The sequence below is a fragment of the Schistocerca cancellata genome, chromosome 7 (assembly GCF_023864275.1).
Source record: "Schistocerca cancellata isolate TAMUIC-IGC-003103 chromosome 7, iqSchCanc2.1, whole genome shotgun sequence".
NCBI lineage: Eukaryota > Metazoa > Arthropoda > Insecta > Orthoptera > Acrididae > Schistocerca > Schistocerca cancellata.
The window spans coordinates 309,318,228-309,462,406 of NC_064632.1; the positions used below are offsets into that span (position 1 = coordinate 309,318,228).

Here is a 144,179-nt window from a genome sequence, read left to right on the forward strand (position 1 = left end):
CAATATAATGTGAGATATCACCTTGAATGTAAAATACGGCTTACTAATGTTTCCATTATTACAGTTTTCAGCACTATTATATGTATAACACTATTTAGTGGGTGCTTGACAGGAATCTTGGTCTTAGCGCTTTTTTGTTGTAATCTTATTTGTCCTCACGTGTAAATGTAAGCTTGTTTGTTATGTTTTACTTATTTGGCTACAGAACTACAGAAAAAGTTACATACTAAGAACTAATGCTAAATTATCTAATTTATTTAAATGCCACAAATGATAAAGTTCGTATGTTGTACAGAGTAGCAAAGGTAGTAGACAAGATGAAAGAAAGGTGTCTACGATGGTACGATGGTACGATGAATGTACGTCCAGCAGACGCAACAACAGTGGCAAAGACTGGTGGCAGGTTGAGAGTAGTACGACCTAGGCAGCGATGGCTTGACGCGCTTCACGAATATCTCAAGACCTTAGGTCTGCTTCTCTAACAGGCACAAGATCGGGTAAAACGGCGACAGGGCGAAAACAGCCGACCTCGTTAGCATGCGGGATAAAGGAGAAGATGTTTCATAAATTTTGTGGATTAACATGTAAAATTTATTTTTCTTGATAATAACGACTATTACACTGTCTGAAAAAAGTTAGTACACCTGGAAAGACGACGTCGATTTTGATCCGATGACGGAACATGCCACCTAGGGGCAGTAGATATACTGATAATGCTTTCATTTTCGTCCGGCAACTGGTATCGTAGTGGCATAGCTACCAGAGTGCCATCTGTGTCTACCAATTAATGGGGAATGCTCACAGTCAGAAGGGTTAGTGTGGTGCAGACGTGTGAAGCAAGCAGCCGACTACACCACGGAGATGTCCCCGTGCTTCCCATAGCCAACTGACCGAGCCTGAAAGAGGTCAAATTATGACTTTCTGATTGACGGGATGGTCCTTTCGGGGAATTGCCACTTAAGTCGGACGTGCTGCATCAACTGTGGAACGATGATGGTATCAGTGATCACGTGAGTATTCGACCCCCTTTATCATAAGTCATGTAACAATTTTATTCAGTTCTTCACTCTTGTTTGCATTGATATTACAGTCGAATGTCTATTTTCATACCCGAAAGTTGTGGCGAACGGAATCTGTATCCTTAAAGAGTTCTTACTATTTTAATAGTTACCAATCACAGACGTTTTGGTAATATAACGACAGTTCTGCTCCACAAAAATCTATTTATGGTGTATAGACATCTCAAGATGCATGAAACTGCACTTCCCCTCGAATTTCAATACATAAAAGTATTCCTTCATTCACGAAATTTGGTCTTGCAACTCTGACATTTTCTTGACAATTTCACAAATCAGAGAAAAGAGTTTCTAATAGATTTTGCTAGGGAAGATGAGTGATAATACTGCCACTTGATGAACACCAAAAGAAACAAATTGAAGAGTGAAAATGGCTAACAGTATTCTTAGTAAAGTAATGGAAGTTTTCAATGTCTATGACATGGAGCGATTGCAAACATTTCGTAGGTGCAGTTGTTACTCGTGAGGGTGGGACGCGGTCTTTTAGCACGAAGACCATTCAAAATTTGAGGGTGTCTAACTGACCAATGGAGAGATGGAAGTTGCAAATTACCGGAAGAGACAGGAGTGCAAATAAATGGATTGGGAAACGTACTAGAATAGATGATAATAGCGATGGAAATGCGGATGTGAGCTGCAGAGTAGCCAGGGAGAGGGTCGGTATATGACCAAAGGAAGTTCTTTTTTGTATTCCAAGAAATAACAGAAGACTGAGAAGATAAATCATTGGAAGATAGGTATATGATACTAGTAAATATGTAGAAGCAACATAGATTCGTAACGCTGATAATCGCAATGTATAGAATTTCTACAGGAGGCTTTTTTACATCAGTGGATGTCAGATGGCCGATGATGATGATGATCTGTTATATATTAGAGACTACTTTACAGTGATAATAGTGATTACTTTTTAAAAAAATAATTTAGTCTGGTCACTAAATCTTCATCGAACCTATTTTGTTTTACGTCCCCCTCAAAGTTTCATTTTACCCCTCTGGGGATACTTACACTCCAGACTGCGAAACACTGATCTTCATCTTCAGTGAACGCAAAGAAACTGATACTCATATCCATTTCTGTGAGATACGTTAATTACTGTATCCTCCTTACGCGATCTTATTTTCAGTAGCTTCACTACAGAAAAAAGTCATTCCTGCACATGAAGGATAGTGTGAGTGTATGATGAGTATTGAGAGTGTCTAATGGTACTAGAACGTTTCATACACCAATGTATAAAGAATTCTACGGATTTCAGGCTTAACTGTGAATAGTGACGTGCAAATATTGGCATAGCGCTCAGTACTGTTTAGCATGTGAGAACGGATACCTTGTTTCATCGCTTCGGCAAAGTAAGAAGCAGAGTCAAATGAAATACCGATACGGCCATGTAACATTTGCTGCAGTCCTCGTCCCAGTAACTCTAGCCTTGCGAGGAAATTGATAACTGGATACCGAAAAAAGCGGCGACCCGGTTTGAAGAAGCCATTCGTTTTACTTGAGCTTCCATGTTCATTTCACGTTACAGTTTAACGAGAAAGGAGTTCTTGCGTTTTACGTTGCACATAAAACTGAACAGCCAGGGAAGCAAGCAGTAAACTAGCAAGGTAGGTGGTGGGGGTGTCATGATTTCCGTACTCATCTCCCCGCCTGCCTCCTGCACCCTCTTGAACTTGCACCTAGTAGCTGTCTCTAACTGCAGAACCAGACTGATATTGTCCGTCGGTAATTAGTGCCCCGCTTTGAATTTTCGCGCCCAGCTGCAGAGAGTAGCCAACGAAAGTCGTTTGCCGACATTTCTCACCTCGACAAGAACAACTAAAAAAAGCAGTACTTGAGAAAAATCGACTTAAAAAATTCTACAAAACATACTGAAACAGGATAAGCGTCTTAAAATTCCAAGTAAGTAATTTTGGCAGTAAATTCCATTATACTCTACACAGGAGTAATATAGACGTGTAGTCCTGTTCTCGTCAATTATGAGGTTTTGTGAGGTAATTAGTAATTAATTCTTTGAGCTGTGTCACTTTTCTTGGTTTTACAAAAACTTTCTTATTTTTGTTATGACCCCTCATGTAATACTTTTGCCGCTTTTCGACCCGAAGTAATATATTTTTTTACTTATTGTAATATAATACGTTCGAACCTCCATCAGCCAAAATTAGTACTTAAGTCAAAATGAAAAAAAACTGAAAAATATAAAATGCAAAATTATAATTTATTGAAAATAATACAGTTGAATAAGGTACCTCAATTAGGTAGAATTTAAGGAACACAATTTACGAAAACATAGAATCATAAATGGCCTTCTATAACGTAGGAATATTTTTCATCGAGAAAAGGGATTCAATATCACGTTTCTTTAAAGCAGAAACGTCCATTTTTTCCTTGTACGCTGCATCGCACGAAATTTCATCAAATTTACAACAGCTGTAACCCTCAAAACAGTTTCTACTCCCTCATGCATGCATGCATGTCTGAAGGACATTGTAAGATACAGACACAGTGTAAACACAGACATTGTAATAATCAATGATGATAAAAATTACATGCAACTTACATTATGTACGAAAACTTTCCCAACTCAGAATACGCCGTTCTTCTTGAATGACCTACGCGAACCTGCCAGTAGTAACGCTGAAGTGACGCCGTTCTCTCTGAGGCAAATAATGCAATAGCCTACGACAAAACTGACACAATTGCCCTGAAGTGGAGAATTTGCGAGATAGAGACGTGACGTTAACCCTTCACTTGGGGCACTTCACTCGTATTTTTCAGCGACAAAAACTAAAAATTGCTCTTTTCTGACTTGTCACTTTTCTTGCCGGGGTGTGATGTGAGCAACGTTTCGGAATGATGTTAAAGGAGGCTGACGCTGCAATTAAATCATGAGAACACCATCACTACGCTTTTTACATTTGCATAAAAAATTCAGAAACCTACATTTTTCTTTTTCGATGCTGATATACTCGCTCCGTCACCAGAAGCACTTTCGCCATACTAAATAGTACTTTCTCAAAATCATAGTTTTTCACCGCGACTATACTTAACGTGGTATCGAATGAAACGTACGTGCCGATGACCAGTGACGGTAAGTAAAGGGTAAAACCAATTGAATTACGTGAAACGATTACTTTTCATGTAATTTTTCCTTGTATCGAAACACTTTAGAAAATGTGATTTGTTCCTGTAACTTACTTATTCGAATAAAATAGTAATCATTATAACATTGGAATCATTACTTTATAAAGGGGCTATGTTTTTCATCACTGTTTCTTCAGTAAGCACTCCTTGCAGTGTTGGATGAGGCCTTTCATACTTCCAGTAGTTCAGCTGAAGTAAAACTCCACATGCAGTAAACTTCTTTAAACGATTATTTTTTATAACTACATAAAGGGATACCATCAATTGCTTTTAATGATCACCTGTTTAGTGTATGCAAGGAGATTCTTTCAGCCAGACGGACCAGGCTCAGTGATAAAAAACTCTGAAATGCAGCTTTTTTGCAAAAACGGTCGTAATCTAAAACTATAACTGGATACTGAGTGAGGATAATGAAAGCATACATATATAAAATGACGATAATAAAAGACTAAATACACGATATACATATACTCTATCAACTGTAGTGTTTGGTGTCTTCTTCACGTGCCATGATCTTCTCCATCTTCCTATACCGCTGATGATTGTCAAAATGCCCATTCTTTCTCATCGAGACTATTTTATCATCAGGATGCACGGAGTGCAACTTCATCTTCCCCTTAACACAATATAATCAGTGTGTAAATGGCACCTGTTGAATAATATACCAGTCCCAGCATGTGACGGAAGGGATTGGGTAAGGCGGTATTGAAATGGACCGGATTGGGTTGGAGTAGGAGATGTTGTATTCTTTTGGATGTTAATCAGTCTGTTCCCTTTTAATTATTTTATATTTGCTTCATGCAGCTTTCTAGTGTTAGTTTCTTTTAGCTCGTTATTCCACCCAACTGAAAAGTAACTTAATTTGTAATTGTAGATACACTAACTACTTACTGGAAATATAATTTGTAATTGTAACTGAGTACATAATTTTTCAAATAATTGTAAGTGATTCCAATTAATTTTTATGAGTACTTTTGGCAGCACTGCCGATGACGTAGTAGCAGAAAATAAAAATAAAATTCTGGCAATATTGCAGCGCCCTCGCAGTGTCGGCACACTTCGAAGGCAATTGTCTCGTATTCTCTTCCGTTTCTGCAATAAGAAAGCTTCCCCACATGTACAGGTGAATGCTAATGTAGACTGGCGTGTTGTAGTTCACTTAATTCGCATATATTCGTTACCATGGAAACGAGGCATAATTTCGGTTAACGTCTCATGTCTCATGTATTAAGAGTAACGAGCTGAAAAACCAGAGAGAAACCTCCAGACAGACGTTGCGCCGTAGGACTGTTGCGACGCACTGTTTAGCAGCGATAAACAAGACGTCGCAACATTCTTCATTTCGTGGGTAGTAATTCCATTAATGGGCTTGTATTTATCGTGTCACGAATCGGCCTAAGGCGGGTGCTGGACAGACGTAATTGGAAATCTCCGCCTCCTCGAGTCCGTTAGCAATAACACTGATTAGTCCTGTCTTTTCCTTTCCTCTGTGCGTGTGGCTGTAATGGCGCTTGTGGCAGTCTGACATCATGGGCAGTAGCTCATAACCTTTGTGGCCGGCGTCGACACGAATTAGGCAAGCGCTATGCTTAGCCGCCCGCTCACTCTTACATTTGGGTTACGTCTGCGTTCCTCTCTCTGTGATAACCTCCCTTTCATCTGTCGATGTCTTGTGGACAGAACTGAAGCTGATTAATGATTTCGCCGGCACATTGTAACCACATCTGGGATATATGAAATCGTAATTACATCTTAGTTTGTGTGCCTGCACGTTTCTCTCTCTCTCTCTCTCTCTCTCTCTCTCTCTCTCTCTCACACACACACACACACACACACACACACATACACACACACTTACCTATGCCCAAGGATTACAGAAGTCCGACGACTTTGATTCTCAGTGGTCACTCCCTTTTTAAATCTTTTAACGTAAGTCTTGAGAAGAGTCTAGTGTATCTTTCATTTCTTTCATTCTCTCGCAGTTCTTTACTGTACACACTTCTTAATTCTTCAAGAGTTTTTCCTTGTTGCTAAGCATTATGGCAGTGGTATCATCGGTCACTTGGACGTACTGCCGGCGCTGCAGTCTGGAACCGCGAGACCGCTGCGGTCGCAGGTTCGAATCCTGCCTCGGGCATGGATGTGTCTGGTGTCCTTAGGTTAGTTAGGTTTAAGTAGTTCTAAGTTCTAGGGGACTGATGACCTCAGAAGTTAAGTCCCATAGTGCTCAGAGCCATTAGAAGAATTTTTTTTTTTTTGGACCTACTGAATTCCCTGAGAAATGAGTAATCAAAGTGTCCTCGTTGAAACCAGTTTTCCGACTTCGTCATTCGTCTTCCGGGAGCTAGTCGAGTTCACATCGTACAGTATTCAGAGCTGCACTCTGTTTGTATGGTCTGTGCTGAAGCAATATAGGTGGTTCAGTCCACATTTGAAAAGATTTTTATTATTATTTTGTTTCCACTTGTTCTTCAGGTCGAAAGAACATGTGGCCTTAACTCAAAGTTTGTGCTGAGCTTTAACATGTATTTTCTAAGTTATACGGTGCCACTCCGTAGCCTATCTGTGCTACACGCAGTGGCCAGGATTTAGGGAAATCACCATCTGGTTATATAGATTTAGGTGTAGTGTGAAAGAACATATACCTCTAACTTGAAGTTAGTGCTGAGGTTAGACTAACACATGCGTATTTTCTAGGTTATAATTCTTATTGGTGCCTCTCCAATATTCCGTTGCAGATCTGTGCTACTTGCAATTTCCATGACTTTATCCAAATCTCCATGTGGTTATACAGGTTTAGGTTCAGCGTGGGTTACTGAAATCATTTAAGGCGAATGCCAGGATGGTTCGTTTGAAAGTACACGGCCGATTCCCTCCCCTATCCGTTCCCAATCTGAGCTGTGTTCCGTCCCTAATGACGCCATCGTCGACGGTACGTTAAACCGTAATCTACCTTCCTTCTCTTTTCTTAAACGATTGCACTAGTTCTTTCTGTGTGTTGCGATCAAGTGTGTCGCAAGCTTAGCTTATCTGGACATATTATAACAGATGATGTACGTACATATTTTAACTACTCGAACGATTTCTACCAAATGTGATACACGTATCACTTACTGTCTTTAAATCATCTCTTTGGGGGTAAGAAAAACCTACCTATCAAAGGGGTGGGGGTGAAAAAGCAGGGTAGCCCACGACACTTAGTTCAGGAGATGTAACGTCTTACGTCAAAAACGATAGCATCATGCACATTATTCATGACGTTTTAATCTATTACTTTTTTACTACTAACTTTATTCACCAAACATTTCGCAGACAGTAGCCCCATATACCACTGGATGTACATGAAAAATTATATCACTATACAGCACACAGTTCATGAGATACGATACCATAAACATTGAGATGCATGAAAATGAAACTACAGAGTGAAATTCGCTTGAGATACACGTCAAACATGTATACAAATAGAAGTGAAATGTGTTAAACACATGTGAAATTTATTTGAAATATGCGAATGCCGGCAAAGCCACGAGTGAGAAGCTCAGCCTAAGTCGCTGGCACTATTTGAACCAAATTTGGTACACATAGTAATTACAATCAGGGAAGAAATATTTTGGAGTAAGAGTCACCAGCCTCGTATTGGGGTGAGCGTGGAGAGACAGCTGGAGAGGAGGAGATGAACAGAAAGAGAGAGAGAAGAAACGGATAATGAGAGGAGAGTATACCGAAATAGAAAGGAAAGAGATGGATAGAGACAAGGGGAGGAACAAATAGGCAGAATGAGGAGAGAGAAAGAGATGAACAGAGGGGAGGAGGAAATGGAGAGAGAACGGAAAGAGGAGAAGTCGGACACAGAAAGAAAACAAGGTGAACGGAGAGAGAGGAAAGAAGCAGATAGACGGAGAGAGGGGTAGGAGTAGGTGCAATTACAGGAGGGAGAGGATGGATGGAGCAGCAGATGGGCAGAGGGAAGGAGTAAGAAATGGACAGAGAGATGGTGAAGGGGATGGACAGAGGGTGGGGTGGGGAGGAGGTAGACCATGAGAGGGGATGGAGGAGACGGGGAGAGAGGAGGTGAAGGAGGAGCTGGACTACGAGATGACCAGATAAATGCATACCTGGGTAACGCCAGAAACTCAGCTAGTAAACAATAGATTTGCTTCTAGAGCACTGAGTGATATGTTTTTCCATCACTTAATATGGCTCTCGTAGTCTCCAGCTACCCACTTTTTACGTACTTTTACCCTCATACAACCTTCAAGCCCGGCCGCCTGGCTTGGAATAAAACGTGTGAATACACGCTAGAGGACTCTAAACCTCACGCGCCCGTAACACCATTGCATGCAATATTTAAAAAACAATGAAATGCAGAGACAATCGAACGGTTTGCTTTCACTCTTCATGAGGATTCAGGAGGCTATATAATATGCTGTTTAAGCTCTTCTTAAAGGACTATGGCGTTCTTCCACAAACATCGAAGGAAAAAAAAATTTTAAAGTGATACTGAAATACGAATTTAAACCTCACTTATTATATGCAATCGTACTTAAAACAAATCAAAATCTGAATTTCTCATTGCAGCCTAATATAGTTCCAGAAATGTATTATAATTATGTCTGAAAAGTTTTTTTGTTGTTTCAGGCTATTTACATGCGTAACGAATTTTTTAGTCGTGAAACTACGATTTGCGTTTTGCCACAAAAATCTGTTTATACTAAATGATTTTCAGCTTATTACGCGATTATCGGGCAATAAGGAAGTATTAATCATCAGCATCTGACTTTAGCATAAACAAATATCGCGGGAACACCAATTTGTATTTCATTCTTACATATTAATTTCTGCTACCGAGCTGTGACAAAAGATTCTATTACAATGTATAACAAATTGTTTGTCTGTCAGTACCAAAAGTTGAAATTTAAGTCCGTTACATATTTTCTTTTCACGCGGAATATTTATAGAAATAAATGATCGTATGGCGTTATTGGATGGTAGACCACCTTCGGGGTTGTTCGACCTCTCGGTGCAGGTTCTTCTATTTGACGTCACTTCGACTTGTGCGTCGATGGAGATGAGATGAAATGACGATGCCAACACAAACACCCAGTCTCTGAGCGAAGAAATCTACGACCTGACCGGCAATAGAGCCCAGGGCCCACGATCTAGAGGCAGCAACGCTAACCACTAGACCACGAAATGTGGACATTTAAGAAAATATTTTTTGCTGATGAAATGATGATGACTGGTTTCTATTTCAAATCTTACTTTTATGTGATAGCCGAACCTACAATGTCGTAATGAATGGGTGAAGCCATTTCACAGATTTGCTGCAAATATACTACAATGCCGAAAAAAATAGTACACCTGGAAACATGACGCCCATTTTAATCCGATGACGTCATATGCCTCTTGGGGTGTAGTAGTTGTATTAATAAAGGTTTCAACGTCATCCACCAACAGATACTGTAGTGGCATAGATACCTATTCATTAACAGGGAATGCTCACACCGGGAAGGCTCAATATGGGGCACACGTTTGAAGAAAGCATGGGACCATACCAGGGAGACGCAATCGTGTTTCCTACAGCAAACTGAACAAGTTTGAAATGGCCAAATTGTGGCCTTCCGAGTGGCGTGATGGCCGTTTCGGAGAAATGCTACACAAGTCAGAAGTGTTGCGTCAGTTGTGCAACGATGGTGGTATCAGTGATCACGTGAACACTCACACGCACGCAGACGACGTTCTGGAAGTCCACGCAGCACAGACGCTCGTCTGTACTGTCGTACTGTAATGGCAGCAGTGACGGATCGCACAGATACCACAGCACAGATAAGAAGTCATGTGTGCCCAATTGTGTCAACACGAACTGTTGTGAAACGGTCATTAGCAGTGGAAGTACGGGAACACCAGGCTGTCTTCCACTCACGCCACGACATAGACGTACACGGCTCCATTGGTGACGTCAGAAGATAACTTGGAACATGGAATGGCGCCCTGTGGTCTTCGTCGATGAAATCAGATTCTGTCTGCACACAAGTGATGGCCGTTTGCGTGTACGACACAGACCCGTTGACCGCTGTCTCGCAGAGTGCATTCATCCACGACACACTGGCCCCATCTGGGCCTTACGGTCTGGGGTGTGATAAGCTACAACTCCCGTTCGCCTTAGATGGGAACGCTAACCAGCGCTTGGTTCGTGCAGATTAATGTTGTTAGACCTGTTCTTTTTCGGTTCTTGCAACAGGACCAAAAATTTGTTGCTCCAGCAGGATAATTATCCACGCACACATTTCACGTGAAACTTAACATGCTCCGTATGAGGTGCAGTAACTACAATGGCCAGCACGGTCTCCGGAATTGTTTCCAATCGGGAATGTGTGGGGTATGATGGGACGAGTAGTGACTCGTCAACCAGCAGTTCTTACAGAATTACGTGAGCAGGTCGACCAATACAAAACTTTTCGAGATTTTTCTGTAAGAGTGTTGAGCTTTGTCTTAGTACCGGTATGTATATTGATGTAGCTGCAGAGAATTTATGAAATTGCTTCACTCATTTATAACAATCTTGTACTTCAACCGATTATTTCTGCGTACTTCGTTATCTAAACAGTGATTTACTGTGATTTCAGATAGATCTCTATTGTACGCGACAGGTCCTTCAAATAGATATTTATAATGCCAGCTACTCACTGCAGGTTCTTCCACCGTTTCTTTGACTATAGGCAGGTTATACTGTTGAAATCTAAGAATAGTACACTGCTCTAACATCTACAACCCCAGATGTGTACACGAGTCCTCTATCAGCATATGAAGGTTAGTGTTTAAGTGAAAGTTGCTCATACGACTATCTAGAGACTGTAGCGAGAGCGGATAAAGCAACATGTAGGCCGGTATCATTGGTAATCAGTTTGACCTCATGTACCTGTGAACAGGCGTACACACTTCGAATATCTGTCACAGAAAATAAGTGAGAGAAGAAAGACGTTCAACGGAATATCACTATTTTGAGGACCATATCTTGGAAACCAAGCATTTCCGGACATATGTTGTAGTGAACTTTCCTATTGTTTGCATATGGGTAATAAGTACCCGAAATATGTTCTCTATCTCTGAAACACCCTGTGTAAGTTGATGGAAGGAATACAGTTCTTGACAAGTTTTGAAGTGTTTTGACAGCACTGCTCTCTTCGATGCCAAGTGGCTTTGTTGAATCGTTTTCCATTGTGGTTCATTCTGCATTTGTGATGCGCTCACTCTAATTAAAACCAGCTTGGTAAACATGAGGCAGTCAAAAATTTTTCATTTGAAGGCGTTGCTGAAACATATACACAGTGTAGTGTGAAGTTATTTTTACCAAATGCATCCATATAGGACCTACATGCTGTTGTTTATTTCTTGACTGCCTATGGAAAAACACTGGTAGACATCCAGCAGAGAGTGAATAATGTGTATGGGAAAGCATTTCTGTCGAAAACGACCGTTGCGGAATGGTGCGCCAAGTATCGTGTTGGTCCCTGCTCGGCACAGGATGCCGTTCTATCTGGGAGACCAGCCTCGTCCATTACGGGTAACTGGGATACATTCCAGCACACGCAGTATTGTCCTGATCTCTCCCCATCAAGCCTTCGATCCCTTAAAAAAGGTGTCGAAGGATAGACGATTCGTGCCAGACAAGGATGCGCAGCAATCAGTTACAGACTTCTTCACACACCAGGACACTGTTTTAACAGACAAGTCTCTTCAACCTGGCGCAGCGATGGGTTGTTTTCCTCAGGGCTCAAGGGGATTTTGCCTGTTGGCATACTGATTCTAGACTGTATGGCCTTCCAATGGAAACTTTTTGATCGTCCCTTATATGTCCCAGAACATCCAACAAATCTCAAGAATTTTTCTAACAAAGATTTTGCACACTATTCCCTTCGTCAAGATCCCAAAAGGTGGAAGTTATTTAACTCTGTGGCCTAAAGAGTGCCAAGAGGATTGCAGCATCAGTTTTACAGTAGGGAGCGTAAGCATCTCGACGCCAAAGACTGAGGCAATACACCTGCAAACCAAAGGGAACAAGATGGAAGAGTTTTTGAGCGCATGTCTACAATAAGAACAGCAGCAGCAGCAACACCAGAACCACCTCGCGAAAGAGTTCAACAAGGAAACAATGGGGAGGAACACTCATCCGACATTCAACAGTTGAATGGGGATGATGTCAGTCAGTCGGAACTGGATGCTGATGAGTAGGCTGATTACTGCTGTAATGTGTTCAATGCAAATACATAATTGTTTAAATAGCAAACAAATATAATTTGACGTACAAATCCATACGGCAATGCAAAGACTGCAGTGCGCTATTGTGTTCGAGCTGCATTGGATCAGGCAATACTATGTTGGAGCTTGATAGGGGCGAGTGCTGAGTAGCAGTACCACTAGCATGTGCCAGTTGCTTCCATGTGGTATCAGTTAACGAACAAAAAGTCGCTGTACGATATTTAATAATGTTTCTGCTGTTTGTCTACTGGCGTACAGGTAGACTGTTAACTGTTTTGCGCATATACCTATAATAAACGATATGAGAACCATGGATGGGGAGGGGGGGCACGGGGGGGGGAGGGGGAAGGGAAGGGTTGCTGCTGGGGGGGGGGGGTGGGGGTAACTGCTCTCCACAATACCGTCAGCGGTAGAATCTGTCCCTCAGATGTGTTAGATACCGTGTCACATACAAATCGCAGAATATAACATTAAATTATCCTATTACATTATTATTCGCCACCATTTTTGAGAAATATGTTATGACGTCATTAACGGATACACGGCGCAGTTGGGATTCAAATACTATTCTTACAAAACTACACTATTAATCAACAATACCTGGTACAGTAACTGCATAAAGGCCTTTCGTAGCCGGCCGAAGTGGCGGAGCGGTTCTAGGCGCTACAGTCGGGAACTGCGTGACTGCTACGGTCGCAGGTTCGAATACTGCCTCGGGCAGGGATGTGTGTGATGTCCTCAGGTTAGTTAGGTTTCAGTAGTTCTAACTTCTAGGAGGCTGATGACCTGAGAAGTTAAGTCTCATAGTGATGAGAGCCATTTGAACCTTTCCTAAGTGAAGCTTGACGTTAGCTTGGAGGTGGCATCTCTCTTGTACAGAGACAACTAAGCTTATATTTTACGATAAGACAGTTAAGGTTGATTTTTTAACGTGGGCGACCTCAAATTATAGAGTAAAATTTATATGATATATTATATATGTCAAATCGCAATATTATCGGTAACCTCCTTGCAGATTTCAGAAGTACCCATATATGTGTCTACAGGACATTTCCTTGCCTAAAGAACTTGGTATACCAGCCCGGAGGCCACTACAGGATGGAGAATGTGCAGACTGTTTAGGTATGTACACAATGACTCGTATCTTTCTTTTGAACTACCCTGTTAAGGGATATAATTACGTCACTGTGGCAGTTATTGGTAATAGCTCGCTGCTATTGCTGCTGTAATCATATTATTTCTTCTCTATTTTATATGTATTACAACGTCAGTATCATCGTCTCTTCAAACTGGCATTTTAATGCTGTCACACAGCGTATTTTGCAAGCACTTTAGAATTTTCCAACATCTTATACGCAGAAAATAATTAATTTACGACTGTATTGTGATTTATCATCACAGACCTGACTGAAAACTGCTTTTACTGTACATAGCCTTCAGTAGGTCTGTGTCATTTCTAATAATAGTAGTAACTGGCAATCAGTAACATCGTTTGCATTGTTTCTAGTGAATAAAATCATGCAGTATTTTTATCCATCCTAAAAGGGTGCTTGAGAACAATGTAAATGTGGATGTATTTAATTTGAGGGCTTATTTTATGAGTTAAATAAGCATTAGGCCTAATTAATTACATTCAGTTCGTCTATTTGCCTGTTTACCATAATATTTTTAGCTAACACCTATTTTTCTGCAGTTATAAGTCTGGTCACGTTAGTTTTATGACATCGAGTTATTAGGCCTACATTCTCAAATGTCAGCATGTGTTGAAATCTAGCCCTGGAGTATGTACCTTAGCATTTTGGGCACTAATATGGCGAATATGTGTATATATGAAAATTAATTCACACTTAAGTTTTCACTGCAGACATATTTTTGCAATATTATGATACCATAGTAACTGATTTGAGTCTCACAGCGTTTTTACATATATTAATCTCAACCAGCAATGTAAATGTTCCTCTCCTCATGCTGCCGACTTACTTTGCAGACATTTCAAAATTTTTAGAGCATCTTAGGTGTGGAAAATAATTAATTTACGACTCTATTGAGTGTTTTAACTTACTAAAGGTGGCGGAGGTAGGTGTGAGACAGATTGCAGGTACAGTGGTTTCTTCAGTTAACGCCTGAAGCGCACCTATAAGCTTGGGTGGAGAACTCCGTGTCTTTGGGGGAACACTGGTTTCAGAGATCAATGTGTCTACTGTTTAGGAATGACTAGCAAAAATTAAGAATGAACACGTGAAAAAAATTATGTGTCGTGCCACAACTGTAGGTTTTGTCAGTAGAAACTTTATTTTTGGTCATAAGTGAACCACTTGTGTCCACATCTGCATAAATATTTGTTGTTCACTGTGTAGTGCATGATGGAGCGTACTTCAAAGCAATATTAGAGTCGTATACCTTTTTTGTGTGGAACAAGAAAACTGTGCAGCAATCTATTAGTGGCAGCAAGAAGCTGCACACAAACATCGAATATTTCTCGATTTTACAATGCTGTCCTCTGCTCGTGATAGGATCAAACAGGATGTCAAACAGAACATGCTTTTCTTTCACACTTTCAAAGGTTGTGTGATGACATTTAAAGTAAAACTCACTTTCTACAAATATGAGTTCCAAGCTCGTTATTTATATTTTAGAGGAAAATGTTGGTTTTTAATTGTTTCTAAGGAAATGTGCTGTCTACTTGTTCCAATATCCCATGGCGACTGATTTATAGCTTCAAATGATATTTGCCACTGGCATGGTGCAACCAGTGACTCCTGAAAATCAATCCTTCCAAGACCCAGGCAAACATCATAGGTCGTACTACTCGCTCCTTCCGGCTCCTTGATTTCTCATTTACCATCTGCACCTATCCTGTCCGCCTCCCCCACCCTCACCTACTTTGGCCTCACCATTGACCGTCACCTCACCTGGATCCCTCATCTCCGCTCTATCCAATCCAAAGCCTACAACTGCCTCCAACTCCTCAAACTCCTCTCTGGCCGGAGATGGGGGTTGAAACCCTCTACCATCCTCCACACCTACAAATCCTTAATCTGTCCCATCCTCTGTTACGCCAGTCCCGCCACGATATCTGCCCTCCCCCCCCCCCCCCCCAAATTCTATACATCCCTCCAGATCCTCGAACGCCATGCACTCCACCTTGCCTTCCGTATATGCCTCCTGTCCCCCACGTGGATCCTCTATGATCTGATTCCTGACTCCTTTGCCCCATCTCCTCCTTTTCCTCGAACATATCCACATCCTCTACACCTCCTGCCACCTAGATCCCCGTCATCCCCTGGTTGCTCCTTTGCTCTCTGCTGCACCTTCACTGTTGTGTCCCCCTATCCTTCACCTCTACACCCTTCATTTCCTTTCCTGAAGTGGTTTCTGTCGATTTCCCCTCCCAGATGTTGCCCTCTCTTCCTCCATTTATCCCTCCTACCAACTCTGATCCTTACCTCCCCCTCCCTTCCTCTGTCCTTTCCCCAGGCTCCCTCTTCACCCCCCCCCTTCCATCCTGATTTGTCCCTGCCTTTCCTCTCTCTGCCTCCCTTCTCTCCCCCAAGTCCTTTTTGCTCTCCCCTCCACTGCCTTTCCCACTCCTTCTCGCATCCGCCCAGCCCCACCCCATGTCCCCTCCCACCACCGGATCCCCCTTTTTTCTTTTCCTCTCCTCCCCTCTTTGCCCCCTCATAGATCTGGGTCCTCCCCCCATCCGCCACTGTGTCACCTGTATAGTGCTGGTATAAGTGAGTGTTCAGTGTTGTCCATCCCCTGCCAGTGTTGTGAACAGCCGCCATACTGTCGCTAGTTGTGTTTTTTATCTTGTGCGAACGGGAACCGAACTGTCGCCGTGTTTTTTAGTTGTGCCTGTCTACTTCTTCTGTGTCTTCACCCGCATCATCACCGCGGTGTTTTTATATTTTAAATTCCACAACTTTCCGCTATTTTACAGTTTTTTACAATGTCACCATTTTATCGCCTGTTTTCTTGTTTGCTTATATTCTCATTATGTTTAACTTTTCTGTAGGCTGTAGAGCCGCATATTACGCTGCTGCCAGGGGGCGGGGAATTGAAATCCAATAAAGAAAAAAAAAAGAATTGCCACTGTGTTTGGTGCAACAGTCCTTAAACGAATTTTTGGAAATCAGTAACGTAAACAGTTGACAGATTCTTCAGTGATTCAGATACTTCATTGTATTTAGCCTCTGAGCAGGGATGCATGGGTGTGCATGGCGCAGGATGGGTGTGCTTCATGCAAGTTGCAGGAGTGCAGGGTGTAGGGGAGCAAGTGGTGCTTGTGGCTGGTTGCTGTTTTGATGCTGATGCAGATGCTGATGTCAGCAAAATATGATATGCACCGAAACTGCAGTCAACTCTCGTTCCCACAAAAGTCTGGATGCATTGTTACACTTCATGCTGACAACATGCACGCCACTGGTTACAGAGTGGGAGCACTCAGGGCTGCAGGTGTTTCATACAAACTTCAGAAGAGCAGGGGGGAATGAGTTCTCCCCTCCCCTCCCCCTCCCTCCTTGACTTTAGCACATGGTTCCTGGGAAAGCTTTGGAGATAAAGATGCTACTGTCATCAAATACGACATGTGCTATTGCCTCAGCTGTAATATGACACCACAGATAAGAAAGCACTGATGCTGATGTTAGCACATTCTCTGCTAGAACATACACAGCCCTACTGCTTGATAGGCTCCGAAGTGTCTTCTACATTGAGAGCAATAGGCAGCAAAAAAATTTTTTTTCTAGGTAGTTGGATGATTATTTCTACTAACTTATACAACCAAAATTTCGTATTGAATTCACTAGGATTTTATCTTTTCAGTTCGCTTTCACCTTCTTGATAGGATGCAAAGTGTCTACTAGATTGAGAGTAATTGGTAACAGAAAAATTCGCGATTTGAAGTTTTTTTTTTTTTTTTTTTTTTTTTGGTAGCTGGATTGATTATTTATGCTAACTTTAACAACCAAAATCTCTTCATGAATTCACTAGGTTTTTATCTTTTCAGTTCTTCTGTCTCAGTTTATTGCCAGTGTGTTAACATAGATTTTGATTTAAATAATTATTTCCTGCTTTTTAGTGTCATGTATGCGAGGTTATTTAATCGATTTCAAAAATGACAAAAACGGAGACATGTGTAAAATTTCAGGTTTAGTCCAGTTTCTCTTCACCTGAGTCAAATAAGCTACTGCTTCTTCTTACCTATATCTCGCGATAAAATAGTGAAATTCTTCTTTATGGACTTCTCCATAAATTTGTGCCTTATTACTACTGTTTCAAAGGTTACATTATTTGTTATGTTTTGCTCTGTGATTTTCACGACTCGTAAATCTTCTCTAGCTTCTTCTAAGCAGCTAATTTTGGTCTTTTCTGACTTAGTTATGATGATAAGACCTTCTATGAGGCTGCTGTTCTACATTGTATATATATAGCCATAGAATTTTAATTGCCTCTTGTACACGGTGTGAATGAACTTACCTATCACGTATGGCGGTCAGACGTTCTCCTCTTCATCCAATTTTCATTATATTGTGTATAGCCATAATTTTTCGAGGGGTTTTCAGGTCCTCTTTCTCCAAAAGTTATGGCCAGTGCTGCATTTAGTGCTTCTAGTAAAAGTAGATATTGCTACTAAACGTGACGCAAATTGCGTTTCTTATGAAATAATTGTTTGGATAAAAATCAAGTTTGATATACCATATTTTTAAATTGGACTACTTATTTCAATAAAAATCAATTTTAATGTACATCGTTTTTATATTGGACCAAATGTATAAAATAATTTCTGATAGCCTCATACTGACCCCGAACTCCATACAGACGGTACTGAAAATTTTTGAGCGTGATATTTAATAGCTATGAAAATACTTGTAAAATTTAGAACGAAAAATTTGGAGTGCAGGCATATAATAATGGGGTGAACTATTCAGGAATGAATAAATGTATTACAAGCGCCTCATATTTTTCGTTTTAAATCTTAGGAGTGTTTCCGTAAATATTAAAATTTCACACTGACAAATTTTCAGAATTCTCTGTATCAGCTAGGAGAAATTCTTGTACGCATTTTAGTCCAGTTTTAAAAAGTAATGTATTAAAATTGATTTTTATTTAAATAATTATTTCCTGCTTTTTAGTGTCATGTAGTGAAATTGTTCAATGATTTAAAAAATTTCGATATGACAAAAACAGAGACATGTGTTAAATTTCAGGTTTAGTGATGAAGGTTTCTCGGGTCTCCAGCCGGGTGGTAGCGTTGATATCTGGCGACGTTTCGGGAAGTGTCATACTACCCATCTTCTGGCGAAGTGTCGAGATTCGCGGAGAGCGGGCTATTTATATTCGCGGTCACCCCCCTCCACTAGACCTCGGGTGGCTGTGGTGGACCAGCGGCGTGCGCGCGGTGGTGGGGATGGCGGTCGGCCCCGGCGGCCGCGTTCGGTTCTCGGTGTAAGCATTCTGTTTGCGTCCGCGGCGGAGGACTTTGACGGGCGTGCTCCCGACGGATTGCCGCTATCGCCCGGTCCATGCTGCGCTGAGTTGGTATCCCTCGTCTCTGTTGACCAGATTCTCGTGAATCCTTATTTCTATGGATTCTTTGATCACGCTTTCCCAAAAGCCAGATGCTCGGCACAGTACCTTCGTGTTTTCGAAGTTGAAGGTGTGTTCTTCATTGATGCTGTGTTCCGCTATGGCTGATTTTTCTGTGTGGCCTAGCCGCACATATCTGATATGTTCTTTGCAGCGTTTAGATATGCAGCGCTGTGTTTGCCCAATGTATTGCTTTCCGCATTCGCATGGTATACTGTATACTCCTGGTGTGTTAAGGTTCAGCGCGTCTTTGGCAGAACCTAGGAGCTCCCTCGTCTTCGGTGGTTGTCGGAGAATGGTTTTGATCTTGTATTTTCCCAGAAGTCGTGCAATTTTGGCCGAGAGCAGACCCACGTACCGAAGGAAAGCGAGTCGTTTATCTTCTTCTTCTCCTTCTTCTTCAGGTTTAGTGTTTCTCTTCACCTGAACTTATTGCTTCTTTTTAACTATATCTCGCGATAAAATAGTGAAATCAAACAGTGCAGATATTAGAGCTCACAAAGGCTTACCGTCGATCGTTCTTCCCGCAAACAATACGCCTCTGGAACTGAAAAAGCGGGAGATTGTAGTGGCACACGATGTTCTCTCCGCCACAGACCAGGCAAGCAGGTGAGTTAATGTTGCATGTCATCCAGTTTTGAGATGTGATGAAAGTTGTAAGTCTCTAGCACACTGGAAGTAGGTTTAAAATCAGTTGCAAAATTTGTACTATACAGACAGAAAGACATGAAAGCGACCTAATAAAAATGTGTTAAATACATTACTGATAGTGAAACTACAGAGCTGGAATATTTGAAACTTTTTATTGACTGTTTCTCGAAAGTACAAAAATTTTTAACAGATTATTACTTGATCAGATGTGGAGAGGTCAGTAAGAACATGTCAGTGAGTCTGCAGCGACATTCAGTGATGGACCCACAGGGCCCAGATAGCTTCGTGTTTTCCTGGTCGGGTTCTACCGCGCCAGCGAGTGAAGCGCCGTAAGGACGCCTTGAGTAAGTGAGATGTGTGTGCCTTTGTGTGTGTGTGCGTGTGACTGCTTCCTAGGCGTGTCCACCGGAGATGCCGACGGTGTAGCCGGTGCCGCTGGTCTTCTCCTGGATCCACTTGTCGAAGCGCTCGGCGAATCCTGGAGGGAACTCGTTCCTCCAGCCGCCCGGCTGGCCGCGCCGCATGAACTTGGGCAGGTCGGCCGCGTTCGGGTCGAGGCCCATGCCCTTGCGCACGGCGGCCACGTAGCCCTCCTTGTTCACGGCGGGGTTCGCTTTCATGTTATCGAAGCTCAGGTGGTCCACCAGCTTCTGCAGCAGATCCTCGCTTACGTCCGTTGACATGAAGCGCGCGCACCGACGTACTGCTGCCGGAAGGTCCTGCAAGGCAATTCAGACAGGTGATTACTTCTTCACTTGTTTCCAGGCTCAGGACCACGATTCGCTTGAGGTGGAGGGGGGATGTCTCACTTACCGTCCACTGTCAAGTTTCCTTCAGAATCGCCACGTTCCTTATGGATAATTTCTATTAAGAGTAACTGCAGTCGGTGAAGGTGCCTTCAGTGCAAGCAAGCAAGTCATTTAAAGGTCAAGCACAAGGCGGGCTGCCGCTGCCAGTGCGGCGGTAGCCAGCATTTGCGAGTGTGACTTTTTAATAACTATGAAAATACTTGTAAGATTTATAGCGATAAACGTAGGATGCATGCGATGGATACGGAGGTCAACTATTCATGCATGTGTTGTGTTCTGCATATGCCAAACGTTTTTTGTCGTAAACCTTACAGGTATTAACATAACTATTAAATTTCACTGCGACAGATTTTCAGAACTATCTCTATGAATCTGTATGGAGCTAGCGGAAATTATATTTAAAAAAAAAAGGGCTAGGAGACATTATTTTATATTTTTCAGTCTCATTGAAAATATGCTATATTATAAAATTTATTTTTATTTAAATAATTATTTTCTGCTTTTTAGTCGTGCATGTGAAACCTTGACGAGATTATAACAGAGACATGTGCTAAATTTCAGGTTTATGTTAGAGTCTTTCCACCTGATCATATTTAAAGTAGAACAGTGTTATACCAATTCGTTATAACTAAAGTGCAGCTAGTCATAGAGATCCACTGTGGGGTTTAATTATCGTATGGTATCGAAACTTGGTACATATTCTAATGCGTTAATGCCGAACCGATTTACGTTGGAAAAAATTCAGTTCAAATTTCTGGAGCTGTACAGCATCTCGTCGATGTCTCTGGTAACCATAATACACAAACCTTGTAGGTGACAGTTAATAAAATCAGCTAGATACCTTCCTCACCTGTTTGACCATTGTTACGCACCTACGGTTCCTAATCTGTTACGTATGGAAACATTTCCGTACGTCTTTCTTGCAGTGACAGCTCCAATTGGACCCTGGTGGCCAAACTTCGAACTAACATTTTTCCAGCGTATATCGATTTCGCATTATCGCATTATCTACCAAGTTTCACTGGCATGCGACAATTAAAACCCACTCTGGACTTCTGAGAGTAGCTGCACTTTCATTGCGACCACCTGGTAGTAATATATAGAATGCAAAATTAATTTTATATGATTTCTTACAAGACTTTTATGTGAGTACTATCTTTATATCAGTGTCTTTGCCTTGTTCACATCTTCCTCCCTTCCTCCCCCTCTAATTGTCCATCTTCGACCCTAATTCTCTGTGTACTTCCTCCTCCTCCCTCTCTCTAAATCTATTTCCTCCCCTCTCTGTCCATCTCGTCCTTAGCAATCTCTGTCCATCCCCCCTCTCACTTCTCTGTGGCTATCTGTTTATCCTCCCTCTCTCTAAACATCTCTTCCTACCACTTCTCCTTCTCCTCCTCCAACCTTCTCTGTCAATCTCCTCTTCCAGCTTCATCGTTTCATCTCCTCCTCCTCTCTTCTCTGTCCTCTCACTCTCCTCTCTCACACTACCCATTACTTCCATCTCTCTCTCAGCCATGTTGTACTTACATATACCTCCTGAGACGTATACCAATAATACTTTGTCACACAGGGTAACCTAGATGTCAGGCGTTACCAGACACTTTCGCTTTCGCTGCACGGGGTAGTCACACAGTCTGAGGCGCCTTGTCACAGTTCGCGCAACCTCCCCCTGTCGGAAGTTCGAATCCTTCCTCGGGCATGGATGTGTGTGTTGTCCTTAGTGTAAGTTTGTTTAAGTTAGATTAAGTAGTGTGCAACTCTAGGGGCTGATGACCTCAGCAGTTTGTTCCCATAGAAGCTTACCACAAATTTCCGAAACTTTTCACTCTCATACCCTCTCCTATCAAACAGATAGACAACAAAGCGAGATAACACTAAATTGTCTTCCAGTTCTGAGCTAAGTTTAAAGTTTCAGGTCTCTAGGTTTAATTTAAATTAAATCCCAAATTTTGTGGCCAATAGACAGGCAGACAAGAAAACGATCTAATAAAAATGTTTAAAACGTTCATAATTTATAAACCCAAAACTCAGGGGTAGTTTCAGTAATCATAAGAAACACACCACAATATAGAGAAACTGATAATGAATATAATTTAATAATAATACATGGGGATTGTATTTTGAAACGAGTTACCCATGAGAGATTACGAAGATGCAGTAAATTCAGTTCAGTGTTATAACGACATCAAGGCAGCGGCCTCCAGAGGTATCAGACTGAGGTCTCCGAAAATAGTGAAAGGTTTAACTGAATTGCACAAAGTTACATTCTGTGAGAAAAATCAGGTGAGTGTGAATCATTAGGGAAGGAATGGTGCTGATTCCATGTATTTTGAGATTCTTTGTCAGTACTGAACTGCTTTTACCATTAGGCGCAAGGCTACATAAAAGTTTCACGTATATAAAAAGTGTTCTGTACAAAGTATGGTAGAATATACGCTTATTCAACAGTGCCATGTAGTTTGAAAGTCGCAGCACATCACGGGGTCGCGACACAGACGCCGCATCGTGGGTGACAAGAAAAAGTGCGGGGTCCGGAATCTTATTAACTGGACACTGGTGGGATACCAACCTCAATATCACCAGCCATAAGGCCCAGCAACCTAGCGTGATAGGTCTGGGTGCCATTTCATCTCATAGCCGGACCCCTTGTCATCCACAGCACTCTTGCAGCGTTGCTGTATGTCGACGATATTCTACGCCCCGTTTTGCTGCACTTCATGAGAAGCCATCCTGGGCTACATTCAGTAAGATACTGCCCTTCCGCACACACGGCGAGAGTTTCTACTGCATTTATTCTTGCTTACCAAATCCTACTTTGGCAGCAAGGTCGCCAAATCTCTCCCCAATTGAGAACGATTGGTTCATTATGGCCAGGGCCCTCAAACCATCTCGGGATTTTCTAAATCTGTCGCTCAAATCGGACAGAATCTGGCACGATATCCCACAGGAGGACTCTGTCAATCAGTGCCAATGAGAATGACTGCTTGTACAAGGAGCAGAGGTGGACCGACGCTTTACTGATTTGCCCAGTTTGTGAATCTCTTTCTCTTGAATAAATCATCCAGTTTTTCTGGAACCATAATCATTTGTTTGAACGTAGATGTACGTCACATCTACCGATCTCCATCCCCTTCGGATAACTCCCTTTTTTGTCTTAGAGAGTGTATAAAAGTAAATATCACTTGAACGATCCAGTGATTCCTCTACAAAAATGGCTCTGAGCACTATAGGACTCAACATCTTAGGTCATAAGTCCCCTAGAACTTAGAACTACTTAAACCTAACTAACCTAAGGACATCACACACACCCATGCCCGAGGCAGGATTCGAACCTGCGACCGTAGCAGTCCCGCGGTTCCGGACTGCAGCGCCAGAACTGCACAGCCACCGCGGCCGGCGATTCATCTTCACTTTATACTGTAATCAGAGCAACTAATGTACCTGTCAATGACGCAAGCTGGTACTTTTTCTTATCAGAACAGCTCCACAGAAGCTAATGTTTGGAGCTACTAACATGGCGAACACTGGCTGCAAGTGTGTGTCGTCGTGATAATCCCCTTATTTATCTCCATGGTCTCTGATGTCTTGATTATATACACAAAGTGCTCAGTCATGGTACATACGTGTTTGTATCTAGCTGTGTGTGTTTCCTAGGAACATGGACCGTGCACGCGAATAGTTGTTGTCGTGACATTCATCGAATCGACGAATGACGTTGAAGCACATAATGTGAAGACACGGTTACAAACTAAGTGACCACGAATTCTTAATACTGCTATTTCTGTTTATATCGCTTTTATATGTTTAGTTTCGAGTGATTCCGAGGATGAGGACTTGCTCCCTCGAAACGTGTTACGCCAAGTGCTTTTGCTTTATGAAGGGAGATCGAGTCTAGATTTTAACACTGAGTTTAACAACCAGAACCTCTCTTCCATCATGGATAAAAAAACTAGTACTTACCCTCTTCATTTCTTCATAAGTGGTGAAGAGGACGTTCGGCTGATCCCGAAGCTTCCAGTAGCCCAGGACGTGCGCCCAGTATGGGCCGTACGGAACTGAAACATTAGAACGCTTGTCATAAAGCGAAGCTAAGTTGTTTATGTTTGTTTGATAAAGATATGAAGTCCCCGATATGATATCTGAAACACATCATTACTTTTACCATGTTGCAAAAAAAGAAACTATATTATGAGCTCGGTGTTTTTCAGCAAACTCTCTTCTTCTTTTGGTCAAGAGTGCTCTTCCGTGAGATGTCTAGTCCCATGACAGTTAGAACGTGACGAGAGCAGAGATGAACATTCTCCTTAAGTGTGAACTCCAATTTTCTAATTTTTTGTTCCGTTTTTGCAATTTTATTAGGTATCGAAATCCGCCAGCTTTATCATTCAAGTGGACAGTTGAGGTTCGAGGCCCTGTCGAACTGAGATAGGAAATTAGTTTAAATTTACAGATAAAAAATACGTTGAAATCACAGTTATTGTGGACTACTGGACATGGATGACTCGGACAGGGAAATACTGCGGTATTCACATCACGTATACTAGCTAGAGTACAGGGACTCTAAATCAGGCTAGCTGGACAGAGAACCTGAATATCAATGCAGTGTCTTAGCTCTGGGAGGACATTACAAATGTTACGTATCTAATTTGAAAACCAAGGGTCTCGATGGAGAAACCAATCCAGCTGACACACAAAGTGGGGTAGCGATCTAATAAAGATTCTGGACTCGTATGTATTGGGGAGAACGATAGTTCGATGACATCAAGATTTAGATTTCCTGAGCCTTTTCCCCTCAATAACCTAAAAGAAAATATTAAATTGAAAACACTCTGTAATATTCTGTAAAAGTATGTTTATTTGGTCACGAATCGGCATCCGAATAATAGGCCATCTTTAGCTGACAACGGATCTCCCATATACAAATAAAATGTCTTACGACTTACAGAGACATTATTTACACAGAAGATACAAAAACGATGATATGTAAAGTGTTTGCATAGGGAAGTGTTACGATTTTTGTCATGCAGAAATAGTTACACTAAGAAAGAAAACAAAGTTTTTTTTATGTGGAGACACATTTAACAGCTGATGAGAAATAATGCTGAATTTACAATCTGAATTTAGTATTTCCAACTACAACTTAATTTAACAGAGGAGAAAAAGAAAATTAAGTTTGGGCATTTAATACTAAGGTAGAATTCTGCGTCATATGTTTGTCGATTTCTGGTATACCTAGCAGGGTCATCATTCTTTACGTTCTGTTTAGAAAATCAGAAAATGATCCCTCTTTCTATACTTTCTGTTAAGAAAAGCAGAAAGATGGCCCTGCTGTAAATACTGGAAATCAATAAAACCTATGACACCGTATACCAACTAACTATTAAATGTCCAAACACAGTTTATTTTTGCCGTGTGTTAAATTAAGTCGTAGTTACAGATACTAGATTGAAATTTTTCAATAGTTGTTAAACGTGCCTCCTCATAAAAAACTTTGTTTGCTTCCTTAGGTAATGTAGGTATTTCTGCATGATTAGAAAACGTAGTACTTCCCTGTGTCAACACTGCGCGCGTCATCAGTTTGGTACCTTTTGTATCTCCGTGTAAATAATCTCAGTCGCAATGCATTTTATCTGTTTTTGCGATATTCAGTTGTCACCTGAAGGTAGGGTAAGACGCCGGAAGCTGGTTAGTGACCAAATAAACATAATGTAGCAGAACATCAGGAAGTGTTTCCTATTTAGCATTATCATATTCTGCCAAGCACTGACGGAAAACTCAAGTAGTGTTGAAAGAATGGTAGTTTTTTGCGCTGTAAATATAGCAAACGCCAGCAAGTAAAGAAAACTAGTTTTTTTTTTTTTTGACGGGATCGATCTTTTCAAAGAAAAGAAAAAGATCCTGCCATTCATCTTCAGATAATTGCGGTAAATACTGGAATTCTAAGTCTGGATGTCCGTGTGGTAATTTGAACCCCGCACCTCTGTAATGTAAGTCCATCGCGATACCCTTGCACCACCTCTGCAGGGTTATTTAAAGAACCCCTGAACCGCCTCGGCTCGGTTTTTTGAAGGAAAGAGAAACAATCGTGTTGCAGATCTTTCTCATTTTATGAAAGGTATTCTAACATTCTGCGTGTTGTCTGTTTGTTCTGTATCGTGTCTCCCTACCACTTTCGCGCAACGACGCTCTGAGCGTGTTTTTTAGGGAATTGACTAGTTTGAACCTGGGACCTGTTGCTGGTAAGGAGACGCCAGACCACACATGACATGTAGAATTCAGAAGAGTTCAGTGAGACTAGCGATGATATAACCAAATACTTAATGATTTCAGCGTCGGCTCCACTGCACTCCCTGTAAAAGAATCTTAATACTAATTAAATTTAGTGGAAGGGGTTCAAGACTTTCCTATTTTTAGTTAGCTGGTAAAATAACGTCCAAAAGCAGTTAAGTTTACCATTGGAAATTTTATTCTACTCACAAAACATTGTTTATAAATTGCACTATTGATAAAAGTAAATGTTTTAATACAGGATGGTAAAAACAAACTGCGTTCAACAAAAATGTGAACGAATATTTCCTGAATGGGTTTCCAAGTTCTACAATGGATCGAAGGATGACCTATGCCATATCACATCTATAATCTAGGTTTAAATTAAGTTTCACAAGAGAGAAAACTATCAAAATGGTCTACAGTGACCCTCAATTATCTTTAATTACTTATCTAACTTGTCGTAAATTACAGTGGCTGATGTGGCTTCTCAATAACTATATAACAGAAAAATCATCGCGTTTCAGATTTTTACTTCAGGTGGCAAATGTGAACATCATGAGCTTTAATTGACGATCGACACTAGTATTACGCAAAAAGGGCGTGTAACAGATGAGACTTCTGCAGTTCTGAGTGAAGCTTTATGCGCTGTTATGCTGCATCGCGTGCGTTCATTACCTTGTCGGTGTTCGTCAGGGGGCAGCGGGCAGCACAGCTCCGCTCACCTCGCCGTCTCGGAAACAACTCTCTCCTAACTTCTCCTTACTACAATTTACCGAAGTTGGTTTAAAAAAAAACTCTGTGGCTGTGTTTTCATCTGACCAATCAGGGTCTCAATGTTAACCTTAAGCTCCGCCTACAGACATTCTGTCTATCCAATGAGAAACGTTATACTTTTCGTGGTGGGGCAATGTTTTTAAAGTTTGCAACGTAACAGAGACGCGAAAAAGTCTCACGCTAAAACTTGCAGCTGGTGTGGCCCTTTTAGCGTTATCGTAAGATCCATACTGTTCTTCTGGAGGGCTCTATCTTTTAACATGGGGTGGGGGGGTGGGGGGGTGGTCCTGACGTAAGAGAGACGCGAAAAAGTCTCACGCTAAAACTTGCGGGTGGTGTGGTCCTAGCGGTTAGCTGGCGACGTGGGTGTCCGTCCGTCCCTTATCGTAGGGCCTTCTAGCTTAACACGGTTCTGCTCTCGGCTTCTGTTCTCGTTTCTCCCCTCGGAACTGCGTCTGTCTCACGGTGGGAAGGTATGACATGCATTTAGGCATTCTTGTGTTAGTCTGTGGTATTCCATTTGCTCACACGTTACTCGTATTACTTTGGTTAATTTAATATCACGATTTATTCGGAGCTATGTGACATACTACTGGATTTGCTTGTCATGTCAGGGTTTTCATGGAAGGTGTTGGATTTGCCTGACACCTTACAGTATTAATGTCACTACACTCCCACTGTAATGAAAACTATGTGAGTAGTTTCAGTTTCCATAGTAAACAGTTGTATTGCAAGCTGGAACAGCAAACAGTCATTGCTTATACGGCTGTTCAGATGTTTGTAGTGCGTTTCACGACGAACGTCTGGCGCTAATTTTTGAACAAATGTATGATGTGAGAAGAGCTAGAATAATCCACCAGAGATTGGCGTGACGAATGCGTCACAGCAAACATTATGTGACTAGAAAACCCATTCACGTCGCTGCATGTTAATGTTTTTGGAAATACTATAGTTGCTTGTAGCAGAACGTTCTGCTTGTTCAGGTCTGTTTACAATTTCAGGCGGTGTTTCCAGATCTCGTAATATTTCCAGTGATCTCTCACTAACGCTAAGTTGAATAAATTTCATTTTATGCAATAATCATTTTACGTAACTCAATGAGCATGAAAAATGCGTGTGTCATTGCCAGTCTCATTGATTTTAGCTGGTTTTTTGACTCTCCGTAGTTTTCATTTTTCATTCATTTCATTGTTGGAAACTGAAATTTAATGAATTAAATATGAATTCCTTGACAATGGCGAGTCCATGGTGAAATATTTCGGCACACATCCATGGATGCCGTTTGTACGTGGAATGCCAACCAGGCTTGGATATGAGGTGTTGTGCCTAAACAGCAACAATAGATATTTGGTGAAGTTAAAGTCTACTGAAGGGGAAAAAACGCGCTAGCGATAGTAAAGCAACGGTCCTTGCGATTTCTTTTTTGGGCGAACTAGCAAGTAATAAAATAACACTACCATATAGTTACAGACGATTTATTCACTAACTATAATCTTTTCGAGGGTTCAAACAATGTAGGCATTCGGGAACTAGGACTATAAGGAACAACTGAATTCCAAAAGATTTCCATTTAATGAGGTAATGAAGCTAATGAGCGTTGAAATTTTGAAGAAACTCAAACAAAAAAGATGCCATTTTAACAGAAAAATTTATGGACAGTGATATGGTGTTTATGGCTTCAGATTCACTAGGATAAAAACCACAAACGTCCCTAACCAGCAGTAACTGGAGGAACTGATAGAAAAAAAATGCTAACACACAAGAATTTATTTTGAAATATTACATGTTATATGTTTCGCTGAAGTGAAAGACAAGAACATAAATGCAACAAGACAGAACAATACGTACTATTTATCAGCATGCATGAGGCAGTACTGTCAGACTAAAGCTTACTAAATTGAACGTTACCTCTTTCTACCGCTACCCCTTCAATATTTATGCCAATTAAAAACTTGGGTAGGACAGACAAAATGAACCATGAAACCAACGAGTGTCGTATTTCTGTCGGAGGAAAGAAACTACCGGTCAGTGCACGGTCGTGGCTTTTTGATGGAACAATGAAAATGACAGAGGAAAATGATAACACTTGGTTTCAAGTGTTCTGACATACAGTTTTAAGTACAAAACTCGCGAAAAATCTGCAGGACTAACGGAGGTTTCGACAAAGAATTCGATGAGTGTTCTAAACAGTAAACATTATAATCGCACAGATCTCCTCCTCAGAGAGATAGAAGAAAATAAGAAGGAATTTGCAAATGCCAAGTAGCGCGATAGATGTTGCATCCAATTGAGGAAAATTTGGTGCATTAAATAAAATATTCCGTTGCATACGAAACAACAATTATTTAGTTTTTATGACGATTTAATCTCAGTTGTCATGTTTAAACTTTGATATTTTGGCTACCATAAAAGAGGTTTACTAAATACTTACAGCCACTGATTAGTCAAAGATGTACTTACTGATACTGACATAAATCTGTCTTAAGCAGAATATTCAGTTTCTTTCGGCCCTCTATAGTTTTCACGCTACAAACGATGAGCGTCACACAGCTTCCTTCCTTATTAAATACTGATAATCTTGTAGCATTTTTCTAGGTGTGAACTAACGTTATTAGTCAAAAATTATAGGTTTTTGTTTTCCAACAAAAAATAATTCCCATGTTTGGGAGCGATAAAGTCGATGCACTCGACGAAAGGAAACGAGGCGGACTCGTACCGGAGCAGCTATACTATGACTGCTGGCGCTCTACTTACGGGATTCGTCGAGGAAGGCCTCCAGGAAGTCGTCTATGGATCCGGAATAGCCGTAGCACGTCCTCATGTAGTGGTAGTAGGACACGGCCACGTCCTTAGGGTCGCGCGCCACGTAGATGATCTGCAGGCAGCGCATGCACGTGACACATTATACAGGCCAGCGATGAAAACACATTTCTTTATGAAAGTGGTTTATTCTCGTGGTGTTTAGTAATTGCATTGAATCCTAACACGGTAACAAAAAAAGCAGTATGTATTACTCATCCTTTTTATTACAATATACGCCGCGCAGGGTAGCCGCGTGGTCTAGGGCCCCTTGTCACGGTCCGTGCGGCTCCCCCTGTCGCAGGTTCGAGTGCTCCCACGGGAATGGGTGTGTGTATTGTCCATAATGTAAGTTAGTTTAAGTTAGATTAAGTATTGTGTAGGCTTAGGGACCGATGACCTCTGCAGTTTGGTCCCATAATACCTTACCATAAATTTCCAATTACAATTTACACTCTTTAAAAAATGTGTGTGAAATCTTATGGGACTTAACTGCTAAGGTCATCACTCCCTAAGCTTACACACAACTTAACCTAAATTATGCTAAGGACAAACACACATACCCAGGCCCGAGGGAGGACTCGAACCTCCGCCGGGACCAGCCGTTACACTCTTTAGTGAGCCTGATTTTGCAATTAAGAGCCGACACATTTGACACGTGTCGATAGTCCATTTATCTGCATAGTTTAGTTTTTCACGGTCTTTAGTACGGACGGGGACTGCGACTGTTGTGTGCGGATGAGAGCCGAGTTGGTGACACTTGTTCACAGCTCCAGTCTGTGATGGTTATGGTTACACAGCTCGAGGCTGCAGTGGATGGGCACCGCTGTTGTGGGCTGGCTGAGGGATCCAACTGACATCCAGCATGTCTGAGTCCTCGGATTGGTCTTCACCAGTAGCCGGCTCAGTCATTGCTCGCACTGAGGTCAACCTCTCACCTGTGGTCAAGTGGGAGGCCGCCCCGGGGCCCAGCAGGTTACAAAATACTTCCCAGGTGGCCGCACGTAAGGCCTCCTCGGTTTGTCTGACAAACAAGTTCCAGGTGCTCTCTGTGGTTGACACTGTTGCTGAGCCAGATGTTGTCACTTGTTCCTGTTTCAGAGGAAACATCTCGGCTGGCAAGATCCGGACAATCACAGAGGGCGGGATTATTGATAGTTGGCAGCTCCACTATTAGGTGCGTTATGGACATTTCTGCCAAGAAGGGAAAGAAAGCCAATGTGCACTCCGTGTGCATACCGGATGCAGTCATTCCAGATGTGGAGTGGGTCCTCTCAGATCCCATGAAGAGCACAGGGTGTAGGCAACTGCAGGTGGTGGCTCACGTTGGTACCAATGATGCGTGTCACTTTGGATCAGAAGAGATTCTCTCTGGTTTTGAGCGGCTAACAGAAGTGGTAAAGGCTGCCAGTCTTGCTTGCAAGACGAAAGCAGAGCTGACAATTTGCAGCATAGTCGACAGGACCAGGACCGAAGCGCCTCTGATACAGAGTTCTGCTGAATGGGTCAGGTGTCCACTATATGCAGGAGGTGGCTACACGGGTAGCAGGTGCTGTGTCTTGAGGACTGGCAGTTTTATAGGTTAGAGGGTCTCGGAAAAACACAAGAAGGGCTTCATTCACAAAGGATGCAGCCTGAACACAGGAAAAACGTAGATACAGGAACCGTCGGTATAACAGTTGTAAACTGTTGTAGCTGTGTTGGGAAAGTACCAGAACTCCAAGCGCTAATAGAAGACACCGATGCTGAAGTCGTTATAGGCACTAAGAACTGGCTAAAGCTGGCGATAAGCTCATCTAAAGTTTTTGCGAAGATCCTATCGGTGTTCCGAAAGGATAGGCTAAACACGGTTGGCAGTGGTGTGTGTGTTGCTGTTAGAAGTGTTTATCTTGTCATGAAATTGAAGTAGATAGTTCGTGTGAGTTAGTATGGGCAGAGGTTATTGTTGGCAACCGGAATAAAATAATAATTGGATCCTTTTACTGATCTCCCAATTCAGGTGATACAGTTGCTGAAAGATTCAAAGAAAACTTGAGATTTATTTCAAACATGTACTCGACTCATACGATTACAGTTGGTCGTGACTTTAATTTACCCACGATATGTTGGTAAAAATACATGTTTAATTCTGGAGGTACGCATAAAACATCATCCGGAATTGTGCTAAACGTATTCTCTGAAAATTACACTCCTGGAAATTGAAATAAGAACACCGTGAATTCATTGTCCCAGGAAGGGGAAACTTTATTGACACATTCCTGGGGTCAGATACATCACATGATCACACTGACAGAACCACAGGCACATAGACACAGGCAACAGAGCATGCACAATGTCGGCACTAGTACAGTGTATATCCACCTTTCGCAGCAATGCAGGCTGCTATTCTCCCATGGACACGATCGTAGAGATGCTGGATGTAGTCCTGTGGAACGGCTTGCCATGCCATTTCCACCTGGCGCCTCAGTTGGACCAGCGTTCGTGCTGGACGTGCAGACCGTGTGAGACGACGCTTCATCCAGTCCCAAACATGCTCAATGGGGGACAGATCCGGAGATCTTGCTGGCCAGGGTAGTTGACTTACACCTTCTAGAGCACGTTGGGTGGCACGGGATACATGCGGACGTGCATTGTCCTGTTGGAACAGCAAGTTCCCTTGCCGGTCTAGGAATGGTAGAACGATGGGTTCGATGACGGTTTGGATGTACCGTGCACTATTCAGTGTCCCCTCGACGATCACCAGTGGTGTACGGCCAGTGTAGGAGATCGCTCCCCACACCATGATGCCGGGTGTTGGCCCTGTGTGCCTCGGTCGTATGCAGTCCTGATTGTGGCGCTCACCTGCACGGCGCCAAACACGCATACGACCATCATTGGCACCAAGGCAGAAGCGACTCTCATCGCTGAAGACGACACGTCTCCATTCGTCCCTCCATTCACGCCTGTCGCGACACCACTGGAGGCGGGCTGCACGATGTTGGGGCGTGAGCGGAAGACGGCCTAACGGTGTGCGGGACCGTAGCCCAGCTTCATGGAGACGGTTGCGAATGGTCCTCGCCGATACCCCAGGAGCAACAGTGTCCCTAATTTGCTGGGAAGTGGCGGTGCGGTCCCATACGGCACTGCGTAGGATCTTACGGTCTTGGCGTGCATCCGTGCGTCGCTGCGGTCCGGTCCCAGGTCGACGGGCACGTGCACCTTCCGCCGACCACTGGCGACAACATCGATGTACTGTGGAGACCTCACGCCCCACGTGTTGAGCAATTCGGCGGTACGTCCACCCGGCCTCCCGCATGCCCACTATACGCCCTCGCTCAAAGTCCGTCAACTGCACATACGGTTCACGTCCACGCTGTCGCGGCATGCTACCAGTGTTAAAGACTGCGATGGAGCTCCGTATGCCACGGCAAACTGGCTGACACTGACGGCGGCGGTGCACAAATGCTGCGCAGCTAGCGCCATTCGACGGCCAACACCGCGGTTCCTGGTGTGTCCGCTGTGCCGTGCGTGTGATCATTGCTTGTACAGCCCTCTCGCAGTGTCCGGAGCAAGTATGGTGGGTCTGACACACCGGTGTCAATGTGTTCTTTTTTCCATTTCCAGGAGTGTATTTAGAGCAGTTAGTTCATGAGCTCACGCAAATAGTAAACGGTTGTGAAAACACTTGATCTCTTAGCAACAAATAATCCTGAGTTAATAACAAGCATCAAAATGGATACAGGAATTAGTGAACACAGGGTTATCATAGCGAGACTGAATATTGTAACCCACAAGTCTTCCAAAAATAAACGAAAAATATACCTATTCAAAAACGCAGATAAAAATTCACTTGGTGCCTTCCTGAGAGACACTCTCCACTTCTTCTGAATTAATAATATAAGTGTAGACCAGATGTGGCCTGAATTCAAAGAAATAGTATTGGCAGCAATTGAGAGGTTTATACTAAATAAATTAACGAACGACAGGTTTATACTAATATTCAGACATTACTTGAGTGTTTCTGCATTGCAAATAATGTGAGTAAACATTCATATTTCTGGCAAATCTTCAACTTGTATGGTAACGTAGTTTTCTCTTCCCCATGACATTTATTCCGCTCACGAAACCTGACAACGGCCGGGAGAACGGCGTGCTGAGCACATGCCGCTCCATATCAGCCTGTGGGCTAAGGATGACACGGCGGCCGGTCGGTACTTTGGGTCTTCATGTTAGGATGGAGTTTAGTTTAATTTTTATATGATTGATTGTTAAAGTGCATAGACAATCGGAGTACTTGATTTCGATACCCGTCCTTAAATCCCATCATCACGGTGGTTGATTTCGGTGTGTGTTTCCACCCAAACCGCCGTAACTCTCGCACTGGCTGCTGCACGGCTAACGGCGGAATACAAACCACAACCGTTGTAATAAGGTTAACGTCCCTTAAATTATAGTGACAGGCGCACGTGCCTGTGATACTTACCAAAACCAGGCACCCCAATGGCGAGAGGCAAGAGGATCACCGAAATCAAGTATCTCGGTGGAAACAGAAAACTACAGGGTTATTACAAATGATTGAAGCGATTTCACAGCTCTACAATAACTTTATTATTTGAGATATTTTCAAAATGCTTTGCACACACATACAAAAACTCAAAAAGTTTTTTTAGGCATTCACAAATGTTCGATATGCGCCCCTTTAGTGATTCGGCAGACATCAAGCCGATAATCAAGTTCCTCCCACACTCGGCGCAGCATGTCCGCATCAATGAGTTCGAAAGCATCGTTGATGCGAGCTCTCAGTTCTGGCACGTTTCTTGGTAGAGGAGGTTTTAAAACACTGAATCTTTCACATAACCCCACAGAAAGAAATCGCGTGGGGTTAAGTCGGGAGAGCGTGGAGGCCATGACATGAATTGCTGATCATGATCTCCACCACGACCGATCCATCGGTTTTCCAATCTCCTGTTTAAGAAATGCCGAACATCATGATGGAAGTGCGGTGGAGCACCATCCTGTTGAAAGATGAAGTCGGTGCTGTCGGTCTCCAGTTGTGGCATGAGCCAATTTTCCGCGGGCTACGCGTGAAACTTGCCCGCACGCGTTCAACCGTTTCTTCGCTCACTGCAGGCCGACCCGTTGATTTCCCCTTACAGAGGCATCCAGAAGCTTTAAACTGCGCATACCATCGCCGAATGGAGTTAGCAGTTGGTGGATCTTTGTTGAACTTCGCCCTGAAGTGTCGTTGCACTGTTATGACTGACTGATGTGAGTGCATTTCAAGCACGACATACGCTTTCTCGGCTCCTGTCGCCATTTTGTCTCACAGCGCTCTCGAGCGCTCTGGCGGCAGAAACCTGAAGTGCGGCTTCAGTCGAACAAAATTTTATGAGTTTTTCTACGCATCTGTAGTGTGTCGTGACCATATGTCAATGAATGGAGCTACAGTGAATTTATGAAATCGCTTCAATCATTTGTAATAGCCCTGTATACGAACCTAAATGCTTCTGGAGCACGGTAAACGTAGTTTCTAAGCAGACACTGTAACGGCTAATCGTATTATACTCTACAGTCAAATCTGCAATAGTAAAATAAATTCTGAACATGAATATCGACCGTTAGGTCACAAATGGTTAGATTTATATAGTAAATTAAATGTAGAATCAAATGAGTCGGTTATTAATTGCAAAAGCAGACTTACATGAGATCTGTCGATTACAGTGCTATCTACCACGAATGGAAAAACAATGGTATGACTAAACTGTACGTATTTCTTGGCGTGGAATCCTATTATGCAATAAAAGCGGAGGTGGGTGTTGGGGTGGGGATCCCATTTGAAAATACAAAGTTGACCCTGTCCATGCTGGAGGAGTGGTTAGAAGGTGTGGTGTCACCGCCAGACACCACACTTGCTAGGTGGTGGCCATTAAATCGGCCGCGGTCCGTTAGTATACGTCTGACCCGCGTGTCGCCACTATCATTGATTGCAGACCGAGCGCCGCCACACGGCAGGTCTAGTCTAGAGAGACTCCCTAGCACTCGCCCCAGTTGTACAGCAGACTTTGCTAGCGATGGTTCACTGTCTACATACGCTCTCGTTTGCCGAGACGACAGTTTATCATAGCCTTCAGCTACGTCGTTTGCTACGACCTAGCAAGGCGCCATATTGTTGCTATAATTACTTCAAGAATGTATTCTGAACAGATAAAATTGTGAACCATGTGCCGTCAAGAGCGACGTTCATAATTAATGGATTAAAGTTAAGTATCAAACTAATTACGTCCGCTTTCTGAATTCTCATTCCTTGTCATGTTCCAGACCTCACGCCAGTATAGTTCTTCCCTCCTCACGCCAGCCTGCGTGAGCTAAAACGCTTGCATTTCGGCCTCCACTCGTAACACGGTGTTGGCTCTTCTGCTAACACAAAAGAAGGTGGCCAATTGTTCCACAGACATATATCCCCTTTACTAATATTAACTTTTCACCTAGAATATTTTTTTTCGTACGATGCGTCATTTTCTAGATATTCAGTTCTCTCAAGTTGAAACAATCATCCTGAGTATGAACATCACACCTGACTCATCACAAATTTTAAATAGAATGTTCTAGTTCGTCCCCTGATTTTCTTCCATACCATCTTGACTTATCAAATAGATCGTAAAGGTATCTTATGTCTAAATAAGTGCCGAACGAATTTTGCTTTGCATTAGTCTACAGCTTTCAGAAGTCCTTTCTCTTCTCCTGTTTCTAGCAGAACCACCTAACTCGTTTTTCTGTCATTCCAGTTCTCCCGCAGATCCACATTCCTGTAGCTTTCCCCTGCTTTGCTAACACTTAGTTTCACGTCCGTATGTCAGGACACTCCATACAAAGACCTTCACATATATTCTATTAACGTGGAAATCGATATTCTTCTTGAGCAGAAGGTTCTTCTTATTTTGGATGACACCCTTAGTCAATATTGCTCTTCTCTTGATCGCTTTAAGATTCCTCCATAATGATCGTGAGATGGTGAAATTCGGTTACCTTCTCGAGCTGCTCACTGCCTGCTCTTACTTCAGTCTTACTTCCACCACCTTTCTTGTTTACAACCCTGACTTTTGTCTTGTTGGTATTTACTTTGAGTTACAGTTTTATTATCTCTTGATTTAAGACCTTAAACTTTTTATGTAATTCCTTCTCTGACTGCCGCTATTGCTGTGTCATTGACGAATGTGACATAGTGAACATGCATTCCATTTATTTTGACATGAAAGTGATAGAAACTAAGTGATCACATGATAGAATCAACTAATGTCGTCTGATTACAAGCTACTTTACCGATTCGATGATCAGTTATCATTCTGTCACAAACGAAGATACTTTAATAACTAGATTTGGTGAGTGGGGCTTTTTCTTAACCTTCTGTCGGTGAAATCCGATGAAGCTTTGCGCAAATGTGTTGTGCAGTGTAATTAATATGCCCGTGAATCGCTTCACGCCGCCCTTTCCGGTTCTGACGGCACAGTGAGAACATAAATGTGCCTAGATCAGTAGTGTTCATCACCATGAGTAAAGTGCGCGCTGAAATGTTCAACCTGATTTCATGCAGCCCACACCACGTAACTGCCATGTGTGTCCTCCTTTATCATAACGATCAGCCGCAAACTACTGATACAAGAAGGACCCTCCTTCAGCATTTTCGGTGGGAAGTGTTTGGTCACCAACCATACAGATCGGATTTGACTCCCTCTGATTTTAATCTCTGTGTTCACTTGAACCGCAGGCTATGACAGCATTTTGGCACCTGAAAAGAGCTGCAGACCAGCGTAGGCAACTGGCGGTAGGCATAGGCGGCTACCTTCTTTGACGAGGGTATTGGAAACTTGGTACCACGCTACGACAAATGACTAAGTCGGAGCGGCGATTATATAGAGAAGTACCTGGTAAGTGCAGCTAAATGTTGCAAATAAAATATGTTTCATTTCCATTGTGGTTCCCACTTCGCAACCGGTCAGGGGTTGAAAATAAAATCAGTCCTCGTATATGGCTTTCTAGTTTACTTCTTGGAAAATTTTCCAGCTAACATTTGTGAAGATTTATGGTTTTGACACCTTAGCACATTTTGCAACTCGTATCCAAAACATTCTCAACGCAAATTTCAGGGAAAGGGAGCTTTACGGTCGCGAACCGAGCTTCCCAGATTTGACTCCTTTAGTCCTTCTCCGGTGGAGCGACATGAGAAGTGTGGGTATAGATATTTCTGCGGAGACAGAAGAAAATTTGTTTTTACCAGTTGCTGGTAGTATAACCAGGGTCGCGTTAACGTCACGCAGGGTCTGGGCATGGGATACTATTGAAATGCAGCGACCCTGTTGAACAATACATACTCATATTTTGTAATACATGCTGTTTTCAGAATGAGATTTTCACTCTGCAACGGAGTGTGCGCTGATATGAAACTTCCTGGCAGATTAAAACTGTATGCCCGACCGAGACTCGAACTCGGGACCTTTGCCTTTCGCGGGCAAGTGCTCTACCATCTGAGCTACCGAAGCACGACTCAAGCCCGGTACCCACAGCTCTCGGTCGGGCACACAGTTTTAATCTGCCAGGAAGTTTCATATCAGCGCACACTCCGCTGCAGAGTGAAAATCTCATTCTGGAAACATCCCCCAGGCTGTGGCTAAGCCATGTCTCCGCAATATCCTTTCTTTCAGGAGTGCTAGTTCTGCAAGGTTCGCAGGAGAGCTTGTGTAACGTTTGGAAGGTAGGAGAAGAAGTACTGGCAGAAGTAAAGCTGTGAGTAGCGGGATTGAGTCGTGCTTCGGTAGCTCAGATGGTAGAGCACTTGCCCGCGAAAGGCAAAGGTCCCGAGTTCGAGTCTCGGTCTGGCACACAGTTTTAATCTGCCAGGAAGTTACATGCTGTTTTATTTACTTATAATACGTGAAGCTAGAGTCTGATAAAATTTTATTTCACGAATGTAAGCATTAACAGTCACATCTGATTATTATTCGCTCCATTCACATGTCAAGGAAAAACTACTGCTTAAAACTTACTGCGTAAAATAAAAACTTTTAATACTCTTTTTATTTTGCCTTGTTGATTTTTTTGTCTATTTGTAATTGAAGGCTTTATGCACTTTATCTTGGTAATCAATGTCATATAATTCCGGAAATCTATAGTGTCACTGAAATTCAGCATCCTTTGGTATGGTTACTACCACTACCGGTGAACTGAGAGTTGCCCACCGTTACAGGCGTTGACTTGTGCACATTATCTCGAAGTTAATTAGAAACTGTTACAGCTCAGTTAGTAAGTCCCGTCAGTTCGTCATAATGCCCACTAGACCAGAATGGAACGGAGCAAAATAAAATTCTTATGCTAAATTGCAGTACGTAAGATGTGGTTCAATGCAGTAGAATTACTATAAATGGCGTGCGTGAAGACGAAATGGGAGTCGATGCGCAATACATAGGCCATCCAATATTAGAGTCAGAGTTTAACAGAACTTTGGAAGATTTGCCATCAGATGGCTGAAAAGGTATGACTAGAGGAAAAATGTAAAGAATTAGAAACATATTTCACTAAGAGAAAGATAGATAGTGCCTACAGGAAAAATAAAGAGGCTTTTGTAGAAAAGAGAAGCGGCTGTATAAATAACAAGAGCTCTCATGGAAAACCAGTCCTAAGCAAAGAAGGAAAGATGGAAGAAGTATATAGGGGGTCTCTACAAGGGAGATTAGCTTGAAAGAAATGTTACAGAAATGGAAGAGATCGTAGATGAAGCTGTGATTGGAGATATGATACTGCTAGAAGAAGTCGAAACAAGGCCCCATGAGCATACGACATTCCGTCAGAACTACTGATAGCCTTGGGAGAACCAGCCATGACAAAACTATTCCATCCGGTGTGCCAGATGTATGAGACAGATGAAATAACCTCAGACTACATGAAGACAGTAACAATTCCAATTCGAAAGAAAACAGTTACCGATGGGTGTGAAAATTACCTATAAGTTTAATGAGTCATAGTTGCAAAATACTAACACGAATTCTTTACAGAATAATGGAAAAGCTGGTAGAAGCTGGGCTCGGGAAGAACAGTTTGGACTCTAGAGAACTGTAGGAACAAGCGAGGCAATACTGACCCTACGATTTACCTTACAAGGTAAGTTAAGGAAAAGCAAACCTTCGTTCATAGCATAGTTAGACTTAAAGAAAGCTTTTGACAATGTTAACTGGACTAATTTCTTTGAACTTGTGGCCACTTCACTCTGGAACCGCGCGACCGCTACGGTTGCAGGTTCGAATCCTGCCTCGGGCATGGATGTGTGTGATGTCCTTAGGTTAGTTAGGTTTAAGTAGTTCTAAGTTCCAGGGGACTGATGACCTCAGATGTTAAGTCCCACTTCTGAAGGTAGTAGGTGTAAAATACAGGGAGCGAAAGGCTATTTACAATTTGAATGGAAACCAGACGGCTGTAATAAGAGTCGAGGGGCCCAAAGGATGAACAGTGGTTGAGAAAAGAGTGAGACAAGGTTGTAGCCCATCCCTGATGTTATTGAATCCGTACAATGAACAAGCAATAAAGGAAACCAAACAAAAATTTGGAATAGGAATTAAAGTTCTGGCAGAAGAAATAAAAACTTTAAGGTTTGCCGATGACACTGATTCTGTCAGCAAGAGACTTGGAAGACCAGTTAAATGGAATGGACAATATCTTAAAAGGAGGGTATAAGATGAACACCAAAACAAGGATAGTAGAATATAGTTGAGTTAAATCAGGTGATGCTGAGAACATTAGATTAGGAAACGATACACTAAAGGTAATTGATGGGTTTTACTATTTAGGCAGCAGAATAATTGATGATGGCAGAAGTAGAGAGGATGTAACATGCGGATTGGTAATGACAAGAAAAGTGTTTTTGAAGAAGAGAAATTTGTTAACATCGTATATAGAGACAAGCTTTAGGAAGTCTTTTCTGGAGATATTTGTCTGGAGCGTATCTATGTATGGAAGTGAAACATAGACGATAACCAGTTTAGACAAGAAGAGAATAGAAACTCTGAAATGTGGCGATACTGAAGAATGCTGAAGATTAGATAGGTAGACACTTAATGAGGAGGTATTGAATAGAATTTTGGAGACAAGAAATTTGTGTCCAAAAGAACGGATTGGTTGATAGTATACATTCTGTAACATCAATGAACTGCCAGTTTAGTACTGGAGAGAAATGTGAGGGTAAAAATTGTAGAGGGAAACCAAGAGATGAATATAATAAGCAGTTTCAGAAGTATGTAGGTTGTAGCAGTTATTCGGAGATGAAGGGCTTGCACAAGGTAGATGGCATGGGGAGCTGCACCAAACCAGTCTTTGGACTGAAAACCACATCAACAATGGTGCGAAAGGGGCAGACAACATTCCTTTTGAACTACTACAAATCAGCAACAAAACAATTGTTCGTTTTTGTTTGTAAAATCTATGAGTTTCCAGACAAAGTTTCGGGAAAGTATTATTCGTACAGTCGCGAAGATAGCAAGTTCAGGTAAGTGCGAGAACAATTGCACAATCAGTTTAACAGCTCTCGCAACCAAGATGCTGGCAAGAAAAACTTAGAGAAGAATGGAATAGACATTAGAGGATATGTTGTATGGTGATCAGTTTGGGGAAGGTAAAGGCACCAAAAGGCAGTTTTGTCGTTATGCGTGATATTAGAAGCAAAACGGAAGAAAAATCAGGGAAGTTTCATAGGATTTCTCCACCTCGAAAAGCGCTCGAGAATAAAAAAGGCTTAGAAGATGTTCGAAATTGTGACAAATATCTGTGTAAGTTATACTGAAAGACGAGTAGTGTATGATATCTACAAGAAACAAAGGCAACAACAGGATATATTTTTTTGGACTCAATTTGTCAGTTTAAGGGCATATCCAGCATGCGACGCTCCTTACTCCCTCCCCCCTCTCCCTCCCTTCCAACCACCGCAGGAAAAAAAATTATGATTTTCGTAAGTCGAATTCACATTTCCCCCCATAAGCATTAGTTTCATTGCAACTGATTATTTTACGAATTTGTTTTGATCTAAATATGGGAATTTCCTAAAAGTTGTAATAAATAAATATACGTTAAGTGAGGTAGACGACATTATTAGTAATTAAAAAGTGTTCGTGAAAAAATACATGAAATTTATACCCGAGTGCGCGGTGTTGTTGGTCATTTCAAAATTTAATTTGTGTTAACGCCAGCAGGACAGTACCTTGGCCTTGGTCTTCCAGATCTGCTGCGGCAGCAGCTCCGTGGGCAGGTGGCACTTGATGTAGCGCGGCGCCGGCATGTCGAGCAGCTGCTGCAGGGGGTTCACGCCCTCGTCGGACCGCACGATCACCTGGTGCCTGCACACACACCCCACACTTACGCCTTAGCAACTGCCCACATATCTTGTTGCGCTAGTTTTAAATCTCCCGCTAGTGCGTCATCGGGGCGACCCCGCTCTTCCATTGCTTGCAGTCTGATATGAGGAGGGGGTGAGAGGGCCCACATACACGCCACTGGAGGACGCGGAGTTGACACGACCTCACTGCTTGGAGCTCCGATTGGCCGGTGCGTCTTTTTACGCAGCCGCAATTCAGATCTTCACCCCAGCTTCAAATCGTCTGTATACACATTAATACAGAAGACTGCACTGAGGACAATACAATGACAGCACGACTCTACTAACCTTTACTAAAAATCCTTTCTGTCTCACGCCATTGTTCAGCCACTTTCTCGAAATCCTTCTTAACGGCAGGAACCCGACACTGAAATTACCTCCACCACTATAATAGAGAAATGAATAAAATATCCCGCTTCAGAAGGCTGAAGCAACAGCAATGACTACCATTGTCACTATACACATTAGTTACCCCTGTACATTATACTCTCCAACCAGATCTCCCTCATTTCCCACTATTCTTAGCTGGCGCAGCCTTCTTACATTTCCTATCCCCGGAACTCTCTACATCAGAAAACATCTGTTTTGAATACCTATAAATTCTTTTTATAGCTGGAACTACCATTATTGTTGTTATTGTCATTTTTGCTATTATTACTATTACTATTATTCTACAATGAAATTTTCACTCTACAGTGGAGTGTGCGCTGATATGAAACTTCCTGGCAGATTAAAACTGTGTGCCGGACCGCGACTCGAACTCGGGACCTTTGCCTTTCGCGGGCAAGTGCTCTACCGACTGAGCTACCCTAGCACGACACACGCCCCTTCCTCACAGCTTTATTTCCGCCAGTACCTCGTCTCCTACCTTCCAAACTTCACAGAAGCTCTCCTGCGAACCTTGAAGAACTAGCACTCCTGGAAGAAAGGATATTGCGGAGACATGGCTTAGCCACAGCCTGGGGGATATTTCTAGAATGGTCCCGAGTTCGAGTCTCGGTCCGGCACACAGTTTTAATCTGTTAGGAAGTTTCATTACTATTATTATTATTATTAGTTGCAGTAGCAACGTCTCGCGGTTCTAGGCGCTCAGTCCAGAACCGCGTGACTGCTACGGTCGCAGGATCGAAGCCTGCCTCGGGCATGGATGTGTGTGATGTCCTTAGGTTAGTTAGGTTTAAGTAGTTCTAAGTTCTAGGGGACTGATGACCACAGATGTTAAGTCCCATAGTGCTCAAAGCCATTTTTTTGCTGCAGCAACAGTAGTGGAAGTACTACCAGCATCAACTTTATTAGTTCACAGTCAATATTATTTACTCGCATTGTCTCTGTAGATACTCAAATTATATTAACATTACTTGTCATGTTGAAATTGTTATTTCTGAGGTAAATACGATAAAAAAAGGTACTGTACGTGCGAAAACCTGGTGATCCTAATCAGATCAGGTTAAACAAGTAAATGAAATAAATACAGTGTCTTATTGAAGTGCATCACCATTAGAGACTATTTGTTGTAATCAAGTACTTCTCTCGCTGTATACAATCTATCACCACAAAAAAATCTACAGCACTTCAAAGTTATGTACCTCTCATTTATAAAGCGTACCTAACATAAATAAAAGTATTAATGTGTTGTCTTTTAATAGATTTCTGATTGCCTTTATAAGCCTCTCTACTATGGACACATCATTTTTCACTTCCTTAGAACTCACAGTTTAGGGTGTGCTGGCAGCGACACAACACATTGCTCTTGTGCCAAAAGTGCACGGTTATTCGTAAACACTTCCGGGGTTCAGAACACGGCTCGCGAAAACTACATTACATACGGAAAATAGACACATATCCGTGGAGAAGTCGCCTCTCCATTCTTTTAGCTCACACGGCAGGTGCTCAGCATCGGCACCATTTGTTTCTTTCGCCGTGATGCAACAAGCGGCTGCCAACTGCTGGTAGTTTGTTGGAAATGAATATTACCTCCTGCCAACTGATAAATCGATGATACAACTCTTAATATTTTGTCACACTTTTAAGATTTTCCCTTGAATCACACTCACAAATAAGGACAAAAATGTGATCAACCCAAAGGTTTTGTCCAACGCTGCGTCGCTTTACTATACACGGTCCTGTGGGAAGAAGGATGCCATTGTCATCCTCTAACCTCAGAAATATATTATCCAGGCGATAACAGGGGGATCTGCATTTTAACATGGAGTGTGAACCACAGTGCCACTCGGCATTTTTCATACACACTGAAACGGGTCTCCTTTTCCGCCTCATGTAACTAACGGGTTCATCTAACGCTACTCCAGCGCATTACACAGGGTGGTCCATTGATCTTGACAGGGCCAAATATCTCACGAAATAAGCGCCAAACTAAAAATCTGCAAAGGACGAAACTTGTCTAGCTTGAAGCGGGAAACCAGATGGCGCTATAGTTTGCCCGCTAGATGGCGCTGCCATAGGTCAAACGCATATCAACTGCGTTTTTTTAATAGGAACCCCCATTTTTATTACATATTCGTGTAGCACGTAAAGAAATATGAATGTTTTAGTTGGACCACTTTTTTCGCTTTATGATACGAATATGTAATAAAAAATGGGGGTTCTTATTTTAAAAAACGCAGTTGATATCCGTTTGACCTATGGCAACGCCATCTAGCGGGCCAACCATAGCGCCATCTGGTTTCCCCCTTTAAGCTAGATGAGTTTCGTTGTTTGTAGTTTTTTCGTTTGATGCTTATTTCGTGAGATATTTGGCCCTGTCACTATCAGTGGACCACCCTGTTTACTCTGGTATCCACAATGCACAGTCCAACCAGAGTCGTTGAGCTAACACAGACTGCGAAGCTCTTGGACCAACAAGAAACCGGACGGAAGACAAATCTCACGTAGTTCGCTTTTGGTACATTCAGCCATTCAGGTCCATTGCGGCGAGAGTTCGATTCACGGCAGTTACATTTCTACACTTCCATCTGTTCAAATGGTTCAAATGGCTCTGAGAAAAAGCTTTGCAATGAACTTCTGAGGTCATCAGTCCCCTGGAACTTAGAACTACTTAAACGTAATTAACCTAAGGACATCACATACATCCATGGCAGAGGCAGGATTCGAACCATCTGTCCATCAGTGGTTTTCCAGTTTGAGCAGTGATTCGTTTTGTGTCCTACGTTCGGTCGGCGTGCTGTCTACATTCAAACTGCGGCTGATTTTGGTTATTGCTGCTGAAAACTGTTGGATTCTCTTGGGGCGAGCTTATAATTATTCCCGATGTCGCCACATTATATCACCATATATGTAATTCAATGAGCCTGCCGGGAAAACGGCTTCAGCGAAATTCCGAATATTGCTACCTTGCGATGTTTGTTTGTTGTTCGATCTCCAGGTGTCCAGGTGGCCCTAGTACTTTTCGATGACATTATCTCATCTTTGATCCCCAGAAATAACTTGCGTTGGCAGTTAACTATTATCTAACCACAACGTAGCAATATTTGGAACTCCTGGCAGGCTCATTTAATTACTCATTTGATGCTATAATATGGCGGCAACAGCTAACCTTCGTAATATTAAGTGCTACGGAACACTTTCAAGCATCAGCAGAACTAGTTAACTGTAAAAATGAAAGCCTACCCCATAAAATTAGTTACAAAATATGTAGCTAAGAGCCAACTGCTAAATTTTTAATCACACACTTAGTCTCTTAGCCACTGAGACTATTTGAAATGTGATGTATCAATATACACTCCTGGAAATTGAAATAAGAACACCGTGAATTCATTGTCCCAGGAAGGGGAAACTTTATTGACACATTCCTGGCGTCAGATACATCACATGATCACACTGACAGAACCACAGGCACATAGACACAGGCAACAGAGCATGCACAATGTCGGCACTAGTACAGTGTATATCCACCTTTTGCAGCAATGCAGGCTGCTATTCTCCCATGGAGACGATCGTAGAGATGCTGGATGTAGTCCTGTGGAACGGCTTGCCATGCCATTTCCACCTGGCGCCTCAGTTGGACCAGCGTTCGTGCTGGACGTGCAGACCGCGTGAGACGACGCTTCATCCAGTCCCAAACATGCTCAATGGGGGACAGATCCGGAGATCTTGCTGGCCAGAGTAGTTGACTTACACCTTCTAGAGCACGTTGGGTGGCACGGGATACATGCGGACGTGCATTGTCCTGTTGGAACAGCAAGTTCCCTTGCCGGTCTAGGAATGGTAGAACGATGGGTTCGATGACGGTTTGGATGTACCGTGCACTATTCAGTGTCCCCTCGACGATCACCAGTGGTGTACGGCCAGTGTAGGAGATCGCTCCCCACACCATGATGCCGGGTGTTGGCCCTGTGTGCCTCGGTCGTACGCAGTCCTGATTGTGGCGCTCACCTGCACGGCGCCAAACACGCATACGACCATCATTGGCACCAAGGCAGAAGCGACTCTCATCGCTGAAGACGACACGTCTCCATTCGTCCCTCCATTGACGCCTGTCGCGACACCACTGGAGGCGGGCTGCACGATGTTGGGGCGTGAGCGGAAGACGGCCTAACGGTGTGCGGGACCGTAGCCCAGCTTCATGGAGACGGTTGCGAATGGTCCTCGCCGATACCCCAGGAGCAACAGTGTCCCTAATTTGCTGGGAAGTGGCGGTGCGGTCCCCTACGGCACTGCGTAGGATCCTACGGTCTTGGCGTGCGTCCGTGCGTCGCTGCGGTCCGGTCCCAGGTCGACGGGCACGTGCACCTTCCGCCGACCACTGGCGACAACATCGATGTACTGTGGAGACCTCACGCCCCACATGTTGAGCAATTCGGCGGTACGTCCACCCGGCCCACTATACGCCCTCCCTCAAAGTCCGTCAACTGCACATACGGTTCACGTCCACGCTGTCGCGGCATGCTACCAGTGTTAAAAGACTGCGATGGAGCTCCGTATGCCACGGCAAACTGGCTGACACTGACGGCGGCGGTGCCCAAATGCTGCGCAGCTAGCGCCATTCGACGGCCAACACCGCGGTTCCTGGTGTGTCCGCTGTGCCGTGCGTGTGATCATTGCTTGTACAGCCCTCTCGCAGTGTCCGGAGCAAGTATGGTGGGTCTGACACACCGGTGTCAATGTGTTCTTTTTTCCATTTCCAGGAGTGTATTCTTGAAGATTTATTTTTGACCATTTCTTCCCTTTCTTTTTAAGATTCTTTACCATTTGTAACATTTTTCAAATTAACTGTTTGGGACAACCTGAAAACCATCTGTTAGAAACGTCTTTCATATTACACATCGACGCTCGAGTTAGGAATCACTCCCATGGTTCAAAGACTATCATGGAAGTCACTTTTTTGGTTGTGTGATGAAGCATATCTGTAAGTTGTACATTTAGCAAGGAGCCCTGCTATCCAACCAGGTGGCGGAGCAGTTAGTTTACAGTTTGAACAGTGTCATGTGGCAGACACTTACTGTTGTTCTGCTTCCTCCCGCTGTGGTTGTTAGATTTTGTGACTTATAGCCGCACGGGGCATTGTGGCAATACAGTGGCGAAAGTTGAAACTGTCTGCCGTATCGAGACTCGATTCCCAATTTACCGCTACTCTTGAGCGGTTGCCTTAGCTGCTCCGGCCATCCGTACACGGTCTCTGACTGACTCAAATGTCCAACATACCGTACGGTGCAATACAGCGTCCCTCATCCACCAACACCCTAATACTGATTCCGGTAGGTGTTCGTACGATATGGCAAGGAGCCACGAACTTGTAACTCATTTTCAGCCAGGTGTCCGAATACTTCTGATTACATAATGTAGATTTTGCCTAACCGTATTCGGCCCTGGTACGAAATGTAGTTCTTCTGCGTGCAAGCAAGCCACCTGCATAACAGCAATTACTTTCTACGGCACGGGGTTTAGTTCTTGCCAGAAAATGTGTTTGACAGCATCTATAATTGGTGAACTTAACGAATATTCTGTGAAAGAAATGATTCAAATGGCTCTGAGCACTATGGACTTAACTTCTGAGGTCATCAGTCCCTTAGAACTTAGAACTACTTAAACCTAACTAACCTAAGGACATCACACACATCCATGTCCGAGGCAGGATTCGAACCTGCGACCGTAGCGGTCGCGCGATTCCAGACTGTAGCGGCTAGAACCGCTCGGCCACCCCGGCCGGCTATCCTGTGAACAACCTTTTTTTTAATACTCACTCTATGTGCGGCATTCTGAAGTCGAGAGGCACCTTCTTCGCCATCTCGAAGTCGCAGTTGTGGCCGAGCAGCCACGACATCTCCTGCGTCCATGTCGTTCCTGGAAAATAATCGGAGCCTTCAATGTACTGGAAAGTGTGGGAAATACCAGTTTTAAAGCGAGTCACTTGGAAATGTAATATTTGAAACTGAGCATTTCATCTACGTGTGTCTATAGCTATACTCCGCCAGCAACCTCACGGTTTTTGGCTGAGGGTACTTTGCGTACCAGTGTCCGTGCCCTCTTCTCCTGTTCCAGTAGCGAATGTTTCGCGGGAAGAACGATCGCTGGTAAGCGCCTCCGTGTGGGCTCGAAACTCTGTGAGTCTATTTTCATGGGCTTTTTGCGAGACATACGGAGGAGGAAGCTAAATATTACTTGATTCTTCCTGCAACGTACACTGCGAAACCTTAACTATAAACTTCACAGTGGTGCATAGCGCCGCTTTTGCAGCACTGCGTCTATCACTGGAATTGGTTGAGCATATCCGTGACGCTGTTGTGTAACGAAACGTGGTGCTCTTCTTTGTATCTTCTCTTTTTCCCCTATCAGTCCTATCTGGTACAGATCCCAGATTGCCGAGCAGTATTCAAGCATTGGTCGAAGAATTGTTTCATAAGCTACCTCCGTTGCTGATGGTCTACATTTCCTGAGATTTTTCCAAGTACTCTCAATGTGGAAGGTGCCTTACCTGCTATTAATTTTATGTGGTCGTTCCATTTCATATCGCTCCGTACACGAACTCCTAGATATTTTATAGAAGTAACTGCTTCCAGTGATTTTTCTGAAATCGTGTAATCATATAATGTCTATGTATACGCAATACATTTATTTACGTTGGGGGTCGATTGCCACCGCGTGCACACGCATCTGCAGATCTACCTGCATTTCGGTATAATTTTCTGGCTTTGCTACTTCTCTGTATGCAACAACATCATTCATAAATAGTCTCATTGAACTTCCGACGTGATCTGCTAGGTCATTTATATATATTGAGAAAATTGTCGTGTAACAGTCTAAGGGATGCGCCCAAAGTTACTTCTAGGTCTGAAAATATCTCCCCGTTCAGAGTGACAAGCTGTGTTCTCTTTGCTAGGAACTCTTCAGTCCAGTCACACAGTTGGTCTCGTATTCCGTAGCTCGTATTTTGTTCATTACGTGCCAGTGCCGCTAAACTGTATCGAACACCTGCCGGAAGTCAAGGAACACGGCGTCTACCTCTGTTTCTGTATCTTCTGCTGGCTCTCACACTATCGTTCTGCTCTGAATCCATGTTTATTCCTACAGAGTGGATTTTCCTAGCAAGTAGATTTTCCCAGCAAATTACCGAGAAATTAATTCCATGATACATTTTGTGTAGTATATTTTGTGAGTAACGTGTATCACAGGGCTAGGCTCTGATTTCGACTCCTGATACAACATACAGTGCTAGTTTGCGGAAAAAGTTCATCAGTCACGATGGTGATGATGATTGTGACTATGAGAATAGTACGATCAACCGAGGTATTTTAGGGCCCTTATTAAGGCACTCTGACATGGTTGTTGTCATAATTGGTCAAATGGCTCTGAGCACTATGGGACTTAACTTCTCAGGTCATCAGTCCTCTAGGACTTAGAACTACTTGAACCTAACTAACCTAAGGACATCACACACATCCATGCCCGAGGCAGGATTCGAACCTGCGACCGTAGCTGTCGTGCAGTTCCAGACTGTAGTGCCTAGAACCGCTCGCCTAATCCGGCCGGCTTTGTCATAATGCCCAGAACGCCAAATACCCGTTAATATAGCACTTCCCCATCTCGCACCCCAATTATACACACACACACACACACACACACACACACACACACACACACACACACACAAGCAAACAAAGCCGGCCGGAGTGGCCGTGCGGTTCTAGGCGCTACAGTCTGGAACCGAGTGACCGCTACGGTCGCAGGTTCGAATCCTGCCTCGGGCATGGATGTGTGTGATGTCTTAAGGTTAGTTAGGTTTAATTAGTTCTAAGTTCTAGGCGACTGATGACATCAGAAGTTAAGTCGCATAGTGCTCAGAGCCATTTGATCCAAGCAAACAAAACTGTAAGCTGTTAATAACGTCTTTCCCGTCGAAGTAAGAGTACGCTAACAGAATCAATCCTTGATAAATAGAACAGGTACTATATTCTATTACCCTATAAATTGCTGGGTATACGAAAGGTTTTATTGGTCTTCGTGTACATGACACACATTCCACACATTCCACACATTCCACATTCTACTCTCAGGTACCGAGCGGGGTGGCGCAGTGGTTAGACACTGGACTCGCATTCGGGAGGACGACGGTTCAATCCCGCGTCCGGCCATCCTGATTTAGGTTTTCCGTGATTTCCCTAAATCACTCCAGGCAAATGCCGGGATGGTTCCTCTGAAAGGGCACGGCCGATTTCCTTCCCAATCCTTCCCTAATCCGATGAGACCGATGACCACGCTGTCTGGTCTTCTTCCCCAAACCAACCAACCAATCTACTCTCTGGTGCTAGTTTTCGATTTACTGTTTTCGACGTTACTCGTTTTCGCCTGGTTAAGAACAGAGCAATTATCATCATGCACTTTGACATTTTTGTACGTGTTCGTCTATCTTAAGCTGAAACCCCACAAATCTTTTTAAATATTTGAAACCGTTGGCAGATTAGCTGGGCTTCTTCGGAAGTCGAGCTGAAGATATTTCACTAATTGACTTATGGCTGAAATGCTGCTTGAGTCACTAACATCGCAAGCCTAAACATCATAATGTTTCTGACTGAAGCACAAACACAGAAGTTTCTATGTCCAATGGCTAAATACTGTCATACCTTCTCAGAAACCTCATTCAGACCTCACTTACTATGTCGTAACACAAATAAACCTTAATATACGTCTACACGGTGTAGACATCTTAGATCGATGGTCATGTTACAAATTGCAAGGCTTTTGAGGCTGTTGAATAAACGACATATATTTGATAAGAATGTACCAGCAAAATACAATTCCCTTTCTGCAAATGAAACAAACGTACAAGCCATCGCTTGCCATCAGTTAACGTGCATCTGAGGCGGCTAGACATCTTACCAGCTGATTCTGTGAAACCCGAAACAGTCACTATATTTTGCAGTGCGGACATGCAGTGAGGCTCTGGAAGTTACCGACAGGAATGGAGTGCCAGGACAATTCAGCGCCGTGGCCAGCTGCGCTACGTTTCTTGATTGAGGATCCATGGTACGTAAAGCCCGATCGAGCTGATCCCACAGATTCTCGATTGGGTGTATGTCGGGGGAGTTTGGTGACCAGGAAACTGCGGTAAACTCATTCGGGTGCTCTTCGAACCACACTCGCGCACTGCGAGCTGTGTGACACGTTGCATTGTCCTGCTGGTAGACGCCATCGTGTCGAGGAAAAGAAACTGCATGTAGGGATGGACATGGTCCCCAAGAATAGTTGTATACACTTGTTGTTTCATTTTGTCTCCCAGAACGACGAAATCACCCAGGAAATGCCACGAAAGCATTCCGCAGACCGTAACGCTAACTCCTGCGTACTGAACCTGTACGACGATTGTTGCAGACCCACGCAAGGTAACGACCATCTCTCAGAGGAAACATAAAACGTGATTCATCTGAAAAGGCCACCTGTTGCCACTCAGTGGATGTCCAGTTGCGGTATTAGCGTGCGAATTGCAGCATTTGTCGTTGATAAACAGCATTCAGCATGAATGAGGCAGCTGCTGTGGAGGGCCATACGCAACAACGTTCGCTGAACAGTCTTTGAGGAGACAGGTTTGGTAGCCACTTTGTCCGTCTGGATGGCTAGTTGCTCTATCGCAGCACGTCTATTCGCCCGTATACATCACCGCAGCCGCCAGTCGCCCCAGTCATCTACGACTCGTGGCTCACCACAGTTGCCACGGCGCCAGGTTTGGATAGCGCCATTTTGTCATTCACGATATACTTTAATCGAACAGTTTACAAATTTAATCTTTCCAGAAACGCTTCCATCCTTGGCCCGAAAGTCAACGGTCATGCCGTTTTAGACGTCAGATACATCGCTCCGGTTCCGTGTGCCCCCGGCACGCTTTATATACCCCCACTGCTAGTGCTGCCGTCTGCTGTCTGCGAGTTGTTATTGCTCCATGACGTCGAACGTTGACGATGGTCACATTGATGTGACTGGACCATGCATAATTTCAATTATCTGGTGACTTCAATGCATAACTGCTGGCTTGCATGTGCAAGGTCGGTGAGGCATGGTAGTAGTCCGCGCAGCTAAACTGGTCGATCACACCTGATGTGTGGCTATCTGCAAAGGTCGTATTGCATCATTTTGATTATATCACATATCACAGTGAATACGCTTTTGCGGGCTGTAATTTTTTAATGAATTAGTATAGGCACATTAAAACATTACTAGTATTTGCTTCACGTTCATCACAGGGGTAATATAATGCCACAAACGACCTTACACACCAAATACAAATAAGTGACATCATCAGTGAAATATTTTTATAATTTTAAATTCTTAATGAAAAATAGTTATTCTTCTTTTTAAATGACTTCTATGCTGTCTTCTTCTTGTAAATCTGGTTAACCGAAATGATTCTAGTTATTCTATATCAAAACAATGCTGTTGCAAGAATATCTGCAACTGAGCCTTATAGCAGAGGTTGAAAATACCACTTCAGTTGTAAATTACTTTATTTTCACACGACTGGCTTCGGACTGTTAGAAGCCAATCCTCAAGTGTCGTAGCTGTGCTGTTCTGCACTCATAGGCAGCACACCGCGCCTGGTACACGCGCCGCTCGGGGACCACAGCACAGCTACGACACCTGAGGATGGGCTTATAACAGTCCGAAACCGGTCGTGTGAAAATAAAGCAATTTACAAGTGAAGCGGCATTTTCAACCTCTGCTATTCTATATCAAAAGAACTAGGAGTCTGTGAGGAACACCATTTAAAATCGTAATCCGCTTGCATATGTTTGAAACTGGATTTCACACAATATTTTAAAATGCCCTTTTAATCATAAATGGTGCGTCCATGTTTCTGCCGTATTTTGCCTTAATGCAGACTGAGCTCCCTTAGGAGTTGGACATGTGTCTGCCGTCGTCGTCACTGTGTTGGCTTGTAAACAAGAGGGAAGTTCTTTTTTTTTCTCCACAATGAACACATAATCTAACAAACCAGTAAGAACAACGAATCCTGGATTGCGCAATCGAGTGCAAAATTTTTATTCCTGTACTTGTAGCCTTCCCAAAATTTTGGAAATGTATTGTAAGTTCCTATGGGACCAAACTTATGAGGTCATCGGTATAGGCTTACACACTTCTTAAGCTAACAAGGACAACACACACACCCATGCCCGAGAGAGGACTCGAACCTCCGATGGGGGGAGCCTCGCGGACCGTGGCAAGACGCCCAAGACCGCACGACTACCCCGCGTGGTGTGGCCTTCCCAACATGTGCCCTCAAACACGATGGGTCCCGATAGGAAAGTCACAGACTCCTATGATTCTCTCTGGATGTAGATCACTAATTATAAATTCAACATGCACTCGCAGTAAAAACAGTAGCGGAGATAAAACCAGCAGTCGAAGGAGGACAAACACATTGCAGTTGTCAGTCATCTCCCCCTTGTTGTCTTCACTGGCTATCGAAATGCATCGTTATGAAATACAGAGAAGAGATTACTCCTTCAGAGGACCAAAAGTGCCGGCCGCTGTGGCCGAGCGGTTCTAGGCGCTTCAGTCCGGAACCGTGTTGCTGCTACGGCCGCAGGTTCGAATCCTGCCTGGGGCACGGATGTGTGTGTTGTCCTTAGGTTAGTTAGGTTCCAGTAGTGCCAAGTCTAAGGGACTGATGACCTCAGATGTTAAGTCCCATAGAGCTTAGAGCCATCTGAACCATTTTTGGACCAAAAGCAAATAATTCAGAAACTTGTCAATAAAATTCTTCTGGGTTTGTGAGTGCATTGTCAACTGTTAAATTCCGACGTTTTGGTGACTATTGTAACACGCCTTCCTCAGGGCGTGTTGCTAACTGCTGAATGGGCGCTTGTTTGATTACTTACATACTATGGAGGAGTGCTTTAATTGGATATGAGGGTGAGGAGGAATGGTATCAGGTGTTCTTTTTATTGGTCTTTGATTGCGTGTTGTCGTTGGCGGAAATGGCGTTTTCCATTGGAATTTCCTTTACTGTTTGCCATTGGTGGAAATCAGCGAATAGGAAATTGAGCAGTGACTGCCTAGTATCGACTAGGGTGCACCAGCACTCTGTGTACCCTCCCCCCATGTGGCCTACCTCGCGCCTGTTGCTTTGCGAGAGCTGTCCTTCCGCAAAGCTGTCACTGGTGGCAGCCAAGACGCTGGGAGTCGGTACCCGTCTTCTCTATGCATGGTGTCAGGTCGCTTGACTATTTCTATATCCTCTCTGTGCTTCCTCCTCAAGCTAAACGGCTGTTTCGCCAGTACGCGGGCCTCTAGAAATTCAGTGTTCATCCTGCACTATTCCTGGTATTCTGCCATCGCTGAATTGTTGTATTTTTTGAGACGGATATATCTCTAGTGTTGAGATAACCTTGTGCTTATTGGACGCCCCGTCTCGCCTACTTACATCTATCCACGTTCGCACCCGGCTGCATGAAATTTGTCAATTGTATCTTTCGTTGAGCCCAGAGCGTCTTTTATTTTGTTGTTGCTACGAAAAATCGGCTTAATACCTGCCCGACGGTGAATTTCTCCCAGGCGTTCAATGACGCTTTTTACGTATGGTAGCAGGACGGTGTTCCGTGCTTTGTTCTGCATTTCCCTATTCCCCTCCTCCTTTGGCGCCATACTTTTATGTATCATTCTCATCTTGAGGTTCGGTAGTTCAGCTTCGAGATTGTGTTCGTCGCTGATCCTGCAAGTTCTCTTAGTTAAAGTTTGCAGGGCCGATTTCTTTTGCGTAAGATGGTGGTGGAAGGATGGATGCAGGTACCTGTCCGTGATGCTGGGCTTCCTATAAAGTCTGTGTCCAAGCTCCCCATCAGGCTCACTATAACGACACTTCGAGAAAAGGCAGCATCCCCTTCTTTTCTATCTCCGTGATGAAGTGAATTTTGCTGTGCTGCTGAATGAGATGTGGATTGAAGTTCTGAAGCTCTTCTTCTCCGTGTGGCCAGGTAACAAATGCATCGTCAACGTATGGTAGCCAGCATTCTGGGCGTAATGGTGCGGACTGGAGTGTTGTTTCTTCGAACACTTGCTTAAGACTGTCTGCTGCGACAGGCGATAGAGGGGAACCCACAGCCACACCGTCCATCTGCTCATACAAACTTTATTTAATTGTTCTTAACTGTTGTTAGAGACAGTTAGATGTTCCTAGATTTCCGGAAGGCGGTCAGCACTCAATTATTAATCAAGATACGATCGTATGGACCATTATCACAAATATGTGATTGGCTCAAGGAATATACACTCCTGGAAATTGAAATAAGAACACCGTGAATTCATTGTCCCAGGAAGGGGAAACTTTATTGACACATTCCTGTGGTCAGATACATCACATGATCACACTGACAGAACCACAGGCACATAGACACAGGCAACAGAGCATGCACAATGTCGGCACTAGTACAGTGTATATCCACCTTTCGCAGCAATGCAGGCTGCTATTCTCCCATGGAGACGATCGTAGAGATGCTGGATGTAGTCCTGTGGAACGGCTTGCCATTCCATTTCCACCTGGCGCCTCAGTTGGACCAGCGTTCGTGCTGGACGTGCAGACCGCGTGAGACGACGCTTCATCCAGTCCCAAACATGCTCAATGGGGGACAGATCCGGAGATCTTGCTGGCCAGAGTAGTTGACTTACACCTTCTAGAGCACGTTGGGTGGCACGGGATACATGCGGACGTGCATTGTCCTGTTGGAACAGCAAGTTCCCTTGCCGGTCTAGGAATGGTAGAACGATGGGTTCGATGACGGTTTGGATGTACCGTGCACTATTCAGTGTCCCCTCGACGATCACCAGTGGTGTACGGCCAGTGTAGGAGATCGCTCCCCACACCATGATCCCGGGTGTTGGCCCTGTGTGCCTCGGTCGTATGCAGTCCTGATTGTGGCGCTCACCTGCACGGCGCCAAACACGCATACGACCATCATTGGCACCAAGGCAGAAGCGACTCTCATCGCTGAAGACGACACGTCTCCATTCGTCCCTCCATTCACGCCTGTCGCGACACCACTGGAGGCGGGCTGCACGATGTTGGGGCGTGAGCGGAAGACGGCCTAACGGTGTGCGGGACCGTAGCCCAGCTTCATGGAGACGGTTGCGAATGGTCCTCGCCGATACCCCAGGAGCAACAGTGTCCCTAATTTGCTGGGAAGTGGCGGTGCGGTCCCCTACGGCACTGCGTAGGATCCTACGGTCTTGGCGTGCATCCGTGCGTCGCTGCGGTCCGGTCCCAGGTCGACGGGCACGTGCACCTTCCGCCGACCACTGGCGACAACATCGATGTACTGTGGAGACCTCACGCCCCACGTGTTGAGCAATTCGGCGGTACGTCCACCCGGCCTCCCGCATGCCCACTATACGCCCTCGCTCAAAGTCCGTCAACTGCACATACGGTTCACGTCCACGCTGTCGCGGCATGCTACCAGTGTTAAAGACTGCGATGGAGCTCCGTATGCCACGGCAAACTGGCTGACACTGACGGCGGCGGTGCACAAATGCTGCGCAGCTAGCGCCATTCGACGGCCAACACCGCGGTTCCTGGTGTGTCCGCTGTGCCGTGCGTGTGATCATTGCTTGTACAGCCCTCTCGCAGTGTCCGGAGCAAGTATGGTGGGTCTGACACACCGGTGTCAATGTGTTCTTTTTTCCATTTCCAGGAGTGTATATGATAACAGAACCAGTGAGTAATATTAGACGGAGAATTTTCCACAGAAACGAAACTGACTTCGAGTGTACCTCAGAAAAGCATTGTTGAATCTATAACGTTTTCAACATACATAAGTGTTCTATCATATACGACCTGTAACACTATAAGAAGACGCCGTCGCTTGCAGCGAAATTTCGTCAATCGTTCATAAGAAACTCTCCTTTACTTTAACCTCTTCTCTTTTTTTTCGCTTGGAACCACCGGTGCTATTACAATGCAGAGTCTCCAAGCCGTACAATGAGGTGCGTCTGTGGATCCAGCACTCGCCAACAGCGTTCAAAGCAACAGTGAGCGCGGAGTGTTTGCTAGGCGACTGTAGGAGATTTGTGTCTGCAAATTTTTGTTATACAGTTTATTAGTTATGTGAATTTTGCATAATGATCACATTGTGGAGATCATGGACAGTGAGGATATATATATCTGAAATTCTTGTAACGCAAATTTGAGTTTGTACTGAAATTTTTATGAGTGATTTCAACAGGAAACCACTGGCGGTGTATGTACTTTTACAATTAATTTTGTAATTGGATGTAAATTTATTAAATTTTAGGGTCCTTTTCAACTAGTTATTAAATGCTGTAATATGTTTTAGGCGTAATGTTTTCATGAAAATTTCTAGAAGTCACATAATCTAAACGTCAGTGTCTTAGAAGAAGAAATTCCGAGTGATTTGAAATCAGACACACTTGAGGATACTCCTGTGAATGTTCTTCATTAGGCAAGTACTTAAGAAACTTCAGCTTCGTTTCCAACTCATGAGCTACTCATTGAAAATGTAATTCATGTCTATGTTGATTACGACAGTTGAAGATGAACCTACCATGATAAACTCACAAATAAAATGATTCTGTGCATGACTTCGCTGAGGATGTTGATGTAAGCTGGGAATCTCATTTGGAATTGTTTCTGGACTCTTTTCCACGGGAAATGATGGGAGATCGATAACTATATGCCCTAGTTGCTCCATAGTGAAACCACTTCCAACAGTCGGTTGTTTACTTTTTGACAATTTATTTTGTTGTATTCATTGCTTACAATGTAAACAAAAATTAGTTTTGTGGAAAATTTTTAAATTATATTTTTTTCATATTGTTGGAGCTCAGAGTGTTACATGAGGAAAATGCACAAAATTCTTGTTAAGAAGCGACACCAAATTGGACTATCACGTAAAATCAGTATTAAGGAAGTTGAATCGAAGACTTAGATCTGTTGGAATGGTTCTGGGAAATCGCGGTGCATCTGTTAAGGAAGTGACACACAAGACGGCAATGCAGCCAGTTCTAGTGTATTGCTGTAGGGTTTGGAGTTCTTATCAAGTAAGTGTGACAACAGACACCAAAAGAATTCACGGTCGTAAGAGGTCGGTATTGCCCATACTAAAGCGGAACAAATATACTCGGAGAACACAAATGGGAATCCTTGGAAAAAGTACGAGGTACTCTCGCTAAACCATGTTGGACAAACCTATATTTGAAGAAGACTGTGGAATCATTACGTGTCAGCATCTTACATCTCACTGTGAAATCATGAGAATGGATGTCGTTAGGACCTATTTTACCTCACTCAATACGCGAATGGGATAGGAGGCAAAACTGATAGTACTGGTACTATGTGAAACCCACAATTGTCTTTACAGTGTATCACTGAATATACATATAGACGTAGATCGACTTTGTACGTGTTATTTACTCAGCGCCCATTAATAGCTGTAGCAGCTTGTACGGGAATTCGGAACAGGCTGATATCGTGCTGTTGACCTTACCGCTCTTGGGCTGCGAGATGACCCAGACGTCTCCGTCGGTGACGGGGAAGTCCCTGAGCTTCTGCCAGTGCTTCATGTAGTTCCCAGAGAGGACGCAGTTGGACGGCATCACCCGCCACAGCCGCACGCCGCAGTTGTCCGCCACCTTCTTCCCCGGTCCCTCCTCCAGCTCTTTAAAGTCTTGCTCCATGGCCGCTACAGTTCTCCTGCACACAACACACAGAAACAACCAAAAATTTATGTGCGAACTTGTACAACGGAGACTGCTCGTCTTTTGCTCTGCGACAAGCGTTTGTCCTGTGACTGACGACGTTCTAAGCTAGTCTAAGCGACTGTGTAGTTGCTCCATTGTGCTAGTTTTGTCCACTCGCAGAGGACGAGGAAACAAGATTGGCGTTTAACGTCCCTTCGATGACGAGGTCATTAGAGATGGATCACAAGCTCGGATTAGGAAAGGACTGGAAAGAAAATCGGCAGTGGCCTTCCAATGGAACCAGCCTGCCATTCGCATTAAACGATTTATGGGATTCACACAGAACTAAATCTGGATAGTTGGCCAGGGATTTAAACCGTCATCCTTCCGAATGTGAGTTTAGCGTGCTAACCACTTCGCTCGGTAACAAAACCGTACTCGTGATGAAGTTGGAAGTGCATCTGGCTTCAGCAATTGGGATTACTACGGAAGAAAGACAGTCTTCAGGGGAATATAGCTAGCCTCAAGCAACATAGCACCCTACGAAATCAGTCTGCCAACCTTGTTATGCAAAAGTCTAGATAGAAGTGACTAGTGTAGCACCAGTGGCATTTTAAGACCAGAGCAGCCATCAAAACGAAAGTTCATTGGAACAGTGTAGTGCTCTACCAAAGCGAACCTTATTGGAGGTGATGTCACTCAGGCTTCAAAGCCACCTTGTCATATTTTTATAAGGGAAGCCGTAATCTAACATGGAATCTAGACCGTATCACAAAGTGACTCATCTTACATGAACAAATCACACAGCTGTCAGACATTAATCCCAAGTGAGAACCAAACTTCATACATTTGGATCTGTGCTCCGACATTAAATCAGCCAGTCATGGACTGTGCGGCTGGTTCCGGCGGAGGTTCGAGTCCTCCCTCGGGTATGGGTGTGTGTGTTTGTCCTTAGGATAATTTAGGTTAAGTAGTGTGTAAGCTTAGGGACTGATGACCTTAGCAGTTAAGTCCCATAAGATTTCACACCCATTTGAACACCCATTAAATCAGCGCAGACAGCAAGCTTCTCCGCCTCTTCGTCACTAAAGGCCTTTAAACACCTGACTAAACACGCCCGGTATAGGGTCACGTCACGCATCCAAGGGAATGCAGTTTCGTGGAAAATGGATCCATATTACAGGCGTGTTTTGTGTCAGGATGATACAACTATTTGAGCTAGTTCGGAAAAGGAACTTTCGTAGCGGGCTATTAGTTAAGACAGTCCGTGATTTGAGACCTGACGGGCGTTATGTGTGCCCACGCACACCACAACTGACGACATTGTTATGCCTAAGAAACTGACTGATAGAGACCAGCGAGTTTCAAAGTGTGTTGTTCAAATCTCCTGTCGGGCATAGTTGTTAACTGGTGCAGTGGACTTCAGTTGGAGCTGAGGTACAAATATCAGACTTATCCATGGATAGTAGGACTGGAGCAAATGACATACCTCTAAGGTTCTGCGAAAATTGTGCGAAAGAACTTGCTCCTTATCTATCAGAAGTTTATCGTCGGCCACTAGAGTAGCGAAGGATACCTAGTGACTATGAAAGAGCAGAGCGCATCCCCATTTTTAAGGAAGATCGTTGGTAGCAACCACAGTGGCGGCCAAGAATTCGGCTTGCTAGCCTTGCGCTGGCGCAAGTGCTGCCATAGTGCTCAGCCTCATTGCACGCTTCCCCCACCGCCATGCCACACTGTCTGAGCGCAAGGAGGGGGCTGAAGGAGAAACAGAGAACAGACCGCATTTACATGGCAGTGTAGTCGTGCTGTAGACGATTTGTTTTCAAATTTCACATTTCTTAACAACACAGATCACAGAAAAACATATTTTCTGTATTACAGAAAGATCTGCAGTGGTCGACGGTTGGTGTACAGACTGGTAGTTGACCTCAAGTGTAAATACACTACTGGCCATTGAAATTGCTGCACCAAGAAGAAATGCAGATGATAAACGGGTATTCATTGGACAAATATATTATACTAGAACTGACATGTGATTACATTTTCACGCAATTTTGGTGCATAGATCCGGAGAAATCAGTACCCAGAACAACCACCTCTGGCCGTAATAATGGCCTTGATACACCTGGGCATTGAGTCAAACAGAGCTTGGATGGCGTGTACAAGTACAGCTGCCCATGCAGCTTCAACACGATACCACAGTTCACCAAGAGTAGTGACTGGCGTATTGTGACGAGCCAGTTGCTCGGCCACCATTGACTAGAAGTTTTCAATTGGTGAGAGATCTGGAGAATGTGCTGGCCAGGGCAGCAGTCGAACATTTTCTGTATCCAGAAAGGCCCGTACAGGACCTGCAACATGCGGTCGTGCATTATCCTGCTGAAATTTAGGGTTTCGCAGGGATCGAATGAAGAGTAGAGCCGCGGGTCGTAACACATTTGAAATCTAACGTCCACTGTTCAAAGTGCCGTCAATGAGAACAAGAGGTGACCGAGACGTGTAACCAATGGCACCCCATACCATCACGCCGGGTGATACGCCAGTATGGCGATGACGAATACACGCTTCCAATGTGCGTTCACCGCGATGTCCCCAAACACGGATGCGACCATCATGATGCTGTAAACAGAACCTGGATTCATCCGAAAAAATGACGTTTTGCCGTTCGTGCACCCAGGTTCGTCGTTGAGTACACCACCGCAGGCGCTCCTGTCTGTGATGCATCGTCAAGGGTAACCGCAGCCATGGTCTCCGAGCTGATAGTCCATGATTCTGCAAACGTCGTCGAACTGTTCGTGCATATGATTATTGTCTTGTAAACGTCCCCATCTGTTGACACAGGGATCTCGACTGCTAGTCATCTCGACTGCTAGTGATACGAGGCCGTTGGGATCCAGCACGGCGTTCCGTATTACCCTCCCGAACCCACAGATTCCATATTCTGCTAATATTCATTGGATCTCGACCAACGCGAGCAGCAATGTCGCGATACGATAAACCGCAATCGCCATAGGCTACAATCCGACCTTTATCAAAGTCGGAAACGTGATGGTACGCATTTCTCCTCCTTACACGAGGCATCACAACAACGATTCACCAGGCAACGCCGGTCAACTGCTGTTTTTGTATGAGAAATCGGTTGGAAACTTTCCTCATGTCAGCACGTTGTAGGTGTCGCCACCGGCGCCAACCTAGTGTGAAAGCTCTGAAAAGCTAGTCATTTGTATTTCACAGCATCTTCTTTCTGTCGGTTAAATATCGCGTCTGTAGCATGTTATCTTCGTGGTGTAGCAACTATAATGGCCAGTAGTGTAAGTACAGCGTACTGACCATAAACAGGTAAGGAAATTCACCGCTATTAGATAACACTATTGGCGACAAATAACTGGAAGCGTGAGCGACAGCAAATGCCTTGGAATAATCATCTACTGCGACTTAAAGCGAAATGACCACGTACAACAAATAGTTGGAAAAGCAGATGCCATACAGGTTCATTGGGAGACGCTCAAGGAAACGAAGCTCATCCACGAAAGAAGAGTTCACAAAACACTCGTTCGACACATTCTTAAGTACCTACTGATCATGAGGCTGAGACCCATACCAGGTATCATTAACAGAAGATCCAACGAAGTGCGGCGCGTTACGTGACGAGATCGTGTGGTCGAAAGTGTTACAGAGGTGTTCAACAAACCGCAGCAGTAGAATCCTCAAGAGAGGCGGTGTGCATCATGGAGACGTTTATTGTTAAAATTTCGAGTGTTCGTTCGATGAAGAGTCAGGCAACATATTACATCTTTCAAGATACATCTCTCAAAATGATAGCGGCAGGAAAAGACAGACAAATTAGATGTCATAAGGAGCTTTACCGACAGTCATTCTTCCTACGAGTCACTTGTGAATGCAGCATGAAATGGGGGTTAGATAGTCGTAAGAGAAGTACCCTCCGCCACACACCGTAAAATGGTGCACGGAGTGAAGATGTAGCTGTAGATGTTGTAGTTGCCAGGAAGTTGGAAGCTGATGGTCCATGTCCTACATGGCTTGGAGAGGTGCAAACGACGTATATTTTTGGCTGGATGAGTCGCAGTAAATGATGCGATAGAGAGATGGACGTAGGTGAACTGTCGAGCACTGTATACTTGAAATAAAATTCGGTGATGATAATGTGACAAGTGAGGGCTGTTTACCCCGCTATGAGTTCAGATTATTCGTTTTGGTGGCTGGCATGACGATCGTAGATATTAACTAAGTGCCGGTCGGAGTGGCCGTGCGGTTTTATTCGCTACAGTCTGGAACCGAGCGATCGCTACGGTCGCAGGTTCGAATCCTGCCTCGGGCATGGATGTGTGTGATGTCCTTAGGTTAGTTAGGTTTACTTAGTTCTAAGTTCTAGGCGACTGATGACCTCAGAAGTTAAGTCGCATAGTGCTCAAGAGCCATTTGAACCATTTGGATATTAACTAAGTTATTTTAGATTGAACTACTTTTTGCATATGGTGCTCGCGCAGGGTAAGTCAGATCTTTGAAAAAGTAACAGAAATACAGATTTGGGCAGGCAAAGTGGAGCCTCATCAGAATGTCATGCGAAATGCCTACAGTACATAAAAGGAACACAGTTTTTGTTACCGCAAGGATCTCTGAAAGAGGTAATGTGAAGACACTATTGAAGGGTAACTTTCAAATACCAAAGACAGATATAAACTCTACAATTATGAGCACACGTGCTCTTGTTACGACGTTTGGGGGCCAACTGTCAGGCCATAAGAGAGAGAAATAAATTCCTCTTATGATGGCTGCACATGCTGTTTCTCAATCCTCAGAGGTTAACTACTCAAACATAAAATAAGGAAATACATTTTTACTGCTTTTTGAGAGCTATCAAAGCAGGTTTTGGGTAGCTTCTCACACTGCCCGAAAATCAGGACAGTTAAAATTAGGGAAGCAGCGCTGTTTGGTAAAACGGGGAGTCCAAGGTATGAGAGAGGGAAGATGAGGCGCATTGTTTGGCGTACTGTACAAACATCGTGAACCGCAAACAGGTGAAATCCTTCCCTTTCCAAAAAGTAAGCAGAGTCTGAAGATCAGCATCAAAACAAAAGTGAAAGTGGTCTCTGGGTCAGTTATTGTCAGTTTTCAGACAGAATTTTGGGAGGCATAAGCTGTTCAGGTCCCAGCGTCTCCTTGAAACTCTGCCATTGTTGCTGCTACAGTACTTGTGTTGGGTGTATAGATTTGGGATCCTAACAGTAGAAAACTATATCAGTCTGAATGCTTTTAAACCCATGTCACTTGTTCACTGTATTGATAGCAACCTGCTTCGACTACCTTTCGGAGTCAGCTAAGAAATCTCCGATGACAGCCTCCGCAGCCTAGGATAACCCGGTTAAAAATTAAAAAATTTCTTAATGCGGCTTATAATCCATGAATTTTCTAGATTTATCCATTTACACTGATTTTGGACAGTGGAAATGCATTACAATAATTTATGCTGCCTTGTTTTTGTTTGACGGGATCTAGCAGCTCTTTTCTTTAAGCATTAACGAAGACAGCATTAAGAAGAGAGCTCTAAAGAAAACAGTGTTTATGAAGAAAGTTTCACGAAAAGGCTATTCAGGAAGGGGCAGTTCGCGAAGGGAATATTCACAAAGGGACTAATCAGTAATGTACTACTCACGAAGATATTACTCACGAAGAGAAGTTCACGAAGAGTGTATTCACAAAGACTGGACTTACAAAGATGTACTTACAAAAAGCGTACCTGCATAGAGCGTATACACGAAAGGACTATCGTACGGACAATACTATAATAATATATAATATTTCAAGTTACTTATACTTTTACTGGGAACTTACTATTCCTTATATGTGTATCCAAAGTGAGTTACTGCAATGCATGCGTGATGCAATACATGAAGATTCTCATTCTGTCTGATTTTTGGAAGCGACTACCTCTTCAACGATGGTTATCTAAATCAAATACTCTTACAGAAATCATTTTTATCTGTGTTCTTGGGTTCAACAACATCTTTGATTTGTCACTATCTACTCGTTGCACAGCGTCAGACGTATTATCGGCAAGTGTTTGATGTTGCGTAAGTCGCCGTCGGTTTCAAGAAATTGGGAATGGCAGCAGAATTTCTAAATGATTTTAAATAAATTTCGTTATACGTTTTAGCAACTGCAAACACCTTCTGTAAGCACTGCAGCATTTTACATGCATAATTAACTTCTCACAAGGTACCCATATATCGTGACTTATCACCCTTTATTTCTTTTTCTCATGTTAGAGAATAAAGACTAACAATAAGAATACCACTTGCGATTCACAACGGCATGCTGAAAAGTAATGCCTCAGACTTTTTTATGTGAAAATTCTTAAAGCTTTTTAAATGAAACAAACGTTATTAACAATCTACATCTTTGTCCATCATGTGTAGATATCTGTTTCTCAACATAGTCACCCTGACGAGGAACATATTTCACCTAACAAGAGACCAGTTTGTTGACACCGTCAATGCACAATGTTTGGATCTGTTGGAGCAGCCACAACTCTGCTTGTACCGCTTCATGTCTATTAAGTTTTGGAAACAGATGCAAATCGGATGGAGCCAAGTCGGGACTGAATGAAGGATGATCGATGACAGCTTGTGTGTAGACTGACATTGTCATGCTTAAGGAGAGGGCGCTATATGTGTTGGCGAACTCTTCGCATTCCAAACTCAATTATAACACACAGTTACGTTTCACAAATGTTATACGTCACAATTCGGAGCCCTGTAGCGGCAGCAGATTGCAAATATGTAGACATGTAGAATGTTAACAACGTTTGTTTTGTTTACAAAGCTACGTACAAGGGTTTTCACATAACAATATTCAGAGGCATTACCTATCAACTCGCTCTCGTTTGTTTGGTAGCAATGAAGTTTGACATTCGTATCTGGGGAATCGATTTTCTGTGTTGAAATGTTCATAGCTTCAAGTAGTGAACTGATATCTTCTTCCCATAGTTACGAAATTTTATATCGTACTACCAAGACGTGGCAACCACATGTTCTGGAACATAACGTCAATGGTTCATGTCTCACCGGATCCTACTTTAGAATGAATTGCGAAAGATGTGACGGTTTGCTGAAGATATAGTAGAAAAAAAAGATTGGGAGTCAGTGGTGATGGTTCACGCATTTCCAGAAAAAACAAGAAGTGGCGAGGGGGAGGTTGTGGAAGAGCAGTGGGTATGGACAGAAAAGCGACGGCTGATAGATGGCAAAGTAAGATTCATCGATGAGACTCTTATTCATACCTCACACACTTCAGTTACACAGTATTTTAACAATCTAAATTTTGTTGCTGAGTGATTATGAAAGAGTTAGTCTTACATGTGCCCACAGGATCAAGGTATACAACGGTCTTTCGACGTGGGCAAGCCATTATAGTGTTCCGCAATCGCAAAGAATGGCGACGTCTTACTTACCTTTCCTCTGTCCCGCTTCACTCTGTAGACACTACTGGGTATCTATTTGAGGCACACTGCCGCTTATTAAACGATTTGTTGATAAGATACGCCGGCGAAAATAGTCGATAAGACGACGCTACATAACACCTAATGAGTCTAAGTGATAAACGAAAACCACCTATATAGTATCGAGCATCATCTTATATGGCGGATATATGAGAAAATCTCTTTTTAAGGCTGTTAAGAAATCCTCAGGAACATATATTCTGAACAGTAATGTGGTGTCACCGCCAGACACCACACTTGCTAGGTGGTAGCCTTTAAATCGGCAGCGGTCCGTTAGTATACGTCGGACCCGCGTGTCGCCACTATTAGTGATTGCAGACCGAGCGCCGCCACACGGCAGGTCTAGTCTAAAGAGACTCACTAGCACTCGCCCCAGTTGTACAGCCGACTTTGCTAGCGATGGTTCACTGACTACATACGCTCTCATTTTCCGAGACGACAGTTTAGCATAGCCTTCAGCTACGTCATTTGCTACGACCTAGCAAGGCGCCATATTCAGTTACTATTCTGACCAGATAATATTGTGAATCATGTACAGTCAAGAGCGACGTCAATCATTAATGGACTAAAGTTATCAAACTAATTCCGTCCGCTTTCTGATTTCTAATTGCTTTTCATGTTCCAGACCTCACGTCAGTATAGTCCTTCCCTCCTCACGCCAGCCTGCATGAGCTAAAACGCGTGCATTTCGGTCTCCTCTAGTAACATGGTGTTGGCTCTTCTACCAACACTACAAGTAATTTGAACCCTTTTTCTATGTATAGGATTTCATTGACCTCGACCTGCGGCATCCTCACTCCGCATGAAACGCAACAATGTAAAGCTTGAGGGAAGGGGTAAATCTATGTCCCATACTAGACTATTACGTTATTTATTATTATATTGGTTTTAGAACAACTTCCAGAGTTGTCAGATGCCAAATTCTCACGATTGTCTGTCATCCCATTGATCTTATGTTAAATCTCTTGATCTCACTCCTTTTAAACCTCCCTTCCCGATCTTTCATGTCACCGGTGGTATCGTCGGCATAGTCTTCTTAGGTAATCTGGGTTCATCCCTGCGTTGGGCATGATCATACAACATTAATTATTTCCGTTCGTTACCAATTGTGAATGGCACTACTACATCACGTTAATATATACATTCCTGACATTGTCGGTTTGGGTGGGGGAGGGGGAAGGGGTGGAGAGGGGTGGTGGGCGATCTCCAATGTGTCATAAATGAAGAAAACTTCACAAGCCAAGATCGCTAGAAAGCATTTTTTTTTATATTGGGTTTATATGGAGCTATGCTGTCATCATCGGATCATATGCTTTAATTTTTTTTTTAAAGTTAGTTTTTCAACAAGCTGTCCATCAGTGTTGCAAGACATAAAAATTTTAAATTATAAGACCCAATGATTACAGTATAGGTTTGTCGAAACCACTCATCCAATAAAATGCTTTTTTAGCGATATTGGCTTATCAAGTTTTCTTCAGCTATCACATCGTTATCATGCGTGATCTATCTTCCTGATATTTCCAATGACCGTCTGAACCTGTCAGTTTCTGTGGCATCCACCTTTTAGTTAGAATTTCATAGATAATATATTTCCCTTTCTTCGCTATTTCGCTTCTCGAAAGGAATCCATTGAAACAGGGCTGGTACGTCTCATGTTTGTGCTTCGTCTAAGAATCTGCTGGCGTTCCTGAGCTATAAGCAACTTTCTTACTGTCCGGCAAGCATTTTTTTTTCTGCCAGCAGCCTGACTTCTTCCGTAGTTCCACAGTTTCACGCGCGTACCGGCTTCAATTCTTGGCACTTTGTATCCACACTCCATCTCACTGCATGCAAGGATCGATAGTTATTGGAAGATGTCTCGCTTATAAGGCAGGCGAAAATGGCTGGTGTCAGCCAGAAGTTTCACATGCCTCCAGCTGTACGCTTCTGACGCTTTTATTTCTACGCTCTATCTCAGTGTCTCAGGGATCCATAGTTACTTACAAGTTTCTTGTTGCTGCCAGGCTATTAGAAATGCGTCCATTCTTAAGAGAGGCGATGCCATCGTCCAGCTTACCCCCCTGCGTGTCTGCAGAATGCATCTCTGGTGCTCGCCCTATGAGATCCGACTTTCCTCTCGTCCTGGGCCACTGGAGGTGTGACTCGGTGAACATGGGCACCAGCGGAGGTATCACGGAAAAATATTGTAGAAGCTCTGTCTGTAACAGTGAGTGTAAAGAACACGCCTGGCGTGACACTTATCCATAGGGGATCTGCATCTTTTTCTTTAACGAATTCGTTGTTGGTAACAAAGCTATGATTAGCAGATAACATGTTGTGAAAGCAGGTTGCCATGTTAACTACTGCTCTTTTTCAAAGGTCTAATATGATGCATTAATGGACCGATTCATTAGATAAAAGTATTAAGAAATTTCTTGGCGTACTAAAAATGTATTCCAGACCAGGAATCGAACCCAGAACTACGGCTTTCAGCGCTATTAGCAAACCTTTCTTACAAAACTTCGTTTAACAAGCAGCAATATTTCCATATAGTTACGCAAGACTAACAAAAGCAAACTAAACCTATAAATAATTGTGTACATTGTAGCAAATTCACACTTCAGTCTTCATTACTGATATTGTGGGAGTATACCTTTTTGTTATGCAGCTTGTTTCTTTTGTATAGGATCAGTCTACAAATCCGATTCCTGTACGTTCGTTCATATCGCCTCCTTTCAGCAGTGACTGTATATTTTTCCTTTTGTTCTGAATTTTTTTATACGAGGGCAGTTCAATAAGTAATGCAACACATTTTTTTTCTCGGCCAATTTTGGTTGAAAAAACCGGAAATTTCTTGTGGAATATTTTCAAACATTCCCGCTTCGTCTCGTATAGTTTCATTGACTTCCGACAGGTGGCAGCGCTGTACGGAGCTGTTAAAATGGCGTCTGTAACGGATGTGCGTTGCAAACAACGGGCAGTGATCGAGTTTCTTTTGGCGGAAAACCAGGGCATCTCAGATATTCATAGGCGCTTGCAGAATGTCTACGGTGATCTGTCAGTGGACAAAAGCACGGTGAGTCGTTGGGCAAAGCGCGTGTCATCATCGCCGCAAGGTCAAGCAAGACTGTCTCATCTCCCGCGTGCGGGCCGGCCGTGCGCAGCTGTGACTCCTGCAATGGCGGAGCGTGCGAACACACTCGTTCGAGATGATCGACGGATCACCATCAAACAACTCAGTGCTCAACTTGACATCTCTGTTGGTAGTGCTGTCACAATTGTTCACCAGTTCGGATATTCAAAGGTTTGTTCCCGCTGGGTCGCTCGTTGTCTAACCGAACACCATAAAGAGCAAAGGAGAACCATCTGTGCGGAATTGCTTGCTCGTCATGTGGCTGAGGGTGACAATTTCTTGTCAAAGATTGTTACAGGCGATGAAACATGGGTTCATCACTTCGAACCTGAAACAAAACGGCAATCAATGGAGTGGCGCCACACCCACTCCCCTACCAAGAAAAAGTTTAAAGCCATACCCTCAGCCGGTAAAGTCACGGTTACAGTCTTCTGGGACGCTGAAGGGGTTATTTTGTTCGATGTCCTTCCCCATGGTCAAACGATCAACTCTGAAGTGTATTGTGCTACTCTTCAGAAATTGAGGCACAAAAATCTGAACGAACTTCTCCTTCTTCATGACAACGCAAGACCTCACACAAGTCTTCGCATCCGAGAGGAGCTCACAAAATTTCAGTGGACTGTTCTTCCTCATGCACCCTACAGCCCCGATCTCGCACCGTCGGATTTCCATATGTTTGGCCCAATGAAGGACGCAATCCGTGGGAGGCACTACGCGGATGATGAAGAAGTTATTGATGCAGTACGACGTTGGCTCTGACATCGACCAGTGGAATGGTACCGTGCAGGCATACAGGCCCTCACTTCAAGGTGGCGTAAGGCCGTAGCATTGAGTGGAGATTACGTTGAAAAATAGTGTTGTGTAACTAAAAGATTGGGGAATAACCTGGTGTATTTCAATGCTGAATAAAACAACCCCTGTTTCAGAAAAAAAATGTGTTGCATTACTTATTGAACTGCCCTCGTAGTTTGATAACTAAGTATGCCGTAACTACTAAAACAGTCTTGTTAAGTTTTCACTGAATTTCTGATGTTTCGGCATTTTGCTACGCTATGTAGTAACGTAATACCAGTAATACTCCAATATTTTTTCATTTTTCTTAGGTATCACGTAATATTCATAATTAGCCTGTAATGAGTGACGTGGGATTACATCTCGCCTGTCCACAGCTTTTGCTAACAGATAGAACCCAATGGAGTTGATGTCACACGGAGTGGCGCTGGAAGTGTACGATCCGACCCTGCTTGCAAGTGTGAATCAAGCAAACACCAATTAATCGAAGATAATGACAGGCATATAACTGAGCAGGAATGGGAGTACCACAGTTATAACACAGGAAAAAACCGAAATTCCACTCTTTAATTGCAATATATTGCGCATTAAAGATTTACAAAGCAACATAATACGAATATTAAGTACTGAAATCGGAAGGAAACAGAGCACTGATCTTCGACAACGACTTCACATAATGTCGGGCATCAATAATAAAGTAAGAGTTACAAAAATATAATGAATGAAGCACCTGTAAGGCTGAGGAGAGTGAGAGAAAGAGAGAGAGAGACAGAGAAAGAGAAACGCTAGCAGTGAAGAGCAACAGTGAAGTATGATGGCGAGGAACCTAGCCTGCAGGCCGTAGCGTCTCACCGCGCTATGCCTAAGGCAGCTGAAACTTGTACACGAGATTCTCTCTGATGGACACGGGCCCTCCGAAACACCGACAAGAGACAGGCTGAGGGACTCTCTTGTTGCAGTTGCTGTTGTGGTCTTCAGTCCAGAGACTGGTTTGATGCAGCTCTCCAAGCTACTCTATCCTGTGCAACCATCTTCATCTCCCAGTACCTACTGCAACCTACATCCTTCTGAATCTGCTTAGTGCATACATCTCTTGGTCTCCCTACACGTTTTTTACCCTCCACGCTGCCCTCCAATACTAAATTGGTGATTACTTGATGCCGCAGAACATGTCCTGCCAACCGATCCCTTCTTCTAGTCAAGTTGTGCCAAAAATGTCTCCTCCCACCAATTCTATTCAATGCCTCCTCATTAGTTATGTGGTCTACCCATCGAATCTTCAGGATTCTTCTGTGGCACCACATTTCGAAAGCTTCTATTCGCTTCTTGTCTAAACTATTTATCGTCCACGTTTCACTTCCATACATGGCTACACTCCACACAAATACTTTCAGAAACGACTTCCTGACATTTAAATCTATACTCGATGTTAACAAATTTCTCTTTTTCAGAAACGCTTTCCTTACCGTTGCCAGTTTACATTTTATATCCTCTCTACTCCGACCATCATCACTTATTTTGCTCCCCAAACAGCAAAACTCATTTACTACTTTAAGCGTCTCACTTCATAATCTAATTCCCTCAGCATCACCAGATTTAATTCGACTACAATTCATTATCCTCGTTTGGCTTTCCTTGATGTTCATCTTATATCCTCCTTTCAAAACAATGTCCATTCCGTACCACTGCTCTACCAGGCCTTTTGCTGTCTCAGACAGAAATACAATGTCATCGGCGAACCTCAAAGTTTTTATTTCTTCTCCATGGATTTTAATTCCTATTCCGAAACTTTCTTTTGTTTCCTTTACTGCTTGCTCAATATATAGATTGAATAACATCGGGGATAGGCTACAACCCTGTCTCACTCCCTTCCCAACCACTGCTTCCCTTTCATACCCCTCGACTCTTATAACCGCCATCTGGTTTCTGTACAAATTGTAAATAGCCTTTCTCTCTCTGTTTTTTAACCACGCCACCTTCAGAAATTGAAACAGAGTATTCCTGTCAACATTGTCAAAAGCTTTCTCTAAGTTTACAAATGCTAGAAACGTAGGTTTCCCTTTCCTTAATCTGTCCTCTAAGATATGTCGTAGGGTCAGTATTACCTCACGTGTTCCAAGATTTCTAAGGAATCCAAACTGATCTTCCCCGACGTCGGCTTCTTCTTTTCCATTCGTCTGTAAAGAATTCGCGATAGTATTTTGCAGCCGTGACTTATTATACTGATAGTTCGATAATATTCACATCTGTAAACACCTGCTTTCTTTGGAATTGAAATTATTATATCTTCTTGAAGTCTGCGGGTATTTCGCCTGTCTCATACACTTGCTCACCGGATGGTAGAGTTTTGTCAGGACTGGCTCTCCCAAGGCCGTCAGTAGTTCTAATGGACTGTTGTCTACTCCCGGGGCCTTGTTTCGACTCAGGTCTTTCAGTGCTCTGTCAAACTCTTCACGCAGTATCGTATCTCCCATTTCATCTTCATCTACATCCTCTTCCATTTCCATAATATTGTCCTCAAGTACATCGCCCTTGTATAGACCCTCTATATACTCCTTCCACCTTTCTGTTTTCCCTTCTTTGCTTAGAACTGGGTTTCCATCTGAGCTCTTGATATTCATACAAGTGGTTGTCTTTTCTCCAAAGGTCTTTTTAATTTTCCTGTAGCCAGTATCTATCTTACCTCTAGTGAGATAAGCCTCTACATCCTTACATTTGTCCTCTAGCCATACCTACTTAGCCATTTTGCACTTCCTGTCGATCTCGTTTTTGAGACGTTTGTATTCCTTTTTGCCTGCTTCATTTACTGCTTTTTATATTTTCTCCTTTCATCAATTAAATTCAGTATTTCTTCTGTTACCCAAGGATTTCTACTACCCCTCGTCATTTTATCTACTTGATCCTCTGCTGCCTTCAATATTTCATCTCTCAAAGCTACCCATTCTTCTTCTACTGTATTTCTTCCCCCCATTCCTGTCAGTTGATCCCTGATGCTCTCCCTGAAACTTTGTACAACCTCTGGTTCTTTCAGTTTATCCAGGTCCCATCTCCTTAAATTCCCACCTTTTTGCAGTTTCTTCAGATTTAATCTACAGTTCATAACCAATAGATTGTGGTCAGAGTCCACATCTGCCCCTGGAAATGTCTTACAATTTAAAACCTGGTTGCTAAATCTCTGTCTTACAATTACACAATCTATCTGAAATCTTCCAGTATCTCCAGCCCCCTTCCATGTATACAACCTTATTTCATGATTCTTGAACCAAGTGTTAGTTATGATTAAGTTACGGTATGTGTAAAAATCTACCAGGCGGTTTCCTCTTTCATTCCTTACTCCCATACCATATTCACCTACTACGTTTCCTTCTCTTCCTTTTCCTGCTATCGAATTCCAGTCACCCATGACTATTAAATTTTCCTCTCCCTTCACTATCTGAACAATTTATTTCATCTCATCATACATTTCATCAATCTCTTCGTCATCTGCGGAGCTAGTTGGCATATAAGCTTGTACCACTGTCGTGGGCGTGGGCTTCGTGTCTATCTTGGCCACAACAATGCGTTCACTATGCTGTTTGTCGTAGCTTACCCACACTCCCATTTTTTATTCATTATTAAACCTACACCTGCATTACCCCTATTTGATTTTGTATTTATAACCCTAGTCACCTGACCAGAAGTCTTGTTCCTCCTGCCACCGAACTTCACTAATTCCCACTATATCTAACTGTAACCTATCCATTTCCCTTTTTAAATTTTCTAGCCTACCTGCCCGATTAAGGGATCTGATACAGGAACTGCCACTTTGTTTCGATACTTTTCTTACAGCTGATGTGTCTCATTTATCTGTCTGTGCATCATTGTCTCTTGATATTAGCATTTGTGTGAGGGTCTAGATTGAAGAATTTGCTAGGTGATGCAGATGAAGACTGTGGGCTCAGTTTTAGGGGGCAGAGAAGTAGGGGATCACTGTTACTGTCTCTTTTTCGCCCATCCCTCAGTCCTCCTCCCCCTTGCTGTCATCCCCACTTTTAAGAATAATATCCAAATTGTTTTAATGTCTTACATATATATAGAGCAGAGTGTATGCATATGTGTGTGTGACTGGGATCTCTTCCCAAACCTGTTGTTCAATTTCAGCCAAATTCTGCACAAAAACAGCAGGCCTCACGAGTGTCAGCACTGGATTTTATAACCTGCTTGTCCAATAGGGGCAGAGATACGGACAAAAACGTGTTTTTCACATCCCTGGAGTGAAACAGGATTATTGTGTGGGAAAAGTATTGGCCTGCCAAATCAACCTGCTTTTGAGGGGCAAGAAATTGTTTTCTTGGCCCTGAATGTAGATTGCCCAATAAGACATTCATATCATGTTGTAGTAGCATCAGCCTGCTTTGTATAGCGGTGCCGGCCGTGGTGGCCAAGCGGTTAAAGGGCGCTACAGTCTGGAACCGCGCGACCGTTACGGTCGCAGGTTCGAATCCTGCCTCGGGCATGGATGTGTGTGATGTCCTTAGGTTAGTTAGGTTTAAGTAGTTCTAAGTTCTAGGGGACTGATGACCTTAGAAGTTAAGTCCCATAGTGCTCAGAGCCATTTGAACCGTTTTTTTGCATAGCGGTCAGTACATCATGTGCCAATAAATTATTTTCAGACACCTGATGTGTAGCCTGCCCCATTGTGGGAGTAACATCAGCCTGATTAATTGAATTGTATTATAGATGCTACACATGCCATTGAGCATTGATAAGGACATTGTGAGATGGAGAGATGAGGACATGAAAAGAGCAAGGGGGAGGAGAAGACAGAGATAGAGAGGAAGAGGAGGAAATGCATGATGCAAGTGAAAGGTGAATAAGGGTAATGGGCGGGTTGGAAAGGAAGAGGTGGAAGCAGAGATGGAAAGAGAGGGGAGGAGGTGGATATGGTCAGAGGGAGTGGGAGGGAGATATAGTCAGAGATACAGGTAGAGGAAATGGACAAACAAAGGGGGAGAAGGATATGAAGAGACGGAGAGTGGGAACAGGAGATAGATAAGATCGAGGATGATGTGGTCAGACGTGGGAGGAAGAGGCGGACAAGGAGACTGGCAAGAGGATATGGGTTCAATATGTGTGTCAAATGCAATGCAGGCGAAACGATGAGCAAAAGGCTAGTATAATTATAATACAAACTAAGAGCAAATAAACGAATTGAAAAGTGTACCAACATTTATATGTATATGAAGAAAGAAAAATCTCCATATTAAAAGTATGGAACCAACCAGATTAACTAGGCAGGTCGTGGGATTCTATTAATCTCGCAGTAAAGCCAGAACGAAAGAATGAAACGCATAGGTGTAGTAACAGAAGTTCAAAATAGCCAGGATAACACAACTTGATGTACGACATTGAAACTTTTTACTGTAACAACTTCGTGTAATAAGATTAAAAGAGCCCATTCTGAGAAAATGAAAGTAGTTTGAACACAAAAAGAAGCTAAAACAAAACTCAGAATGTGCACTTTCCTCTACACAGTTGTTTCCTTAAGTCACGAAAGTGAATAATAATTAAAAATTGTTTAATTGACATAAAATACACTAGATGTTTTAGCGTAATAATAATAATAAACTTTCATCACTGAAAAGTACATTGCTTCAGCATAATATCCAATAAATGGCAGTTCAGAAAAATTTAAGTTGCAAAAGCATCTGTGCGAAAATCTGAGAAGTACATGTTCCACAAAATTAATTTACTTCCCGTTGCACTAAAAAACTCTTACAACATTGATGGCGACATAATTTACACAATACAAAATTGAAGAATGTGCTAAACATTATTAGTATTTCACTAAATAGTTTGACTGTGGACACAGATTCAATTTCCTGTGGTTTGCCGGCTTTATGTGTGAACTCACGAACCATGCCACAAATTGTTGTTGGCAACCAGTAGAGGCAGCCTGTGAATGTGCTCCTTCACCAGGCTGGAATGATAACGCTCAAGCCTTATGAACATCCGTAAGGGTAGGCTCTAGCGAAAGCAACTACAAAGTATTGTGTGTTAAACATGAGTGTAAGTATTGGAATTCCTTCCAATTTTTGAGTTCCTTTGCTACTTTATTCTCCAAAAGCTAGTTCATACTATTCACTTTTCTTGTGCTCGTGGGTATCATGGCGGGGGTGAAAGCTATATGGGAGAATAGGCAACAAGAGCACTAGAGGCACTAAGGGCGAAACGAAGCTGGAACTGACCAATGAGATCTGTCCAAAGTTGGGTGTTGATATTCTATCGCCTTGTTCTGTATTGAAGTCTACGGTTACAGTCGTCTTTGTATTTGTTTTATATTTACATATTACTGATCTTCATTATAAACAGATATTTACATTAAGTTTCATAAAGTTCGCTGTGGAACAGAAGAGGTTTCCTGCTGAAAAAATTCCACAATTAATCCTAAGGTAATACGTTTAATTTTCAGTAAATAATCTCATAACCTATAAATGAAATGTATTTTTTTCCATTATGAATTAAGCAGTGTAGTTTCCGTTTATTTATTTAAATAACTTTGATATGTCAGTAGTAATATTATTTAATGAAGAATTTTGTGTATTTTCAGAATGTTCAACACAACAAATTGGCTTTGAAATAGTCCTGAAAATTCCCCAGCTGTTCATCTGGATATTATGTGGGTTCAGTGGAGAAAGTTAGCAACAAGCATTTCTACATGTTTCCAAAACAACCTCAAGAGTTGCTTCTGAACTGGAAAAGTGTTTGTGAACCTCACGTGAACTGTGCTACTCATTTTGTTCGAGAAGATCATTTTTTCGTAGAGGATTTTATGAATAAAACTAAACAGGGATGCGTTTCAAATAACATGTGGCAGGTGTTCCTTGTGAAATTGCTAATATCAGTAGTGAATCAGGTGAGACTGTTGTTAATAGGGAATTGGGCCTACCAAGCAATAGTGGTTCTATGGCAAGTGTTCATTATACAGCTGCCAATACCAGAAGTGAAACTGATGTTAATGAACTACAAAGCTTCAGTTGTCCTGTGGCAAGTAGTTCTCATGCAGCTGTTAGTACCAGAAGTGGATCAGGTGAAACTGTTGTTAATAATGTATTAGGCCTACCAGGCACTAGAGGTGCTATGGAATATCTTTATTATACATGTTCCAATACCAGAAGTGAAATTGATGTTAGTGAATTACCTAGCACTAGTTGTACTGAGCAGAGTAAATCATTGAGTGATGCCCCTCTTCAATTTTTATCTCCCCCTCAAAATGTATCTGCAGATGGTGAGTACTCATTCTTATCTGAAACATTTTGTAATGAGGAAAGTAGGTTTTAGGTACAGGGTGTTCAAAAGCAGACTTAACTCCAAGAAAATCTAAAATTTACAAGATTCATAGGAATACTCTACTAAGACACTCAAAACTGAAAACAAAGCTACATCATGAATAATCAAAACTAAAAGCACTCAAAGATTTGTGCGACAGCAAGGAACAGGGATAGATAAGACAAAACTGCTCAGCTTCAAAAGTGCGTGGCAGACTACAATAAGATCACTGATGTTTGTTTGGAATGGATTAAAAAATTGCTTTAATTTTTTGGGCATGAGGACTTTCAGTCAAGACCCACTGGAGAATGTGAGGCAGCATGGCGTTGCAAACACCAATCCAACTTGCTTTCAGTTCAAAGCAGCACTGAAAATAGTTGTAGTCAATAGCATGTCCATACCCATAAATTCACTAGGTAATTGTGAGGATAATAGATGCATGCCATTAAGTAATTTAAGGCAATTTATGGGAGCAGATGATGACAGTTTTCTTGATTCCCCAACAGACCATTTCATTATTGATCAAAGTGCTTTATACAGTGCTCTTGCTCATAATGAAGCTGCTCCTGCTGGTGGTGGTGGTGGTGGTTGTGGTGGTGGTGGTGAAGCGGCTGATGTAATAAATGATAGACAAGCACTACCATATGTAGCTGGTTACATTCTATGAAACATGGGTGTAACACCTGAAACCAATTGTAGTGACTGTAAAACAACTCTTTTCGCATCAACATCCATGGAGCACCATTTATTTACAATTTTAAAGGGATATGATGCTTTAAACTGAGAATTATTGTATGGTAGTGAAAGCTTAACGTCCTTCACAGTTGTATGCATTTATAGATAAATGTGGACATCAGGAAAAATTTGGAGAATACATTCTATTTGTTGTTTAAGTTTCCAGAGGAAATAACATTTTCCAAAGTCCATTTTTTGAACAGTATATTTTAAGAAAATGTGTACCTCTTTTGATTTACAAGTATGTGAAAGATTGGAAACACACCATCGGTAATAAAAGACTTAATGTTATTAAAAACAAAATTAGTAAAAGGTTTAAAGCTGTGTGATGGTTAAAAGAAAATGTTTATTGTGTGCTTGAGAAATAAAATGTAAGTTTTGCACTCATTTCACTGTTTTTATTCACCTTTCCTATTTTTGTAGTTAATATTGATGTCTTCTTTTTTGTGTTGAAGCATTTAGAATCGTATGGTGGAGATCATTTTTTTAAGAAATTAGTAGTCAGTAGTGTAAGTTTCCTGGGCAATTACCTAGAAACAACAGACCTGAAATATAGTTGTAACAAATTTTACAATTCTTCATTAATTGACACTGTGATAAAGATTTCTTAATTAACTTCTTTAACTGCTGATTATTCTCTTAATAATAGTTTTTTTCTCCATTGACCCTGCAGCTTGTGAGACATAAGAGTATGACATTATTTGGGAATATTTGTAGTCAAATTTAGCTGCTACAATTTTTATTCAGCTTGTGATACTTATTTATACGACAAGCTTGTCTCGGTTTATTCTCAGTTATCAAGTGTTGGGTCTAATTCTTATGACGCACAAAACGTTCTGGAGCTTTTATATATTGCTAGAAATCAGTATAAGTGTGTCAGCTTGCAAGTTTTTGACGTTTGTGTCTGACAGTTGCTGCTGAAGAAAAAGTTATAGGAGCACCGACTGTCAGATGCAAACGTCAAAAATAGACTTGCAAGAAAGAAAAGAAAAAAACCTGCAACGTACTTAAGCTTGGAGGGATGCGACCCGCAATGTTTGTCCTGTTTTAGTTCATCTCCATACCACTAAGGCGCTGCTATTGGTCTCTGTTTTCCTCTTTTAACACGGGAGTTTCGCTTCTCTTTTCTTGTTGTTCTGTGGTTATCATGACCCTCACACATCCCCTGGATCCCCTGGATTGATAAGCAGCATTCTTTTTTTTTCAAACTGCATTATGACTACTAGGACTTGCCATCTTATTACCCTATGCAAGCCATAGTGCTCCACACGGACCTCTTAGCTAATACCCATGGCCACCACCATGCAGTAAAATTGTGCCATAGGCACTGTTGCCCTTGCAGCTCCATGTGGACATGGGGCTGTGTGGAGTTCTACCGTCTGCACTTTGGTGTCATATTTTATTTACTTACAGCAACTGCACTTTTTTTTAGAGGGAAGTAAAGGAATTTGGGAGTAGAAAATTATAAATTTATGGTACACTGTAACAAGAGTAAAACAGAAGACTGGAAAAAGCAGATACAGATATCTGTTCACCATCATCACCTGGGGAATGGGACTTAGTACGGCACTTCATGTCCAGCACCTGCATGTGGTCCTACCCATTTTAGTATTATCCACATGAACATCCCTCTTCAAAAAAAAAACTCGATTCGTTCAGTCCATGCAGTTCTAATAAATGTCGGTGTTGTTTGTTAGACTGAGTTAATGTTTATTATGTAACATAACAACTACTACTACATGATAGTTAGTAAACAAATTCTGAATGACTTTGGAACAATATCCTGCCTCACTGTAATCTAACTAAGTTATATGCTGTTCTTACATAGCTGTAGGAGAAATAACAAGTCACCAATAACCTATTATAAATCTAGTAAAAAATATTGTACACTAAAACTAGACTTATTTTGATTAGTGGATCCATTAATTTTCTATAACTGCATATTAAGCATCATATGTTTCTCATGCGTATTTACACTGTTTAATTTTGCTTGCTTTCTGTATATAAAATTAATATTACATTAATATTGTTACATTTACAATGATGTGGTCATTTATGTAACAACTTAACAATGTTGGGTACAGGTTTAATGTGGATTTTAGAGGAATATCTATCTGTGGACTATTCTGCTTACTTCTACTTTTAGTTAAATTCATTCATAATAAGATATAAATTGCAATCTTCGATTAATGTTCATGTGAGTAGTTGTGCATGTTCTACGTATTTCATGTTATGTATGTTTTGTGTGTTTGCGTTATGTCAGTGTTGTCACCGTCACTAGTTTCATCATGAGTTCTGAAACTACTCGAGCTATCCATGTCGACCTGTCTTCATCTTCTGCGCCTTCTGTACTGATGAGACTGTTTGTATATTTTATGTTCTGCTCTTGAGATATTGTTGGCGATGCGTTCAACTGTATCGAAGTGTTTGGGCTCCCCAGTGCAGCGTGTAGTGTTGTTTCTGCTATATGTTTTATGTTATTACGAAAGTGCCTGTATCTAATGCAATTCAGAAGGAATTGTTCTGGGGAATCAGTTTCCCAACATGTGGAACGACTGCCTTCTGAAAGCGAAATGTGCTCCAAGTGTGTGGGATAAGGGCCTTGTTCAGTCACAAAATGAACAATGCCCCAGCCGGGGTTGATATGGTTCAACTGTAACTGCTGGTATTGGGAAAAGTAAACAGAGCCCACTGTACTTATCACTCTCGTCCCTCTCTTTTTTCCAAGTATCTACACCCTAATTTTTATAGTTGGAATCTATGGTCTGTGTGCTGCTCAGTGACCTGCAACACTCTCTCAGCCCTACCCATCTTCAGCCAGTATCTTGTAGCATGATATCTGATGGTTGTATCGACTGGGTGTGTTCCAAGCACCATATGCAGCAAATCGACTGATGTGCCAAACGTCCCAGAAGTCTAAGCAGAAACTCCTCTGCCCTCCCCCCCCCCCTTCCCATCAGTAATACTGTTAATGACGAGAGCAAGTCTATGTGCCCATGTAGTAGTTTCAAAGCTCAATACAGGCTCAAAAAGTTCACATTGATACAATCTTACGTGTGTGAGGGGTAATCTATGTCATGTCGAATTTAATGACTCTAGTTTGTGAATTATACTTTAGGCTTTGTATGTGATTAGTGGTATGTGTTCGTTGAAGCTATATCGTTCGTCAATGTGTACCCCAAGGTACTTAGCTACTATTTCACTTTTTATGTTTGTGTTGTTCATTTCAGTTGCTGGGTGGCTTTTTAGTGATCCCTTAAGCGTTATGTATGCTGTTTTGATGCTGCTATGGCTAATTTGTTTTCGTTGCACCACTGTTGTATTCTGTGGCCTGCTCCTTCAGCAAGGCCCGAGCAGGCACACGGGGGGAGGGGTTTATTAGTTATTGGGAGCTCCAACGTTAGGCGGGTGATGGAGCCCGTTAGGGAAATAGCGAGAAGGTCGGGGAAGAAGGCCAGTGTTCACTCTGTCTGCTTGCCGGGGGGTCTCATTCGAGATGTGGAGGAGGCCCTACCGGCGGCGATAGAGAGCACTGGGTGCACCCGACTGCAAATTGTTGCTCATGTCGGCACCAATGACTCCTGCCGTCTGGGTTCAGAGGTCATCCTCAGTTCGTACAGGCGGTTGGCGGAATTGGTGAAGGCGGAAAGCCTCGCTCGCGGGGTGAAATCAGAGCTAACTATTTGTAGTATCGTTTCCAGAACCGATCGCGGTCCTCTGGTTTGGAGCCGAGTGGAAGGCTTAAACCAGAGGCTCAGACGATTCTGCGGAGATCTGGGGTGCAAATTTCTCGACCTCCGCTATCGGGTGGAGAAATGTAGGGTCCCCCTGAATAGGTCAAGCGTGCACTACACGCCGGAAGCGGCTACAAGGGTAGCGGAGTACGTGGGGAGTGCACATGGGGGTTTTTTAGGTTAGAGAATCCCCTCCCTAGGCCCGACAAGACGCCTCCTGAGACGCGGCAAGGTAGGAGTAGGCAAAATGCAACAGGGAATAACAATATTAATGTGCTAATAGTAAACTGCAGGAGCGTCTACAGAAAGGTCCCAGAACTGCTCTCATTAATAAACGGTCACAACGCCCATATAGTACTAGGGACAGAAAGTTGGCTGAAACCAGACGTAAACAGTAATGAAATCCTAAACTCAGATTGGAATGAGTACAATAGTATCGAAGGAAATTGACGGAGATCCGAAATGTGAAATGATTTGGGTGAAGGTCACGGTTAAAGCAGGCTCAGACATGGTAATTGGATGTCTCTATAGGCCCCCTGGCTCAGCAGCTGTTGTGGCTGAGCACCTGAAGGATAATTTGGAAAATATTTCGAGTAGATTTCCCCACCATGTTATAGTTCTGGGTGGAGATTTTAATTTGACGGATATAGACTGGGAGACTCAGACGTTCATAACGGGTGGCAGGGACAAAGAATCCAGTGAAATTTTTTTAAGTGCTTTATCTGAAAACTACCTTGAGCAGTTAAACAGAGAACCGACTCGTGGCGATAACATATTAGACCTTCTGGTGACAAACAGACCCGAACTATTTGAAAAAGTTAACGCAGAACAGGGAATCAGCGATCATAAAGCGGTTACGGCATCGATGATTTCAGCCGTAAATAGGAATATTAAAAAGAGTAGGAAGATTTTTCTGTTTAGAAAAAGTGACAAAAAGCAGATTTCAGAGTACCTGTTGGCTCAACACAAAAGTTTTGTCTCAAGTACAGATAGTGTTGAGGATCAGTGGACAAAGTTCAAAACCGTCGTACATAATGCGTTAGATGAGTATGTGCCAAGCAAGATCGTAAGAGATGGAAAAGAGCCACCGTGGTACAACAACCGAGTTAGAAAACTGCTGCGGAAGCAAAGGGAACTTCATAGCAAACATAAACATAGCCAAAGCCTTGCAGACAAACAAAAATTACGCGAAGCGAAATGTAGTGTGAGGAGGGCTATGCGACAGGCGTTCAATGAATTCGAAAGTAAATATCTATGTACTGACTTGGCAGAAAATCCTAAGAAATTTTGGTCTTATGTCAAAGCGGTAGGTGGATCAAAACAAAATGTCCAGACACTCTGTGACCAAAATGGTACTGAAACAGAGGATGACAGACTAAAGGCCGAAATACTAAATGTCTTTTTCCAAAGTTGTTTCACAGAGGAAGATTGCACTGTAGTTCCTTCTCTAGATTGTCGCACAGATGACAAAATGGTATATATCGAAATAAACGACAGAGGGATAGAGAAACAATTAAAATCGCTCAAAAGAGGAAAGGCCTCTGGACCTGATGGGATACCAGTTCAATTTTACACAGAGTACGCGAAGGAACTTGCCCCCCTTCTTGCAGCGGTGTACCGTAGGTCTCTAGAAGAGCGTAGCGTTCCAAAGGATTGGAAAAGGGCACAGGTCATCCCCGTTTTCAGGAAGGGTCTTCGAACAGATGTGCAGAAATATAGACCTATATCTCTAACGTCGATCAGTTGTATAATTTTGGAACACGTATTGTGTTCGAGTATAATGACTTTTCTGGAGACTAGAAATCTACTCTGTAGGAATCAGCATGGGTTTCGAAAAAGACGGTCATGTGAAACCCAGCTCGCGCTATTCGTCCACGAGACTCAGAGGGCCATAGACACGGGTTCACAGGTAGATGCCGTGTTTCTTGACTTCCGCAAGGCGTTCGATACAGTTCCCCACAGTCGTTTAATGAACAAAGTAAGAGCATATGGACTATCAGACCAACTGTGTGATTGGATTGAGGAGTTCCTAGGTAACAGGGCGCAGTATGTCATTCTCAATAGGGAGAAGTCTTCCGAAGTAAGAGTGATTTCAGGTGTGCCGCAGGGGAGTGTCATAGGACCGTTGCTATTCACAATATACATAAATGACCTTGTGGATGACATCGGAAGTTCACTGAGGCTTTTTGCAGATGATGCTGTGATGTATCGAGAGGTTGTAACAATGGAAAATTGTACTGAAATGCAGGAGGATCTGCAGCGAATTGACGCATGGTGCAGGGAATGGCAATTGAATCTCAATGTAGACAAGTGTAATGTGCTGCGAATACACAGAAAGGTAGATCCTTTATCATTTAGCTACAAAATAGCAGGTCAGCAACTGGAAGCAGTTAATACCATAAATTATCTTGGAGTACGCATTAGGAGTGATTTAAAATGGAATGATCATATAATGTTGATCGTCGGTAAAGCAGATGCCAGACTGAGATTCTTTGGAAGAATCCTAAGGAAATGCAATCCGAAAACAAAGGAAGTAGGTTACAGTTCGCTTGTTCACCCACTGCTTGAATACTGCTCAGCGGTGTGGGATCCGTACCAGATAGGGTTGATAGAAGATATAGAGAAGATCCAACGGAGAGCAGCGCGCTTCGTTACAGATTCATTTAGTAATCGCGAAAGCGTTACGGAGATGATAGATAAACTCCAGTGGAAGACTCTGCAGGAGAGACGCTCAGTAGCTCGGTACGGGCTTTTGTCAAAGTTTCGAGAACATACCTTCACCGAAGAGTCAAGCAGTATATTGCTCCCTCCTACGTATATCTCGCGAAGAGACCATGAGGATAAAATCAGAGAGATTAGAGCCCACACAGAGGCATACCGACAATCCTTCTTTCCACGAACAATACGAGACTGGAATAGAAGGGAGAACCGATAGAGGTACTCAAGGTACCCTCCTTCACACACCGTCAGGTGGCTTGCCGAGTATGGATGTAGATGTAGATGTATAGCATTTTGTTTTCCGACATCGGTGTTGCGTTGGCTGATATTACAACAAAGGAACAGTCATCACCATATGCAACGATCCAGCCTGAACGTTCATCTACCTCAGTTAAATTGAAGAGCGGCCCAATTATGATATCCCAGAAGATGGGTCCACAGATAGAGCCTTGTGGACATCCTTTGGTAACCCTTTTTGCAACCTTGCGGTTGACCTCTTGCCACTTAGTCACTCTGTTCCTATGATAGCCCCGAAGGCTGTTGTACAGGGATCTGGGTACCTGTAGTTCTCAAAATAGTGCAAACGTTGCTGGCCATCAAAGACGATCAAAGGTGCCAGCAATGTCAATAAGAACCGCAAGTGCGTAGTTCAGTAAAGTCTGTTCTACAATTTCGAAAGCCCAATTAACTGCGTCAATAGATTTTCCTTATCTTAAGTCAAACTGATGCTGACTAAGGCCATGAAGTTCCTTGTTAGTTTGAAGGCGGTTACACAGAAGCCTCTCATGGACCTTACCCAATATATTTAACAACCAAATTGGTCGGTATGATTTTGGTTCTGATGGATCCCTATCTGCTTCTTTTTTAATAATTCCGAGTTGGTTGTTTTGCCTATACATTATCTCCCTAACGGGGGAGTGAATTTCTGTGTTTGTGCATGCATCGTCATTGGGGAGGAGTTTGTCGAGCAGATATCGTCTGTGTCATAGTCCCGTCATCCTGTCTTTGCGTAGTCAGGACAAGAGGCGACTTAATTTTCTCAGTTATAGGTTTGTATGGTATTTCCCACATGGTGTACTGTAGATGTGCTGTGAGGTACTCATCCCAGGGTTCTTGTGTAGTCGTGATTAGTACGGTTTTTAATGTAGTTTTTGCGTCACTGTATTCTTCTAGTCAGATCTGTCTGTCCCGATTAGTAATTTCCTTGTGATAGAGCATTCTCCTGTGTCTCACATCCTGTCTTAGTCTAGATAGCTCGGAGCCCCAGGGAGCACCTGTGTTACGCTGGTTAGTGAAAGTCGATGTGTATTTTCGTTGGGCAGTTTGTAATATTTGATAACGTTTATATGCCCTTAGGTCTAGACTTCCTTCTACGTTTCCCAGCAGTTTAGCTCTTAATAGTTTTGGATCCCCACTTAATTTACCCTGCTAAATATATATTTGTTCGATGATGGAGTATGGTGTGCTGTAGTCTTTGTGTCAGTGATGATTACGTTATGATCACTTGTCGTTCAGGTACACACGACAATCTGTTCCTTTATTTACAGCTATAAGCTAACAGCAGTTATGTCTATATTGCTACTGCCAGCAGCATGTCCTGTATATGTAGATGGTTTTCCTTCTTTGTGGATAACATACACGTTGTTCGCACTCATTAGGTCGCCGATGGTCTGACCTTGGTGATCAATACGATCACAGTGCCACAAGGTGGATCTCTCATTGATGTTGGCTGCAACGATCATCTTCTTCCCTCTTGAGTAAAGTGCTGTTGAATTATGTCTGTGTGTGGTTGATCTGTACGGGAGTACTGGGAGGACAATGACGCCAGTACCTTTATGTCTATACCCTTGGTGACCTCTACTGTTAAACATGTCTGTTGCTCAAACTGTGTGATTTTTTTAGTATGGCACTTGGTGTCCATTATCATCATAGAATCTCTATTCCTGTTATATGGGCTGCTAGAGGGGGGCGGGACATATTAATTTCCTATTTCTACAATGTGGGTCCTGTGTGCACATAATATCAACGTAACGTTAATCCCTTGCGTCAGCCTGGGGAGTTCCACACTTACTATTCCCCATGCAGCTGGGGTGCAAGATCTTCACGTCTGGTATATACGTAGCTCTTCATGCCCGTCTGCTCTGGGTCAAAATAAACTCTCCCGTGAGCCCTGACAAGGTCTTTGCAAATTTTCTTAGTGCTGAGATCTCCTGAACGCCCTCCGCGGTCTTGTCTCAGATCAGCAAGCTCATTCCCATCAGTGGGCAAGTTTTCGGTCTGAAGGGTTATCCTATCAGTATACTCGGTTGTAGGGAAGCAAGTGGAATAACTTTTCGCTTGTGTTAATCGTGTAACTAATCTTGATGCAGTTTACAGGATATCACTTTGCTCGAGCCTACTGAGATTTAAGTCCAATTCAGACACACTGTAATGTGCTGGTTCTGGATTATGACTATGTATTTCTTCATCCTATGTGTTTTTCAGTTCGTACTTAATGTGCGAGTAATTAGCTACCTCCTACTTCTGATTACAAACTTGTTCGTCCTTTATTTTGTTCATCCCTTGTTTATGCACCTCTACCTGTGTAACTTTCTTACATTCATTATTGTGAGAATTAACTTTGCTCCCCCGCTTTGTTTTCATGGCTTTGTACTTTGTCATACACATTTCTGCCTTCCTGATTTCACTACCTACAGTGGCTTTGTCTTTTTTCTCCTGATTTGTGTTTTCATTACTATCGGTTGATGCGGTTGTCACTGTCTCACTTCACGCCATATCAATGGGGATTATTCGGGTTGTTCTTATTCTATCACATGGCACATATATGGGAATTGGTGGTGGTACCTCCGCTTCGTCCCACGCCTTATGTGTGATGGTACACCTACTTCATTAAATGCCACACCCTTTGGGATCAGTGAAGGTTTCCCACCTTCTTCACAAGCCATACCATTTGGGATTAATGGTGGTATCCCTGCACAGTCGCTCGCTACATCCTTTTTACTTTCTTTATTCGCTAAACTGTTGGCATCGCTCTGTTTCGTGGGCATTGCGGTGGGAGGAGGTGATGGCCTCCCATTTATGGCAGAAGGTGTTTCCCCAGGATTGTAATATCCTCCTGAGATAAACGTGATAGGTTTTACGTATTGTTTGCATTCTTTGTATTTTATCTATCTGCATGTTCGGGATTTGTCTTAGGTATAGTCGATTGTTTTGTGTTTCGTCACGATTCGTAGATGTTGCGAGATGCATTTTGACACTCTGTATTTTGTAAGTGAACTGATTGTTTATGTGTTAGTTCATGAAATTCTACCACCCTTTAAATTATTGCAGTTTGAAACGTAGTCCATTGCATTCACGTTTTAGCGTACGTGTAGCTACCGTATCTACCTAGCCTACATTACACACTTGGTCAAGTTAATCTATATTGTCAAGATACACTATTTGATCAAAAGTATCCGCACACCCCCAAAAACAAACATTTTTCATATTAGGTGGATTGTGCTGCCAATTTTTCATATTAGGTGGATTGTGCTGCCACCTACTGCCAGGTTCTCCGCATCAACGACCTCAGTAGTTTTTAGAAATCGTGGAAGAGCAGAATGGGGCACTCCGTGGAACTCACGGACTGCGAATGTGGTCAGGTGATTGGGTGTCACTTGTGTCATACGTCAGTACATGAGATTTCCACACTCCTAAATATCCCGAGGTCCACAGTTTCCGATGTGATAGTGAAGTGGAAACGTGAAGGGACACGTACAGCCCAATAGCGCACAGGCCGACCTCGTCTGCTGACTGACAGACACTGCCGACGGTTGAAGAGGGTCGTAGTGTGTAATAGGCAGACATCTATCCAGACCGTCACACAGGAATTCCAAACTGCATCAGTATCCACTGAAAGTACTATCACAGTTACACGGGATGTGAGAAAACAGATTTCATGGTCGAACGGCTCCTCATAAGCCATACGTCAAACCGATAAGTGCCATTCCTCGTGGTGTAAGGAGCGTAAACGATGGACGATTGAACAGTGGAAAAACATGTGTCGATCCGATGGCAGGGTGTGGGTATGGCGAATGCGCGGTGAACGTCATCAAATTCTAAGGCGGTGGTGTTATGGTGTGGTCGTGATTTTCATGGAGGGGTCTTACACCTCTTGTTGTTTTGCGTGGCACTATCACAGAACAGGCCTACGTTGATATCTCAAGAACCTTTCTGCTTCCCACTGTTGAAGATCAATTCAGGAATGGTGATTGCATCTTTCAACACCTGTTCATAAGGCACGGCCTATGGCGGAGTGGTTACACGACAATAACATCCCTGTAATGGACTGGCCTGCACAGAGTCCTGTCCTGAATCCTATAGAGCACCTTTGGGATGTTTTGGAACGCCGACTCCGTGCCACGCCTCATCGTCCGACATTGATACCTCTCCTCAGTGCAGCACTCTGTGAAGAATGGGCTGCCATTCCCCAAGAAACCTTCCAGCACCTGATTGAACGTATGCCTGCAAGAGTGGAAGCTGTCATCAAGGCTAATGATGGGCCGACACAATACTGAATTCCAGCATTACTGATGGAGGGCGTCACGAACTTGTAAGTCACTTTCAGCCAATTGTCCAGATACTTTTGATCACATAGTGTAAAAGTCTTGGATAGACTGTGTATATATTAATGATGTTATTTCAATTTTGCTGTTTAATATACCCTGCTGTAACAAACCATGCCGTTATCGCCATTCTACGGGACTTCGGTTCTTGTGTATGCAGATTGTTCTTTTCATCCTATGTGTGAAAATCTCCGATTCTGGATTTAGAAGTTACTGTGTGTGGTGGCTGGAATTCATATTGTAGTTAGAGGCCATAGTCAGCCTTCTCAATTTGTCTGTTGCACAGTCAATCGAACCACTTTTGTTGCAGGTATTGCCTCGTTTCTTACAGGGGATACATCTTGTTCTATGCTCCAGTCATAGGCATTGCGCTTTTGTCCTTCTTCACGACAAATAATATGAGAGGCTCTGTAACCCTTAACTTGTGACTACATTCTAATCTTTGACCCCTAGAGACTGCAAACGACAAGTACTCTGCTCAGTAACTGGTTTCCTATTCCGGGACTTACCTCTACAATGTTATTTGAAAAACCTTTATCTCGTGGCCCGGTTTTAAATCTTAGTTTCACTTCTTTTGTAAATTCCTCTCTGGGTGTCTGTTCTGATAAATTCGACTCACATAGTTCGTCCACGAACTCATCATCCTTATAAGTTGTTGGCACTTGATTGATTGGCACCAGCGGCCTTCTCTTTTTTATGGTCTCGCACTTAATTTCTGAAATGTTACGACTTTTCTCCAAAACTCTTGCGTCTGTGTTTCCACAATGACAACGGATTGTGTTTTCTTGATGGATCTTATACTCAGCTTTTCTTTTTTTTTATCCATGCATACCATCAATTTGTTTGAGACTTTATTTGTGTCCTTGTTCTCATACGATTTAATGAAGAGAGTTGTACGCTGTTTTTCCTTGGCCTCAATTACTTTAGTGTTAAAACTTGCCTTTTCTGTTGGAACGGCCGCTGCTGCAGCACAGGTCAATGTGATTGTTAATTCACTATCTTTTTGAGATGTTCATTTTGTAATCTCAACGTAATGTTCTCTCCTTGCAGCTTCTCGATCTTTTTCCTTTCGCTGGGGATGTTACTAACGTCTAAAACTGTGATGTGTCCCTTGAGTTTGTTGTTCTCTCTTTTTAGGATGCCAAACTCTCCCTCTAGACGCGTTCGTATCAATTCATCCGAGGGTTTAACTTCCTGTTGTGCTCTATCCATAGTCTGTATCTCTAAACTTGCACGCAGTCTGACGTTCTCATTATTTAATGCGTGGACTTTCCCTTCCAGTTGCATCTGGGCGAGAGTGAATATGATTTATCTGCCTTTCAGTTCTAGCAGACATGCCAGTGGCAATTTCTTCGTCCCTAATTCCTGGGTAAGTTCATCGACTATTTCATCTATGGCAGATAGTTTCATCTCAACAAGTCTCTGTCTATCTCTCTCTCTCTCTCTATTTCTCTCTCTCTCTCTCTCTCTCTCTCTCTCTCTCACACACACACACACACACACACACACACACACACACACACACACACATTGTTTATGACGTCAACTTAACAGTGCAGAACACATTGCCAAAGATATTAGACAGGTGGGAAGAGATTGTACAGCATAGCAAAGAGTAGTCATAAATTTCAAAACATGTATAACACTACACCAGTTGTACCTTATTTTTATTGACTGAATGATAAAACAGAAAAGTATAGGTGGAAAACTCGTTAATTATTTTGGATATGTTCTCTAGTCATAGCAGATTACAACACTGCATAAAATAAAATAGTACGGTATTTTACATCATCATACATGTATACAAAAAATAATAAGTGAAAAGTATGAGGGCATCATTGTCTCAAGAAATCGATGATCATCTTACATTGTCAAAATATTAACAATATTTTCCTTTCAATCATTTATCAATGTAAAGTACGACGTTGTATAAAGAAAAATATTTTAAAAAAGGAACATACTTCTTGACAACACACAAATGTGTTTAGTAAACAATCAAAATTCATCTTTTATGACATTGTAGTTAACTTGGAAACATAGTCCTCAGTAATAAAGTATCCAGTTTACTGATAAAAGGCCATAAATACTATGTCAGACATAATGCTTTGAATGTGAAGAAGTTAACAGCTCATACCAAGCTGGCAGTACACCAGGTTTTATGGCCTTCAGCACATAAAAAGAGTAAAGTTCTAAAAATTATCACTGCTCATCTAAAGTACAAGGAGAACACAGCAATTCTAACAATGACAATAGCTGTTTAAAACATGTTAATATGAAGAATACTAAACTTAAGCCCTAGTACAAATGTGCATTGAGAGCGATTCATAAAAAGATAAAGGTAATGAAATTTAACAGCAATGTGAATAGCAAGAAACTTAACATCAAAATTGGAGATGAATTAGGTTGAATATATTGTGCATATATGTATAATGATGATGTTATGTAAGACACCATGATGTATGTTAAATTGCCTGATAAACATGTCAAGGTGTGTTCCATTTTTCTACATATTTTACATTATGCAATGACAAATGATTGGAAGAACATTATTAATATTTTGATAATATGGGCTGGTTAACAGCTTACACTTATTCTTTCTGATGCATATGTTTGATGATGTAAAATAGCAATCTACTTTATGTCATACAATGCTGTAATCTGCTATGGCCAGAAGTCATACCCACAATAATTTATGTCTCAGATTTTCCACTTGTTTTAGTATTTTATCACTAAGTGAATAAAATTAATGTACACTAGGTTGAGTGTCATCCGTGTCATGTAAATCTATGACTGCTGTTTGGTGTGGTGTAGGATCTCTTCTTACACATCTAACATCCTTGACAATGAGTTGTGTTCTGAAGCTCACATGTTAGTTCAACTATAACAAGTGCATTGTTACTAATTTACAAGTGTTTTTGCCTTAAGGTAAATAGAGAGGTTGGCTTGTAGCATGATGATTTATGATGGGCATGAGTTGTATCACATTTAATTATGATATCAAAGTGTAAATTCTCCATAAGTTGTTTGTGTTTATTACCATTTTTACAATTATCATGGTGAAGATGCATTATCCTTATTTTAGTTTTCTATTGTATGCAGAAAAGTGAGTGATTGAAACCAGTTGTGTAGTAAATTTTCGAATAATATAGCTGTGTTCAATCATGAGTAATCACCTGTTTTATTATGCTTCACAAGTGTCACAATGTTAATTTATCTTATAAAATGTCTGTAAAATATTTCACCAATGATGTTAATAATGTCATTAAAGTAACCTGTTTGGCACCTTCAAATGACATTTAAATTAATTATTGGAAAGTTCACACAATTTAATAATTATTTTACAAGTACTTCATTGAATAATTAAATGTGCTCTGTTTACTAGCCTGTGCCTTGTGTAAATCTTTTGTGTTAAATAAATTTGCGAAATTTTACTCCTAGTGAGCAAAAGGTGTTTTCAGTAACTAGAGTTTTCCTGGTTTCGTTGGAGCATATGTCTGTGAGAGCCATAAGATTCATGTCTGGTTATTATGGATCCTAAATTCCTTCTGGGCTTTCAGTCATTGCAAGATCAAGTTTTGCTAATATAACAACGAATTTTACTTATTAATTGACAGAAAAATTATGTACCATCGACCGACTGAATAAGAACATTTGAATGTGGAAGAAATTTAGTAAATTTTCGAATTCACTGACTGCCCTTCTTCAAAATGTTCAAATATTATCTATTGAGAATACTAACCAAATCTTGGATTAATTGAGGTTAACTTAAGATTGTAAAAATAGGCAAAAGCATTGCAGATCCCCCATGCCATAGTGTTGCAAATGATTTACTCATTAGCGGCTGCTCGATTAAGACGGAAAATTGCTGAAGCTAGGTGGGCTTTGAAAGGATATGCTCCAGCGGCGGTTACTGTGTATGAGACAAGAGCACATGAACACACTAACTTCAACACCTTGCGGATTTATTAGTTATTTTTCTTTGAAAGCTGTTAAAACGTAGCATAGATATGCAATCTGAAAAACACGGCTCTTTAATCCTTTAATCTACCACTCTACTGCTCCTCTACATTCCATGAAACTTGGTATCAGGGTGGCGAGTTCACCTCCAGTTGTGCGCGTTTTGAGGAGCTTTTGCGCATCTACAACTCGCGTGACGTAATTGCCTTACAGGCCAAATACATACGGCTTTGATACACACTGTGCGCTGTTCATATGTGCTCTTGCCACTCATCTGGAAATTTACTTCAGTGCCGCCATGTGGTAGCACACTGCGGCAGACTTTTATCTCCGTTCGCTCGGCATAAATTCTGCTAGAAGACAGCACACTACTCGGGTATGCTAATTCCCTCTCCATATGCCGTAGGAAAATTAGATCGGACTTCAATATATGTTAAAGTTGTGCTGATAGTAAACCCATTTTGTGGGTTTCTGAATGAGTTGCAGTATATTGAGTTATGAATTTTATCATGCAGCAATCCATTTGAGGCACTGAGAATTATAAGGGGCTTAACCACATTACTGTCGATTGTGAGACAGTACCATTAATATCTGTTTCTGAAGTCTCTTGATGTTACGGTGAGTCAGGTTCATTTGTGCTGCAGACCCACACTGTGTGTATGGAAATCCTCGAAAACCGGTATCGCTGGTTTCTCTGGCAGTCTCTTGAATGTGGGATTGACGGCGGAGTGTTTTGGGCCCTTATGAATCTCAGCGCCTCATATTTTTTCTAGTCAAGGGATCATGTTGGTAGACATTGCTACTTGAGTTTAATCATTTCCCCAAACGGCACTTTCTGTTTGGAGTTAGTTATTTACTGTACGGGAATAGGCTTTCGTGTGCAATGTAAACATGAACTATGTTGAATCTACTTTCAATGCTAACAAAAAGTAAAGCTTTGAGGACGGGTCGTCAGTCGTGCTTGGGTATTGCAGACGGTAGTGCACTTGCTCGTGAAATGTAAAGGCCCTGTGTTCGAGTCGGCGTGCGACATACGACTTAAATCTGCCAGAAAGTTCCATAATAGAGCACATTACGCTGCAGAGTGAAAATCTCAAACAAAATTAAATTACCATCAAAAGTTAGTCCCAAAAGGACCGGGCCCTCCGAGAACATTCTTTGACTGAGAGAGTAACTACAAGCGAACATTTAACAAGGAAGTCGTTGTGTGGGTGCAGCGTAAGAATATCCGATTTTCAGGCCCGGAAGTAAACTCGTGAACTAATACATCTCTTAGGGATCTTGTACATTTGTCTGAAAAAATGGAAAAGGACCAAAAATCCCACTAACAGAAAAATGCGAAATTGGGAGTTGCGAAAGCTTACGCATTATCTCGTTATTGATTTAAACTATACTTAATTACGTACAAAACAATAAAATTCCACCGAAACAATCATTTCTTTTGTCGGATAACTTATGCATCTTATTATTATTACTGTTGTTATTATTATTGGCAGTGGCTGTAGTTGTATAAACTTGTTGATAAGAATAACTCTTATACAGCGAATTACATTAATTTCACACACTCAAATTTATGCATACTCACGAGCCACCACTGATTTATACTCTTACGTGAAAGTGTCAGACAACCTAGGGATTCATAGACGCCCGCATCTCGTGGTCGTGCGGTAGCGTTCTCGCTTCCCACGCCCGGGTTCCCGGGTTCGATTCCCGGCGGGGTCAGGGATTTTCTCTGCCTCGTGATGGCTGGGTGTTGTGTGCTGTCCTTAGGTTAGTTAGGTTTAAGTAGTTCTAAGTTCTAGGGGACTGATGACCATAGCTGTTAAGTCCCATAGTGCTCAGAGCCATTTTTTTGATTCATAGACTAAAGAAAGTGACTGAGCAGCATTTTTACAGGGTGCAGGCCATGATGTTTCTTTAGGGAATGATATTGATAGTGTACGTATGACAATGCTGGCGCTCTGCTTAGACATTTATGAAGACGATGTTATCCTTAAAGCACAGAAGAGTCAAAGAAACTGGTACACCTGCCTAATATCGTGTAGGGCTTCCGCGAGCACGCGGAAGTGCCGCAACACGACGTGGCTTGGATTCAAAAGATGTCTGAAGTAGTGCTGGAGGGAACTGACACCATGAATCCTGCAGGGCTGCCACAAATCCATAAGAGTGTGAGGTGGTGGAGAACTCTTCTGAACAGCACTTTGCAAGGCATCCCTGATATGCTCAACAATGTTCATGTCAGACGGGTCTGGTGGCCACTGGAACTGTTTAAACTCAAAAGAGTGTTCGTGGAGCCACCTTCCTTGGGTCTAAGCACTATGGGACTTAACATCTGAGGTCATCAGTCCGCTAGACTTAGAACTACTTACACCTAATTAACCTAAGGACATCACACACATCCATGCCCGAGGCAGGATTCGTGCCTGCGACCGTAGCAGCTGCGTGGTTCTAGACTGAAGTGCCTAGAACCGCTCGGCCACCGTGGCCGGCGTGTAGCCACCCTGTAACAATTGTCGACTTGTGGGGTGTCGCATTGTCATGCTGGAATTTCCCAAGTCTGTCGGGATGCACAATGGACATGAATGGATGCAAGTGATTAGACAGGATGCTTGCGTACACGTCACCTATCAAAGTCATATCTAGATGTATCAGGCGTCCTATACCACTCCAACTGCACACGCCCCACACCATTACAGAGCCTCCACCAGCTTGAAAAGTCCCCTGCTGACATGCAGTCCCTGAGGTTTTCTCCAAACCCGTACACGTCTATCTGCTCGATACAACATGTATACCAGACAACATGTTTCCAGTCATCAACATTTCAATGTCGGTGGGGACAGGCCCATGCGAGGCTTAAAGCTTTGTGTCGTGCATTCATCAAGGGTACACGAGTGGGCCTTCGGCTACGGAAGTCCATATCGATGACGTTCCGTTGAATGGTTCGCACACTGACGCTTGTTGATGACCCAGCATTGAAATCTGCAACAATTTGCGGAAGGGTTGCACTTCTGTCACTTTGAACGAGTCTCTTCAGTCGTCGATGACCCCGTTCTTGCAAGATCTTTTTCCGACCGCAGTGATGTCGGAGATCTGATGTTTTACGGCTTCCTGATATTCACGGTACACTCGTGAAATGGTCGCACGGGAAAATCTCCGCTTCATCGCTACCTAGGAGATGGTGAGATGGTGTATCCCATTGCTCGTGTGCCGACTTTAACAACACGTTCAAACTCACTTAAATCTTGATAAACTGCCAATGTAGCAGCAGTAATCGATGTAATAACTACGACAGGCACTTGTTGTCTTACATGGGCGTTGCCGAACGCAGCACCGTATTCTGGCTGTTAACGTATCTCTGTATTTGAATACGCATGCCTATACCAGTTTTTTTTGGCAGTTCAGTGTATCTTTCAAGGGACGCGAGCGGAATATCAGTCAATGTTGTCTTTTACGGCTAAGCTGCACACATTCTCTTACTTAGATATAATGGTTATCCACGTTGATAACATCCAGTTTAGTGAGTTACGTTGGACATTCGTGCTAGTATGTCTGGCCCGGACAGAACGAGTAGCATTCCCTAGGGAACCTCTTTTCAGCGTGGCGAGCAGGCTCATTTTGGTAGGAACTGTGAGAAGCCGCGGGACCAGCGCTCAGGGAGTTGTCACTACTGAGAGTTGGTGAGGCGCGCTGGTCGCATTTTGCCGCTTAATGTCTGTCTTAATAGGCTGTTTAATAGGCGCATTCCATTCCGTGTGGGCCGACCTTTGTTAGCACTTTGCTTGATTGCAGCACTACTGTCTCTTTAATTGATTACTACTGGTATTCTAGATATACCAGGGTACGAAATTTCCCAATCTGCAGGCTGTTCGCGGCAACGGCCATTCTTTTTCAGGTGATCTATTAAATGTTGTGTGGCAGGCAGGCTTGAAATTAAGAATAGTGAATTTTACATGGCCTACAAAAATTATAGTCGCCGAAGTGCTTACTATCATGGTAGTGTTGCGCTGTGATTTCTTATGTGCGTTGTACGTTGAATTACGACAATAAATGTTTTTTTCTTTAAATTCCATGCTGAAAGGAGATATAGAATCTGTAGGCAATACAGGTTGCTGATCTATTTAGCATTCTGGCTAGTGATACTAAATTCAGCGTAATTCACTTAGCAGAGCCGGAGGCCTCGCAGTTATTACAGCGCGCGGGGACTTTCCTGACGTTTTGACGGACAAAATGGTTCAAATGGCTCTGAGCACTATGCGACTTAACATATGAGGTCATCAGTCCCCTAGAACTTAGAACTACTTGAACCTAACCAACCTAACGGCATCACACACATCGAAGCCCAAGGCAGGATTCGAACCTGCGCGAGCACCATATGCAAAAAGTAGTTCAATCTAAAATAACTTAGTTAATATCCAAATGGTTCAAATGGCTCTGAGCACTATGCGACTTAACTTCTGAGGTCATCAGTCGCCTAGAACTTAGAACGAAGTAAACCTAACTAACCTAAGAACATCACACACATCCATGCCCGAGGCAGGATTCGAACCTGCGACCGTAGCAGTCGCGCGGTTCCGGACTGAAGCACCTAGAACCGCTCGGTCTAAACGGCCGGCTTTGACGGACAGATTAGGTGTTACCAACAAGAACCAATATCAGATTAAAACTAACCAATCAGATTGTATTCCAGAAGATTTTGCATTTGCTTTCGAAGTCAAAGATGGGCAAGTTGCCCAAAATTATAAATCTGGTGTTCGTCGATGGCATTATTGAACATTCTGTTTCACCTTACTTTGCTTTTACTGCCGAAACCGAACACTGCAGAGTATTGACCAGTTGTCAATTACCGTGCCTTAAATCAGAAGGTGGAATTGGAATCTGTTCCACTTCCTAACCCAGATAATTACTTTGCATGATTTTCAGGGCTGCTTGTTTTTACAGTGCTGTATCTTAACCAGACCTGTTACCAGATACCCCTCAAAGAAGATCTCAATCTGTTAATAGTGTACTACTCCGATTACAACCTTTTCGTATTTGACAGATTTACATTTTGACCTCTCCACAGGTGCGGTGGTTTTATCTCGCCTTTTAGATTCTGTGCAGCAGGTCATAACGATTGAGTGCAACAACAATTATTTAGACGATGTGGTCATTTATAGTAAAACCTTTGCTAAGCATTTAGAAGATATCAGCCCCCAAGTGTTGAGATACTTGATGGATGCGTTCTTGACTGTTGAACCCTCTGAAGTGGATTTGGTCCATACTGAGATATCTTTTTGGGGCATATCTTATTATCCAGGGAGATTAGCGCAGATCAAGCCAATACCCAGGCTACTTATAAGTTCCCATAGCCCAGGGACAACAACGTGTTGCCTCATTTATAGGCATAGAGAATTTTGTGCAACTTGCAGCAACACTTCATCAATTGCATCGGAAAAGTGAGAAATTTCAGTGTACAGGTTCTCAACAGGTAGCCTGTGATGTCTTGAAACATGCATTGATTGACTTCCGCTATAGGGTATTCCACATTTCAATTTGTCAATTATTTTGCAGACTGACACATCAAACTCGGGCGTTTCCACCGTTTTGTTGCAAGAGCAAGATGGAAACTGGAGGCTTTTGGCATATGCTTTGAGAGTCTTCTCAGCTGCTGAAACAAATTACTAAATTTGTTTATGAGCTGGAAGCTTTGGCTGTCCTCTTCACCCTAGATATGTTTAAGTATTAACTAGAGCATAATAAATTTAGATTAGAAACTGATAAACAGGCGCTGAGCTGGGTGACTGCAAGACTCCTAAGACCAGAGGAATTGCTTGATAGGCAGTTAGAATATCAGCTTTCTATTTTTAAGTACAAATCTGGGAGGAGGGGGGGGGGGGAGATAGGTACAAAATTAAGTTGGAGATGTCCAAGTCGCTTGTTTCAGGAAAAGAAACACTGTCTCTGGATTTCGAGGTAGCCACAACAGTTCTGTCTGAAATTCCTCACTATTTGTAGATTTTAGAGAGAGACGAAAACAGGTAGGAAGTTGCATGAGATTCAGCGAAGGTGGCTGACCTGATCGACGCTTGGAGAAGGGGGTGCTTTGTCACCGCACTCGTTACGATAGGAAACTGAAGCTCTGTCTATCTGGAAGCTTAGTCTCTGTCATATTTAGTTATTTTCACCGTTCGTTTGCGGGTGGCATCTAGGGCTTTATAAAACTAACATGAAAATTAGAGAGTACCTGACATGGAAAAGCATGAACTTGGATATGAAGAAAGTAATAGACCTGTGCCAGAAACGTAAGACAACCAAGCTTAACACTAACACCGGAATGGGTATTTTGCAGTCCATCAGGGAACATCAGTTCGTGGATAAACTTTTTATTCACTATTTTGGGCCTCTTCCATCTACCAAAAATGGTTATAGGTACATTAGTGGTGGTTGATGCCTTTACTAGGTTCGTGTGGTTGGTGTCTAGTAAAGGAATGAAGAGCGCCATTAGTATTTAGCGTTCAAGTACCGTATTCGCTAGTTTTAGGTCTCTGAAGGTCTTAGTGACAATGCTACCACATTTACAAGTGAATTTTTTTAAAAAAATGTCTCAATAATGGCGACTACCCTATATTATCCTCAGCTCTCCTTTGCGGACTGTATTAATGGCAATCTGAAATATACCTTAATGATACTTGATTCTCATTTTCAGAAACATTGGGTAGGTTCTGTGAACTAGTGTAGTCTTCCCTTTTGACACCTCTGCCGTGAGCAACGTGAGATAACGCCTGCCAAACTAATGGTTGTGCTTGCCCTTATTTCACCACTGAATATTTTATAGTCGTAAGATCTTTTATACGAGCTTATTGAGCGTGAGGATATCAGGGCTAAATGGAAGACCGCGAACAATAACATTTACCTTGCATTTCGGAGATAGGTTCACAGGTACAGTCGGGGAAGACTCACGGCTTCAGTGATGGTAGAGAATATTGTTTATGTGAAGAATTTTTGGGAGCAAGGTAAAGGGGCACAGGGGATCACAGATAAAAGGTTGCCCATATATCTCCAGCCGTGTAAGGTCGTTAAGAGTTTGTTTCCTGTCAGCTTCTAGCTCCAACACCTTAAGATGCGTAAGAAAGTTAGGCATATTTAAGTCAGCTAAAATTTGATATTGTGAAAGCAGAAGCTGGTACCTAGTGAACTGAAGAACCTTGTCTGCCCACTTCAATTTCTGCATTAAGTAGGGAAGATTGATAGGTTTCTATCGATAACACAGGTCTGCGTCATATAAATTGTTTCAATTTATTAAGTGATTTTCATAGTGTTTTCAACGCTGATTTCGGGAAAAAAAGGTGAAAAATTCCATCGCGTACAGTTATGTCACAAACTGCTTGTCTAGTTTTAGCTTTTTTCGATATTTCAGCACTCTAGTGAGTTTGAATTTTGGTCTTTAGGATCTCCATAAACTGTTATTTAGCCGTTTCCCCCTCTCGCCCTCCTCCTGCTCAGACAGCGTGACGTGGCAGTGGGGGAAATGGGCAGTCAAGCTGAGAGCTACGGTACCGCCAGCGAGCCGAATTCATGGCCGCTCCTGATGTAGATGGACACAAAAAAGTCCAGCAAAATTATGCATCAATATCAGGTTGGACGTTAGTTTGTCTATAAACCACTGGTTCATTCTAAGCCCTCGTGTGACAGTTACAATCAGAGATAACTCATACCAGAAAACATCAACTTTCTGCAGCAACACAACCGAAAGGTAGGGTACAAAATTGTGTGAACTGAAGAAGGACGAGAAAGTGGAAAGAGAGAGAGAGCGAGAGCAAGAGAGAGAGAGAGAGAGAGAGAGAGACAGACAGACAGACAGAAGAGGGAGAAGGCAGGGAGAGACGGAGAGAAAGAGGCCGCAAGAGATTGGGGATGAAAGGAAAAACATAAGTTTGGTTGCTTACCATTTTCGAGAACGTTAATAAGGAATCTACACAAAAATTTCCTTAACAATACACAAATGCACATATATGCATACATGTTACCACACATGAACGCATATTGCCATGTGTTGGTGTCATGTTTGGCATATGCAGTGTCTGCCTCTCCTTGAGGAAGAGAACTATGACTCAGGAAGCTGTTTCTTATTTCTTAGTTCAGTTCTAGGTGTTTAAGCATTTCTGTCTTTACTAAATTAAAAGCGCTAAAGTGCTTATGTTCTACAAGATCCTGTAGAATATACGTAATATAGTGAATTTCATTTATTATAATTTTTTTCTTCCAACAATCGATCAAGGATCAGTTAAAGCAGACTCATTTTGCATAGAGTGGTCATGAAGCAAAATTTTAGACCCAAACTCACTCTGAGGCCTTTTGAGGGAAACGACAGTTAATCTATATGTAGGTCTCCAGTAGAGATTACATTCCACTCCAGTAAGAGCCGACACGTTATCTGCTGGCCTCGCTCAGCAGACTTCGGAGTCAATCAGACTGCCCTGAAGGCCGCTGTTTCAAAACGACAGCGCAGTTATCTCGATGATATCTCACATTTCTCTGCAACGAGCGTCTGAGATTTGTGTTTCTGGAGAAGGCAGGAAGATTTAGAGAACAGTCTTGGTTGGTGTCTTGTGTTGCACTTATGGGCCAACAATCATCACGGGAAGCGCGCGTGTGCACACAAGCTCTCTCCTCTCTCTCTCTCTCTCTCTCTCTCTCTCTCTCACACACACACACACACACACACACCCTTAGCCTTGTTTATTATTGATTGGGAATTGAAGTCGCTTGAAAAGCATAGGTAAATCCCTTGGAATCGTTGCTATACGGTGTATGAGAGACACCTGCTGCTGCCCGATCTATGAAGATAGTAGCCTCAGCAACAGTAGTTTGTATAATTTTAATCTGCAAACGGGTGGAATTGCAGATTCAGATTATTCAGATGGCATAGGACTGTTCTGATCATAATCCGGTACGCCGTAAGTGCAATTTTCCTGCGATCCTTTAAAATCAGCGCGATAAAGACAACGAAACAGCATATCGTTGAGTATACATTTTTTTTAAATCAGAGATAAGACGAAAGAATATATGTGGGAGAAACGATTTGTCCGGTGGTATAAACACTGTGATATAGTTAAAAATGTGTGCAAGAAAGAAAACGATACCGCACATTTTCACGGCACCGTATTTTCTTTCTCGCAGTCGTATTTAACTGGCGACTAGTACCTTCTTGTTTAAAAAGCTAATGAACTTATGTTCTGCCGAAAGTTTCCCATGTCCGCTTGAAGCTTGTTGGAGTATTGTATAATAATATGAAGTAATTTGTATTACGACTTTTCGATATTTTTATTCTCAATGTGTCTTCTGTAGTAAAACGGTCAATAACTATCCGAGATTTTTGTCAGCAACGTTAAACAATTCGTCTTTATATGGTGGTACAGAGGCAAATTATGTATATCTATAAACAAATTTCAAAGACTGCTGATATTTTGTTAAACTGGAATACAACCATTCTGTTTGCAGTCAATGAACTTTGTATGTTTCCATTCTGAAGTATGGCTTCTAGGATCAAGCGTTTTCCAGATATCATGCTTCCTGTTACGGAGCAAATTTACAATTGTATACACTGCGTCGCTTAGTTATCGTCAGAAACGCTTCGGAGTCTCACAAAACACGGGTACGTTAGTGGCTGTGTGACCCCGGGAGTCAGGCATTTTCGGCTTATTGTTACAGCCAGATACTGCACTCAATTTCCGTGCAACTCTTGCGCAGTTTAGTAATAGGGAACGAGTCGGTGAATGGGAAACGACCCCAGCGCCATGTTTATCATACTCGTGGAAGGAAGGAAGCCAGAAGAGCACTGACGTAACAGCGCGCTTTGATTTTTATTGTATGCCATCCTCAACAATGAACTCGTACTGTGACATTTTGTATGTAGCGTGGCACATTTCAGTCAGTGTCAATATTTCTGGTAATAAGTGACAGTATGTGATAGTAAAGAAATCAGAGTAAAGCCATATGGTGTGAATGGCTGGGAGACTGCGAATCGCGACACCCACTAGCGACAATTATCGCATAATCAGCTTAACAACAGCTCATGATGACCAGAATAATAACCGAAGAATTGAAAAAAATGAGTATCAGTTAGATGACGATGAGTTTGGCTTTACGAAAAGTAAAGACACCAGAGAGGCAGGTCTGAAATTGCTGTTGATAATGGAAGCAAGACTGAAGAAAAATCAAGACATGTTCATAGGATTTGTCGACTTGGAAAAAGCCTTCGACAGTGTAAAATGGTACAAGACGCTCGAAACCCGCAAAAAACAGGGGTAAGCTATAGGGAGGAGGGGTCATACACAATATGTACAAGAATCAAGACGGAACAATAAAAGTGGAAGATCAAGAACGAAGTGCATTGATTAAAAATCGTCTAAGGCTGGTACGTACCCTTTCGCCCCTGTTGTTCCATCTACATGCCGAAGACCCAATGACAGAAATAAAAGAAAGGTTCGAGAGTGGGATTAAAATACAAAGTGAAAAGATATGAATGTTAAGAATCGATGATGACGTTGCTATCCTTAGTGAAAATGAAGAACAATTATAGCATCAGTTGAATGAACAGTGTAATGAGTACAGAAAATGGACTGAGAGTAAATTGAAGAAAGACGAAAGTAATGAGAAGTAGCAGAAATGAGAACAGCTGGAAATTTAACTTCATCGTTGGTGATGACGAAATACACCGAGTTACAGAATTGTGCTACCTGGGCAGCGAAATAACCCTTGACGGACGGAGCAGGGAGAACATAAAAAGCTAACTAGCACCGGAGAAAAGGGAATTCCTGGACAAGAGAAGTCTATTAGTGTCCAACTTAGGCCTTAATTTGAGGAAGGAATTTCTGAGATTGTATGTTTAGAGCACTACATAGCATGGCATTAAGAAATGGACTGTGGGAAAATCAGAAAAGGAGAGAACAGAGTCATTTGAGATGCAATGCTACAGAGGAATGTTGAAAGTTAGGTGGTATGACAAGATAAGGAATGAGGTTCTCCGAATAATCGGCGAGAAAAGGAATATGTGGGAAACACGACAAGAAGAAGGGCAGCGTCGTAGGACATACGTTAAGACATCACGGAATGACTTCCATGGTACTAGAGGGAACTACAGAGGGTAAAAGCTGTAGAGGAAGACAGAGATTGGGAAACACCAACAAATAACTGAGGTCGTAGGTTGCAAGTGCAACGGTGAGATGAAAATTTTGGTACGGGAGACGAATTCGTGGATGAGCCGCATCAAACCAGTCAGAAGACTGATGACTCAAACAAAGTCATTTTCCCCTCGAACGTTATATTCCCTAGAGGAGGAATGAGAAGCTCGAAGTAAGGAAACGAAGGAGACAATGAGAGATTCCAGGGGCGGGGGAGGGCGGGGGGTTGAGGAGGGAGGTTGCTACTTCAAGCCCCACCTCATCATAATGATACCGTGTGCTACCGGAGACAGGTTTCATTTGTCTTGTTATCTACAGCATTACTAGTATGTGCAAAGTCTTTAAGAAGGTTCACAACTATTGCTCTTTGTACCGTATACGCTGATGTTTCGAGCATTTTGCTAGTGTTGAACTACGACATTTACGGTACTTTTCAAGCATTCTTCATTCACCAACAAAATGTTCTTGAGTAACATTTTTCCACAGATAGAGTAGGTATTAGTAGGAAGGAAAAGTAAATGTTCGTCCATATGTTTGTCCTTATGGCAAGGAAGATGCGAGAAAAATAGAAATATATTGCCTGTTCTATTTAACATTTATTGCCTTTCCGTCTTCTCTATTCATTCTGCCAATGGTCATTTCCGAAAGCTGAACGCTGTTCATGGGAATCATCTGCGAAACGTCTAAACAGGGGCAAAACAGCAGATTCGCTTCTCACGAGTGAGTGAGCAGCCTTCGCAGTCGCTTCCCTGTTTCTATCGTTTCAATTAATGGTTTCTGACGAGCGTTCACTCTCTACTCTTTCGTACAGACGGTTGGAGAAAGCTATCTGCTGTAAATTTCCAAGAACAATTAACTGATAAACACTTTGATCATCTTTGGTTATCTTCACTTCAATTGTTCATCATATTTTATGACACGGCCTTGGAGTATGGAGTAAGCACTTGAAAGCAGAGAGATAAAAACAATCGCCGCTATCCATGACTGAGTTAAATGCATCAGTTACTGGCTCGTATTTGCCAATTTTTATGGTATACATTCCAAAACCTAGCATCCCGTAGATCTGATTGGAACCAATGCTACACACTTACAGTACCTTCATAGGTAGTCTCGAGAATTTCTCGTCACTGTTAGCTTTCACTCAAGTTGCCACTTTCTATCTCCCCCTGTTCCTGTTCCTGCTCGTGACCTCTTTCATCTGGTTTAGGTTGTTGACTTTATTACTAACCTATAAAGAGGCGCAGATTGTGGTAATAATGATTGTATTAACGGCCATCCATTATATTTCTTTTCACGTGGTCGAGTCACTTTAATGTGACCAAAGTCTATGTTCGACGTCAACGTGTAACAATCACTCACAGACGGCAGGTGGCAGCACAAGCAATGGAGAGCATATAAAGCGCGTCTGGGGAACGCGAAAAACAATACAGTCGTTGTCGTACTGCGGAAACGGAATACTCTACCATCCAAAAGGGCATGATCATTGATTTTCGGGCCAATGGTGGAAGCTTCCTGATAAGGATAAATCTGTAAACTGTTTGTCACCGTGGCTAAAGTATACCGGGCATGACCAAATGCCGCTATCCAAAACCGGCGCCGAGGCAACAGTTGTGCACGACGGACCATATATGACACGTATGAACGACGGCTGCGGAGATGTGTACGGGCGAATACGCGTGCAACTGTGGAGCAGCTGACCGCCCAGATGAACCAAGGGACTATCAACAGTATCTCCTTCACTACCGTGCAGCCAACATTGGTGCATATTGACCTTTGCAGCAGGTGCCAGTTACATGCACCCATGCTGACTGCTGTTCATCAGCGACGAATGCTGGAATTTGCACGCCATTACCGCAACTGGACATCCACTGAGGGTCGACAGGTGTTCAAATGGATCACGTTTTATGCCCCGTCAGAAACGTCTAAAACCAGAAACCCTGCAACAATCGTAGGAAGCGTTATGGTTTGAGGTATGTTTTCATGGCATTTCCTGGACGATTTCGACATTCGGGAAGGCATGGTAGACCATCACAAGTATACATCTATCCTCCGGGGCCATATATACCCCTATATGTAATTTACTTTTTCTCAGCACGATGGCATGTCAAAGCAAAGTGTCACACAGTTTGCGGTGTACGTGCGTGGTTCGAAGAGCACCAGCGTGAGTTAACTGTGGTTCCGTGGCCAGATTTAAATCCAATACAGGGTCTGTGTGACCCCCTCGAACCCTCGAACGGGCTGTTCGCATTCTTGATCCTCAACCGACAAACCTAGAGTAGCTGGCCACGGCGATGGAGTAGGCACGGCTTCACATCATTGTCGGTACCTTCCAGAACTTCACTGACTCTTCCTGCACTTCACGCAGCGATCCGCTCTGCAATAGCTGGATATTCACGCTTTTGGCAGGTACTCCAATTAATGTGACTGGACAGTGCAATTTCCTGCATATCCTCACCAGATTAATGTACTTTTCATAGCACCATAAATTTCGTACATCACTAAGATAGAAACACGCTCATCAACCTTGCCATCTATCTCTTCCGAAACCTGTGTACTCCACTTTTTTCCCATTGGCTAGCACTAGTCCGATATTTATCAAACTTTGAGAAGATGTTGATCAAAGAGCGGGTATTAAGTGAACAAACTCTCATCCTATTCTGCAATTATATACATTTCCAGCATTACAAAAGGACAGAAAAATGAAAAGCACTTAAACTGTCTAGCAGGAACAGAAGAAACATGTTTGGCTGGAAACAGATAAAATATTCAGCTCTAAAGACGAAATTTTTCTTATATACGTTGTAAGTAGGCTGTTTAGGTTTTTATATTGGTAACGCCACGTAGCGTTCTGTATGAAAATCGCTGGCTGTGCTGTGTGCAGTCTGTGGCTAGTTTGCATTGTTGTCTGCCATTGTAGTGTTGGGCAGTTGGCTGTTAACAGCGCGTAGCGTTGCGCAGTTGGAGGTGAGCCGCCAGCAGTGGTGGATGTGGGGAGTGAGATGGCGGAGTTTTGAGAGCGGATAATCTGGACAGAGACAGTAAATTTGTAAGAGTGGGTATCATGAACTGATATATATATATATATATATATATATATATATATATATATATATATATATATAATGACTTTTGAACACTATTAAGGTCAATATATTGTTTGTTCTCTATCAAAATCTTTCATTTGCTAACTATGCCTATCTGTAGTTAGTGCCTTCAGTAGTTTGAATCTTTTATTTAGCTGGCAGTAGTGGCGCTCGCTGTATTGCAGTAGTTCGAGTAACGAAGATTTTTGTGAGGTAAGTGATTTGTGAAAGGTATAGGTTAATGTTAGTCAGGGCCATTCTTTTGTAGGGATTATTGAAAGTCAGATCGCGTTGCGCTAAAAAATATTGTGTGTCAGTTTAAGCACTGTCATGTATAATTTTTCTAAGGGGACGTTTCAACGTGACAAACATAACTGAGGCGTATGCCAGTCGGCGTAAATGCACTCTAGTAATTATTGTGAGATGGAACCAAAAAACCTCTTGCCACACCTTAAAAATGTGCTGTGCCAGATCAAGAAGATTGTTGGTTTCTGATTGCTTTGATGCGGCGTTCCACGAATTCCTGGCTTTTGCTAATGTCTGTATCCCAGAGTAGCACTTGCACCTTGCATCTCCAGTTGTTTGTTGAATGTCTTCCAAATTCTGTCTTCCCTTGCAGCTTCTCCCCTTTGCAAATCCCTCTAATACCACGGGAATTATTCCCTGATGTCTTAACACACGTCCTGTCATCTTGTTCTGTTTATTTTTCTTATCAGTGTTTTCCACACGTTCTTTTCTTCGACGACTCTGCGGAGAACCTCCTCATTCGTTATCTTGTCAATCCACTTATTTTGCATTACCTTTCTATAGCGTCACACCTCAAACGTTCCGGTTTTCCCATAGTCCATTACTCACTATCATAGAATGCTGTGCTTCAAACGTGCTTTCTCAGATATTTCGTTCTAAATTAAGCCCTACTTTGGTGCTAGTAAACTTCTTTTGATTAGGACTGCGCTCTTTACCTACGCTAGTTTGCGTCTTATATCCACCTTGCTTCGTTCGTCTTGTGTTATTTTGCTGCCAAGGTAGCAGAATTCCTTACCTTCGTCAACTTTTTTCTCGATCAGCAATTTCAATGTTATCGCCTTCTCATTTCGGCTGCTTCTCATATCTTATGTTTACTCTTAGTCCATTGTGTGTACTCATCAGAGTATTCATTCCGTCCCTTATTTCTCCTGAGGATAGCAATGTCCTCAGAAAATTTTATAGTTGATATCCTTTCACCCTGATTTTAACTTCTCTACTGAACCTTTCTTTTATGTTCATCATCGCTTCTTCAATGAATAGATTGAACAGTAGGAGCGAAAGACTGTATCTCTGTCTAATGAAATTTTCAGAACACTTTCTTCTGAGATGAATACACTAAACAGATTCAGAAGGATGTAGGTTGCAGTAGGTACTGGGAGATGAAGAAGCTTGCACAGGATAGAGTAGCATGGAGAGCTGCATCAAACCAGTCTCGGGACTGAAGACCACAACAACAACAACAACTTCCTTCTTAACTGGCTTAGCTTATGGTATTAGTTGTAATTTAAAGTTTTTTCCGTATGATGCAGTTATCTACAAGAGGAAACGGTTCGGTAGAAATTGGAGTAGCATCCAGACAAATCTCGACTCAAAATTAGCCTGGTGCCAGGACTTGGAACGTGGTCGTAATGCAGAGCAATGAAAAATTGTGCCCTTGACGAAATGTAAGAGTTACGTCCTTTGATTACAGGATCAAATAATCACGTCTAGCCAAGTACGCCGTAAAAATGTTTCAGAGTAACAGTGCGCAGAGATACGAAATGAAATGACCATATCAACTCTGTTGCAGATAAAATAAATGGCAGGATACGATTTGTTGGCGAGATACCGGGAAACTGCATTTTTATACAAAATACGTAGCATACGAAACATTTGTAAGGCCCATGCTTTGATAGTAGTGGCTCTGGACCGCTTTGATTTTTCACCGTCGTGTTGTCACCACGAAGGGGCAGGAGCTTGCCTGTATGCCAGCCGCGAGACAGAGGATAATTCATAAAGCCAATACGGGGCTGGCGCGGAATTAAAAAATGCAAAATGGCGGAAATTTAAAAATACTATAAAATTTACTACGGTGAGACTAACACAGTTATGCTTCATACTCCCTCCCTCCCCTTTCGCTGGCCGGAGTGGCCGAGCGGTTCTAGGCGCTACAGTCTGGAACCGCGCGACCGCTACGGTCGCAGGTTCGAATCCTGCCTCGGGCATGGATGTGTGTGATGTCCTTAGGTTAGTTATGTTTAAGTAGTTCTAAGTTCTAGGGGACTGATGACCTCAGAAGTTCAGTCCCATAGTGCTCAGAGCCATTTGAACTTCCCCTTTCCACTCTCCAGCCAATCACAGCGAAGTATTAAAATGAGCAGCCTATCAGAATGTAGTTTCAATAAATAAATAAAATGAATTTAAAATTTGCAACTGGCTCAGTTGTGCTTTATACCCCCACTCCTTCGCCCCACCTCTCCAGTTAGTAACAGTGCAGTATTAAAATAAGGCAGCACAATCAGAATGTAGTTTCAATAAATAATAAAAGCAACTTAAAAGTAGCACTCCTTGCACATGATATCTGTCTTACAAAGTAATCCAGCACTGTGTGTGGATAGCTTCATGGCCCTTTACGAACACGCGCGCACACACACACACACACACACACACACACAGATATATATATATATATATATATATATATATATATATATATATATATATATATATACGCATGTACAGAATGAACTTACGTAAAGATTGTACCTTGCAGTATTTTATAGTACAGTACTTAAAAAGGTGTTCAAGAGTGCCCAAACGCTCACAACATTTTGATCTATAGTTATCCAAAAAAAATTACATAAAACAACACTTTCATATGTAAAAAGTTCGAACAAAACTTGAAATTACTTACACAAAGGGTACAAGCAAAGTTTCGCAAACGAAGCAACAATGGCCTTGCAGACCATGATGCACAAATTTTAACACTAAAAGGCTTTTGTACTCAAACAAATGTCACATGTATTGCAGACTATGTAGGAAAGTTAATCCAACAGCAATAGAGTTTTTTAAAGCTTGTCAAGGAACAAGAGTAGTAGGATGGTTAAGTGCCCATAACATAGATGATAAATATAATGCTCACGCTCTTTGAGAGTTGCTTTCCATTAGAACGTCATAACCGGATACTAACAGTAATAGGCAGCACGGGTGGCTGACTAGTGTGATAAGAATATCATGTAGTACAAAGCGGGAATCATATCAAAATTTTAGAAGTAGTCACAAACAAGCTGCCGTAGCCCATTACAAACAGTATTGTAAGGTGCTTCAAAATGTTATTAGGAAGGCAAAGAGTATGTGGTAAGCAAATAGAATAGCTATTTCACAGGATAAAATTAAATCATATGGACAGTTGTGAAGGAAGTGTCTGGTCAGCAGCACAAGATCGAAGGTATAAAATCAGTTTGCAGTAAAAATATTTCTGTCAATGATAAATCAGATATATGTACAGTATTTAACAATCATTTTCTGAGCATTGCTGGTGAATTAAATAAAAATTTAGCTTCTACAGGGAATCATATAACTCTCCTGGCAAATACCTTTCTGAGATTGATGTCTGAACAGGGGGAGATTGAATCAATAATTAAATCACTGAAGACTAAGGACACTCATGGTTATGATGGATTGCCTAGCAGGATATTAAAGTACTGTGATGCACCTGTTAACCCTATATTTAGCCATATTTGTAATGTTTCCTTTAGGAATGGTCAGTTTCCTGAACGATTAAAGTACTCAGTAGTAATGTCGCTTTATAAAATGTGATAATGTAGACAATTTTAGATAAATTTCTATGTTATGAGTGTTTGCTAAAGTTATTGAAAATAATTGATCATTTTATATCACACGATTTGCTATCAAATGTAGACTTCGGCTTTTAGAAGTCACTTAACAAACTGAAAATGCTATATTCTCTTTTTTCTGTGAGGTACTGGATGGGTTAAACAAAAGGTCTCGAACGCTAAGCATATTTTTTGAATTAACTAAGGCGTTTGATTATGTTGAACACAAAATATTGCTCCAGAAGTTGGACCATTATGGAATACGGGGAGTAGCTCACAATTCATTCACCTCTCACTTTAGCAACAAACAGCAACAGGTCATTATTCACAATGTTGAGAATGGCTGTGATGTGGGATCTAAGTGGGTTGTACCCCAGGGATCAGTGTTGGAGCCACTCCTGTTCCTTATTTATATAAATGAGGTACCCTCTTGTAATATGTGTAACTCTAAAATATTTCTGTTTGCTGATGACACTAGCTTGGTAGTAAAGGATGCTGTGTGCAACATCGACTCGGTTTCAAATAAACTATCGCTAAATCACAGTAAGACTCAGTTTTTACAATTTCTAACACACAATTCAACAAAACCTGACGTTTTAATTTCACAGAATGGGCATATTATCAGTGAAAATGAACAGTTCAAATTTCTAGGTGTTCGGATAGATAGTAAACTGTCGTGGAAAGCCCACATACAGGATCTTGTTCAAAGACTTAATGCTGCCATTTTTTCTATTCGAACGGTATCTCAAGTCAGCGATCTTTCGACACGAAAATTAGTCTACTTCGCTTATTTTCATTCTCTTATGTCGTATGGTATTATATTCTGGGGTAATTCTTCCCATTCTAAACGGATGTCTTTTACTCAGAAAAGGGCGGTTCAGGCAATAAGTGATGTAAATCCACGAATCTCTTGTCGCTCCCTATTCACGACTCTGGGTATTTTGACATTGGCCTCTCAATATCTATATTCCTTACTGTCATTTCTTCCCAAGAAGAAGCAGCTTTCACGCGGTTAATAACCGGCAGAAATCAAACCTGCATTTGGATCGGACTTCCTTAACTCTTGTGCAGAAAGGTGCGCAGTAAACTGCTGCATCCATTTTCAAAAAGCTGCCACCCGAATTCAAAAATCTTAGCAGTAATTCACCCGCTTTCAAATCGATACTGAAGAGTATTCTAATGGGTCATTCCTTCTATTCTGTCGAGGAGTTCCTTGAAAAAGTAAGCTGATTCTTGTTGTATTGTTGATTGCTTTTAATTAAACTTAAGGATTAACTTTTTTCAGGTTCGTAAACATTTCATGTTTATCTGTTATTACTTTCATGTTGTAATTTCACGTACTGACATGTTCCATGACCTCGGAGATTTGCTCCTCAATTTAGTCCTACGTAACGTGACGTGTAAATAACAAAAAATGAGTCATAGGTGGCTGATTGTTGTTTTGTTCTGAGAAAACTTTATTCTTGCATTGTAGCCACTGTGCCAAGTCGTTCACCAGCAGGGTTAGTCTGAAGTGCTTGCTATGGCATCGTGGCAATTTTGCGGTACAACTTCGCTCGTAATTTAAACGTAGATCAGTGTTTTGAAGAAATTACTCTTGCACTGGGTGATGTGCGTCCACATCGTACAAATATAGTCAGGTGGTACATAGAATTTGAAAGAGGGAATTTCGCTCTGGAGGACGCTGAGAGGACGGGAAAGCCACGATCAGTAACTGCCCCCCACCCCCCACCCCCCACCCCCTACACACACACAAACACACGAAACATGACCAAATACAGAGATGTAACATCTCTAAAGACAGTGACAGAGCAGATATCTCAAAAGTAAATCCTTTGATAAAGCTACTTTTCATTTATCAGATACACACACACGTACACAAACACACACACATGGAAGCTGCAAATCATAATACACTAGTATAAATACAGGTAACTACGAAAATTTGACCATGACAAAATTTTGTTATCTCTTGAAAAATGTACGATTTCATACACTTAGCAAACAAAATGGGCTTTGAAATTAAATATTTTCATATCTAACGTTTCTGTGTAATTTATTACAATGCACTTAATGGCACTATGTAAATAAAATAGGTCAATAGTAGTTCGACCTCTGTACCATGCCTTACATTCATCGAAATACATAAAACTGTTTGCAAAAATTAGTACATGAGCAAAGCCGGCCGGAGTGGCCGAGCGGTTCTAGACGCTACAGTCTGGAACAGCGCGACCGCTACGGACGCAGGTTCGAATCCTGCCTCGGGCATGGATGTGTGTGTTGTGCTTAGGTTAGTTAGGTTTAAGTAGTTCTAAGTTCTAGGGGACTGATGACCTCAGCAGTTAAGTCCCATAGTGCTCAGAGCCATTTGAACCATTTTTGAAGTACATGAGCAGTACTGCACATGTAACTTACAGTTCCAAATGCATCAGTAATTAGCAGTGCCGCTCTCACTACTAAAATTTGTCTCTAAAACCGAAAGTTCCATATTCCAGTCACACTTTGCAGGTATATTAAGCCTTCAAAAAGTGTTTCTGTACCTAAATTATCTGTATAGCTCTTGAAAATTCACGCAGCTCACTTACTGAGAACATTAAACTTATTTAGAGCACTTCTTTAGATCTAACTTACAGCCTAATGTACACTGACAATTAGCAGAGTAAACAATGACAACATAATGAAAACAGCCATTCACCACATATCTTGGAACACATTCGGCATATCGAAATGAACAAACGAAACATAGTCGTCTTCTGCTGTTACAGCGGAAACTTGAGTGCGAAAACCTTATTCCCTCAATGTCATGTTTGTTCCCTCATTACAATAAGCATCACAGAATGAGAAAATTTACTGGGTGTATGAATCAGAGAGATGATGATGAAGCAGTTGTGGAAATATTGTGCATAACTTTTTGATGTTGTGTGCACACGTGTCTCACGGAAATTAATGGTGAGGCAGTATGATAGACGAAGCAGATGTGGAAATATCTGAGCACCATCCATAGCATTAGGTGGAGAGAATGATTAGGAATGGGCAACAGAGAGAAGATGGTCAGTGGATATTTATGATCAGTCGAAAATTATGGTTAATGTACTATGATAGTCAGTGGGGAATAATGATGCCTAGAGAGATTTAAAATCGTATAGTATAAGACCCCTGCTTATTTTTGTCATAGTCAACCAAGAGACTATTGTTTGCAACTACATGTATATGTGAACAGTGGACAATACCACATCTGTGACACTTTCAACGAGTTGTAATTACTTAATATTGTACACAGCAAGTAAAAGTTCTGAACCAATTGGTAGTTGACGCCTCGACTCGGCACAGATGTTAACAGTGTTATTGTACCATCTTCTGCAAGTTGTAAACTTTATAGTGAGTGACCTTTGAAAAAAATGGGTATTTCTTGAGTTTTTGTCTTTTGTCTAACAAATACTTGTCGCTCTTTATCTTTATCTAATCATAATCACAGATATCTGGTGACGACATATCAGAAACGGTGTTATACGTAAAGAAAAGTTTAACTGCTATTTCGTAAATGTTATTCACAAAAAGCTAATATGAAATATGGAAGTAAAAACTTCAACAGCCAAGATTGCCAACTATAACTTTATTTTTGATAACCGATTTCGAAAATATAAGTTGCCATCATCGGGTCTAGGCTGTTTGTATATTTCATGTTATTCTAGATAGCCCCAATACTCGAGTAATGTTAGATAATATACGCAAAAAACGAAGTTGCAACACAGTCACCAAGTCACCGTAAATAGTGATCGGGACGTTCTACCAATGATTCAGTTCCTCGACAATAGAAGTCCGCTGTGTGGACATATCACTGGAACCTCTCTTTCCTACAGCCCACGCCCCCAGATGTTTTTCAGCTTGCCCAGGAAGTTGTTTGTTATCTACTGTCCACGGTCGATGTCGATGGCCAGCCTTTCCGATCAGCATCTCCCAAGGCTGTGCGGCCATGGTCAAATTGTTGGCACTGTCTCACTACGCGTGGATGCGTCATTGCACTTTGTCGGTATACGGCCACGATTACACGGTGAATCTGTATGCAGTATAGATGTTTTGTCAGCAGGAATCGTACTGTCCAGTGTGGTTCAATTTTGGAGTACGTTTCCGGCAGCCGCGCATTTTCAGTCGCCCACTATGATGCGCCTGTTATCCATCCCGCAGCAGAACTGTGCCTGCAGCAACCCCGGGACGTGTGCTCTCTTCTGACAATGCGACACTCCTGTTGCACAATCGTCTTCAAGTCCCTGCTTATTAGCTCACCTGTGTGGAACATCCGTTTGGACTAAATAAGATATAAAATTCAATAGCCCGCTTTGGACCCGTCCGGCCTCCACCTTTTCTCCAATTGGCCGTTATCTCAGACATTGAAGTAGCGCTTACGACAGAAGCGTCCTTCGTAGATAAGCTACAGCTTCAAGAATTTTGTCAGTCACCCCAGTCATCATACCTATTGGCTTGATTTATCAGTCGGCACATCGCCGCAATGAAAAAGACAGTAACACATTAAACGTAGAAAATGTTTCTCTTTGTTTCCAGTCAGCGACCACAAATAATTATCTGTAGATTGACGATTTTGGGAATGGTCACATTCAGATCTGAATGCAAGTCTATAATCCAGAACTTATAATGTCATGTCCGAAAGGACAGACACCGCGCTTGATCCGGAGCTGTGATACGTGTACTGAATTTAAAATAATATTGCAACACCAACAAAATAATTAATGTAGAGTAATGAAACTTCGGAAATATATCTGTCGAGGTAATATTAAAACATCACAGGTTAATGTAAGGGCACGATAAGCCACTGCAAATGTGAAATCCAGGTACGTTAATAACCGGTGTGAGCGCCAGAATGTTGAATGGAAGTATGCAAACGTGTATCCATTGTGTTGCACGTGTGCCATATATCGGTTTGAGGGATGAAGTTTCATGTCTGTTGCACTTGGTCGGTCAATAAAGGGACCGTTAATGCTGATTGTGAATGACGCTGGGATTGTCGTCCGATGATATCCCATATATGCTCGACCGAAGACAGATCTGGTGATCGACCAGTCCAAGGTAACGTATCGAAATCCTGTAGAGTATATTGGGTAACAACAGCGGTATATGGACGAGCGTTATCCTGCTGGAAAACAACCATTGAAACGCTATTAATGAGCTGCAGCACAACAGGTCGAATCACCAGACTGAAGTGCAGTTTTGTAGTCAGGGTGTGTGGGCTAACCACGACAGTGCTCCTGCTGTTATACTAAAGAGCACCTCAGACCCAGGTCCAGTGCGTCTACCAAGCAGACAAGTTGGTTGCAGGTCTTCAACTGGCCTCCTTCTACCCAACATAAGGCCATCACTGGCACCGAGGTAGAACCAGTTCTCAGCAGAAAACATCACATTCCTCTATCCTGCCGTCCACTGATCCCCCTTTCAGGTCACTGAAGTAGCAAATGGTAGTGGTTTGGTTTCTGCGGAATGCACACTACAGGGTGTCTCGCTCTTAACTGGTACCAACTGCTGCTCAAATTGCTACTGCAAATGCAGTACGATGAGCCAGAGCTATCCGCCGAACACAATGGTCTTCCCTCTTGGCAGTGCCACGTGACCGTCCGGATCCCGTACATTCTCGTGCTCACCGCTGCCAGCTACATTCCTGCCAAGTCTTTCAGCAATAACGCAGATGGAACATTTGGCTTCTCGTAGTCCTACTATACGATCTCGTTAAAACTCAGAGATGTATTAATACGACGTCTTTGCCGCCTTAAAGGCATTCTTGATTAACATGAACTCACCATGTCCAATCTGGAAGGTAACTAACGCTCACGACCGTGCGATTATTTGTTTCTTTAATTTAATACCCGTGGTCTAGGGGTCGCGTCTTTGATTCATAATCAAAACGTCTTCGGTCCCGGGTTCGATCCCCGCCACTGCCTAAATTTTGATAAATAATCAGCATTGGCGGCCGAAGACTTTCGGCATAAGAAGTCAGCCTCATTCTGCCAACGGCCGTGTCAAAGAGGGCGGAGGAGCGGATAGAGGTTCAGGGCACTTTCTTGTCCAGGGGTGGGAAATTGACCCTAAAGGCGGAAGAATCAGCAATGATCAACGACATGAGGATGCAGAAGGCAAAGGAAACCACTGCATTAAAGACACGTAACGTGTATCCACAGGACATGTGGCCTGTATTTGAAGAAGTGTCATGATGATCTCTCCATTGGCAAAAGATTCCGGAATAGTCCCCCATTCGGATCTCCGGGAGAGGACTGCCAAGGGGGAGGTTACCATGAGAAAAAGATTGAATAATCTACGAAAGGATAACGTTCTGCGAGTCGGGGCGTGGAATGTCAGAAGCTTGAACGTGGTAGGGAAACTAGAAAATCTGAAAGGGGAAATGCAAAGGCTCAATCTAGATATAGTAGGGGTCAGTGAAGTGAAGTAGAAGGAAGACAAGGATTTCTGGTCAGATGAGTATCGGGTAATATCAACAGCAGCAGAAAATGGTATAACAGGTGTAGGATTCGTTATGAATAGGAAGGTAGGGCAGAGGGTGTGTTACTGTGAACAGTTCAGTGACCGGGTTGTTCTAATCACAATCGACAGCAGACCAACACCGACAACGATAGTTCAGGTATACATGCCGACGTCGCAAGCTGAAGATGAACAGATACAGAAATCGTATGAGGATATTGAAAGGGTAATGCAGTATGTAAAGGGGGACGAAAATCTAATAGTCATGGGCGACTGGAATGCAGTTGTAGGGGAAGGAGTAGAAGAAAAGGTTACAGGAGAATATTGGCTTGGGGCAAGGAATGAAAGAGGAGAAAGACTAATTGAGTTCTGTAACAAGTTTCAGCTAGTAATAGCGAATACCCTGTTCAAGAATCACAAGAGTAGGAGGTATACTTGGAAAAGGCCGGGAGGTACGGGAAGATTTCAATTAGATTACATCATGGTCAGACAGAGATTCCGAAATCAGATACTGGATTGTAAGGCGTACCTAGTAGCAGATGTAGACTCAGATCACAATATAGTAGTGATGAAGAGTAGGCTGAAGTTCAAGACATTAGTCAGGAAGAATCAATACGCAAAGAAGTGGGATACGGAAGTACTAAGGAATGACAAGATACGTTTAAGTTCTCTAACGCTATAGATACAGCAATAAGGAATAGCGCAGTAGGCAGTACAGTTGAAGAGGAATGGACATCTCTAAAGAGGGCCATCACAGAAGTTGGGAAGGAAAACATAGGTACAAAGAAGGTAGCTGCGAAGAAACCATGGGTAACAGAAGAAATACTTCAGTTGATTGATGAAAGGAGGAAGTACAAACATGTTCCGGGAAAATCAAGAATACAGAAATACAAGTCGCTGAGGATTGAAATAAATAGGAAGTGCAGGGAAGCTAAGACGAAATGGCTGCAGGAAAAATGTGAAGACATCGAAAAAGATATGATTGTCGGAAGGACAGACTCAGCATACAGGAAAGTCAAAACAACCTTTGGTGACATTAAAAGCAACGGTGGTAACATTAAGAGTGCAACGGGAATTCCACTGTTAAATGCAGAGGAGAGAGCAGATAGGTGGAAAAAATACATTGAAAGCCTGTATGAGGGTGAAGATTTGTCTGATGTGATAGAAGAAGAAACAGGAGTCGATTTAGAAGAGATAGGGGATCCAGTATTAGAATCGGAATTTAAAAGAGCTTTGGAGGACTTACGGTCAAATAAGGCGGAAGGGATAGATAACATTCCATCAGAATTTCTAAAATCATTGGGGGAAGTGGCAACAAAACGACTATTCACGTTGGTGTGTAGAATATATGAGTCTGGCGATATACCATCTGACTTTCGGAAAAGCATCATCCACACAATTCCGAAGACGGCAAGAGCTGACAAGTGCGAGAATTATCGCACAATCAGCTTAACAGCTCATGCATCGAAGCTGCTTACAAGAATAATATACAGAAGAATGGAAAAGAAAATTGAGATGCGCTAGGTGACGATCAGTTTGGCTTTAGGAAAAGTAAAGAGACGAGAGAGGCAATTCTGACGTTACGGCTAATAATGGAAGCAAGGCTAAAGAAAAATCAAGACACTTTCATAGGATTTGTCGACCTGGAAAAAGCGTTCGAGAATATAAAATGGTACAAGCTGTTCGAGATTCTGAAAAAAGTAGGGGTAAGCTATAGGGAGAGACGGGTCATATGTACAACAACCAAGAGGGAATAATAAGAGTGGACGATCAAGAACGAAGTGCTCGTATTAAGAAGGGTGTAAGACAAGGCTGTAGCCTTTCGCCCCTACTCTTCAATCTGTACATCGAGGAAGCAATGATGGAAATAAAAGAAAGGTTCAGGAGTGGAATTAAAATACAAGGTGAAAGGATATCAATGATACGATTCGCTGATGAGGTTGCTATCCTGAGTGAAAGTGAAGAAGAATTAAATGATCTGCTGAACGGAATGAACAGTCTAATGAGTACATAGTATGGTTTGAGAGTAAATCGGAGAAAGACGCAAGTAGTGAGAAGTAGTAGAAATGAGAACAGCGAGAAACTTAACATCAGGATTGATGGTCACGAAGTCAATGAAGTTAAGGAATTCTGATACGTAGGCAATAAAATAACCAATGACGGACGGAGCAAGGAGAACATCAAAAGGAGACTCGCTATGGCAAAAAAGGCATTTCTGGCCAAGAGAATTCTACTAATATCAAATACCGGCCTTAATTTGAGGAAGAAATTTCTGAGGATGTACGTCTGGAGTACAGCATTGTATGGTAGTGAAACATGGACTGTGGGAAAACCGGAACAGAAGAGAATCGAAGCACTTGAGATGTGGTGCTACAGACGAATGTTGAAAATTAGGTGGACTGATATGGTAAGGAATGAGGAGGTTCTACGCAGAATCGGAGAGGAAAGGAATATGTGGAAAACATTGATAAGGAGACGGGACAGGATGATCAGCAGCATATATTTTGCACCACGTGCTTTAAGGGATCACTTGTTTTAGTTTCTGCATGTTCCGGTAGGTGGCAGCATCTGCTTAAATGAAGTAGTAGGTCTATAGGCTCTCTAAACAAAGCTGTGTCAGCAAGTCTTTCTCAAAGAAAGTTTGTATTTTAATTTTGGACTAGAATGTGTTTATAACATGTTGTAACATGCCAGTATATACTGCATATTGGAGAAAGTGATTCTTTATGTCATCACATTATATTTTTATCGATGGAGGCTTGGATCTACATTAGGCAACTGCCTATACTTTCACGTTTCAGTGGCATTGTTTTCATAGTTTCATGTGTTTAATATTGAGTTTTCTGAGAACTGTACATATTTCATTTTTTTCATATAAATAGTATTTACTTGGAATACATTTAAAAATTTTGAAGAATGACGCTATTTTTTTTTAAATTTACTGTTGTCATCCCAGAACAATGCGTTGACATCAAATATAAACTTTTCACTCATAAAATCTAAGCTGTTATCTCCCTTTTTGGAACATCTCTTCACCTAATAGAAATAAACACAAAAGTCGTTGACGTGTGATTGGAGGCAATGGCTCGAGAGGTTAGACAGTGATGCTCCACTCCGAATGTAGATTTGTGTTTTCTGTCTACGATTTATGGACACTAATGCTCTTTCTTCTGTCTTTAAACGGAATTTCTATTCAGCACACTAAAATACAGTGATTTTCTACTAAGTGACTCCATTTTTCCTATAATTAAACTGCTTTTTCTAGACAAAATTACATATTCCTACAACTTTCAGTTTATTTGGTCGTCTATGGTTATTATCAAGTGTGTATTATTTACAAGTATCTTACAAAAATGCATGCAAAATTCCAAATTACATCAGGCTCTGAGAACGAATGTATAAGCTGCCTGTACGTTTTCCGAAATTCCTTTATCAGTTAACAGTAAATCAGCTGATCGTAGTAGACTTACGAACTTTAGCCTAATAAGCATTGTCCAGTTCCTGGAAAAATGACGTAATTAAATACTGTTCCGAGGGCTAAATCAAAGATACCTTTAATATGAGATTGACTGAATGTGGTAGAAACAGTGAATAAAAAAATAGAGACGTTTTTGATTAGGTCATAAATGGTAAGCTATGAGGTGGTAGACAACACTATTGAGACGTTAAGTAATGGATAAGTTCAATAAGAATAATAATTGAAAATAGTACCTTGTCTGATGGGGAGGACTAGTTTAAAAAGTTGAGATTACAAAGTGCTGTACTCAACACCTCGATCATAATGGAGGGAACTAAGACTCCTTTTTCATTCCACACCAATGAGAAGTTCCAAAGGAAGCATATGGCTATGCACTGTTGCCACAGTGGTCTCCAGAAGAGGTAGAGGTTCCTATGGAAAAGACAGTCTAAGAGGACGGAAAGAATGGACAATATGAATGTATGTATGGTTTTCTTTTATCCTTTCTTTGCGAGACGTTTGTTTATTTACTTATTAATCTAAATCCAGATAACATATGTCTCTCAGTGGGGTCATCCTTTAGCAAAACACAATTTTGTTTTTTGTCCCAGACATGTTTCACTGCAGTTGCAGCATCATCATTGGTTTTTTTATTATTATGGCTGTTAAGCATAAGGAATGTTCTTTACTGTTTAAATACAATTAAATATTGGTTTCTAAGTCGTAATTACAGGTTTCTGAAGAGCACATAAAATTTTGTATTCCTACCTTCTTACCACATGGTGTGGTTTTCCTGCTATATACAACTTAATGCAGGCTAAATATTTACGCAAAAATTACTATTTCTAAACTGTTATGGCTATGCCTGAGATTAATAATTCACATGAAAGGTTGTGTGTATGTGTATGTATTTACATTATGTTTCACTTACAGTTTCTTTTTTCGTCACCTTCTTCATTGTCAAGTGCTATGTACTGAGTTGTCACTATCACTGTCACTGTTTACCAGCTGTGATAACGAGATGGCGGACAGTGGAACAGTAGAAGGTGTGAAAACAATATGGCAGACAGTGGAACAGTTGAAGATGTTATTTATTCCAGTCTTTGATCACAATGTCAATTCTTTTGACGACGACCGTTCCGGTCAGTAATGAGCATCCTCAGATCTTTCCTACACCATGTCCTAAAGTGATAAGGCCGTAATGGCATCGTTAAAACATATAAATAAACTCAGCACAGCATCCTCACATAGATCTAAAATAAGGTGTAGAATAGGCCACATCGTCCACACAGTAATTTTTCCAACTTCAGTGCAACTGCAGTGAAACATATCTGAGACAAAAAACAAAATTGTGTTTTGCTAAAGGTGGAGCACACTCAACAACATAATGTTATTGTTAAAGCAACCACAGACAAAAGAGCTTCAATATCAAGATGACTAAATCCAGATATCTCAAACCTGAAAATTTGAGTTAACCACGAAAAATTACAGCGTATTTCTTCAGAATACGCAAGTGTATACAGTTACAAAGCTTTTTAACGATGTTTAAAATGGTGAGATAAGTTCTAACACATAATTATAACCTGAACAGTGATACTAATATTTATTTTTCACTGTCACGGTACTGGAAATGGAAAACTAAACCGTTGACGCAATGAAGAAGAACTGTCTGTTTCTCTGCAGTCGAATTTCCTTTATACGTGAGTAATGGGACACTATACCGTAATTTGAAGGACATTTTGATTTGTTTCGATTGCAGAGCGTAATCTGAGAGATAAAAAATGTGCAACAAATTGTTTGTCTGAGTTAAAAGCCGTATTGATTTCCTTTGCATTAAAGCGGTGCACTCGAATGATTCTTATCTTAAAGGTCAGTCAGGCCTGATTTAATCTCGCTGTGTCGTCAGATCTACCTGCTCCACCTAAAGTTCGTACTGGTACGATATCAGCTTTCCAAGATCAGGTGCTAGAGAAACGTTCAGCCTTCCAATTTTGCCGCTGTTGGAAATCGACAACCTGACTCAGGCCACGCCCTCATCGTCGGCTTCTACGGGATAACGCTAGTGGTAATAAGTCACTGGACTTCTTTCCCACAATAGCGCAATTTGTGATTCACAATATTTTATGTGACGGGTAGTGATAAAGTTTTCATTGTCACCTCGAAAAGATAAAAGTGTTATTGTAGAGTATTAATCTACAATGAAAACGTCATTTCATATCGTCTGTAATTCAAATTTAAAAATAAACTTAACTGGGCAAATTTCTGCTTTCGTTCCATCTCGCTTTTATAAAATATTATGAATAGTGATTCTGCATCTACATCCACACTCTGCAAACCAATGTGAAGTGCTTCCTTTTACATTCGCCTGAAGACTATTTAGTAATTGCACAACTGCAACGAATATAAAACGTCCGTTAAGCTAGATGTAATTGATTTCTGTGGCCGTCAAAAGAAAGACTACATTGTCAGACACAAAAGCAAACTACAGTCTATATAGGAAGAGCGTGGTCGGCATTACACACGGATGGTGAAAGATATCGGCTTAGTTCTTTCTCTACCCAACAGAGGGAACCTTTTCCCTTCATGCAATGTCCAGAAAGCATTAGTTTACTTCGAATTCTTGACTGAGATATACAAAAAGAAAGTAGCGTACGCGACGTATTTATTTGAGATGTTTGATGCCGACTGTCAAATGTTGGTTAGCTGACAAAAATGAAGATTGGATACTTCAGGAGGACAATAGTCCAAAGCACCGCAGCAGGCTTTGCAGAAACTGGAAAAAGGTGTGCAGGTACTGGATTGTCCCTCAAAGTCACCCGACGCTAATCCAACTGAAAATCTATTGTCTTTCGTCAGAAACAAGTTGCAAGGAAAAAATATCTTCAGTCTGAAACAGATGTCGAGGCAGATTCGATGTATTTCAAGGTCTCTTCCACGTGAATAGACAATCTGAATTAAAAACACATTTACCAAGCACATGGAGGAACTGACATGTCGTTCAATCATTTTGTAAAGATATGTGCCGATTGCTAGAATCATTCACAGAATGGATCTCTCGTTATTGATAAAACAAGAAAACTGAATGATGGTAGGTACACGCGAAACATCCAAAAGTTTCTGTATGTACAGCCCAGTAAGAGAGGTGAATACATCACTATATGCACCATGTTTATTCGCGCGCATGTCTAGCTCACAAACCCGAAAGAATGGGTGTACATAAACCGAACATTCGTCTGTACAGGGATGTGAAAATTCGGGCTATCATGCATAAAGTTTTAGGTATGGGCAGGGAGCTAGAGATGTAATACCGGACTCTTCTGAGTATGATCACTGCATTAAATGAGTTAGTTAACGAAATCCATAAGAAAGTAACCGACATAACTGAAAAACTCGAGGCTATTAGGGGAAAATAAATGTAGAGGCCCTTGTTGTGGACAATGGGGAGCAGGCACATAATAAGAGGCGGAATGGTGGATATGCGAATCTTTACGCTGTAGAGGCGACTGATTTCTGTACACCGAGGTGTCAACGAATCACAAAGTCATTCAGCGCGGAAATCTGTTCAAGAGAAATTACGGTTGCTAAGGCCGGGGCATATGGAGCGATAGCAAACACAGAGAGACGTTTCAGCCGGTTACCGAATCTCTCAGGCAGCTCTCAGAAAAAAACAAAATCACACGTTAACGATGGCGTTGCCTTTGACGAATTCATTATCCGTCACGTCCCTGACCAGACAGATAGGACATTCGGTCTCAGCAGGGGAGACCGTACATGCTAGGTACGCTGCCTATGAATGTAACTGATGACATAATACAGATTGGTGATAGGCGGTTTGCGAGAACACCTGATGTAATGAATCCTAAGATCCACGAAGAAACCCATAAATTATTCAGTTAATGCTGGAGAAATGTACCATGAAATACTACATTTGACTGACGTCGCAAAAAGCTTGAGCAAAAAGAAATATAAAACCTTTACACAACCAATACTTGATTGTGAAAACAACAACAGCAGCAGCAGTTGGCAATGGCATTGACATTGAGCATAAAGCAGCGAACTATCGAAACCCGCAGTATATATATTATGACGACCCCAACGAGCTAATAGACTACATTTGCTTATGGCATCAGCTGCTGCAGGGAATACACCTCGTTCGAATGAGATTACAGAGGTAGTTCGAGCATTGTGGAAAACAGTACGCAAAACATATCCTCGAAGACATGTTATGATTAAAGGTTTGGATGAATTGTGACAGACTAATGTTGTAGATATGAGGGAATATTCACATGAGAAAAATGGATTCAGATATATTTTAATGGTTATTGTTGTATACTCCAAATTTACCTGGCCATTACCTGTTGAAACAAAAACGGGAGAAATGTTGCGGATGTGTTTGATCGATGTCCAGACAACCGCCAAGCCGATCACGGTGGAGGGTTTTACAATAGGTATTTCAAGACCGTGGAGCAGCGGTATGGAATACATCACTTCTCAACGGTCACCTACTTGAAGGCAAGTATCGTGGAACGTCTGAACAGAACAATGAAATGTCAAATGTGGATGCGTTTTAATAATCGAGGCTCATACAAATGGACAGATATCGTCCCAGAAATAAATTCTCAGTATAATCGAACCAAACATAACACAATGAGACCAATCGATGTTCGTGATAATGGACTCATGGATACAGTGTACTATCGCATTAAAGTGCCGCATACACGTAAAAATCAATTTAATGAATGTGATTTGGTATGTATCTCAAAACAAAAGAAGGCATTTTAGAAATATTACCTACCGAACTGGTCTTAGATATATTTACAGCCTCAAAGATGCAAAGAACAAATCTTAGAACTTACATCTTGGAGGATAGTAAAGGTGAACAAAGGGGCTCTGAGCACTATGGGACTTAACTGCTGAGGTCATCAGTCCCCTAGAACTTAGAACTACTTAAACCTAACTAACCTAAGGACATCACACACATCCATGCCCGAAGCAGGATTCGAACCGGTCGCGCGGTTCCAGACTGTAGCGCCTAGAACCGCTCGGTCATGAAGGTGAACAAACTGCAGGTTGCTTCTACACCGAGGAAATGCAGAACAACTCTGAACCGGATGTGTTTCTCGTGGAGAGGGTCATAATACGTTGGGGAAATAGAGCACTAGTTAAATGGCTTGGTTTTCCTACAGCACAAAACATCTGGATTGACGCTGATGAATTGCTGTATAATGGGGCGCATAGAGCACAATCGGCCAGTAGCATAACATGCGTGCTATGAGACGCATTAGGGGAGGTGGTGGTATTGTAATTACACATTCCGGGATACAACTACTAAGCTTCAGAAACGCTTGGTACGAGGTGATAAGGTGGATCATCTGCCCAACGAATTGTGTATGGACCACAACATTGCATTCGCTGCAAATAAAAATCTCCCAATTCGCTACATTGCAGATCGGATTTGAGCGAATAAGGCTAAGGCTATAAGCAGAAGAAATGATATTGGTATAGGTCAACGCACTGCAGCCGTTCTAGTTGATAAAACCATGAGTGGAAAAATTAAGTTGGGTTTAGAAGTGATGAATTTCAAGTGAGAAGAAGAAGACAACGATGAAGAAGTAGAGGGGAGTCTTTAAAAAAACCATATCCTGACTGCGATGTGTGCAGCTAAAAACGCTCTGAAGCAGAAAGGTGCAGGAAGAAGAAGAAGAGGAATGATTAAAGCACCTCGAGTTCTACCAATAACGAAGACGTCTGGTGGTTTTTTTCATTCCTTATCGCAACCCTCTCCGCTCTCTCGGTGGTTGGTTCACAGGCTGGTGGTGCTGTGGCTATTGCTCGAGCAGTCAAAAGCGCGCCAAACTCCCTAGCGCAGTTAGAAGAAGCAAGAAGATATAACCACATGATGGACTCAGCAGCCATCTGAAAAGGACTGTACTTGGAATGATACAGGAAAAGGTTTCGTCTATTCATAAATAAATAAATAAAAGGCCTATTACCACTCTCACCAGCTCGGACACTCACAAATACTGATTTTCTCAAGTTATCTATCATTAACATTTCACTCTTGGAGGTTCTCGAGATGCGAAGAGGTTTTAATAGAACATGTTTGGCTGCTTGCAGTCAGCAGCACTGTGTACTCAAAAATCTCCCACGAGCGAAATGATAGAGATAGTTATGAACCGGAATTCAGAACTTTTAAAAGCTTCAAACGCTCATCGTCTGATACACTGATGTGAGGCATTTCCCATATTGTCTTGCTGATTGTGATCATATTCTCCTCTTGTGCTCCTTGAATGTATGAATTATTATCCATCTCACTTCATGCCAGAAGGAGTTGCTGTTTAACATTCATAATAATCTGACTCATGTCCTCAGAGTAGCCCATAAGCATTTATAAAGGTACACATGCAGGATCGTCTATGAACCATCCCTCATTTTCTAGACCATTCAGATTCGTGGGTGATGCAGAGACGTATGTTTTATGGATTGATGTTATGCCAGTATCTCTTGAAACAGGAATGCTAAAAAAAATTACGTGTAAACTTGCTTGAATGGTCCTTCCAGATATATGAAACTTTTGCATGGTAGTGCCAGCTCATCTTCGTGCTGGATGACAATCCTGATTTCATGTTAAATGTGGCTGAAGAGTGAGGTTTATGCGAGAAGTATTCTTGACGTATAATTCTCACACCATACTCTAATGGACTGGTTATATTGAGTGATCACGTCAATGCGAGGTTTCAGGCCAACTGATTTAAGAAGCTCGTAGTTCGCATGTGTTATCACTTTGCGATCGGCAGCAAAGTGACGTGCTGTGGATTGCATGCACTGTGAACGCCCATCCTGCCTCAGATGTAATCCTACAATGATTTCCTCACCACGAAAGAAACATGTTGATTATTCTGGTCCACAATACGCAGCTCCAAATAGTCCAATGTCTGAGCTGTTACTGGAAGGTATATTGCATTGGCAGGGGTCTCAAAAGTCTTACACCCCGTTGCAACTGAGGGGGAGAATCCGTAAATAGCATGAATCAGACTGTCTTTGAGGCAGGAGTTCGCTGCAGTGTTACACTCGACTCGGAATTTTTGACGGGAAGTATATCCACAGTCTGGTCTGACTTGTAAAATTTACTTGGATCGTTCTTCAAATCCTGTCTTTTGTGAAACCCAGTAGGCGCCCTATTGAACATTTCTGATTAAAGTCAATGGTTGCATTTACAGTCCTTATTTCAGATTTAAGTGTATTGATTTTTGCACGTAGCTCAGTACCTTTTCCAGACTGTTTTAAGACTTCGTTTAAATCATCGATATCTTATGCACCCGGTTCTATTTCCACAATATCTTTTTCATCATTAATATCCAGTTGCAGTTTGTTGTTAGTCTCAGTGATATTTAGGATGCTGTCGTACGTCTCCAATCCAGTCAATACAGTAATCCATTCACCAATGCTCAAATCAATTGGCGGGAAGTAATTTGCACGCAACACAGAAGATCTGACTCTTACCGTCAAAGTGTGCGCCACTGCATCTGAACCTCAACTGATGAAGGATTGTTTAAAGCTCCTCCGTATATAGCATACTTCTTTTTCCTTGTAAACGTCAAGAGAAACATGATGCATAGATGTCCACAGAGATATATATTAAAGTCCTAATAGCGCCGATAATTGTAGAACACACGTCTTCTGTGAGTGAAGTATCGCTGTAATTCTTCTGGCGTTTTCAGGTCACCAAATGAGTCGCAATAGTAGACGGTATCTGCATTTCTCATAACATATGGCACCCAGTAGGTGCCGGGACCTCCAGCAACATCTAAATTCGCAATCCACATTCATCAGTTTTCTACATAGTCTTCAGTAATGTATCCCGCATAAAAACACCACCGAATTTTGAATGTTGAAATTTTTTCGAACAAACATAAGAAGATCAGTATTTGTGAGTGACCGACTGGAAGGACTGCTAACAGGCCTTTTATTTATTTATGAATAGACGAAACCTTTTCCCGTATGGTTCCAAGAACAGTCCTTTTCCGATTGCTGCTGAATCTATCATTTGGTTATATCTTCTTGCTTCTTCTAACTGCGCTAGGGAGTTTTGCGCATTTTTGACTGCTCGAGCAATAGCCACAGCACCACCAGCCAGTGAACCAACCACCGAGAGAGCGGAGACGGTTGGGATGAGGAATGGAAAAAACCACCAGACGTCTTTGATATTGGTAGAACTCGAAGTCTTTTAACCAATACTCTTCTTCTTCCCATACTTTTCTGCTTCAGAGCATTTTTAGTTGCATGCACAGGACTTAGTTTTTTAAACACCCCTTCTTCTTCGTCATTGTTGTCTTCTTCTTTTTCGGAGCATGCCGTGCGTCATTCATAACTCGCTTGAAATTCGTCACTCCTAAACCCAACTTTATTTTCCCATGCATGGTTTTATCAACTACAAATGCTGCAGTGGGTTGAACTATACCAATATCCTGCCTTAGCCTTATCAGCTAAATTCCTATCTGCAATGTGATGACTTGGGATATCTTCACTTGCAGCGTATGCAATGCCGTGTTTCATACACTCTTTGTCGAACACATTTTCCCCCTTATCACCTAGTGCCAAGCCTTCCTGAAGCTTTGTTCCAGGTCTGCAGTAGTTATATCCCGGAATGTGTAATGCCACTGGCAGTTTGTCTAGAATAACACCACTTCCTCTAATGTGTATCCTAGCAAGCATGTTGTTCTACTGTGTCCATTGTGTTCTATGTACCCCATTATACATTAAATCATCAGCGTCAATCCAGCTGTTTTGTGCTGCAGAAAAACCAAGCCATTTAACTAGTGATTTTCGTCGATGTCTTATGACTATCTCCACGAGAAACACATCCAGTTCAGAGATCTTATGCACTTCCTCAGTGTAGAAGTAACCTGCAGTTTCCTCAACTTTACTGTCGTTCAAGAGGTAAGTTCTAGGATTTGTTCTTTGCGTCTTCGAGACTGTAAATATCTCTGTTGACCAGTTCGGTAGGTATTATTGCTCAAATTCCATCTTGTGTGTTTAAATACGTACGATATCACCTACATTAAATTTCTGATTACGTGGATCCAGCATTTTAATGCGGTAGTACACCGCATCCATGAGTCCATTTTCACGAACTTCAATTGGTCTTATTTTTATTGCGCTATGCTTGGTTCTTTTATAGTGAGCAAATATTTCTGGGAGGGTATCAGTCCATTTGCATCAGCCACGAAGATTAAAACTTTCCTCTCCAACACAGAGCTGTCAATTTTCAGGTAGGGGAGGGTGTGAAGGGAAATGTAGGCTTGGGGTGGGGGTTACCAGAGGAGATGAAGTTAATTAATTGATCAATTTAATTAAGTAGTCAATCCAATATGGGTGGGGAAACAATCGGTTAAGGATCTAACAATCGAAACGAAGGATTATCCACAGTGGATCATAACCTGTCAAACAAAAGAGGACAATAGGTTTGCCCATGAGTGCATACTTTCTCCTGATGTAAGCAACCTGCCGAATTGCGCTGATGCCCCTTTGCTCTACTACTTTTATTCGTTTGCAGCTAGATCTGTGCTACGATGACACTGTCGTCATAGGCGATGGTTACACAGATGAGGTAGTTAACATCTCACCGTAACTGCAGCACAAGCTCTCATTTTCTTTAGTACGCTAACTGTGACTCATAAATGGGCATTTGTCTTCGTCAGACAGAGAAGCAAATGTACATTTCGCCTCCCAGTTACTCTTTTTCCACGTTTCGTTTTTCAGCCGTTTACGCCATTTGGTTGGTTGAATTGGGGGAGCGAGGTCATCGGTCCCATCGGAGAGGATGGGGGCTGGAGGCTGGAAGCGCGAGCGAAAGTAGGTGGCCAGATTGTGGTCATGCACTTCACTCGTTCATAGGTCTGCAAACTGAGCAGTGTGTAGGTGATTCCTCTCTCTATGCACTCTATGCACCCTGTTTTGACAGAAAATTTAATTTAGTCTAATTCTGTACTGGGGTACGTTTGAACTAGAAGCTATGGTTTTCGGTTTATTCAACAAAAAACTCAGATCAAAAAGTGACCTTTAACACACACACCCTCCCCACCACTCCACTCACTCTCACATCCTAACGGTGGGGATTTTTTTCGTATATTCCTCACTACACTACCTCGCAACATTGTACAAAAATGTGTGGCTACAAGAGTATTTTTTCCCAAATTTCAACTTATTTGATCTTCGTTGAATGGGTTATAACTGTGCCTGTTGTTGCCAAATTGAAGGAACTTGTAGACAGAGCGCACACAAGCATTCATATTTACCGTAACCGTCTACAATTTTCGCAACTTGTGCCGTTTTCGATTACATCGCAATAGTAGAGGTTCGGCAGGACGTTTGACATCTTTCGGAAATCTAGTATATTCTGAAAGGCAACTGGTAGTCTTTGTGCAAATGGTGATAGTATTTCGTGCCTGCCGCGATGCTCACCCAAAGCTCATTAGATGTTTTCATCTTTTTGTGATCCTTTGTACTGATACCATCGAGACGAACAGGGGCTCTAATAAATGTAAACTGATGTTAACACAGTAATTAAAAGAGTCGTTTCTATTTTGTGTCATTTGTTCTTAGTTTTTTAAGAGAAGTAACTGGTGGTAATTAAAATGCTGATGCAATACACTAGTTGACTTTGATGATACAGAAGGCGTAAAACTATTAAGTGGTTCTGGAGCCTTTTGTGCAGATAAAAAACACCTGTTACATCTACTGCGCTGTACGAACGAAATCGCAGTCAGACTCATTTAACGCTCGATACCGCCTTTACTGCCAGTCTTATCTCAAAGTGCTTGTACATTGTGAATTTCGACCTTGCAATGCTATGCCGCTGAGGACCGGAAGCGCCTGCTTAGATTAGCTCTAAACTGGTCTGTACATTGCTCCATCAAACAAACGCGTCATCATTAGATAGTCATCACGCTGTAGATGATGCTAGTAAATGATGAATAATGAACCTCTCTAAACACCTGTAGGGAACGTCTGGCCGAGTGTAGTGGCTGGGGGGGTTGAGACATTCGAATCGCAGAAATTACCGTGTGAGTCTTTAAACGTGATCTGTTTCCTTCTCATCCTTGTCCGGTTCGATTTAGTAGTCCATATATATTACTCCGTCATTAACGTAGCCTTACATTATAATCTTCCTGACTTCACTTTATAAACGTACAGGGTGTTTCAAAAATGACCGGTATATTTGAAACGGCAATAAAAACTAAACGAGCAGCGATAGATATACACCGTTTGTTGCAATATGCTTGGGACAACAGTACATTTTCAGGCGGACAAACTTTCGAAATTACAGTAGTTACAATTTTCAACAACAGATGGCGCTGCAAGTCTGTGGGTGCGCCATTCTGTACGTCGTCTTTCTGCTGTAAGCATGTGCTGTTCACAACGTGCAAGTGTGCTGTAGACAACATGGTTTATTCCTTAGAACAGAGGATTTTTCTGGTGTTGGAATTCCACCGCCTAGAACACAGTGTTGTTGCAACAAGACGAAGTTTTCAACGGAGGTTTAATGTAACCAAAGGACCGAAAAGCGATACAATAAAGGATCTGTTTGAAAAATTTCAGCGGACTGGGAACGTGACGGATGAACGTGCTGGAAAGGTAGGGCGACCGCGTACGGCAACCACAGAGGGCAACGCGCAGCTAGTGCAGCAGGTGATCCGACAGCGGCCTCGGGTTTCCGTTCGCCGTGTTGCAGCTGCGGTCCAAATGACGCCAACGTCCACGTATCGTCTCATGCGCCAGAGTTTACACCTCTATCCGTACAAAATTCAAACGTGGCAACCCCTCAGCGCCGCTACCATTGCTGCACGAGAGACATTCGCTAACGATATAGTGCACAGGATTGATGACGGCGATATGCATGTGGGCAGCATTTGGTTTACTGACGAAGCTTATTTTTACCTGGACGGCTTCGTCAATAAACAGAACTGGCAAATATGGGGAACTGAAAAGCCCCATGTTGCAGTCCCATCGTCCCTGCATCCTCAAAAAGTACTGGTCTGGGCCGCCATTTCTTCCAAAGGAATCATTGGCCCATTTTTCAGATCCGGAACGATTATTGCATCACGCTATCTGGACATTCTTCGTGAATTTGTGGCGGTACAAACTGCCTTAGAGGACACTGCGAACACCTCGTGGTTTATGCAAGATGGTGCCCGGCCACATCGCACGGCCGACGTCTTTAATTTCCTGAATGAATATTTCGATGATCGTGTGATTGCTTTGGGCTATCCGAAACATACAGGAGGCGGCGTGGATTGGCCTCCCTATTCGCCAGACATGAACCCCTGTGACTTCTTTCTGTGGGGACACTTGAAAGACCAGGTGTACCGCCAGAATCCAGAAACAATTGAACAGCTGAAGCAATACATCTCATCTGCATGTGAAGCCATTCCGCCAGACACGTTGTCAAAGGTTTCGGGTAATTTCATTCAGAGACTACGCCATATTATTGCTACGCATGGTGGTTATGTGGAAAATATCGTACTATAGAGTTTCCCAGACCGCAGCGCCATCTGTTGTTGAAAATTGTAACTACTGTAATTTCGAAAGTTTGTCTGCCTGAAAATGTACTGTTGTCCCAAGCATATTGCAACAAACGGTGTATTTCTATCGCTGCTCGTTTAGTTTTTATTGCCGTTTCAAATATACCGGTCATTTTTGAAACACCCTGTATGAGTGGTTATGGGAAAAGGAAGTGGAAAGGTGGAGGAGGAAGAGTGTAGTGATGCCTGGGATCAAACCAAGGCAAGCAGTACCTGTCAAATTATGAGTTGGTGTTTTGGTGTAGGCACTGGACAAAATGTCACACGTATTCCTACCACAATGCTTTTCACCGATGAAGTCTCGTTTCGAGAAGATTGCATCATGTAAATAATAATGATGATGTTAGTGAAATAAAGAAAGACTTGCAGAAGATCGATGATTGGCGCAGGGACTCGGTGTTGATCGTGAACGTAAAGAAATGTTACCTGTTGTTGTTCTGGTCTTCACTTTGAACATTGGTTTCGTGCAGTTATTAACGTTTGCGTACCCTGTGCAAGCCTCTTCATTGCCAGTCTGCATTTAATATACTCTCTATTTAAGTCATCGTTATTTTCTCTGCTGCCCACGTAACAAAACTCATCTACCACTCTGTCGCTCATTTCGTAATCTAATTTCCTTAGAATTGCGTGACTTAATTCAACTACATCCCATTACCCTTGTTGTACTTTTGTTAATGTTCATCTTCTATTCAAGAAACAATCCATCCATTTAAATGATCTTCCATGTCGTTTGTCGTCGTTGCCAGAATCACAGTGTCATCACCAAACATCAACGTTTCACATGTCGTCTCCCTGGATTTTCATTCCCTTCCCAAACTCCTCAATAGCTCCTTCAAAACTTGTTGCCTGTACCGATAAAATAACTGCAGAGATAGGCTTCAATATTGTCCCATTCCTTCCTCAACTACTGCTTTCCTTTGGTGTCGTAGAAATCTCATATATATACAGTTTGGTTTCTGTACAAGTCACTGATAACCTAAAGCTCCCTGTATTTTATCTCTGCTGCTTTCAGAATTTGAAAGAGTGTATTCCAGTGAACACTGGAAAAAGCTTTCTCTAAATCTACAAACGTCGTGAACGAAGGCTTGCCTTTCTTCCATCTATCTCGACGACGTAAGTCGTTGTGTCAGTACCCAAATTTCCCCAAAACCAAACTGATCTTCTCTGATATAGGATTCTACCACATTTTCTCTCTTCTGTGAATAATGGGTGCCATTATTTTGCAATCACGATTTACTAAACTGCTGATTCTGTAATATTAACACATACATTAGCACGTTTCTTCTTTGTTATTGGGCTTACTCCATTCTTGAAGTCTAATGGTATTTCGCCTGTCTCATATCTTGTTTCCCATACTTAATGATCTCAGTAACTCTCCGGGAATGTCATCTACTCAAAATACCTTGTTTCTTTCCATAATAAGGTCACAGACAAAAAATTAGTCACTCCTACAGAAATCATTACAACCATCATTTAATACTGTGTAGTAGCACCCCTGGACTTGATAACAGCCTGGATTCGGTTAGAAAGTAAGTTAAACCACTCGATGATGATCTCAATTCTACCAAATTGCGGGAGTGAGGTGGTTTGTCGGCGTTTCACAAGCTGTTCCAGCACATCCTTCAGGTTTTCTGTTGGGTTCTATTCATAATCTCCCAGCGCAATAACCTTTGCTGTCGTTGTCTTTATAAGCCTTTGAAAGCAATGGCCTCTTGAGAGGTGATCGACTTCAGATGTTCATTGCACGTCGCAATACTCTCACGCCAACAGGTTGGGACGGACATTCATTTGTAGCCTGCAGCAATTCCTTTCGGATTTCGAAGTGATTTTGATTCACGAGCCGTGAGACGTGTCGTCCGTCCCTCTGAGTCAGGAACTTCCTCCGACCACAGCTCTGAAGTCGCGCTTCGTGGCCATGTGTGTTACACCATTACTTGTAGTCACGTTGAACAGTCCGCTGCGAAACACTAATAAATTCAGAAACGCTCGTACGGTAGCGGGCACGATCACGCACGACTGCCTTTTTTGTCGCCCTGTCACGTCCGTATCTTTACCCATGTTTATGTGCAACGTCCTCTTGAAACATAAACGTCTGATTGCTACTACATTACGCTCTCGTAGAGCCAGCAATCATGCGACTGATCACGTGACTTGATCGCTGCGCCATCTATAGTCTTAGCGATTCATCTGGGCTTGCGCACTGGGATGACTAATTATTTCCTCCGATGAGTTTATTTTGTATACGAGTTTGATAGACCTCCTCTAAAATCCTCCGAGAATGTCATCTTCTCGAGGGACATTGTGTTGATCTTCCGGTGTGCTGCCAAATTCTTCTTGCAGTATCATACCTCCCACCAGATATTCATCTACTTGCTCTTCCCTTTACACAACATTGACCTCAAATTCGTTTACCTTCCGCCTTCAACCTCTTCTTCTGCAGTCGTTGTCGTAATGTGGAAACGGAGTATTGCATAGAGCAATGATCGTCGCTTTTCAGACCAACGCTGGAAGCATTTCCGAAATTATGAAACTGTTCGCTTTGAATGTCACTTCTCAGAAGTGTTTTGTGTGTGTGTGTGTGCGCTCGCGCGCGTTTGTGTGTGCGTGTGTGTGTGTGCGTGTGTGTGTGTGCGTGTGTGTGTCGGGTGCTTAACGTCGAAGTCCTCAACGTCCTTACACATTAAAAGTAAAGAATATGGATAAAATTAATTAAATTTGATCATACACCCTAAGACAACGGAAAGGTTTAAAAAGTGCTGTACAGGAGACTAAAGCACAAGTAAAACGACATAGTAGCTAAAAGAAAGGCATAGGAAAATGCCACTGGCTGACTACATACGCAAAAGATGGAGGCTGCCAGTCACCCTGTTAACACATTTTGAGCCGTGGTAAAAATTTGCTGTTTTGAAGAGCGCGCCCCAGCGCGTAGTGTGAAGCAATCGCCCTCCGTTTCTGGCGGTGGCGCCTCTGTGGCAATCGCAGCTTTGGTGTCTCCCTATGGTGGGAAAGGGGAAAGGTTGCCTGTTCACGTGCATTTAAGGGGCGTTATGAGATGGACAGTCGGTCAGTATGTCAGTCGGAGTGAGTCTGGTCAGTTGGTCAACCGGATCAGTGTGGGACAGTCAGTGTCTCTGTCGTCCAGAGTGCTAGTATGTGTTAGGCCGCCAGTCTGCTCGAGTTTGTTTAGTCAATGGTCATTGGCGGTTGGATCGATCGGTTGGTCGGTCGCGCACAAGACACAAGATGACTTATCCGTCTTGAGCGTCAGCACATGTGAGGTCATCCTGTCAGTCCAGTGGGCCGCGCCGTGTAGCGAGGGGTATTGGCTTCGCGGCCGACACGAGAGCAACAGGAGTCAACCCAAGACATCGGTCTGACCGGCGCGAGCTGCGACGCCGTGAGACGGGAGATCGGCGCGCCTTCCTGCGCCCGTTGAAGCGGCTGGCAGCGGACGGTTCGCGAGAGCGTTTTGGGGTGCTGCGACAGTTCTTCGCCAGACATCGCAGTTTATTAAAAGTTAAGTGATTCGTGATGTTGTTTCATTTACTTGTTTAATTCTACTTGTGTTCTTGGTCAGTCTCTCGTCCCCAGCTTGCTCGTCTGTCTTTACTCCGCATTTGTTAGGCAGTTAGTGTCTGTCTGTCGGTCTGCCGTACGTTAATAGCTGCCTCTGTCATGTTTATCGTTTTCGGTGTTAACGAATTTATTGCTTAAGGTGTAAAGGCCGAATTCCTGAAATATATTTGTATCTTGCCTATCATCTTGCGAGGTGGTATATGTGTAATGTAGAGCATGTTGGTACATTTTATGTAAAACTGCATTTCATGGATTTTATTTAAACGGCCTTTTTAGTATATAAAGTTGCCGCCATTCCACCATAAGTGTTTTCTTTTAAAAAAAAGATGCACTTTTGGTGGCAAATAATTTTTAATGTGTTTTGTACCATTTTCATCCCTCTTACGGGGTGCATAGTTCATGTGTTTGTGTGAGTTGTTAAAATTTTTAGTCTAAAGTAATCTGGTGTGTTGCAGATTTGCACCAGTGTAGTCTTGTAGTCTTTCAGAGGTTGTTGTGAGCGGTCGTGACTACGGCCGTGTTAACAGGGAGCGGCAAGTTTCTCAGCCCGAAAGCTCATACTATCAGAAAAAAAGTTATTTCTGCCTCTGAATAAATTGTAACTTGATATTTACAGGGTGTTTCTGATTGTAAATTTAAATCTGTTTAAAAAAAAGGGCTTTTAGGAATAAAATTTCCGTTTATTAAAAAAAATTAATTTGTTCATCAGCTACCCATTGGCAACTACTTGCACTCTAACATAGTGTCATTAAATGTGTTAATGTTCTTGATGAATCGCTAGTAAATAAAGTAAATTCTTTAAGAGAAGGTTTTGAAAGCAAATTCACGGTTCAACATTAAAACCATCTACCTAAAACCTCAGGAAAAACGTTGGACAATTCACACAACTGCAAAACACTATCCACGTTACCTAAAGTAGAGTGCAGATCCTTTGGCAAGTCAGGCGTGGCCCACTGGTCGGAGAATAAAACGCAGTCCAATAAAATGAGGCGCACAGTGATCTGTGTGCCACAAGCGCCACACATTGCACGATCCTCTCGCCAGAGTAAAAAGGCATGCGTCACCATAGGGCTGTGGCCTATGCGAAGAGAAGTGAGGGAACAGCGTTCCGTCTACGTATCTGGAAGGACGTACACCACGGCCACGATGTGGGCTTTACTAGGTGGAGTTTATCGCCTGTCGCTTCCAGCCACTCATCCTCCTACCGACGGAAGACTCTGGAGCTCATCACCAGGATTATAGCACGCAAGAGAATGGCACACTGAAGTACCACAGGATCGTCACATGCCTCCTTGACTGCTAGATCCATCCTTTCGTTCCCCGCAATTCCCATATGCCCTGGTACCCAGCAGAAAGACACCTCCTTCCCTAGTGGACGTAGCTGGAGGAGGGAATTCTGAGTAGTCTGAACTACTTTATCTGCCGGGTACAAACGTTTCAGAGAGACACTCAGAGAATCAGAATAGGCAAGAAATTTAACACTGTAAGAATGTCTCATCTCCTCAAGTGCCTTCACGATCGCGTATATCTCCGCATCAAGGACAATAAAGTCTTGAGGCACGATCCAGAAAAACAACAGAGCAACCAAAAGAGTCCACCTGTTTCGACACATTCGGAAAACAGCTACGTAATCTTGGTCCTCAGATAAGAAAATACCGCATTAAAAGCGGAAGCAGGAGTACAATCTCTCCTGCACTGTACCAAATCTAGAATTACTATGGGTCTGTCCAGTAGTCAGGGTGGCAGACTGTTAAAACCCCGAATCTGGGGTCATCACACTGAGTGACTCCAGCACACGCTGAATACAGATCCCAAGCGGCATGTGGCTCGTGGACAATAGGAGAAAAGTCGTTCCTGAAAGAGACGAGCAACAGTATGGAGTACGGGTGAATTCGGAGCTGCGAGGAAGCGAAGAACTTAGATGCCTGACGCACCATGAGGAGCTGCCGCCGGATGGTAAGTAGCGGTTCCCGGGCCTCAGCATAGAAGCTGGGTATGGGACTGGTTTTATAAGCACTCGTAACCAGACGAATCCCCTCATGATGGACAACATCAATGATCTTCAAATAAGAAGGCCTCGCTGATCTATATACAGTGCACCCATAATCCATTACGATCGCACGAAAGCCTTATAAAACTGAAGGAGACGCGCCCTGTCTGCTCCCCAAGACCTGTGGCTAGGGCACTTTATGACGTTTAGATCTGGCTTTAGGGTCGCTCAAATGTGGCAGCCACGACAATTTGGTCAAAAATGACGCCCAGAAACCTAAGTCTCTAAAATGCCGTATGGTGCCCCGAAAAAGAAAGTCAGGTAAATCTAAAAAGCGACCAGAACTATTAAAATGCACACACACACACTTATCTGTAGAAAATTGCTAACCTGTCTTTGCAGCCTCCACCTCTAACCTCCGCACTGTAAGTGGCAACTGATGGCTCCCTGTTGCAACACTGGAGAAGAAATATAAAACAGCCAAATCGTTTTCAAATAAGGACCATTGTACAGAACGCGTTGACATAGACGTGATACGTTTATAAGTATAGGAAGGGAATAATACTTAAAATATTGGCCTGAGAGATGCTATTATCCTACTCAAATCGAACTGACAGCATGTCACCAGCTCGAGTCTTAAAAAACCACTGAAAAAGAAAGACCATAAGAAGATGGGGAGATGGCCACGGAAGCCCCACTGATGCAGTTGAACGGAAATACTGTATCTCCAGGTACTGTCATATGCCTTACTGGTATCAAAGAAGATGCCAATACAGTGATGTTTACGCAGGAAAGATTGCAGCATAGCCGCCTCTAGCAGGGTCAGGTTGTCGACAGTGAGCCAAAACTTCCGTAATCCAAAATCAGAGCGGTTAAGGAGTTGTCTGGTCCCTAACAACAAGACCAGACGAGGTTAACATTCGCTCCAACGTCTTTCCTACTCACCTCTTTAAGGCGATACTCCTCTACATGGAGATGTGCGTCCTTTCCTGGTTTGAGGACACGTAGCAAAATTGCCTCCCTCCTCGAGTAGGGCGTTGCCTGTCTGCAAATGAGATTAAACCATTCGAAGAGGATTTCCATTGACACCGCTGGCAAATATCGAAGCATGCAGTACTGTATTTGGTCGTGACTGGGTGCAGTGACAGTGCTTATTTTAAATCCCACATGAAGAAAGGGAGTTGTAGGTCTCAGAGTGTAGGATGTGAAGTCCAACTTCCCCCTCTCTACAACCGCACAGTAGCGACAAAAAGTCGGATCGTGACTTGCATTGGCGTCGTCTGAGTGATGTCTCTGGATGTTCTTTAGAGACACCCCTGTTTCAGCACTGCTGCTATTGGTAAACAACTGTGTTTACCAGAAATCCTCCAGATGGCTTCCCATACTTTTGTAGAAGTGTAACTGTTGATGGAGTCCAGGAACGCTTTCCATTTCTTACTCTTCTTAATGACACGTTGAGCCTTGACCTTCGCGACTCGAAAGGCCTTGAGGTTGTTTGTTGTCAATCGGCATTTAAAATGTCGAAAACCCACATGCCTGTCACAGATTTCTGAACGGCATCCGACCTGTCGTCTTAGGTCTCGACCTGTAATATGGCTGATAGATGAGACCTAAGATGACCCAAGGACTTCAGAATGGATTGTGATGTGGCCCACCTATCCCTGGATGCTGTCGCGGTCTTTGAACACAGCCTGCTGGCTTAACAGTGTCCATTTAGCCCTGCTGACCACTCATTTTGGTGACTTCTCTCCAGGTAGTGTTCCACCCAGTAGGTGAGTGCGGAGTGGAAACTGGTCACTGGAATGAAGGTCGTCAAAGACTGCAGTCTGCGATGTTGGGACGCGGGAAGTGAGGTCGATTGCTGAGAATCACCCACTAGCAGCACAGAAATAAGTATGAGTACCTATGTTGAGGGTGCACATCTCGTGAGACTTCAAAGGGCCCTCCAACGCCCGACCCCGAGAGCAAGTAGAGGCCGAGCGCCACAAGACATGGTGGGTAGTGAAGTCTCCCAAGAGGAGAAATGGTCGGTGGAGTTGTTCTATAACATCTTTGGGAGTCTCAGAGTCTATTTCATCTTGAAGAGGTAAATACTGCGAGCAGTGATCCTCCAATACACATAAATTTGAACTACAACTGCTTGCAGGTCAGTAACCAGAGAGAGAGCAGAGGAGGGTGCGCAGTACTGTGACTCTTCCCTTGGCTCTTTCCTCTATGTCATCGTTGCAGTATAACGTACAGCCCTGTAGCCCAGGGACGTCTGTATCTTTAAAACGTGTTTCTTGTAAGCACAAGCACAAGTGGTATGTCTGTGCTTGGAGTTTCATTTCCTCCACATGAGTCCTGAACCCATTCTAGTTCCACTGTATCACGGGACAGATTTTTGACCTGAAAGTCGGGATCCTTTCCCTGCACCTTGTCCTGTCGAGAATGAGATGGAAAGAGGACGTTGAGAGACAGTCTGCTTTTCGTGAGCCTTCTGGATGCTCACAGCAGAACTTTTATTGGTCTTTTCCGTTGCAGCTGCCTGGATTGCTTTGCCCTTACTCGCTTTTTCTTGGCATGAACACTAGCAAGTACAGGTGCTTGTACTGGATACAGCCACGTTGACGTCGTCTGAGTCGAAGCGTCCCCCTTAGGAACATGTTTCTGGACTGTGGAAGATTATGAAGTGGCAAAGAGAGGGTGTTTCGTCGCCTTATATTCTTTTTCTGCTTAGGCGTAGGGCATACTATGGGTCACTTTTATTTCCTGTGTTTTGCGTTCCCCAGCAAAAGCAGGACAGTCGTGGGTCCAGATTTTGTGCCTCCCAGAAGAATTGATGCTGAACGCTGGAGACAGGCGGTCAGTCCCAGCGTCAAGGGCTGCTTTTCTGCACTTCTCACACGTCGCTTCACCTCCGCAACTCATGTTTCTACGGCCAAAACTCTGTCATTTTTAGCGCTGCATGGGGTTTGCTCTCAAGGCCTAACTGTAAGTCGAAATAACGCTGCCATAATATGTTCAGGCAGCGTTGGGATTGAATGTGACAATGAAAGTGGCAGTTTTTTTCAGTTTATCCATTATTCCTTTATGTTCGCTGTTCTGTATCGACTATCCCCTGTGATGCCCGTTCATGTTTCAGTTTCCCTGTGTCCATATCCATGATATCATGGCACGTTACCACACCATTGCTTAAATTGAAAGAGTTGTTCATCTTAGCAACAATGTAATTTTCACCCAGTTTCTGTGATTTCTTTAGAAGTTTCACCTGCTTTGATCTGTTAGTTTCGACCAACAAGAAGCCATTATCAAGTAGTTTTATAGATTTTAAAGTGTCAGCAGGTTCTTCCAAACCCTTATGGATATAGAAGGGGGACATTTTTTCAACCATCCTCTCTTTCCTCTTTATCACCAGAAACGTATTATGGTTTATGACCCTGTGAGACCTGTTACTAAAGTCCAACTGATTCTCACTATCACCAGGACTAGCCTCTCCCATTCCTTTGGGTAACTGGGTGTGAGTACTCCCAGGTGGTACACCCTTCTCGCCGGCCGAGGTGGCCGAGCGGTTCTAGGCGCTACAGTCTGGAACCGCGCGACCGCTACGGTCGCAGGTTCGAATCCTGCCTCGGCCA

General features: G+C 42.5%; 1 protein-coding gene across 1 annotated transcript; it reads right to left on the reverse strand.

The window, feature by feature from the left end:
• Nucleotides 1-19,887: 19,887 nt before the first annotated feature.
• LOC126092260 (luciferin sulfotransferase-like) lies at nt 19,888-67,405 on the reverse strand. The gene is made up of 7 exons (XM_049907770.1): nt 67,378-67,405; nt 59,711-59,916; nt 48,968-49,067; nt 42,594-42,729; nt 30,332-30,452; nt 24,494-24,588; nt 19,888-20,440 (listed from the first exon to the last, which is right to left on the reverse strand). The coding sequence occupies exons 2-7, from the start codon at nt 59,898-59,900 to the stop codon at nt 20,114-20,116; spliced, it is 969 nt and encodes a 322-aa protein (XP_049763727.1). The 5' UTR covers nt 59,901-59,916; nt 67,378-67,405; the 3' UTR covers nt 19,888-20,113.
• Between the last annotated feature and the right edge of the window lie 76,774 nt (nt 67,406-144,179).

What these genes read in the sequence shown, in the direction of transcription:
- LOC126092260 (XM_049907770.1), bottom strand. Translation starts at nt 59,900, where the DNA reads ATGGAGCAAGACTTTAAAGAGCTGGAGGAGGGACCGGGGAAGAAGGTG. An exon ending in TTCAGAATGCCGCACATAGA is followed by an intron (nt 42,730 to 48,967) that starts GTGAGTATTAAA and finishes GTGTGTGTGCAG; the next exon opens with GCACCAGGTGATCGTGCGGT. An exon ending in TCTGGAAGACCAAGGCCAAG is followed by an intron (nt 30,453 to 42,593) that starts GTACTGTCCTGC and finishes CGCTGCCTGCAG; the next exon opens with ATCATCTACGTGGCGCGCGA.